General features: G+C 46.0%; 5 protein-coding genes, 1 long non-coding RNA gene and 9 other non-coding genes across 22 annotated transcripts; 9 read left to right on the top strand and 6 right to left on the bottom strand.

Annotated features, from left to right (window-relative positions):
• Window positions 1-21,068: 21,068 nt before the first annotated feature.
• On the top strand, window positions 21,069-26,083 carry RACK1 (receptor for activated C kinase 1). Its single transcript, XM_014832773.3, has 8 exons — window positions 21,069-21,505; window positions 22,596-22,767; window positions 23,311-23,458; window positions 23,707-23,802; window positions 24,226-24,336; window positions 24,765-24,905; window positions 25,475-25,585; window positions 25,967-26,083. The coding sequence occupies exons 1-8, from the start codon at window positions 21,397-21,399 to the stop codon at window positions 26,030-26,032; spliced, it is 954 nt and encodes a 317-aa protein (XP_014688259.1). The 5' UTR covers window positions 21,069-21,396; the 3' UTR covers window positions 26,033-26,083.
• Window positions 21,751-21,818, top strand: LOC123289097 (small nucleolar RNA SNORD95). Its single transcript, XR_006532864.1, has one exon. It is a non-coding gene; the product is annotated as a small nucleolar RNA SNORD95 (small nucleolar RNA).
• LOC123289094 (small nucleolar RNA SNORD96 family) lies at window positions 23,071-23,149 on the top strand. The gene has a single exon (XR_006532861.1). It is a non-coding gene; the product is annotated as a small nucleolar RNA SNORD96 family (small nucleolar RNA).
• A 1,198-nt stretch (window positions 26,084-27,281) lies between the features above and the next one.
• TRIM41 (tripartite motif containing 41) lies at window positions 27,282-37,538 on the bottom strand. Of its 8 annotated transcripts, none has more exons than XM_014832772.3 (6): window positions 36,005-37,532; window positions 32,277-32,372; window positions 30,229-30,459; window positions 29,654-29,676; window positions 29,326-29,453; window positions 27,282-28,897 (listed from the first exon to the last, which is right to left on the bottom strand). In XM_014832772.3, exons 1-6 carry the CDS (start codon window positions 36,815-36,817, stop codon window positions 28,293-28,295), a joined length of 1,896 nt encoding a protein of 631 aa, XP_014688258.2. In that variant the 5' UTR covers window positions 36,818-37,532; the 3' UTR covers window positions 27,282-28,292. The 8 variants fall into 8 exon arrangements, 7 of the variants coding, with proteins under 7 accessions (XP_014688258.2, XP_044633433.1, XP_070372996.1 ...); XM_044777498.2 differs by having other exon boundaries at window positions 30,229-30,492; window positions 36,005-36,951; XR_011505689.1 differs by lacking the exon at window positions 29,654-29,676 and having other exon boundaries at window positions 36,005-37,524.
• A 1,334-nt stretch (window positions 37,539-38,872) lies between these two features.
• TRNAV-CAC (transfer RNA valine (anticodon CAC)) lies at window positions 38,873-38,945 on the top strand. The gene has a single exon. It is a non-coding gene; the product is annotated as a tRNA-Val (tRNA).
• Window positions 38,946-42,373: 3,428 nt separating this feature from the next.
• On the top strand, window positions 42,374-42,446 carry TRNAV-AAC (transfer RNA valine (anticodon AAC)). The gene has a single exon. It is a non-coding gene; the product is annotated as a tRNA-Val (tRNA).
• A 5,860-nt stretch (window positions 42,447-48,306) lies between these two features.
• On the bottom strand, window positions 48,307-48,379 carry TRNAK-CUU (transfer RNA lysine (anticodon CUU)). The gene has a single exon. It is a non-coding gene; the product is annotated as a tRNA-Lys (tRNA).
• Window positions 48,380-48,844: 465 nt separating this feature from the next.
• On the bottom strand, window positions 48,845-48,916 carry TRNAA-UGC (transfer RNA alanine (anticodon UGC)). Its single transcript has one exon. It is a non-coding gene; the product is annotated as a tRNA-Ala (tRNA).
• A 2,279-nt stretch (window positions 48,917-51,195) lies between these two features.
• Window positions 51,196-60,605, top strand: TRIM7 (tripartite motif containing 7). The gene is made up of 7 exons (XM_044777502.2): window positions 51,196-51,847; window positions 52,777-52,872; window positions 55,696-55,926; window positions 56,653-56,675; window positions 56,964-57,079; window positions 57,548-57,583; window positions 59,001-60,605. Exons 1-7 carry the CDS (start codon window positions 51,341-51,343, stop codon window positions 59,510-59,512), a joined length of 1,521 nt encoding a protein of 506 aa, XP_044633437.1. The 5' UTR covers window positions 51,196-51,340; the 3' UTR covers window positions 59,513-60,605.
• LOC139046123 (uncharacterized) lies at window positions 55,835-64,309 on the bottom strand. Its single transcript, XR_011505690.1, has 4 exons — window positions 62,413-64,309; window positions 56,794-57,564; window positions 56,196-56,421; window positions 55,835-55,971 (listed from the first exon to the last, which is right to left on the bottom strand). It is a non-coding gene; the product is annotated as an uncharacterized lncRNA (long non-coding RNA).
• On the top strand, window positions 62,592-62,664 carry TRNAT-UGU (transfer RNA threonine (anticodon UGU)). The gene has a single exon. It is a non-coding gene; the product is annotated as a tRNA-Thr (tRNA).
• A 700-nt stretch (window positions 64,310-65,009) lies between the features above and the next one.
• On the top strand, window positions 65,010-65,081 carry TRNAP-UGG (transfer RNA proline (anticodon UGG)). Its single transcript has one exon. It is a non-coding gene; the product is annotated as a tRNA-Pro (tRNA).
• A 642-nt stretch (window positions 65,082-65,723) lies between these two features.
• On the bottom strand, window positions 65,724-65,805 carry TRNAL-AAG (transfer RNA leucine (anticodon AAG)). Its single transcript has one exon. It is a non-coding gene; the product is annotated as a tRNA-Leu (tRNA).
• Window positions 65,806-100,021: 34,216 nt separating this feature from the next.
• Window positions 100,022-100,969, bottom strand: LOC106825797 (olfactory receptor 2V1). Its single transcript, XM_014832769.3, has one exon. The coding sequence runs from the start codon at window positions 100,967-100,969 to the stop codon at window positions 100,022-100,024; it is 948 nt and encodes a 315-aa protein (XP_014688255.3).
• Window positions 100,970-129,290: 28,321 nt separating this feature from the next.
• On the top strand, window positions 129,291-130,238 carry LOC123288739 (olfactory receptor 2V1-like). The gene has a single exon (XM_044777109.2). It carries the CDS (start codon window positions 129,291-129,293, stop codon window positions 130,236-130,238), a length of 948 nt encoding a protein of 315 aa, XP_044633044.2.
• The last annotated feature ends 11,065 nt before the right edge of the window (window positions 130,239-141,303 follow it).

Raw genomic sequence — 141,303 nt, forward strand, 5'->3', positions numbered from 1 at the left:
TCCTAGGCGCCCAGCTAATGCTTCCCCTGTTGGCAGCGCATTAAGATAGCCGGCTGGACCACCCCCCACAACCTGGTGCAGACCCTTCAGGAGGAGGCAGTGTGCGCCATCTGCCTGGAGTACTTCACGGACCCCATGTCCATCCGCTGTGAGCACAACTTCTGCCGAGGGTGTGTGACCCAGCTGTGGGGAGGGGAGGATGAGGAGGACAGGGACAAGGAAGAAGATGAATGGGAGCAGGAGGAGTAGAATGACGAGGCGGAGGGGGCCGTTGGTGGATGGGACAACTCCACTGGAGAGGTTTTGTACCAGGGGAATGTTGACAAGGAGTTGTTCCAGAAGCAAGAGGATGATGAAGTCTGGGTCGGTGGTGGTGGCGTAAGGAATTGGGGCAACATGGATTATGTGTGGGACCAGGAGGAAGAAGAGGAGGAGGAAGATCGGAACTATTACCTGGGAGGCCTGAGACAGGACCTGAGAATTGATGTCTACCCGGAAGAAGAGGAGGAGATACTGGAAGAATACGATGAGTACGATGAAGAGCTGTATCCTGACACCCACCTGCCTCCTCCCCTGGCCCCTCCACGGCAGTTCACCTGCCTCCAGTGCCGAAAGAGTTTTCACGTCGCAGCTTTTGTCCCAACCTGCAGCTGGCCAGCATGGTCCAGGTGATTCACCAATGTGCTCCACTCCTTATCAAGGGAGCCGGGGGACCGAGCAGGGCATTTGCCCCAAACACCAGGAAGCCCTGAAGCTCTTCTGCGAGGTGGATGAAGAAGCCATCTGTGTGGTGTGCCGAGAATCCAGGAGCCACAAACAGCACAGCGTGGTGCCTCTGGAGGAGGTGGTGCAGGAGTACAAGGTGAGAGGCAGAAGGAGGGAGTACGGGGGTTAGAAGGGGGTGGAGAGGAAACAGGGAGCTGGGAGAGGTGGTACTTGCTAGTTGAATGTCTTTTTTGTAAAGGATGGGGGACACGGTGGAGAGCAATGGGCATATGTAGACAGAGGAGACATCGGCTGAGGCCAGTGTCCTTCCCCAGAGGAAGCTGAGCAAAGACATATGACAGTCACCAGAAGCTGACCACTGTTGTTATTCCCTTTCAGTCTACCTAAGTTTGACGGGTATAGGTGACAGATCCCTAGTATTTAATTACCCTCTAATGTGAGTCCTGAGTCTATACCGGACAAAGACTCCAGGACCTCAGATAATAGATATTTGGGACCTCAGAGCACAAGGAGTGTCCAACAGATCGCTGGTATCAGCAGACTGAAACTCCAAGTGAGCCCTGGGCTAATAAGAGCAACCGGGCACGCCTCCCTCCCAGAGTCTGGAGTTACTTCCTGACTTCAGTAAGGTCCATTTTGCCTGTAGAGAAAGGCAGAAGACATGCACTTTTGATGGATTAGAATAAACCTCGTGTCCTGATCACTTTCCTGTCCTGGTATTTTATCTTAGTGGAGAGTGAGGGATTTAGGATCAGATGCCCTGGCTCTGCCACTGTCTAATCTTGGGCAGGTCTCAACCTCTTAGACTTGTTCAGATTAAAAGAGATCATGTATGTGAAAGTATTTTATAAACCATAAAGCACTACACAGATGTTTGGTTTTTCATTTGACTTTCATCTAATTTGTCTTCCCTTCCTTGGGAATTGATTTGGTTAATGCCTTGCTTTCTAGTCCTAACCTGAGCATTAGAGAATTGTCTCAATGATAGTCAGCGTGAATACTGTCTTCCTCACCAAAAGCCTAGGTGGGTGTGCTGCTAGCAATACCCAAGGAAGGTTTTCTTTAGGCCCACAAAAGTCTTAACCTGGATATTCAGGGGCAGCTGCTCACATCTCAGTAGTGCTTTACAGTTTATAAAATGTTTTTCCTCATGTTCTCCTACAGAAAACTATGGTTTTCAAACTATGGATTTTGACCAATTAGTGTGTCTTAAAATACATGGGTCATCCCTAGCATTATTTTAAAATGAAACAGAAGAGAAAATATCAGAGTGCAAGGAGCGTAGAAGGGTAATTAGTGTTTTATGAAACTTTTAACTTATGTGTGCGTGTGTATATTTTGTCTCAACGTAAAATGTACTCCTTACTCTGGGTTGCAGTCAAAATACAGACAGAACACTGTCCTACAGGCATCATATATTAGATATTATCGTCACCCCTCGCCCCCCATTTTACAGTAACTATTGGTAAATGCATAAGACAAGTCTTAACTTAAATCACTGCTAATTCCATCATACTAATCTGACTTTAAGGACAAACTCTAGCAGTGTGCTTTCCTCCAAGGTGGTCATTCAGTTTGCCTACAGAAGAAACTGTCCTATGTTGCTGGTTTTTAGTACACTAAAGCTGAGGAAAGGAGGTAACTTTTCGTTCTTCTGCTAGAATTTTCTGGAAAGGACTTTGAAACCAAAATTTTCATTGAAAGGCAATTTAGACAAGAGAAAAGAGATGGTCTCTTCAATTGGGGAGGCCAGATAACACTCACTTAAAACCTGAGAGATTACTTATAAAGCCTATCAGTGTAAAGGGCAAAACCAAGTTAAACAAATTGGGGATAATCCCTTTCTGAAATACAGAATGTTTAAAAGAAATTAAAACTTGTTTTCAAGCATACCAGAACTTAGGTAGATGCTATTGCCAAGTACAGTGAAGGGAAAATGGAGGTGCTGTGGACAATTAGATTGGAGCAGTTTCCGGGTGGAAGTGACTCAGCATGTCAGCTGCAGGCAGCGCATGCACGGAACCTTGTATATAAGCATACCTTATGTAACCTATATACTGGCTCTGTGTCACTTCTGTGTGGAAGTCATATAAAAGCGGCCAAAGAAGAAGCCACGGGACTCCCTCCCCCTGTTGGCTGAAGAGAATAAAGCATGTCTACACTGCCATCAGCTCCGCGCATCTTTTCTTAGGTCCCCGAGCCCCGTGGTCCAGTCCTCGGCCGTTCCCCTCCTGAATATACTTAGTGTAGTCGGCAGGATTCTGAGGCGCGTGGACCTACAGCTCCTGAGGCTGACGGGACAGACATGTGGCCACCCACTAGTATGTGGTTCCCGGTGGCAGAAGTCCTGTTGAACTGGGCCCCTGCAGAAGGGTGGGAGTCCGTGGATGGTACCCCTGTCAGCATCAAGACGGCTCTGTGTAGCCTGGGGGAACAGGTGCCGGAGAAGGCCCAGCCCACCATGGGGCGGGCAGGTTGGCTTTTTTTGACAGCCTTGCACTGCAACATGGATTCTGCCATGTGGGATGCGGCCCGCATACAAGAACTGCAAGCCAAGGAGGATGCCCTGGAGGCGTGGGTGCGGCAGTTGGAACAGGAGTTGGAATGGTGCCTTGTACCAAGACTTTGGAGGACGCTGAGGATCAGGACCTGGAGGAAGCTCGCCCTCTCCATGGGTGGCCAGTAATCCAGCACAAGGTAGAGCATGAGCAGCCTTTGGGCCCAGGAGGTGTCGCACAAGGAGCCCCGGTGGTGACAAAGTTCACAGCATTTACACCAACAGAACTGCGGGAACTGTGTAAGCAGTGCAGGCACTGGCCAGGTGAGCCCATACTGGCCTGGCTCCTGCGGCTATGGAATGAGGGGGCAGATAGTATAATCTGTACCCCTGACGAGATGGAGAAGCTGGCCTCCATCACGTTGCATCCTTCCCTTTCGGCAGCAGCTACAGAATAGTTGCCAGCTGGGCCAAGACCAGGGGAATCACTCCATGATTGAGTGGGTGACAGCTGCCACCCGGACAGTGTGGGGTAACGTCAGGGAGCTTCCGGAGACTGTAAGCCAGTGGCAGACCTATGTGGAACTGATCCAAGTTATCCATGAATTGGGAACGCGACAAGCCATTTTTAACCTTCATACCCAGGGGCCCAATGATGAGTGCTTTACGTCCAGGATGAAGGACCTGGTTCTTAACACAGCCCCGTCTAATTCTTTTGGGCCCTTGGCCATTTTGGCACCCTATGTGGGCACCAGATACATGAGGTAACTACTGCCATGGCCACTTTGGGGGACGTAGAAGGCCGAGGAGGGAGAGAACCATGCATGTCACACGGCAGGTGGTGCCCAAGCCTAGAACAGGCTCCACGGAGAAAGGGCCCAAGCGAGTCACCCACATGCAGATGTGAATAGACGTGCTAGCTACAGGCATTGATCAGGCAAAAATAGACCAGCAACTGAACGCTGTCTTGGTGGCACTGTGGCACCAGTTGAAGCCTGAGCAACAGTTCCAAAAGACAGCAGGAGCAGGGAAGAACCCTGGTAAGAGTCGACAGCCTTACCTGGAGAAGAGCCTGAAGGTAAGCCTTCAGGACTTCGTGCAGCCCTCAGGAGGAGAGCCCGCGTACCTCTTTGACTAGGCAGAAGGCTGAGGTGCCCGGCTTGGGGGATCCCCGGAGGACCGGAGGCCACATGTGGAACTTGTGATTTACTGATCCCCAAACAATGTGCAGCGTGTGCTGGCATTGGTAGATACTGGAGCCGATTGCAGTTTGATTTACAGCAACCTGGATAAGTTTCCAGGGAAGCCGGCATATGTTGATGGATATGTGGGCCATACGGTGAAGGTGAAACCGGTGTCCCTGTCTCTTGGTGTTGGTCGCTTGCTGTCCCAGGTGTATGCAGTTTATGTGTCCCCTATCCCCGAGTATGTTCTAGGGGTGGACGTTTTGCAAGGATTGTGCTTACAGACCACCATAGGCAAATTCTGCCTATGGGTGCACGTGGTTAGACTGTCATCTGGGGGCATACACACCACCCGCCGCAGGTGTTGCAGATGCCGCGGCATGTGGTGGCCACCCGACAGTATTGCCTTCCAGGTGGACATTAGGAGATCACACAGACCATTGCAAAACTAGAAGAGGCTGGGATCATGTGACCCACCCACAGTCCCTATAACTCCCCGGTTTGGCCCGTGAGGAACCCTGACGGCATGTGACGTATGACTGTGGACTACCAGGAACTGAAAAAAGTGATTCTTCCATTGCATGCTGCTGTGCCCTCGGTACATGATATAATGGATCGACTGACAGTCCAGCTGGGACAGTACCACTATGTTGTGGACCTTGCTAATGCCTGCTTTTCATCGACATTGCCACCCAGAGCTGAGACCAGTTTGCTGTCACCTGGGATGGCAGACAATGGACTTTTTGCGTGTTGCCGCAAGGATACCTGCACAGCCCCACAATTTGTCATGGGCTTATTGCTTAGGACTTGGCCGCCTGGGCTCACAGTGATGCAGTGCTTGTATTTCACTACATCGATGATGTTATGTTAACCTCTGACTCTCTTGCAGATCAAGAGCAGGCTGCTGACTCCCTGCAGAGACATCTGGCAACATGTGGTTGGGCCGTCAACGACACCAAAGTCCAGGGACCTGGCTTATCTGTCAAATTCTTGGGGATTATTTGGTCGGGTAAGACAGGGTGACACCTGAAGCGATCATTGACAAAATACAGGCATATCCCCGCCAACGCCTGTAACCCAACTGCAAATGTTACTGGGCCGGCTGGGGTATTGTCAGGTGTTTGTCTCTCATTTAGTCCAGGTGGCGAGCCCCTTGGGACTGGACAGATGCTGCGGATCAAGCATTTAAGACCGCCAAGCGTGCTGTGCAGCAGGCACAAGCCTTACAGGTGGCTGACCCAGGACGACCACATGAATTGGACGTCCATGTTACCCAAGAGGGTTTTGGCTGGGGCCTATGGCAGCAGCATGACAGGGTACCAACCCCTGTCGGGTTCTGGTCCCAACTCTGGAAAGGGCCAGAAATACAATGTTCTCTAGTGGAGAAACAGTTGGCAGCTGCCCTAATAGTGTGTGATGCCATCACACGAACGGCTCCTGTTCAGCTTAGAACCCTATTCAGGGATGGCTTTGGTCATGGTCTACCCGTCCATGGTCTGGTACAGCCCAGACCCCTACCTTGTCAAAGTAGGGGGCCTATCTGGAACAAAGGAGCTTGGTGAGCTCCAGCCCCCTGAGTATGGAGTTGCAGCAAGTATTAGGGCCAGTTGAGTTCCTTGCTGTTGGGGAAAAGGCCCCGATGGCTCCTCTAAAGATAGAGCCCACGCCCTGTACTGAGGGGAAGGCCCCTATCCCAGAGAATGTTTGGTATACTGATGGTTCTAATAGAGGGCCAGCTGCTACATGGACAGCCATAGGTGTGCAGCCAAGCGCTGATACTGTTTAGTTTGATACTGGCACCAGCCAAAGCAGCCAGTGGGCAGAATTACAGGCTGTCTGGATGGTTATCGCCTGTGAACCAGGGCCCTTAGCTGTTTGTACAGACAGCTAGGTGGTGTACCGGGGATTGACCCTGTGGTTATCCGTGTGGTGGCCTCAGCAATGGTTGGCCAGAAACCACCCCGTGTAGGGGCAGGCCATGTGGCAGGAACTGTGGGCTTTGGGCCACAGAAAAGAGGTGACAGTGTATCACGTTCCCAGTCATACACCTCTCACTGCTCCTGGGAATGATGAGGCTGATGCTCTGGTCCGTGTGAGACGGCTAGAAAGGGCCCTGTCTGCAGATGTGGCACATTGGCTACATTGATGCCTAAATCATGCAGGGAGCAGGACCATGAGAAGGGTGAGTAAGCACTGGGGGCTACCCCTCACATGGCAACAAATAATGACAGCATGTCAAGAATGTGCAGTATGTGCCCAGGCTTTCCCTAATACAAGGAAACTGGTGTTCACACAGCAGCAAATAACTAGGGAGCATGTGCCCCTGGTCCAGTGGCAAGTGGACTATATTGGGCCTTTACCAAAGACCAAGGGTACTGTACATGCCTTTACGGCTGTTGAGACGGCCACTGGTTTGCTCTTTGTATGGCCCTGTGCAGCTGCGGATCAGAGGTGGATGGTTCAAGCCCTGCAGGTTCTCTGTGCCTTTTATGGCTGACCCTTGGTCGTAGAAAGCGACAAGGGGACACATTTTACAGGACAAGAAGTCCAACAGTAGACCAGCACCATGGGCATCCAATGGACCTTCCATACTCCCTACAACCCAGCTGCTGCAGGGATGATAGAGAGGTATGATGGACTTTTGAAGCAGGACTTATGCACAACCGTACAGCCCCCCTTGTTGCGAGGATGGGCAACCTGGTTGTGGCAGGTGCTGATGGTGTTAAAGGAAAGGCCTCGAAAGGGAGGGTCAGCCCCCACAGAGGCTTTGCTACACTGCAGTGTTGCTCCCAGACAGCTGCAAGTAGTAACCATGGATGAGTTACTAAAGCTTGGTTATGGCCAAAATGGAAACATTCTTTTGCCGGCCCCAACACACCTCAACATGGGAGAGGTACGAGAATGGGAATGGCCTGGGAAAATAAAAGCCCCCCACTGTAGATGGTTGGCACTTTTAGTGCCATGGGGACTTGGGGAGCAATGGGACTTACATGTCACCCCATAGGTGACTAGCACTTGGCCCCTTGGGTAACTTTCAGGCTGCCACGGACCGATGTTGGTTCTGTCCTAAAGGGAATGTATGTGACTTCTTTGTGGCCGATAATGAGTTCCCCTATACTGCTGCATGTGGAGCCAGCGCTTGCAGCACCCCCGCAGGCAGAAAGGGTATGGTATCAATGGCCAGGAAGGCCCCCATTGGCAGCCACCCTCCTGTCCCAAGATAAGGGACTAGCCTGCATTTTCCCTGAAGGACGTGATTTACCTCTCCTTCCTCTCACTGCTTTATCCTTTCGCCCATGGATGGAGTGTGGTGAACAGTGTTGTGGACTGGGCACACACCTGTGCTGAGCTGGCTAACTGCTGGGTGTGCACGGAGCTACCCACCAGTGCAGCAAAAGGCTTGCCGTGGTATATCCACCCTGCTTCGGAAGGGAACTGGACCTGGCTGTATTCCTGGGGACCATCTGATGCTCGGTGGAGCTGAATGAGGCACCAGGCGGATCAACAAATGCACCAACAACATGGGCATAAACTGCCCTGGGCAACCCCGAGCCTTTGGGGGGGCTATGGATGGGTCCCTGGGGAAGCTGTTGTGCTCTGCACACCTGTCCCCCTGTGCATACAGCAACAGAAGGGGGGTATAACAGCAGGGTGGGTACCCAAGGGGCTATGTCAGAAGATTACACAAATGAGCTGGTCCAAATATGGGTGGAACGGCCGCCCCTATATGGGGATGGCCTCCATGAACATAGGACTCGCAGGCAGCCTCTGGGTCTGTTGACAGGAGACCCCATGCAGGAATGGTGGTCTAACCTGTCATCCCCATGGCAGTGGGTTCTCACCACATTCGGGGGTGTAGCCTGTCTCTTGGTGGCTGTTTGCTATTCTCTGTATTGTTGTTGTGGTATGTGGGTCCAAGGCTTGCACCATGTGCATGTGCTTCCTGCAAGCCGCCTGCTACTGCAGTCTAATGGGGGTGGAGTGAAGGGAAAATAGAGGCACTATGGACAATTGGACTGGAGCAGTTTCCGGGCAGATGTGACTCAGCATGTCTGCTACAGGCAGCACATGCACCGAACCTTGTATGTAAACATATCTTAGGTAACATGCACTGGCTGTGTGCCACTTTTATGTGGAAGTCATATGAAAGCGGCCAAAGGAGAAGCTACTGGGGCTCCCTACCCCTGTTAGCCAAAGAGAATAAAGCATGTCTACACTGCCATTGGCTCCACGCATCTTTTCTCAGCTCCCTGAGCCCCATGGTCCAGTCCTCGGCCATTCTCCTCCTGAATACATACAGGAATTACATTGATGAGGTAAAAACTTTTATGTAAGTTATGTGTAAATTGATTGTAATTGACATATATTCTCTTTTACTCTATGTAGTTCATAGTTTTGTCGCTTTCATTGGTAAATATGCACATTACAGTAGCATGATTTAGAATTTTAATGAACAAAACTCTCATAATAGTTAACATTATAAGGGACTATTTTTGTATAACGATTTAATATGTTGTACACTATCCATCACACAGTTCTAGTTATAGTGAATACTCTCATCAGCTACTAATTCAACACATTTCTTATCTACTTTAGAGATGGTCAAACTTTTTAGTTTTAGGGGCTCTGAGTAGGGAGTTGTTACTCCTAGACTCAAGGAATAGGTCAGTGATTTTCAGGAATAAAAGAGAAATGCATTCTCTCCTCCTCCCTCTACAAATTATATCAGCATTTCAGGGTATATAGGAGTTATAGTTTATAAATTCATGTTTAGTGTTGTAACATTAAAAAGAAAAAATACATAATTGTTCATAATATAAGAAATAAAGTTGGAAAGAACTCCTTGGCTGGTGGGAATATGAAGATAGAACAAGAAGCATTCGGAGTAAGGCCTATAATTAATGAGGTGTATACAGGCTGGGTAGCCACAGGAGGTGTTCATTGTGGATCTGATGCCATTTACACTGCTATTTCTGTCATATATCCAGAACAGTTATATTGTTTTGAGGTCAATCTTCTTTTAAAGTATAATTTTGTATAAGAAGAGACTTTTTAGCTCTGAAAAGCTTACTTATTTATTACGGCTTCTATTTTGTCCATCCCATGAGTTAGAGTTCGCCTTGACTCTTCAAGCTAGAATCAGGGGATTATGAAAGTAAAATCATTTAGATTTGGCCAAGGGCACCATTAAATGATGTCAGGTTTTATGTGGCAGATGGAAGTATGAAAAGAAAATGAACAAAGATTTCACTTACTGAGGCTCAGGCATAACTGGATGCCTGTATTGCCCTGCTACCCAGCTGCCACCAATAAAATCATTCATCCCTCTGCAAGAGGGACCAGATGCTTCCATCATCAGTACTCCTTGTTTTTCTGTTTTCTCTGAGGTAGCTAAAGATGGCAGCCAAAATATTTTTGAGGCTTTTATGAAGTATATATTCACGTTATGATGCAGAAGATAGGGTTAACTTCTTCAGTTGTTATCTGTAAGTGTTGGGCATGCCATACACTGTTAAATTTATGCCATTAAAAACAGTGGAGTATTCTGCAAAGCACAAGTGGAATATTCTCTGCAGCTTTAAGATTGTACAGTGTTGGAATATTAACCATAATCTTTGAAGGCCATGAAAGCTTAATATTAAATAGCCATTTTAATTGCAAAGGAGAAAAAACTGGAGAAACTTGTGAAACCTTGCATTCCAAGTGCTGCCAAAACTTTGAGAGGAAACTGAGGAATTCCAGAATTTCTTCATTATCTTCTGCAGTCTTAACTCTGAATTGATGATTGAACATATCAAACTTCAGGTTTTAAAAAATATCAACTTAGGGAGTGACATCAGTGTAATGGCAGAGTCAGCTTACCCAGGACTCTCTCCCCTCCCACATACAACAAAAAGGAGCAACCATATTCCAACAAAAACTATCCTAATAGCACAGGAATCCTCGGAGACCCACAGCAGCCAAACGACAGAGGGCGGAGAGGCTGGAGATCCTCTCGGAGGAGCTGTAACAGGGTAAGAGAGAACTTCGCTCCCTCCCCTGGAGACTGGGATCACTGCCACAGGAGGCTCCGGGAGGGAGGGAGAGGGGGAGGGGCCACGCATCAGCAGGATCACCTAGGACTCCCATGGCCCTGCAGCCCAGACGGCAGCCCTCTAATGCGGGAAAGCTTTCGTGGGGTGACTTCATCAAGCCAAGACCCCAGGAGAGCAGATAGTGAGAACTGATCAGGAAACCCAGGTCTGCAGGCAAGAGAAAGTGCCCTCCCTGCCCCAACCCGCGCTCTGCCGGCCATCTGGGCTGAAGGTGGAGGGCTCAGAATACCCAGCTCTTGACCCCCATCTAGTGGCGACAGGCTATAACTGCAACCAAATAATATCACAATGGGAAAGACCCGTCCATCTTCCAGCATCCATCCATCTTCCAGCATCTGTCAATTCATCAAATCTCCAGACCAGAGGGGAAGCAAACACCCAGAATTATGTCCTGAGGACTCAGAAATAAGTAAACTAAATGAAAATGAATTCAGAATAGCTATCATCAAAAAACTCAATGGGGTAAAGGAAAATATAGAGAAACAAGTCAACGAGTTCTGAAGTTACTTCACAAAAGAGATTGAAACTATAAAGAAGACTCAATCAGAAATACTAGGGATGAAAACTACAATGGATCAGATAAAACAGAATACAGATTCCCTGAATGCCCATGTGGACGCCATAGAGGAGCAAATCAGCACAATTGGAGATAGACAGGTTGAATGGCTCCAGACAGAGGAAGAGAGAGAACTAAGACTAAAAAGGAATGAAGAAAATCTCTGAGAAATAGCCGACTCAATGAGGAAATGCAACATAAGAATAATTGGTATCCCCGAGGGTGAAGAAAAGGAGAATGGAGCAGAAAGCGTGCTCAAAGAAACAATAGCAGAGAACTTCCCAAATCTAGGGAATGAGAGAGAAATATGTGTAGAGGAAGCTTTCAGGTCTCCTAGATTTGTCAATGTAAAAAGACCTACTGCAAGGCATATAGTAGTAAAACTGGCAAAAGTGAATGACAAAGAAAGAATACTCAGGGCAGCAAGGCAGAAGAAAATAACCTACAAAGGAACGCCTATCAGACTTTCAGCAGATTTGTCTTCAGAAACCTTACCAGCTAGGAGGGATTGGAATGACATATTCAAAACTTTAAAAGATGACAATCTTCAGCCAAGAATACTCTATCCAGCAAAAATATCCTTCAGATATGAGGGAGAAATTAAATCTTTTCCAGACAAACAAAAGCTAAGGAACATCGTAGCCACAAGACCTCCCCCACAAGAAATCCTCAAGAAGGCCCTTATACCTGAAGAAAGAAAAAAAGGGAGTTTGGCCGGCCCCGTGGCCAAGTGGTTAGGTTCGCATGCTCCACTTCAGCGGCCCAGTGTTTCGTTGGTTTGAATCCTGGGCGCAGACACCCCACCGCTCATCAAGCCATGCTGAGGCAGCATCCCACATGCCACAACTAGAAGGACCCACAATGAAGAATATACAACTATGTACCGGGGGGCTTTGGGGAGAAAAAGGAAAAAAAAAAAAACACATCAACTTATTCTTCTTTGCTATTAGTTGAATCTAGTGATGAAGAAAATTGTGCTTTGCTTATGTTCAAAATAAGGCTTTAAAAACTGAATGTCCTATTTTCATGAACCTAGTACTTGACCACTAAGACTATGTTTTTGAAGCTGTATCAAATGAACTAAATTGGGGGAAAAATTACAGGAGTATATGTTGGTGGTGCTACAGCAATGGCATGTTTTAGATTTGGGTTTTTGGCAAAAACTCAAGAAAACTGGCACTCAAGATGTACTGCAGCAGTCACCACCAAGCATTGGCTTCCGCCTATCTGCTAGAAATCTACTGGAAATCTTCAGCCCTGCTGTCAGCATAGACCACTGTGAAAAACAGTACATTTGATTCCAGTTTGCCTTGGCTTTTGAAGATCTGAATGCCATTCAGAGAGTTTTTTGTTACATACTGAGGTTCCTTAGTTGTCAAAGAACTGTACGCAGCTGAATTTATGGACAGAACAACTCTGATTTTGGAACACCAATGAAAAAGAAATTACTTTAAAATTTCAAATATTAAAACTTTTAGCAGACTTTAATACATTGAAGCTTAAAATACATGGACTCTGAAATGTGAAAGGGCAAACACTAACATCACTGCTCATTATGAAATACTTTAAGCAAAACTTGCCCAAAATCCAGCTACAGATAGCAAACTCATGCCAAAAATGTCTAATTTTCTTGGCTAGTCTTTCAAGGACCAGATTCATGGATGTTATTTCAAGAAAAAAAAGTGACATATCCAGAACCATTTGGGGGTGATATGTTCTTGACTTTGTTCTTAAAACGAGCTGTGGTAGCTTTGGGGAAGAGTGTGTTTCACGCTGATGTTCCGTCCTCACTGGAAGAACTTCGAGAGGAGTTTATGGAACTCAAAGTCTGATTGTTTTGATTAGAAACTTCCAGATAAATACTCTACAGAAATTTGGATATAAAACGTCTATACAGATGAGAAGGCTTTTCATTTGTTATTCCCTTTTCTTCTTACATCTTAACTAATTTATTTTTCATTGTTTGTATATTTAGCTGTGGGGAGAAAACAGTGGGAGAGTGTTGTTAAAGCTGCCTGTGTTCTGTTGCTTCTTCTATACTACCCAGGAAATAAAAGTTAAAGCTTAATAATGACATGGTTATCACATCACCTGAATAAATTTTTGCCTTCCAAAATTACCATTGCTTTGATTAATTTTGGTCATGATACTTAATTTTGAAATTTTAAATAACACTAAAAGAGAGAGAACATAAGATTTTTAGCTATATGAAAAGAAGAGGTGTGGGTTACAAAAACGTTGAAAAAAACTGGTATATCCATACCCTCCAGATGCTCATGTTTATTGAATGTCTTTCCTACTAGGTTCAGCTATTGACTGCTGTATCACAAGTCAGACTGTTTAAACTTGCTCCTCTCTCCTCCTATGGCTATACCCTGGACCTCATCTTCACACAGACTTGCTACACATCTGACATCCTCAACTGCAACTGCACTAGGACCTAAGCACTTAGCCTTCTAGTGCAGTTAAACACACTCCAGTTATATCTGTCCTTCAGCTTTGTGGAGACCACTGTTCCATTGACTCCTAATTTTTTTTGCTTCCCAATTCATCAGACACTTGCTAGCCTTACTTACTATCCTACTGAGCCTGGACCTCAAGATTAGTCTTGGCATGAAGAACTGATCCATACTGTGGTCTAGACCAGGTTTTCTCCACCTCAGCACTATTGACATTTTGAGTGGGATAATTCTTTGTTGGGGGCGGGTGTCCTGTGCATCGTAGGATGCCTAGCAGCATCCAGGGACTGTACCCACTAGATGTAAGTAGCACCCCTCCACCAGTTGTGACAACTACAAACGTCTCCACTCTTTGCCAAATGTCAGGAGAGGGAGGGGTGCAAAATCATCCCAGGTTGAGAACCGCTAAGCTAGACTCAGGAAAAATGGTCATATACACAAACATGCCATTACCAGCCTCACTTAAGCTGTAGCCAGTGGCATACATGTTGAGTGGAAGAATAGCCTCACTTAGCTGGAACTTTATTAAATGTAGCCTTAGCATCAGTAGATTAATTGACACGACCCCCCCACCCCCCACCCCCCCCCAGTGTGCAGGTGGCAGGGTCAGCAAGCCTTTTTTAAACAGTAGAGCTGCCTACATCACTGCCATTTGGCCAAACAAGGACTATGACAGACAAAGCAGTATATGAAATCAAGATGCAGAAACGATGAGTAATAAAAGGCATTCATTTCAGCTACTCCTCAGTTTCAGCAGGGCCGTAGGGCAGTTGTTTTTTGTTTTGTTTTTTAAGTATTATGCAGAACTTATACGTAAGACCAGAGCCTGTCTGCTCCTGTCAGAATGCAGGTGGCCCTGGGCTGATACATGTAACATCAGCTCCTAAAGCACTTCCTTAAAACCTAAGGCGCCTCTGCCATGCTTCCTGAAACCTTCATAGGACCTATAGATTCTATGCTATTTCCCACTTTCAGCCCCTGACCCCCTCTGAGTTATCTTATAACTGAAGTTATTACAAATATTTATTGACTGTTAAAATGGAATTACAAAAAGGGGGAGACAGGGACACTAATCCTCTAGACCAGGCCTGAAAGGACTTTGTGAAACAACGGAAGTGTTCTAAGTCTGTGCTGTCCAATACGGTAGGTGCCACTAGCTACATCTGACTTTTGAGCTCTTGAGATGTGGCTAGCGCAACTCAGAAACCAAATTTTTAATTGTATTTAATTTTCATTCATTTTAAATAGTCTCATATGGCTAGTGGTTAGCAAATCATACTGAACCATACAGTTCTATACAAAGAAGGCAGGTTGCATTCTGGTCTTCCCTAGGAGCCTCAGTCCAAAGCTAGTCCAAAGGGAAGATGACAAAGGAGAAGTTAGATAAGTTTCTTTTCCCAATCAGGAGAGGTAGGCCGTGAGGTGATGTTTTTAGGCATAAAAGGAGAAAATATTTAAAAGGCTTTCTTGTATTTTTAAAAATCTGACTAAAATGGCCTTGAGCCAGTTTCACTTGTGATCCGCGAGGATCACAGGTGGGAGATGTGACAAGGGAGAACTCTAATGGGAAGTACCTAAAAGCAAATTGTATTATACCCTTTCCAAAAAGAACTAGGGCTGGGGCCTCAAAATACGAGAGAGATAAGTATAAATAAGGTTTTATTTGGCACTTGACTTTTTTTTTTTTTAGGAAGATTAGCCCTGAGCTAACATCTACTGCCAATCCTCATCCTTTTGCTGAGGAAGACTGGCCCTGAGCTGACATCTGTGCCCATCTTCCTCTTGGGACGCCTGCCACAGCATGGCTTGATGAGAAGTGCCATGTCTGCACCCAGGATCCAAACCGGTGAACCCTGGGCTGCCGAAGGGAAACATGCACACTTAACCGCTGCGCCACTGGGCCAGCCCCAGCACTTGACTTTGAAAATGGGATGTGGGGCAAAAGCTACTATTAAAGCAGGTAAGTGGGTTCTTCCCTTTCTCCTTTCACACTAAATCCTGACAGGGAGGTAAAGAGGCCTTGGAGTCCTAGAAGGGAAAGCAGTTTGTGCTGTCAGTGTTAATAAGAGAAGAGGAAGAGAGAAGTTCTAGAAATAACAGGGCCGAAGAGGAGATTGTGAGAGCTAAAGGTGATAAATTTAACTTTTAATTATAGTCTCTGTCCACAAACCAGAATCGTCAGGGGTACAGCATGAGAATCCTGGGCTTGGAGAAATAGCTCATCTCTGCGTGTGAGAAGTGTAGGGGGAGAGGCAGCAAGACTCCTGTTATCAGGAGACTGCAAAGAACGAAGGAAATGGTCCTCCGACTTACTGCTTTTCTGTCCCCCTCTCCCTGTCCCAAAGAAAGGCAGAAATGGATACCTCAGGGCTTTGAATTAGAACTAGCCTTAAAGAACAGGAAGGCTCGCTCCTCCATAGCTAGCCCACCTACTGAGGTTCACGCTTAAGCCTTTCTAGCCTTTTCCCCCATCCTAAAGGACTCGGATCCAGAGTTGGTCAGAGCCTGGTTGACAAAATTCCACTTGACACCAAGCAGGGCCCCACCAAAGAAAAAAGGGGATCCAGGTGGCCTGGAAGAGGATCCCTGGAAGTCACACTCCCTTTTTTGTCTGCCATTTCCTACGCACATAGAATCCCCTCTTTCCCCCTACAGCAAAGGATAGAATTTCTCAGCAGACTCTGGCTATTTAACGCCAAGTGTGAGCGGGAAGGACTGCCCTCTCTTCAGCCCTTGTATCTTGTGGTGAGTTAGCCAACCTCACGTTTCCATTTCAACATATTCTCCCAACCCTAGTTCGTATGAAATTCTCTTCCCAGTATAAAGCTGGGAAAAGGCACCCTGAGTCACCTTTTGTTTTTCCCTACCACCTAATGCTGCTTTAAATCTTTTAACAAGAGTGCCGGAAGCTCGCCTTCTCCCGGCACTTCTTACAGGCCTTCCTGGACCTTGCGCATTTCCACAGCCTCTGCACATCTGCCGAAGCACCCAGGGCCTGGGGAATCCCACAGTCAGCCAAGGAAGACCTGACAGAATACCTCAGCAGCTTTCTGGGGAACTGTTAGACTTCAGATTTCTGCCTAAGATGGACACTGAATCTTTATCAAGAGACTAAAACAAAAAGGCATGTGATTTCTTTGTAGGATCTGTTCCCAGCATTGATTGAATGCCACACACCCACCTGTCACTAGGAAGAATGGAACAGAACCTACAAGTATACTCCCACATTTCCAACTTTTTTTAGCATAATTCTTTAGGCCTCAATCATTAGAGAGCTTCTATACACAGAGCTCAATTCTAGACCCTGGAGTGAAGAAGGTGGGAGTAGCGGTCAGCGAGATGGGTTGGAATGTGTTCAACCCCTCACTCAAGGACATTGGTAAGTCCTCAGTCCCTCTCTTCACAGCACTTTCATGACTCTCCTAGAGAACCTCCTGTCCGGCTTCTGCTTTTCCTGTTTCTAGTCTTACTCCTCCAACCTAGCTTCCACTCTGACAATAAATGCCTTTTGGCAAAATCAAGTGTAGGCAGGAGAGGGATGAGATAATCCTAAAGAGACCGCCCTAGGCTTCAGGACAAAATCCAGATTCCTTAGCAGTCAACTCCTTCTGACTAGGCCTCGCTGCCCACCTTGGGTTTCATTCTTACCTTCCTTCTTGAAACCATCCCTCCCAAACCTGTGCATGCACACCATTTGTACGCCTCCTCCCATGCTGACCCCTGCCTGGAATGCCCTCTCTTACTACTTGCCCTTAACTACCTAGACTGTGAGGCTGGCCACCAAGATTAGAATCTTCAACATGCCAAACCCTCTACCAGGTGCTGGGAATGCAACCTGTGAGCAGAAACAGACTAGTTCTTGTCCTTAGGGCACTCAGAGGAGAGCCCTGAGGGGACCAGTTGTGCTAGGAGAGCTTGAGAGCTTGAAATGAAGGAGCGTGGCCTACCCCTGAGGGTCACAGAGGGCTTCCCCATCTTGGCAACCTGAGCTGAGACCTGAAGGAAGCTTAGATTTAACTAAGAAAAGGAAGACAGGATGTGGTGGGCCTTCCAGGCAGAACAACAATGTGTGTGTTCTGTATGGGAGAGAACTGATGAATTGGAGGAGCAGGGGAGGGCCTGTGTAGCCGCAAAACACAGTATGGAGCACGCCAGAGCCAACCACACTGAATCTGCATCAGGACAGTAAAACGAAGGGAACTCACCCACCCCTGAGCTGGCAGTCAGCAGGCCCTCTGGTCCAGGCCACACACCTTTCCCTCAGCCCCTCCACTACCACCTACAATAGCCCTCACCCCTCCAGTCAAGGGAAGACCTGTCTCACCTCCTAAATGCTGGCAATAGGGGATGGAGCTTCTGCTCCGGAGAAGAAGAGGTCATGAGGCTCTGGCAGGGAAACCCGAGGGGATCTTTCCAGCTGGGTGGGTCCTTGTGGGCTCCCTCCAGAAAGGGAATGGTGAGACAAACTTCCTTAGAAGAGCCTCTCCAATTTCTTCCTTGGGATTCTTACCTTGTGTGGAATGAGGGGGTGAGGGGAAAGGGGGCAGCTCAGGGGCTCAGAGGAAAAGTGGGTCAGACCCAGTTGAACTCTGGGTCAGGAGCGGAGGTCCCAGACCAGGGCGGGTTCTGCCTACAGGGTGCGAGGGGGCGGGAAGTTCGCTGGAAGAGGCTCTGCGGGGGCTGGCCCCATGGCCGAGTGGTTAAGTTCGTGCACTGGCTGCAGGCGGCCCAGCGTTTCGTTTGTTCCAATCCTGGGTGCTGACATGGCACTGTTCATCAAACCACGCTGAGACAGCGTCCCACATGCCACAAGTAGAAGGACCCACAACGAAGAATATACAACTATGTACGGGGGGGGGGGGGGGGACGCCCCTTTGGGAAGAAAAAGGGAAAAACAAAGTCTTTAAAGATTTTATTTTCCTTTTTTTCTCCCCAAAGCCCCCTGGTACATAGTTGTACATTCTTCGTTGTGGGTCCTTCTAGTTGTGGCATGTGGGATGCCGCCTCAGCGTGGTCTGACGAGCAGTGCCATGTCCGCGCCCAGGATTCGAACCAACGAAACACTGGGCCGCCTACAGCGGAGCGCCCGAACCCAACCACTCGGCCACGGGGCCAGCCCAGAAAAACAAAGTCTTTAAAAAAAAAAAAAAGAAGAAGAGGCTCTGCGGAGAGTCTCACCCTAAGGCTGGGTGGGGGCCGCGAGCAGGCTTCCACCTCTGTGAGGTCGGACGAGACGCCCTGGGTGAGAAGGAAGAGGCCAGAAGGCCCGACCCAGCCAGCACAGGTAGATTTCGTTGTGGGAGGCGCGCGGCTGACTCTCAGACGCATTCCACAGCTTAGGGATGTCACCCCGCTAGAAGGGGTCGGGCTCCCTTTGCTGACGGAGAGTCCTCCCCAGGAGGAGTGAGGAGTCCAGCTGGGACCCTGACCCGGGCCAGGTGGAGACCTGTATGCCTAGACGGAGGCGCCGGGGGCCCTGAGGGAAGCAGGTGTGCATGGGGCTCAACGACAGCTGGGGCTGAGCGGGAAAGGCGGCCCCTTTCGGGGATGCATGCCCGTCCCCGCCCCTCTCTACACCCGAGGTGGTCCTCAGTGTCGGGGCGGCACCTCCCTCCGCTCAAGATTGTCCTTCAGTGGCATTGTGGCCCATCGGCATCACCTCCAGGACAGGGGAGACCGGGGGTGGTTGGAGGAAAACTGAGAAGTGGAAAGCCTGAATCCGGCAGGGTCTGGTGGCCGGGGCAGTCCACTGCATTCCATGTCTCCCTCCCCTCCGCTGGCATCGCCGTCGCGGTCCTGGTGGGCTCCAGAGCAAAATTCGAATTCTCACCCCAAAGGAGGGGGCACTGCTAGAACCGTCTTACAGAGTAAGAGACGGTCGCGGGGAAGGGCACCTTCCGCGGCCTCGGCCTCGGGAGGCGGGGCGGCCAGGGGCGTGGCTACCCGGGAACGCCAGCCTCTGGAACGGGCCGGCGGTCCAGAAGGTCCCATCCGGAGGGAGCCGGAGGCCCTACCTCACGGATGCTGATTCCACAGGGGCTCCCTGGGCAATGTTCAAGAAACAGAGCCGGGCGAGGTTTCCCGAGGGGGGGAAATGTAATAATGTGACTGAAAGTCGATGTCTTTGGGGAGAGGACGTAGGGGGTGGAGGAAGGAGAGCTCTTAAGGGTAGAGAAGTGCTCTGCGCACCCAGGGCCAGCCAGGAAAGCCCTGGCGCGGCCGCTCCAGTCCACACCCTGACGCGCGGAGTCGCTCAGCTTTCCATTTGTGCCAAGAGCCCAGGGGGCGCAGGCACGACCAGAGTCGTGGGCAGCGAGCTTGATGCTGGGGTGGGTGAAGGTAGGGGGTCCCCAAGACCACAGGAGAAGCAAGACACGTGGGTCGAGTCGACTTCAGTGTTGGAAAAGCTAAAGGACAGCCAGTTGGGGTTGCCAAAGAGGCAAGCGACGTCCACTGCTGGGACCCCTGAAGGAGGCGTCAGGCTGGGGAGGAGAGCCAGGACAGCGCCCTGAGGAGCCGAGGTCCTTCCCCGAGCCTACGAGGCCATCTGCCAACCGCCTCCACTTCCTTCTCACTGTCCGTCCTCAGCGCCTCCAACGCTCTAGCTCGGGACCTCTGCACTGCCTCCTCTCTGAGTGAAATCCCCCATCCCTGCCCTCTGACTAGAACATTCTCCATACCCACGGGGCGCTCTCCCGCATCTCTTTCGAGTCCTTGTTCCCCCCGCCAGCGAATGTACACTCCAAAAACGCAGGTGCCGACTGTCTTGTTCGCAGCAGGTGCTCCCGCAGCCGCGCGCGTTTACTGCCCGGCATTGCTCCGGGGCGCGCCCGAACTTCCCCGTAACTCGCTCAGTCTCCGCAGCGCCACGCGCGAAGGCGTCGTTCCACAGACGAGAGCCTAGGGCCAACACGGCCTGCAAGCAGAGGACTGAGGGGTACGAGGGCTCGCCCTTTATTCCGCGCGGCCGCCGGCGGTGCCTGTCACCCTGATCTGGCCGCTCCCTCTCAGACACCCGCGGGCGCTGCCGGCCCAGCCTCTCGGGCGGGGAGCTCGCGCGCTCCCGGCCTCCCGGCCCGCGGCCGCCCGGGTGCTCAGGCCCGGGGCCCCGCACGCGGAGGCACGTCCTCCCGGGCCGCTCCGTCCCTGAGGGCGCTCCGCGCAGCCCACAGGCCGCCTTCTCTCCCGTCCCCCGCCGGCCTTCCGCTCCGGCACTCAGGCGCCTCCGTCCGGCCCGGCGAAGCCCCTCCGGGCACGGCGTGCCTCGGCCGGTGTCAGGCAGAAGCCTCGGGAGGGACGGCAGCGCTGCGCGGCGTCGGTCCTGGCTGAGGACTTCACCCGGGCGCTGTGTACTGGAAAAGCCGCAGGCCGTCTTTCCCGCCGCGGACCCCGCCACTCGCGGCTGCGGCTCGGGGCCAAGCTCGCCCTCAGTGGCCGGAGCTCCGGCGGAAGGCGGGCGCGCGCTGCGCCGCGTAGGGCCGCGGCAGCCGGCCGAGCCTATGGGAGCGCGCCGGCACGGCCCCGCCTCCGCTTCGTGGACGTCGCGCTGCAATCAACGTTTGAGGTGCCGTTTCGAGCCCTCGGGCGTGTTGATTTCGGAATGTATTTGTACAGCGCTGCCCAGTTCTGTTGCGTGGCGGAGGGGACCCTGTGGTCGTGTTATTTCGCCTCGTCCTAGGCAAGACACGGCAGCGCCATCTTGAGCGGGAGTGACCCATAGGGGTCGCCATTTTGCTCGAGCGGGCGGGTATATCCGGTTCCGGTTGGAGGCGGTCTCTCTTTTCCTCGGCGGGGCCGCGGCGGCAGCGGCCGTGGTGCTGGTGTCTGACTATCCGGTTCCATCCTCGTCGCTGCGGCGACACCCGCACCCGCCGCCGCCATGACCGAACAGATGACCCTTCGTGGCACCCTCAAGGGCCACAACGGCTGGGTAACCCAGATCGCTACCACCCCGCAGTTCCCAGACATGATACTGTCGGCCTCGCGAGGTAGGGCTGAGGTGTGGGGCGGAGGATCGGGGAAGAAGGGAGTTGCGCGCGCCGCTGGCTGGGCTAGTGGCGCGCGAGTTGGCGACCCGGAAAACTCCGTCCGGGGCTGAGTGGGGCACGCACCCTTGCCTATCCCACAGCCCAGGCGAGCCCGTGGCTGCCGGGAGGGTGGCGGCGTGGGCCCCCTTGCTCTCTGCCCGTCTGCGTGCAGGTGGGGCTCGGCGTGGGCCAGAAGCCGGGCGGGCGCGGCGGTGATGCACCCAACATGCCATCTGAGCGCCCGTGCTGAGACCCAGAGGCTGTTTCTGAGCCGCCGCCCGCCGTCGCGGCGGGGCCGTGGGGGCGCCGGTCTGCCTCAGCCCTCCTGCCCCGCTCTTCCTTCTCGGGCTGGTGCACCGACTGCGTCTGCGCCACAGCGTTCGGTGGCCAGAGGCTGGGATCGCCTGAGACTTAAGAGCTTGCTGAGTGGTGCCCGTGTCAGTGACGGCGTCCGAGTGCGGCGTGTGGAGCGACTTTCTAAACTGAGTGCTCTGGCGGCCCTCGGCCCTGGTCGCCACAGCTGCTGCTTGTGCAGCAGACCTCAGATGAGTCTCGAAATAGATGTCGAATTGGTCAGGATGTCAGAAAGGGGAATCCAAGAGCTTGGGTGAAGTTCTGTTCACCTTAACTTCTCATGGTACCGCTTAGGTCTACTCCCCTGTTTATTCTTTTTTTTGTTTTTGTTTTGAGGAATATTAGCCCTGAGCTAACATCCATGCCCATCTCACTCTACTTTGTATGTGGGATGCTGCCACAGCATGGCTTGAGCGGTGGGTAGGTCTACACCCAGGATCTGAACCTGCGAAGCAGTGTGTGCACCTTAACAGCTGGACCATCTGGTCAGCCCTGCCTCTTATTCCTGAGCAGTGAGTCACGTGGCCTTGGCTAGTAACTGCTCACAAAGCCTGCATTTCCCCTTCCCACCTAAGTGTCCTTAACTTGTCTTGTAAATCCACTGGTGACTTGGAGGCATCCTGGATTAGCCCGTAGGTGAGCAAGTGGGCTGCAAAGTTCCTCACTGGCTTTCCTTTTCTGTTTTACTTTTCCTTAGACAAGACCATCATCATGTGGAAGCTGACCAGGGATGAGACCAACTACGGCATCCCACAGCGTGCTCTTCGAGGTCACTCCCACTTTGTTAGTGACGTGGTCATCTCTTCAGATGGCCAGTTTGCCCTCTCAGGCTCCTGGGATGGAACCCTTCGCCTCTGGGATCTCACAACGCAAGTAGCTGCTCACTTAGTTCTAGGGCCTTGGGGAAAACCGGGGCAGAAATGAGGTAGCTGTTGGGAAGTGGTTTTCTAGTGGTGACCAGGTCCGCTGAGGGCACTGTAAGGTGCAGAATACCTGGAGAAGTGGTTGGCGTGGTTTGGCCTCCCTCCTTGTTGCTCTTGAGGAGTGATGTAGCATTCTTGAGCAGTGGTCTGGTGAGCAGTTTTGTCAGATAACTGCACTTGGGAACAGGTGACAGTTTGAACCTGTTTTATCTTGGGAGTTCAGTCTTCGGATGATCGGGTATAATGGAGGATCCTGGTGATGACAGACGACATTGTCAGCCAATCCCCACGTGGGAATGAGGACATGTCCTGCAATTCTGAAGGGATTCTCTGCCATTGTTCTCAGCCAAACCCCTGCTGTGATCAGAGCCATGACTAGGGTTTTGTGAGTAATGCAGCTCTGCTGGGACAGGAAAAAGGCCAGGGAAACAGTCTGACTGGAAGAATGTTTGCAAATTGTCTGGAGAGTGACCAAGTTCTCCTCCTCAGGGGCACCACCACACGCCGATTTGTGGGCCATACCAAGGATGTGCTGAGTGTGGCATTCTCCTCTGACAACCGGCAGATTGTCTCTGGCTCCCGAGATAAAACCATCAAGCTATGGAATACTCTGGGTGTATGCAAATACACTGTCCAGGTAAAGTGAAGGCACATGCAGAGAGCACGTTGAAGGTTCTCTTCCACTTTCCTTAACCTTGGCCTTATGTGGTGATTTCAAGCCTCATCTGGAATCTAAAGGGGTTGTGTTGATCTTCAAGGTTTGGGTTCTAGGGATATGAATGCAAGGCTGTCAACATGTATCCCATGTAACATAGGGGAGGGGTGGGGGTCTAGACTTTTATGAGACAAGACAGTTTTGCCTTGTGTCCTTTCCGTTCTCTGTAGGATGAGAGCCACTCGGAGTGGGTGTCTTGTGTCCGCTTCTCACCCAACAGTAGCAATCCCATCATTGTCTCCTGTGGCTGGGACAAGCTAGTCAAGGTGAGTTTGGAGCAGGGGTGTGGGCCTTTACCAGCTGGAATATGTTCCTGCTGCCTCCCAGGTGGTCAGAGGCCAGAGGCTCCAACTTTGAAAGCTTTGTCCCTCAGTTGACATTTTTCCTCTTGCTGTTTTCTCAATACAGGCCATTAGTGTTTGACATTTTGTTTGAAGTAGCTAATTGATGAACCCAGAGTCCCTTGTAAGGCAAAACACATAGCATTTGTTACCTGTTTTATTTCTAACGGCTTTCAAGTGGCCAAGACAAATTCTTTAACCTTTTTGTTACTGATAGAATAAAAAAATGGCTACCCTATCCAGGAATGCTTTTAAAAAGTGTGTCATGCCTTTTCCATTAAGCTTGAGCTCTGCTGACCCTGGCTGCTCCATTAGCCGGGTTCTTTACCTATGACCCCCTAAATTTAGGTGTGGAATTTGGCAAACTGCAAGCTGAAGACCAATCACATCGGCCACACAGGCTACCTGAACACTGTCACTGTCTCTCCGGATGGATCCCTCTGTGCTTCTGGAGGCAAGGTATTCAGAGGCCAGGAGCCTCCTGCTCAATGGGGGACAGTGTCTTAGAAAGGATACTTAACACAATAGCATTCCAAGAATAAGTGTTTCTAAAGATCACTTTCTGAAGATGACATAGATGAGGCAGTGTTTCAGGGACAGGAGTTTCTTCTGTAAAGCTTGTTTCTTGAAGCTAGCGAGCTTATGGTCCTGTTTTTTCAGAACTCAGTGGTATATTTAGAAGTTGTCAGAGACCTTTGGTGGGGTTGGCGAGGTCATGCATTGAAGGAAAGGTTAATAGAGATAAGTATTGGTACTTGAGTTGTCAGCTTTTGGCAAGTTCAGCATACGAGAGGGAAGTTAAACAGCTAAGACAGAATCTTGACACAGGTGGGGTTCACATCTGGAAGAGATCACGTCACCCTGACTCACCTTCCCTGTTTGCTCAGGATGGCCAGGCCATGCTTTGGGATTTAAATGAAGGCAAGCACCTTTACACACTAGATGGTGGGGACATCATCAACGCCTTGTGCTTCAGTCCCAATCGCTACTGGCTCTGTGCTGCCACAGGCCCCAGCATCAAGATCTGGGTGAGTGTGGGCTACAGTTGGGACCAAGTACCTAGCTGCACTCTGCCAGACGTGGCATTGTGATTTCCCAAGTGTGTCATCTGACTCACTGCTAGGATTTGAGCTTCCTGAACAACTGCTAGCTGTCACACTGTCCTTGGAGACTCAGGAGAAGCGGGTTAAAAGTTGCTGAGATTGGGATTTGCAATGATGGGAAAGCTTTGCCTTCTTGAAAGGGATGACCGATTGTAACAACTTAACCCACACTCAGCAAAATTGACATTTTGGTCTGGATAATTCTTTGTGGGGGGGTGAGGGGTGGGTAGGTGTATTTTAGAATGTATAGCAGCATCCCTGGCCTCTGCTCCCCACTAGATTCCTGTAGCAAACTCCCTTTCCCTTAGTGACAACCAAAAATGCCTCTAGGCATTGCTAGATGTCCTTCAGGGGATGAAAAATCGTTCTCTGTTGGGAATCACCGAGTGCAAAGCGGCTTTTGAAAGGGGACATGCTTGTCTTGAGGTTTAAGTGTCAGTGGCATTAAAGTGTAAAGTGTTGCGTGTCCTTACTCACGTTTTGCCTTTCCCCAGGACTTGGAGGGCAAGATCATTGTAGATGAACTGAAGCAAGAAGTTATCAGTACCAGCAGCAAGGCAGAGCCACCCCAGTGCACTTCTCTTGCCTGGTCTGCTGATGGCCAGGTAAGAGTGTCTGTCTTTGGGTGCCTCAGCTTCTACCTTCTCTATCTCCTTTCTGTTCTTAGTGTGTCTTGTGTGCCAATGACAAGATGAGCCAAGTTGATTTGGGAGGACCTAGTTAGCTGTGCCAGTGAACATAACAATATGTCTTCCTGCATCGGAAGGAAGATTGATCTGGAGGGCAGTGGTTATCTGTCTTCGATTAACACCCTGCCTGATTTGACCAGTTTATAAATGTATGAATCCTTACTACCAACTGTTGCTAGCATAATCATCGCCCACAATTGGGTAGAGCGAGGATCTTAAAAGTATCTTTGTTACATCAGTGGGACTGTAGAGTTCCATGGCTCTGACCTGACTTACGCTGTCGTTTGTCCCTTGCAGACTCTGTTTGCTGGCTACACGGACAACCTGGTGAGAGTGTGGCAGGTGACCATCGGCACCCGCTAGAAATACATGGCAAGCTTTAGAAATAAAAAACTGGGTTTTAACTTTGAGAAAGTGTCTTTCTGTGATGAGCCAAAAAAGCCACTTCCTATGCTGTGCTGCTTATAGGTTAAAAAGTCTCTTCAGTTAAGATACTGACAAACTGGAAGCAAGGTGGTGAAAAAAATGGGCAGGTAAACAAGACTTAGGGGAGAAGAGATGTCATAGACTCCCTGTAGGGTTTGGGTGGCATCAGATGTGACATGGAACTTATACAGGGTAGGTTCCCCAACTTGCTTCATCACAATGTCCTATATTTCAGATACAGATTTTTAGGGCTTCCCTTAAATTGTTCTTGAGTGAATTCTTCTAGTTCTTGAGTGATTATTCCAAAGTGGTTGCAGTTGGTTTAGGTTCTTGGGTCCAACTCTCAACACAGAAGAAAGAACTGAAAAAACATGCATTTTGTAATGCCTTGAAAGGTAAGATTATAATTCAGACAACATTCTGAAACTCGCCAGGTTAGCATTGTCTACATCAAATTGGGGCTTTGGTTAAAAATGGAGAATTTTTTTTAAAACCCTTTAGGGCAAGGGAACTCTCACCAGAAGAATTGCTGCTTAATAACAGCAACTTTTGACTCCTTCCATAATGGGAAATTAAAAACTGTAGAATAGTCTGCAGGCATTCATAAATAGGATCACAGCTGGCTTTTTCTCACGGAGTGGCTAAATGACAAGCGCAGTGTATTGGAGTGGCCTATATGTACCCTCCTTTTTCTCCTCCAACTCAACAGTGGTATTCAGGCCTCTCCCTGGCTTCAGCTTCAACTTTGTGGGACTTGAACTAGATAGAATCACACATAAAAAAGACTTTGGAAATGTAGTGTTCCTAGGTCCTGGACTTGAGAGCCATGAGTGTAGTGATTGTTGGGAAAACTGTCCTAAATCCTCACAGCAGTGATAGAAAGGAAGTGGAAAATGATTTTAAGTAGATTCTTAAGGGCATGGCAATAAAGAAAGTTGGTAGGATAGTCAAATAAGGGGAGAAGGGTAGGATTTGTACCTCAATCTGTTGAAACAGGATCATGCCTGCTAAGTGCTCACCAAGTGTGTGACAGGTACCAAGGACACATATTCGGGAAAGGTGCAATTAACCAGTTTTCTGGCATCTCATTTACTGAAGGGACTGGCTTAGTGCAGAAGAAATCAGATGCCTTCTAAGTTACATCCTCAAGCAGGTTCTGCTCATCTAAAGGAATGGACTCCACAAAAGCAGCAAATAAACCTTTTATTTCCACAACACAGTCCATCTTCCTTGTCCCTCTCCCTCAGGAACGTAAAACGACCTCAGCCATCAAAGCAGAGGACAAAAGCTGATAAGTGACAGAAGGCAAGGAGTTACTAGAAAAATAGATTATACCCAAGGCTGTCCTGGGGCATCCAAACCCCTGTGCCCAGGCCCCCAGTCAAGGCTTGCCACATGGAGGGAACTAAAAGACATGGAGAGAAACTGACAAACTCCACTGAGCATAAGGGCAAGGAGCTGGACAGTGAAAACACCTGGAGAGAGAGGATGGGTGAGCTTTGCTTCCGGATTGAGCATTGGAAAAAGGAGGGGGAGAAAATAATTTATTGGGTGATGTAATGGTATGTAGTTTCAATGATGTCCACTGTTCTAGACCTCTCAACTGAGGCTAAATTCTGGCCAGTCTATGGAGGTAGAAATTGGGGATGGAAGGAAAGTTTAGAATCCCTTCTACTTCCCCCCGAGAGTAAGACATTTCCCAGCTGTACCCTTTGCCCAGCCTGCCTCCCCAAAAAAGCTTCCAAATCCCTTGGCTAAAATTTGCACCAGAAAATGGAACTGCAGTGGGGGCTGTCATGAGTATTGCTCAAATCCTCCAGTCTCAGAACTGATGTGAAGGTTGAGGAGCAGGGGTGGGGAAAGGGAAGTTAGTAATGAAACTACAGTCTCCCCTCAGCCCCTACTCAAACTCAGACCCCTAGGCCCACAGGAAGGGATGACCAGGCAGCTGTTCTCTTCAGGGACCCATGCAGACCTGTTTGACACATAGTACGTAAGAGAAGGCCAAGCTGGCGGCCAGGAAGGTTCTTTAGGCTCCTAGAGATGCAGGGTCCTGGGGTCAAAAGAGGGGGCAGGAAGCAATGCAGTAACAGTGGGAGGAGCCTTTGAGCCCGCAAGCTTATGGGCCACCTTGAACCACCACCTGCCCCCACCCCCCCAGTGCTGACTAGAGAGGCTCCTGCGGGTGGCAGGCTGATCAAGGGCAGAGCTTGATGCGGGTGCCCTTGGAGAGCACGCGGAAGAAAGGGAAGACACGCTCGCCCAGGAAAGCAGCAGAGAATGTGTGCACGTGGGCCAGAGTCTCGGCGTTGTAGAAGCCCAGGCGCCCAGCCTCATAGTCCAGGTACACGCCAAAGCGTCTTGGTTTCTCACTTGGGCTCAGCAGTGTCTGCTCCGTTGAGCTCTGTGCCTGGTAGCGTTTACCGTTGGTGCCCACACACCACACTTCCCGCTGGAGCAGGGGCTGCTGGGGCAGGTGGAGCCGGCGGCGGCGATGATGATGGCGTGAGGAGGAGCTAGCATCCCCGCTGCCCACAGAGGACCCCCCAGAGCCCACCTTCTCCTTATGATGGGTCGATTCACGGGCAGCGCCCACCGCCCAGCCCCGCCGCCCGCCCACCTCTACCTCCCAGTAGTGCCGGCCAGAGCGGAAGCCCTGGGCCCCCAGTACACAGCAGTCGCCCGAGAAGCGCTTGGAATGGTCAGCAACCTCCTGCCGCCGCTCTGCCAGGCGGACCCCTCGGCAGTCAGGGGACAGCATCAGGGCCGGGTGAGCCGTGTCAGGGTCCAGTGTCAGGTCCACTTGGGAGAGGAGAGAACAGATATGCCAGGGCTGGAACGACTTAATCGATCAGCAGCGAATTCCAAGGTTCAGCCATTCCTGCTACCCTCCCTTTCACCTCCTTCCGCCCATCCAACCGTTCTCAGCTCCCTACCCCCTCCTAAAGGCCAGGCTCAAGTTCTTAACGGGCTCCACCTCTTTCTCCACTCTTGTTTCCAGGACACCAGACAGGTCTTCCCTCGGCCCTGGCTATTCTGGTCACCTCCCCACCCCCAGCACCTACCTGGGCTAGGACAAAAGCTACTCTTGCCTTGAAGCCCCAGGTGGCCTGCCTTTATCCTGCTCCATCTCAGCACCCACTTTTCCCCCAGGGGCAAATTCCCTCAGAACCCAATCTCAGGTCTGTGAAGGGAAAGGCAAAGGAAGGTCTTACAGGTGACCTCCCTACCTCGGGCAGCCTGACAGAACATCCGGCTCATTTTCCTTACGATGGCGTCTGTCAGGAAGTCATGGCTATGAGGTTGACACGGGTCAGGGGACCAGATCTCGGGGGGCTGCAGCTGTACCTCTTCACACCTGGAGGAAGGGGACCGGGCAGGGGGTGGGACCATGATATTCCCAGAGGGCAGAGCAGAAACTGAGGGGAAGGAGAGGAGGATCCAGGAGGCAGAAACTTGGGTCCTGGGGAAGGAAGGAGAGGAGCGGGGTATCCAAGAGAGGCAGGGATGGGGAACCAAATGCCACTGGGTCACAACAGATAAAGGGTAGGAACACACCTATTGAAAGTCTCCTTGATGTCCTGGGAATAACAGAAACAAAAAAAGGGAGAGGGAAAAAGAGACAAAGAGAGAGTCAGCTGCACTGGGATGGCTCCTTTCTCCCAATCTGATTCCAGCCAGAGAAAGGAAGGACTGAACTTGAACAGGGAGGGAGAAAAAGCACCCTCAAGGGCTTCAACAAACGCGCATCCGTCTCAATCATTCCTATGCCTCAGCACGCCTAACTCTTCTCATCCTGTGAGCCCAGTAACAGAATTTTCAACCTCAGTGAAAGAATTTTCACAAGGGACTTGGTCATCTTTCGGGATGTCATTGTCAAAAATTCTTTCCTCAATTCTCATTTAAAACTTTCCTTCTCCAGCTCAATCTTGTTTCTTTTCACTAGGTATAATCATTGCACACACACCACATTCTGTCTCCAGCCTCAAAAAACCTTTTGGTCTTCAGGTTAAGTCATTGTGGGTTCCTCCCAAGGAGAAGAGAGGCAGCTCTGGACAGGTGTCTGGTAAGCAGTGCCTGACAGAGCAAGCACAGGGTGCTGGGGGGCAAACAGACAAGGAGGTACTGCTCACCTGGAGCAGCCGCAGGCCCCCTTGCTGGCTCCGTTCCTGGGCCTCGGCCAGCAGGCGGCTCAGCTGGGTAGCCTGCTCCGCGAGTCGGTTGGCTGCTGCTCCTGCTCGCCCCAGCTGGGCTTCGTGCATCTCTCGGAGGCGCCGCTCCAGCCCTGCTTGTTCTTCAGCCAGAAACCGTGTCAGCCGCCCAAACTCTGAGGCCACAGCTGCCAGCTCTGACTTCATCTGGCTCTGGGATGATGCAAAGGGGATGGTGGATACCACCTCAACACACAGAAACATAAACCTCTAGTTTTGCAACTGCTGCCCCTCAATCCAAGGCAAAGAAGCCCTATATCCCAAATGGAAAGAGGCTCCTGTTCCCTTCTCCACCTCTCAGCTTTACCAGGTACCACTCCCACACTCCTGGCACGATGGTCCTAAACTCTGCCTGTAACACTCATCTCCACCTGGGCTACTTAAGTTGACTACCTGACTCATTCTTCAGGTCCAACCTTAAATATTTCCTGAGAGAAGCCTGGCCTCCCTCTCCAGATCTAAATCAGGACTACTTGATCCTGATTTCATTGTACAAATAACACTGCATCTCCTCAAGGCAGCTATCTCAATCTGAAATGGTATGTTTATATTGGAGTACCTTTTAACCTTTCCCCCACTGCACCCTAAGCTGTTTGCCAGAGGATCCTCCGACCCTGGCACAGCACCACCCAGAGTAGGTGATTGGTAAGAATTTTTTGAAACCAATGAATAAAAAATTCAGGAATCAAGATAGGAAGTTAGGGTCCTGACTACACCACTAGTAACCTTGGGAAAGTCAGTGAATCCTTTTAGATCAGGAGTTGGCAAACTTTTTCTATAAGGGCCAGATAATATTTTACACTTTAAGGGCCAAGAGGCAAAATCAAGGATATTATGTTGGTACTTCTGTATATAATGAGAGAGAACTTCTGCCCACTCCCACCCCATTTGCCTGGGCTGAGCAATCCTGGATGGTAGGCACAATTTTCACCCAGATATCAGCTAGAGACATTCTTGGGACAAAGTAACAGGCCAGAGTGGGGAGGGAAGTCCAGCTGGCCAAGAAGGTGAAGAAAACAGTCAGTTTTAGTCTCTGTCCCAGTAACACTCAGATCCTGACAACCTCTCTGCACACCAGAAGTGCAAAAGTCTCAACTTGGGCAGCTGGCTGGCAGCAAGATAACTCCCCAACTCCCAGACTCAGATTCTACCACTCAGTCCTGGCAGGTGCCAGCAGCAGAGTCCCTAAGGGGTAGGTGGCAATGAATGAGTACGGGTCCTAGGAAGTGGCAAGCCCCAGCCACTGCCCAGGGCAGGAGGCATGGGAGGGACAGCAGAAGAAGTCGGACAGGAGGGATGTCCTGGTCTCTGAAGCTCAGTGCCAGGCCATTCCAGTGCCTGCTGGCCTTACATAAACAGGCAGAGGGTGACGGATGGGAATTAGGGAAAAAATATCTAAAAATACTCCTTGGAGAGGGTTAAGCAATAATGAAAAAAGGCTGAGAAACACTAGAAGATATATGAACTAGAAGATATTAGGCCTCTGCTATGCTAATATTTACTAATTGCTCCCCTCCACTAAACACCCTGGCTCCCTCTCTTGCCTAGGACTGCTCTGCCCACCACCAGCCATCTATTCTGGAACCTGGGGCTTCTCTGAGGGTTGCCACGTGGATCCTTCTTTGCCCATTTCTTCCCTCTGTGCTGTCTCGTGTGGTGGGCACAGCAGTGTGGGGCACCAGCTCTGGGGTTAGGTGTCCAGGGTGGTAAGCCTGCCTCTACAGCCTCGGGCCAAGCACCCAACCTCTCCAAGTCAGGCCTGTTTTCACTCCATTGTGAACAAAATAAACATACATATCCCCTGACCCACTAAGGTCCCTTTCTCTTCAAAACCCTAGGAAAGTAATGTCTCTCCCAGGCCTTGGCTGCCCCTCTCCCTTGCATTTAGTCACCATTTGCACAAGTGGGCAGCCCATCTTCCCTGCCCTGACCACAGAGCCAGTCAGCCCCTGCCAAGGACATTCACCCACCTTCAGCTCTGTCACCCGCCTCTCCTCCTTGGCCTTCATCTTCTGCACAGCCTCCAGGTGCTTCCTCAGTGGTTCTACATGTCCCTGCAGTTTGGCCTAAGGGAATGAAAAAAGGAAGGTTGGAGGCCTGGGCTGAGAGAGGGCCTTGCCCTCAGAGCTCCCTCCCCCATCCTCCCTGCAGTGGGTCAGGGCTCAAAGCCTGAGCCCCATCACAGGTATTAAATGAACATCACACTCCCTTCTTCCCCTTTCTTCTCTTCAGATGATGAGAAAGGCCTCCAACCCTCCGCCTGCACTCAGGTACAGAAGCTCTGGGTGTGTTCTCTAAAGGTAGGAGCCTGATGACTACGGAGCCCCACACTTAGAGTTGGGGTGGACCTTGCTTGAGCCACTTACTACACAAAGTCCTTCCATATGGATATTCCTGCCTATGGTCCCTTCCCCCTCATAAGCATTCTTCCTCATAACTTTCATCTCTAAATACTCTTTTGATGATTTTGTGCCTCTGCTAAAAATTCTTCAGTAGTTCTCCACCACCTACAAAATAGGAGGTTCTCACTGACCCTATATTTCTAGCCTCCTCTCCTACACCTACCCCTTCTACATAGACTTAGTTTTAGCCCCATAAAATTACTTGTCTTTTCCTGAGTATAATTCCATACCTTTATCCACACTGTTCCTTCTGCCTGAAATAGCCCTTTTCCTGGCACAAGGCATTTTTCCTTCAAAACCCAGCTACCTGACCATAGCCCTGATCCTTCCCATCCCCAACTTATTCTGTAATCCCAAGAAACATGAATACAACCTTTACAATACTTCTTCCCAGGCACTGTAATAATTTTCAAGTGTGCCTCCTCCAAGACACAGGGGCTCCTGGGGGCAGGGGCCTCACTTTACTTTTTTTAATTTCTATGCCTCTCTCTGCCCATCTGCTTTCTCTCTCACTCAATTACTTGCTAAATGGAAAACAAAAACTGTCTCCTCCTAAGGTTTTAACCTTCACAGCAAATAAGCACTTGGCTGTGTGTTCCAATCATCTGTAGCAGAATATTTTTCTCTGAAGGGCAGAGAGACCAGTAAGGGTGAGGTAAGCCCGACCTATCTGCTCTTTCTCTTTTTATCTCCTCTACCACTTCTGCCCTCTCCTTCCTTTTCCTTGAGTGGTAACACAGGGCAGAAGAGCTGAAACCTGCACTCCGACCTGAACCTAAACAGAGACCTGAAGCAAGCCATGCTTCCAGTTTCCTCATCTTAAAATGCGAATTGGGAATAAGAGAATCTACCTCATGGACAGTATGCATAGCACAGTGTCCAGCATGTAGCAAAAGATCAGCAAATGTAACCTAGTATTTCCTACCTAGGCCTAGGCTGTCAATGACAGCCTGATAATAACCCTTGACCTAAATAGGTTATTGACCCAGAGTACAAAAGGCAGTTGTTGCACAGGTAAGTGGCTGTAGAAAAAACTTACAGTAATAATAAGATTACAATCAACCCGTAAGATGAAAATAGCAAAAACTAATTTTGCCTTTTGATATTACTTCCTACTTTTCTCCAGTAGTGTCAATAATTTCAACTCTATTAATTCAGAATTTATGATGTTTAAATTTCCCACTTAGTATTTTTCCTAAATTGTTGACACAAAGTTCATTAAGCACATATCCAAATAGAGTACTATTTAAAAGAAATTTTCAAAGACCTTCAACTTTTTAGGAGCTTCATTTATAGATCATTCGTGGGTTATTACCTATTCAATAAACAAATATTTCTACAAAACAACACTGTGCCAAGCTAGTGCTAGTTAGTGTACATACTTGAAAGGAATAAACTACCTGCCTGTAAAGTAGCCTATAAGTTGGAAAGGGAATCACTTACATTAGTTCTACATAATAAAATTTATGTATTTACATTTGCTGATCAGTTAATGTCAGATGATTTGTGTCCATATGGCCTCCCCAAATTGCAGGGCTCTACTGGGGTGGCATGCAATAGATGTGGCTAACATAAATTAAAATCCAACTTCAGAAGCCATTCGGAAGAGTCCTGCAGGGGAGGGTGGAGGAGTAGTAGAATGCCCACAAATAGTCCACCCAAGGATCCAGCTAACAAACTGACTGCACACTGATGTTAACTAGGAACTAAATTAATTAGGAACTGGCGGAGATAAAAGGGGAGGACTAAAGGAGCTCACCACCTCTCCTAATAATGTAGGGCCTAAAAGACAGGCGATGTTACCAATGCAGTGATTCCCATGCGAGGCCAGGCTTTCTAAAGATATTCTCCCTGCCTCTGATTCAGAATCTCTAGTGTACTTTTGAAAACCTCCCCTAATTATTGGGATAATCAGCCAGTTTTGGCAGTCACTGTGTAGAAGAAATAGTTACTTGTTATGAGGGGATGTAGGTTTGTCTTAGCTGTAGCACTCATAGATCCAGACGTGGTACTCTAAAATTTGGGTACTGATAATACCTAAATGAGGTTACCGTAGTAATCAAGAGAAGGTGCGGAAATACAAGTCATAAAACAAAAAAAGCTCTGTGCAGACCACATAGAAGAAGCTATCCTCTCCTCTTCCTGATCCCACTGCTTCAAACCCATCTGGGCCATCACTGAATTTTGTGCTGGCTGGTTATTTATGCTGGCTGTCTCACAGACAAATCTCCTTTACTTATGTCCAAAAAGAGTCAGGATCAGACGTAGGGCACAAGATATTAACCAAACTAGAATCAGACTCCAGGAAGAAAAGTCACGTCAGAAAAGTCAAACTAACAACAGATATTCAAATGGTGGGGACACTGTTAACAATATGGGCCAGGGGAGAAGGGGTCATAACCAAGTCCATCACTTACTAGTAGCCGTGTGGCCCTAAGTATATTACTTAAATCTTTCTGACTCTGTTTCCCAATCAGTAAAACGGACACAGATACCATATCAAACTCACAGGGTTGTTTTCAGTTTTAAATGAGATAGTCCATAAAAAGTGCTTAGTAAAGTGCCTGGTGTACATAGTAAGTGTTTAGTAAATATTAACTTTTAATCCTGTAGAAATTAAAGTTCAAAGACTCTCAGAGACTTGCCTGAGTGAATTCAGAGCCAGGTGTTCTGACTTAAAAGCCTCTCCCTTTTTTCTGAATTCCCAGGAAGAGTAAAAGTTCTGGTCATTATATCAGACAGATGCAGATCCAACAAAAATCCTTGGGGAGAACCAAGCCATATCTTGGGGTGGGTGGGAAACCCATTAGAAGGCAAGTGCAGAGCATTTGGGTCTGACGCTAGTAGTCATTTCTATGCTCTGGATACTCTAAGCCCTTTCTTGTTCTTTGAGGTCCCAAGTTCTCCCCATCTCCAGGGGTCTCAGTCAAGGAGAGACTTAAGACTAACCCACTGGAAAAAGAGACTGGTAGTAAAGCCCCAGGGGCATGTCACCTGCACGCCTCCACTTAGGGACAGTGGAAGTGTGAAACAGCAGTGGCTTTTCCCCAAAGATATGGCATCACCAGCTTTGCCCAATTTCCTTTGGGGAAGCCAGTCTTCCCTGGTCTTCTTCACTGTGTGTTTTGTCTGTGTACAGGATCCTTCTCACTCTAACCCACCTTAGTGCCAACAAGTCCTTAGATAAGAAAAATCAGCTCATCAGTACACGAGGTTCTTTGGGAGGAAGACGTTTCCTTTCCCAGCTCCTCTTACTTCCTCTCCACCCCGACTCAACTCCCTTCTACTTCTCTCACCTTGTACTCCTGCACCACCTCCTCCAGAGGCACCACGCTGTGCTGTTTGTGGCTCCTGGATTCTCGGCACACCACACAGATGGCTTCTTCATCCACCTCGCAGAAGAGCTTCAGGGCTTCCTGGTGTTTGGGGCAAATGCCCTGCTCGGTCCCCCGGCTCCCTCGACCAGGAGTTGGGTGCATCTGGCGAATCACCTGGACCATGTTGGCCAGCTGCAGGTTGGGGCGGAAGCTCCGCCTCGGAAAGCTCTTCCGGCACTGGGGGCAGGTGAAGCACCTCCGAGGGGCCGGAGGCGGGGGCAGTGGGGTGACGGGGTCTAGGTCGTCTTCCTCCTCCTCCTCCAGCACGTCCTCCTCGTCCTCCTCATCCTCCCCCCTCAGGTCCTCCTCCATGTCCCCCAAGTAGTAGTCCAGGTCTTCCTCCTCGTCCTCCTCCTCCCACACGTAGTCCATGTTGTCCCAGTTGGACCCGCCCATGCCACTGGTCCAGAACACACCCTCCTCTTCCTCCTCGCCGTCCTCCTCCATGTCACCCTCATAGTCTTCATCCCGCATAGGGGTGTCCCACCCCCCACCAGCCCCCACAGCTTCCACTTCCTCCTCCTCGCCGTCCTCCTCCTCCTCCTCCTCCCGGTCTAACTCATCCCTGTCCTCCTCATCCTCCCCTCCCCACAGCTGGGTCACACACACTCGGCAGAAGTTGTGCCCGCAGCCGATGGACACGGGGTCCGTGAAGTAATCCAGGCAGATGGCGCACACCGCCTCCTCCTGAAGGGTCTGCACGGGGTTGGGTGCCATGGCAACGGCAGCCATCTTAGTGTCCAGTCAGCCAGTGTAGATGGGCGGCGGGGGCGGGGGCGGGGGTCTCCCCCTCAGACGCCCTGACGACCCCGCCCCACCCCCAGCCCTGACTCTCCGCGCCTTGCCTCAAGCGCAGCCAGAGAGAGGTCCTCTCGACAACCCACCCCTCCACACACAGTTCCCTACTCCCAGACTATAACCGTGCCTCTGCGAGGGGAGGGGAAAAGCAGAGTGCTACTGCCAAGTCCCTCAGGTGGCCCTGAGTGCAAATCCGCCTCAACGCTCCCTTGGCCTCCTCATAAACCCCCGCCCCTCCCCACTTCCTGGCTCCGCCCCCTCACTTCCGGCCTCCCTCCCAACACTTCCGGCGCTTGCAAGCCACCAAGGCTCGCGGGTTTCCTCCGCGGTCGCGCTACGCCCCCTTTTCCCCCTCTGCCCCCACCGGGACCGTGGGCGACAGGAAGCGGCGAGGAGACGCTCTAGCAGGCACTCGGGAACAGGGCCGGAGGGCTAGAACGATGGAGGCCCACGTCTCTGTGATGCGGGGGAGCGGGGAACGCAGGCGAAACAGAAGGACCGGCCTCCCCCATCCCCTGCCACTGGGGACAAACTTCGGGAGACGGTGGAAGCGCTTGGTGGCCGTCCGCTCTCAGTGCTATGACCGCATCGGCCCCGCGCCATCCTACCGACCGGACACGGAGACCTGCAACAGCGACTCCCCGCAGCCCATGCCGGAAGCGGAGGGGCGGGTCCCCGTGAGCTCCCTGAAGTACTTCCGGCCCTTCCAGGGGAGGACTTTGTTGTTCGAGGACTCAGAGCGTCCCCCGGAGACGGGTCAGGGGGCGGGGCCGAGAACCTTCCCTCCTTCCCGCTCTAGTGGGCGTTTCCACGCTCGTTTTAGAAACTGCGGTCCGGTGGTTGTTGCATCGTTTAGATGAACTTTCCCAAGTGCCCATCAGTAGAGGAAGGGTGGCAGATCGTTACATGCACATTCACACATGGAGCACTCGAGCTGTACAGAGGGACTCCTCTTCAAGATGTGTTCTTAAGCGAAAAAGCAAGGTGCTGAACAGTGTGTAGAGGATACAACCATCTGTGGAAAGAGGGGAGGATGTTAAATGTATTTGATATGTCAACAATCCTGTTTTTACTCATGTAGAGTAAGGGTAATAGTTCCTGTCCAGAGGGTTTTGTGAAATTAGAGTTAATATCATGCAAAGCTATATAAGGTTTAGCGACTTTATTAATATTATCGTCATCTGTCTGGAAGAATACTAGTAGCCGAGTTTCTCTGGGAAGGCTGAGGGTGCGGGGTAGGAAGGACGCTTTTTCGTATATGTTGTTTTGTACCTTTTGAATTTTGAACCAAGTCAATGTATTATCTTAAAAAAAAAAAACAAACAAACTCTTTCCAAGTGTCATCGATTCATTCGACACTTTCTGAGGTGCGCACCACGCGTGCTCTGCGCGCATAACCTGGAGTTCTGTCTTCGTGGACTCCCAGTCTAACAGCAGGGGCTCAAGTTGGATTTGTGGGGTTGATTTTCCTTGAGAGACTCTTACTCGGGATGTAGAACCCTCTTAGGAAAGGTGCCGCTGTGGTATCCAGAGCATCTCTGCGACATAGATTATTTGTGCGATAGAAGTAATACTCGATGCTTTAAAAACGTGACTCGTTTAATTAAAAAAAAAAAAAAAATGCGGGGGAAGTTACAGGACCGTGATTCATGTGCAGAACCCCCAGCGAGTGCCGGATGCTGCGCGATGGCGGGACTGGCTCGGGAACTCGGCCTGCTGCGGGGGGAAATTCCGAGTGGGCGCGTGCTCCTGAGGGGCTGGTCTGAACGCGCCAAGTCACGAGTGCTCGTCGGTGGACAGCTGCACTAGGCCGTGCCAGGAGCTGTGGGCCGTGCTGTGTCGGAGAAGTGCGGCCCTAGGTCCTGACCACAGCTCAGCCGCCGCCCAGGGGGCGCCCCCGGGCCCCGGGAACCGCGGCTCTACTCAACCCCGCCATTCCTGGCCGGGTGTGACTTCAGGTGGGAATCAGTAAGGCCTACTGCCGCGGTGGTTTCCGTAGTGTAGTGGTTATCACGTTCGCCTCACACGCGAAAGGTCCCCGGTTCGAAACCGGGCGGGAACAGCTTTTTTTTTTTTTTTTTTTCCCATTTTTTTTGGTCTGGCTTCAGTTTCTGTAGTCACCTGTTCACCTCGCGTCGCCGGGAGAGGGGCTATCACCTGAAGAGAAGGACAGGTGTATGTCTGTCTGTATCTCTATTTCCGGGGGGCCGGCAGTGGAGCGGGACCGCGGAAGAGCGGCACCCAACAGCATGCCCGCTGCAAGTGCTTGACTGTAAATTCAGGTCCCGCACGTGAGATGATGTCCTGCTCTCCTCGGAAGGCCACACGGTCACCTCTCCCACGTCGGAGGGCAGTCTTCGGATGCCAGGCTCTCGTCTCTAGGACAGAGCCAGGAGTACGGTAGGCGCTCCATAATACTTGTACAGTTGCTTCCCTGCACGTGGCTCCTGGTCTCCTGCGACACAACACAGAAGATCGAGGAGGTGGTCAGGCTAGTTTAGCCTGTAGAGCTTGAGACCCTTAATCTCAAATTTGTGAGCTCGACCCCCACGTTGCGTGGGACCCTTTTTGGAAATGAAGATGGCTAAGACCACAAGGTGCTCTACAGACCGAGACCCAGTGGACCTCCGCATGCGCAGCTGGGGGCGCCAGGAGCTGAGCCGGAGACCTCGAATCGGAATGCGTCCGGCCCTGCGCCTTCCCCGGCCCGAGGGCGTGAGCGAGGGGCAGGCGCCGGCGGGGAGATTCCTGCGGGCCTGCTCCTCAGGCCACCCTTCCGCTTGCTGACGTCTGCCTACCCACGTTCAACGCATGTTAGGCCGTTCTGTTTGCCAAACGACAGGGTGTCCGGGCGACACCGGGGCAGCCCGATTTCGCGACGACCTTACTCGGTGATTTAGAGTTTAGGATTCCCCGCTCTCCCCGCCGCCGCCCGGTTTCGACTTCTGGTCGAGGAGGAGGCGCTCTGGTAATCTGCGACCCTCGTCTTCAATATATTCTCTTTATTTCTCCATTTTAAGAGTCGATCTTTAGTAAAATGGTGCCCCACACAATCCAGCATCCACATTCCCCCCACACATAAAGGAATGTAAAAATGTCCTTTATTGTGAGACATCCTAACGTGAACATCCTCAGTTTACCCGTCTCCTCACGAAATTCTTCCTTAACTTCAATTGAAGTTCATTCCTTTTTGTTGACTGTTTCCTTAGTCCTGCAAATTCAGCGTGTTTTCTGTTTCCCGTCTGTGGAAGTCTCCCCCACATACACACCAGACCACAGGAGAAGGCTGTTGATCGTTTAGCTGGCTTATTAAACTCGCTAAGCAAAGGATAGCAAAGCCTCAGTCACGGAAGTGTATTGAGGGGCGGTATGAGGGAGAGTTTGGGTGACACCCTGTGAGGGCAGTGTGGCAGGAATCGGTCAGTTTGTCAAGCAGGCAGCGTCGCTAGTAGTCCAGTCCTGGCCGCTCAGGCCTCCCTGGGGAGTTACTGCTACTATTGTCTTATCTTGGAAATTATGGAGTCTAAATAAGCGGGCGTTCCAAGAGTTTCGACTTTGACATTTCGTCTTGCACAAATGCTTGCGGATTCGTTTGCAGATTATGGCTTCAAGGTTGTTTTTTTACACCTTCACTGGGCCTGGAAAACATTCCTAAAGGATTCTGGCTGTCCACTAAGGGGAAGCGAAATGGCCCGGCTTCTCTTTCCCGTCTGCCAACAAGCCGAGGAACGCCGCCCGAGCCTTCTGCTACCGTTCTTGCTTTTCTCTCCTTCCCACCCCCTCCACCGTCCCTCCGGCCAGGCCGGGTTTGGAATCCCCCTCCGGGTGAGTGACCCACGCTACTCGTGGCACAAAGGAGTCAAGCGTTCATCAGTTCAGCAAACACATGGGACCCTGGTAGGATCTTTGGTCTTCTTCCTTCTTGGTGGTGGAGAGGCGGATGGTAGAGGCAGAAAGACTCGCTCAGGTTTACATTTTAGAGGGACTCCTTCTGGAATAATGAGCAGGAGGTGTGAGGAGAGTGAGACCGCGTCAGGGAGAGGGGCTGGAAGGACACAGCCATGGTCCAGACGCCAGGTGGCTGGCGGGGCAGCAGCCAGACGGAGAAGCGGATGAAGGAGCTAGACACGTGGTATCTCCCCAGGCAGGAGAGGGGGTTTGCGAGTTTCTGCTTTAAATGGTTTAATAACCAAGAGCAGAGACTGAGGATTGAGGGTGAGGGGTTGAGAGAGGAGCGAGAAGTAATGAGTTCTGTCTTGAACAGGTTGGGAGACGTGCAAAAGGACGTGACCAAGACGTGTGAATCTGAAGCTCGGGGGGGAGCGGTCCTTGCTGGAGCCACAGGTGCGGGGGGAGAGGGTGGGCCACGCTGACCTTGGGAAGATGGACTCCGTAGATGGAGAAGTCGGAATAGAAGGAAAGCCAGCAGCGAAGCTGCCACCGAGGCCAAAAGAGCCGAGATGTGCAAAAAGAGGGGAAAATCGGTAAAGTCAAATTATGGTCTAGCAAGGGAAAGTGGTAAAGCGTCCATGGATTCGGCCACCTGCAGGCCCCTGGTGACCTTGAACTAGACTGGACAAGAGGGCTTCCCTCCCTGCGCTCTGGCAGAGAGGCCTTTCGGGCCACAGACACGTCCAGGATCCCTACGCAATAGGACAGCCTCTGTCCCAATTCCTGGCTCCCCAGGGCTTCGGAAATCAGAGTCAGCGACGGGAAAACATTTTGCAATATTAAACCATCGAGCCTACTCTTAAATTTACGTATATGTACATCTACATATAACATTCGTTAAGCCTCATCCCAATTCTGGACATTAAATGCTAGCATTGATAAGTTTTATTTTTATAAAATGCTTAAAAGATTTCATTACCTTTTCAAAATTTAATAATATTTTCAGTTTTATTTAAATAACATTAACTTAAATTTTGATATTAATTAATTTCTATTTCCCTTTTATTTTTAATAGATAATTTCCCATAATTTAGAACAAGTGTATAATTATTTTGAAAGCGTATGTAAAATTAATTTCATTTTTGCCTTATATATATTTACGTTAATTTACATTTTGACGAAAATATACTTAAATCTCGTATACTTTGGGTAAACTTTGCATTTCTTTAATCTTTTAGATCTTTACTGTCAATAGAGCACAAATCATGTGAAAATTTAAACCCTCCAGCTGTCTCCCTAGAAGAACGACAAATAATGGAGAAGGATATCCAGTCGCAACCCTCCGAAGCCACATTTAGCTTCGCTCCTGCGAGGCCTATTGCTTTCATTCACCCCTTTTTTTTTCTTTAATTGCTGGAGGTGAACCATTTCATGACTCACTAACGGGTCGCGCTCCGTAGTTGGACAAACACCCAGGGACCAGTGTTCCAGGAGGAAATAGTTCCAAGCGCTCTGACCCGGCAGGCGGGGTGGGGAGACCTGGGCAGGGACCATGATCATAAGTCTTATAAAGCCTATGGAGGACGGTTTTCCCCGTGGGTTTCCGTAGTGTAGTGGTTATCACGTTCGCCTAACACGCGAAAGGTCCCCGGTTCGAAACCGGGCGGAAACAAGCGCCTCCTCGTTTTCCTTAAATGAAAGAGTTTCTTCTGATTAGTGAATTTGTCTCATTCTGTCATTTGTCCTTGGAAAGTAGGAGCCTATACCCGTACTTTTATAGTTTTATCCCTACTCCTGCCTTTTCCAATCCATTACCAGTTCATTGCAACCAGTTTGTTTCAGATCTAGTCTAGGTCTATGGTACAAGGAAGGTGGTCTATGTCATTAGAGCCTGCCTTCAAAGAACTTGCAATCCTGGCCGATTAAAAGGCAACAAAAGGCGGAAATGCCACGCAACGACATATGAAATATTTAAAAATGCAAGAGGGAATGAGTTGAAATTCAGCCAGGAAAGCGGCGCTGGTTCTGCCCGCGCGCTGTTGGTGACCACTGGGCGGAAAGCCAGCCGCTCCCTCACGGCGCCGATGACAACCTCCTCGCTGCGAGCACCACCGCCAGCGAGTCTGAGCTTTTCCAGCCTGACAGGTTCCACTCCCAGCCCGCACCTCCCCCATCTGCCTGTCCTCAGTGGGGTCACCTCGGCTCCCCGCGTGCCCCTCAGTGCAGACCCACCCGGCGTCTACCCTGTCGCCCTCCCACCGCCCAGTATATCCTCAGCGGCGGTGCAGAGCAGTAAAAAGGACCATCAGTCTCGCCAAAGGTGTCTAGGCCAGCCACCCTCTTCACCTATCCTCATTTGCGGCCCATTGGCCTCGGGCCAGAGAGACGCGACAGGTGTGTTGGGAGACAGGCTCCAGAGGTCAAGGGGAAAAGGCAGCGAAAGCTCCATAGAAGCTGGCCAGCAGCGCTCCAGGCCCCTGATCCTGAGCTTTTGGGGGAGAGAGGCCAGTAGGACTGCACACGGCGCGGCCCCCTGCAGCACAGTCTGCTCCCACGCCTGGAAAAGGGGCTTCACGCTTTCGCACAACTGACGGGGCCGACTTGCACACGTGACAAACAACTTCTTTCCTGGCACTTCTGCCAAACTTGAAAGTCAAATAAAACATCAAAGTGGTAAATGAAATTCTCTTTATGGTTTCATAAATCTTAAATGCAGGCAAAGCATAACCAAAAATAGCCCAGTGATGGCAAAACTCATTAGACCGCCTGCATCTGCATAATATACACAAAGTATATCAATATCGTGCCCATTTCTTTGTCCTCGCTCTTTCTTACCTTTCCAGAATTTACAGATGTGCTCACCCACGAGGAGGGCCAGGGCCCAGCATGGAACTCAGAGCCCCACTGCAGTGAAGCACTTGGGAGAATTCTCCCAGACTTCCCCTGCTGACCCGATTTCTTCTTTTTTGCCTCATGTTTTACTGCCTGATTTAAGGTGATTCCATAATGTGCCCTTCATCCCAGGCTCTGGACTGCCAGAGTGTTTCTGCACCTCCTCCAAGCTGACCTCCTCGGTGGCCCCAGGACTTTGGGAGACCAGGAGTATCATTCAGTCCTGTCACTCTTCTCTGGGTTGATTTTGGTCTGTGCCTTAGCTGACCTGAGAGTTCTCACCCATCCTCTTTGTGGAGACAGAACACAAATCTAAAGCAACACAAGTAACAGCAAGGAACTGGCGGGGCTGGGCAACAAGCTCCACAGGAAGACGTCTCCTGTGAGTCATACTTCTTTTGGGTTACATTTAATGCTAACTTGTCATTATGGCTACACAGCTTTCCTACACTCAGCTTGTTTCAATTAACACTAACTATTATTCTCTTCTTGATGCTTAAATTGTAGCTGCTTGTCAGTGGGAGCCCCTTTACACTGGCCCTTTGTCCTTTCAGCTTTGCCCTGACAATTTGAAAGCATCCTTGTTTCCTGGCAGCAATTCACACTTCAGACCTATCTGTAATTTTTCCCACCCTATAGGGGGGATGCAGGGGAATGTTCAGGGAGCTAGAAACTTTTCCAGTGAAGAGTAAAAGAAAAGAGCCAAATCTGGGTGCCAGGGCAGTGCATGGGACTGAGGATCCCTGGCTCCCCTACTTCCAAGTTACCTTAGGGAAATTGTTTAAAGGACATGAGTTCACACTGAGGGTTCTATTTAATTGTAGCTTTGCTACATCTTGACATTTTTTTCAACTAAATCTCAACATTATTACTCTACACAATTATCTACCTAAATGTCTAACCTCTCACTCAAAGTAATTATATTCCCTTTTGCTTTATTTTTTAAACTTTTTATTTGGAAATTTAAGGTAGAGAGAATGGTATTATGAAACCCCAGTACCCATCAGCCTGCTTCCCCAATTCTCTCTCTCCCATCATTCCTGTTTAATCTCTACCTTCACCTCTTCCCATTCCACTTGCTCTTTTCTTCACAATCCTCATAGATCTCATATATCTTCCTTCTATAATCACTTTATTGGCCATCTCCCCTTGACTCTGGTTGGTCTCTGTAAAACTTCAGGGTTTAGGAAACAATATTAATAGCTACAAATCCCATGAATTACTGTGGACTAGGCACTGTTCTAGGTGCTGGGCATACACTAGCTAATTGCATCCTTGCAACAAACCTATGGTGTACCACTATTAAAAGGAAACTTCATTTATTCATTCATTTTTCATTGCAGTGCAAAAGACAGGCCAGGTCCCTGCCCTCCTGCAGGTTAGCTTCTGATAGGCAATTAAAATAGCAAACAAGTAAACAGAGAAATAATCTCAGAGACTGATAAGGACAGTGAAAAAAATTAATACAGGCGGTCTAATAGAGTGGCAGGCGGAGGACAGCATTAGAGAGAGGGACCAGGAAATATGCATTAGAAGAGGTGACAATGGGCTGAGTCAGGAAGGCAAGAAAGAGCCAGCCTTCCAAAGATCTTGGGGAAGAGACCTTCTCGAGAGGGAGCAGAGGGTTCAAAGACCCTGAAGTAGGAGCTTGCTTGGTGGGTTCAAGGACGAAAGGAAGACCAGGGGCCGGAGAGTAAGAAGCCACTGCTGGACCTCCCTGGCTCTGCATTCTGATGATTCTATCCACACCGTTTGCTGTTTTTGTTTGCCAGTGGATAGAAAAATGAGTGGAAGACACTGGATCTGCAGTCCTAGAAGACCCCTAGGCTAATGAGGGACACAGTAGGACCTGAATGCAGAGTTTTTAAGGACAGACAAATGAACACATGGGTTCATTCAGAAGATTGCAATTAAACAATACATCAGGGGTTTCTGAGTGCTGTGGATTGGTGGTGAAAGCAGGGCATCTCCAGCAGCACCAAGGTTCAGATACTAGCTCTGCGCTCCAGGTGTGCGCCCTACGCAGTGATTGCCTCCCTCCTCCTCATTGAAGGTTCGTTCGGATAGGTGTCTGTAAACATCATTTGAAATGTCTAAGAGAATATCACCAATGGCTTACATGTTCAGTATGACAGCTTTTAGTAACTGTAATTGCTGAAGTGAAAGGGATTGTTCTTGTTGTTTCAAAAATGTCTAGCTTCATAAGAAAAACAACTATATTTGTAAGTTGAATTTAAAAGCTTGAAAAGAACTAGATTTTACCATTTACAACTATGATAAATTGAATATTAATCACAAAACAAGTATGTAATCTTTTCCATATTCAAAAACCTTCTCCTTGCCCTTAGAGACTAAACATCTCAAGTGACAGCAGAGAGGGTTTCCCAAAATATCCAGTGATTTTAATCCAGTTGGTCCTGACACAGAATAGAGGAGCAGGTCATGCCCGGTCATCCTTTTGGCCGCTCTTCCTCTTGCAGGCAGTCTTCCAGAATTAGCTTGCTCTGGTTGACATTTGGTCATCCTACTTACCCAAAATTTACATTCCTCAAGACACAAGCATGTGACTGAGACTTTTATTTGGGAGACTCGCACACTTAAACCAATGTCATACGATTATAAAAGGGGTGAACCATCTCCCCTGATGCTACACAGACCTGGGAGAATGACTTTGTCAAGTCTAGTAAAGGGAAACCTGTGACTGTTAAAGAAATAAATGATACTGTAGTATTTTTAGATTAATTGGAAAATATCCATAAATATGTTAAACCTGGAGATAATTTTCTGTTTCAAATAAGGTGTTTAAATGAAAATATTCAAGTGGATGGTTGATTAATAATTTATGTATAAATTATATATAATCATTATTGTAGACTACAAACTATCCGTATGGTTTATATATGCCCCATATGACACCAAGACCAAATAAAAAAAATCATACAAATTTAATTTCTTATATCTGGTTGGATTCTTCCTGTCTGAGGGAGAAAATTGGCAGAGTAACTGAGTAGGCCTTTCCAATGAGGCCATGGCTTTGTAAGTAATGAAAACATGGTAGTTCTACAGAAACAGGTCTGAAAAGAGAAAAAATAATGTCCTGTGGAATTGAAATGGAAACCATAAATGAGAGTGACATTGTCATCTTCAGATTCCTTTCTCTGAGTATGCTCCTGAGAGGGGGCCCTGTAGGCCCTGCAGTGGGTATTATCTTGTAGGACAGCTTAAGGGGGAAGAGAGGTCAGGTGTTTAGATGTATTGCTAAAGCAGCCCATTGCCACCAAAGTGGTGGAGAAGCATGAAATCTCATTTATGGCTGGTGGGAGGAAATAGCCTTTAAGATCCACAACCAATGATTTGCCTTGACCCAGCCATCTCACATCTAGGATTTTGCCCTGCAGATATGAGTGCAAAAGTCCAAAATGACAATGCTACATGCTTATTAACTGCAGCATTGGTTGTAATAACAAGAGATTGGAAACAATATAAATATCCCTCAGTAGGTGAATAAATAAACTATGTTAAATAAACTATGATTCATCTACAGTGGAATATTGTGCAGCTGCAAAAGAAGATCGAGGAAATTTTCTGTCTTGGGGTAGAAAGATCTTCAAAATATAACAGAGCTGTAATTATCTTTTTGTGTAAAATAGAAGAAATAAAAATACATTTGCATCAAAAAACTCTGGAATAATATGTACGCAGACACAAACAATGTTACCTAAGGAAGGAGGATGAACGCTAGATGCTTTTCACTGAATATTTTTCTAGATTATTCAATTTTTGAACCGTACAGTATATTATTTACTCAAAATATTTTAAAAATTCATTTTGTGTTGCAACCTCTGTGGAAAATGGCATGGCGATTCTTCAAAAAATTAAACATAGAAATATGACACACTCAGCAATTCCACTTCTGGATATATACCCAAAAGAAGTGAAAGCAGGAACTCAAATAGACATTTGTACACCCATGTTCGTAGCAGCATTATTCACAATAGCCAAAAGGTGGAAGGAACTCAAGTGTCTATTGACAGATGACTAGATTAACAGAATGTGGTATATACATACAATGCAATATTATTCACTCTTAAAAGCAAGGGAACGTTGACACATGCCACAACATGCATGAACCTTGAAGACGATATTGTAAGTGAAATACACCAGTCACAAAATGACAGATACTGTATGATTCGTCTTATATGAAGTACCTAGAGTAGCCAAATTCAGAGACAGAAAGTAAGGGCTATTACCAGGGCCTGGGACGAGGAGAGACAGGGGAGTTAACGTTTATAGGTACAGAGTTTCAGTTGGGGAAGATAAAAGAGTTCTGGAGATGGATTACGGTTATGACTGCACAACCATGTGAATGTGTTTAAAACCTCAGAACTGTACACTTAAAAATGGTTAAAATGGTAAATTTTATTGCGCATATTTTACACAATTAAGAAAAACTCATTGTTAGCCGATAAAGGATAGATCAATCAATGAAAGAGGGCATAGTCACGAAAAGCCCAAACTAACAACTATCGCACATAGGAAGTTTCCAGCATAGAGTTTCTTCATTTTTCCAAGAGCGGGCGAAGCCGTGTCTTGCTTGATGCGGTTAATTTTCGTTCTTTTAGGAGCAAAAATATGTCGGCCGCCCAACGTGGGGCTCGAACCCACGACCCTGAGATTAAGAGTCTCATGCTCTACCGACTGAGCTAGCCGGGCACCTGCCCCAGCCGTTTGAACAATTCTAACTTCAAGGGGAGGTTCTGGCTGCATCACGGCTCCACGCGCGACGTTGCATTCAGTTGGAGTAGGACGGGCCACGGTGGAGCTTTTGGCCGCCCGGAAAATTCAAACCCTGGCGCTCGTGCCTCACGGTCCCTCCTAACTGCCGTCCGCCTTCTGTTTGCTCTGTTCTGCCAGCAGACCCGGGCTTTTTCCAACCCCGGGAACCTGGCGCTGAGGGAAAACACGAGCATCTTGATGCCACTGTCGCGCTCATCCTTGATTTTTAAACCGGAGCTTAAAGGCAGCGCCAGGGGCTCGGAGTGCATGGGGGCCGCCGCCGACTCCTTTAACCCGCGCAAACTTCAAGATCTGGGGGTTCCCCAGGGCTCTGCAAATACGCAGCGTTCGAAACTTGGAAGAAGAGAAAAATGAAGAAAAAACGGGCACCCGCGCTTTCGCTGGAGATGCCGGGGATCGAACCCGGGGCCTCATACATGCAAAGCATGCGCTCTACCACTGAGCTACATCCCCCGCGGCCTCACCACCTCTCATATACTTCCTTATCCAATTTCTGGGACCGGGCATTGGTAGGCGGCTGGCATCTATCGGGCGCGACGACCCAGAGGCTGTAAAGCCTGATGGGCAGCGTCCCGAGCTATTCCAGGGTCCTCTACTGATTCCATGAGAGGGGACCTCGACCAAGGGAGAAACAGGAGAAACACTTGCAGGCAGCAGTGGAAAAAGAAGGGGAAGTCATTGGGCACGATCCCCAAAATGAATTGTATGCAAGATGCTAGGTTTGTTAAAAAGAGGGAAGATTGTAGTAAAATACATAATATTTGTATAAAATAATTCAGAATTGCAAAGTTGATTGCTTGGGATTAGGAAGGGACTGGGGAGTAGGCGATAGGTAGACTTTTCACTGTGAACTACTCTATATCTGAATTTTGAACCAGGTTTAAATGAACTTAATCCAAGAAAAGTTGACCGATCGCCTAGTATGTACCAAGAACTGCTCTAGAAAGCTGGGAGTCTGGCAGTGAACAAAACTGACAGTCCATCCCTGCTAAAAGCTTGCATCCCAGAGGAGTTAGAGTGCTAGAAAGGAAATGGAGCCATCGTTGAGGGACAAAGTGTGGTAAGGTGTGATTTTAAACAGTGTAGTCGGGGCAGGCTTCACTGAAAAAGGCCACATTTGAAATAAGACGTCAAGGAGGTGGGAGGTATCTGGGAAAACAGAGGTCGAATAAAGGAAACAGCCAGTTCAAAGGCCTGGAGGTAGGATCTCTCAGCCATGTTGCAGGAATAGCAAGAAGGTCCACGTGGCGGGAGAGGAGTCAACAGGGGAGAGTGATAGGAGATGTGGGTAGAGAGCCAGGGTGCAGGGAATGGGGAGCAAGAATGGGGTAGGTAAGGCCTTTAGACCCTTGTAAAGACTTTTTTACTCCGAGAGGGGTGGGAGCTACTGGAGGGTCTTGAGCAGAGGAGGGCCATGATCTGACAACATTTTAAAAGGATTGTTCTTGGTGGAGAACATAGGGCAGGGAAACAGGGCAGAAGGGGAGAGGACTGTTGGGAACATTGGAGATGCCACAGTGAAGGAGGCTAGAGAGTAAGGAGATGCTGAGGACAGGTGGTGTGGAGTGTGAGCAAGTTTTTCCTTTTGGAGTCACAGAGGACTCCCTGGTTTTGGCCTGAGTACCCCAGGGATGGAGTTACTGTTAAATGAGGAGGCCGTGGGGAAGGCTGTGGGAGTAGCTGATGGAGAGGCAGATCAGAAGTACACTTGTGGACACAGTAAGCGGGTGACGCCCTTAAAAAACGCAGGTGGAGATGCTGCGCAGGATTCGGATGTGGGAGCAAAGCATCCTAGGGGTTCTAGGCTGGGGATATGTATTGTGGCGTCAGCAGGGAGAAGGTCTTTTCAACCAAGAAAGTGGAAGAGACCACAAGAGAGTGAGTATAGGCAGAGGTCCAAAGGCTGAGCAGGGGTAGGGAGAGGAGGAGGAAACTACAACGGAGCCCACGGAGGTGGGAGGCGAGCCGGGAAAGCCCTGAGAAGGGGTGTTAGGAAGGAAGAAGCACCAGAGGAGAGGGCAGGGGAAGTAAGGCCTCAGAAGGGGCCTTTGCGTTTGGGTTAGGATAGCTGTCACTGGTGACCTTCACAAGAGCGGTTCCTGAGGAGGGTGGGGGCAAGAGCCTGACCGAAGTGGCCTCCAGAAGGAATGAAGAGAGAGAGGGTGGAAGCAAACAACACTGGCAGCTCTGGAGTGGGGCTGTGGCGAGGAAATGGAGGGACAATAGAAGGTTGGATTTTGGGGGGGCCGAGGGGAGTAACACCGGGTAAAGCGGGAAATTTTAGTGTAAAAAACAGAAGTTAAATAAAGAATAAACGGGGGAGGACAATCGCGGGAAAGGTAGCTACAGAAGTGGATACAAGGCCACTCTTGGGGGGGTGGGGGCGGGGGCCGGCAAGAGCCGTGTTCCAGACGCTAAATTTAGCGCAGCACGGCGCCAGGACAAACCTGCACGCCGGGAACCTGACACTGCGGCCCGGGCGCCGGGCTCTTGCCGCAGGCGTGCTGGTCCGCCTCGGCGGCGACAGGGAGTGGCGGGTCGGGCTGGGGTGGCCTAGAGAGGATCGCGGCGGGGCCGGGCGAGGGGGACGACGGAGAGAGGGCCCGCGGGACCGAGAAGGCCAAGGCAGGGGACTGAGGGGCCCAGAGCGGGGGCGCAGGGCGCTGGTCCGCACTGCGATCCCCTCGCGCTGGGCCGCCCGGCCCGCCATCGCGCGCGCCCGGGCCTCGCCTCCTCCGGCCGCCGCGCGCTTAGCTCCGGTCCCCGCCGCGCGGCGTCGGCCCCGCCCTTCCTCTCTCTGCCGGCGCCCCGAGCCGCCCACTGTCGGGTCCCGGAGCCTCCCCGGCGCCGCCCGACTTGGGTGCGCTGAGGGCGCGCATGGCGGCGGTGGGGCCGCGGACCGGGCCGGGCGCCGGGGCCGAAGCGCTGGCGCTGGCGGCAGAGCTGCAGGGCGAGGCGACGTGCTCCATCTGCCTGGAGCTCTTCCGCGAGCCCGTGTCTGTCGAGTGCGGTCACAGCTTCTGCCGCGCCTGCATCGCGCGCTGCTGGGAGCGCCCCGGCGCTGGGGCCGCCGCCGCACCCCGCGCGTTGCCCGGCCCGCTGCCTTGCCCGCAGTGCCGCGAGCCTGCACGCCCCGGGCAGCTGCGGCCCAACCGGCAGCTGGCCGCCGTCGCCGCGCTGCTGCGGCGCTTCAGCCTGCCCGCGGCGGCGGCCGGGGAGCGCAGGCCCCCGGAGGCGGCGGCTGCTGGGTGCGCGCAGCACGGCGAGCCGCTCAAGCTCTACTGCCAGGACGACGGACGCGCCATCTGCGTGGTCTGCGACCGCGCCCGCGAGCACCGCGCGCACGCCGTGTTGCCGCTCGACGAGGCGGTGCAGGAGGCCAAGGTGAGCGCCGGCCCCACCCTGCTGGTCCCCGGAAGCCCCCGTCCGTCCCGCCTTTCCGCACACGCAGTGCAGACGACAGGCAGGCGGGCAGGCAGGAGGCCCAGGTGAGCCCCTGCCTCTTTTCTCCTATCCCAGGCTGCCCAGCACTGACGCCAAGGCTGAGCGGGGCTCTCCCTCTGTCACCCCTACACCAAAAGCACTATCCTCTCCCACCCACTTCCGGTTTCCCTCTGGGCCCCCGCTGGTCCAGCTGTGCGATGCCCCACAGACTAGGCGATTTTCGGTCTGTCAGTCACTGGCCTCTAGCCGCGTCTCGGTCACGCCCACACGTCCACTGCCCCCACTCTCAGCCCTTTCCCTGGGCGTGGCTTTCTTGACGTTCCCACCTTGGGGGGTTGAGTGGGACGACCTTCGCAAAAGGTCGGGGTAAGGGGGTGGCTCCGGGTCGAGTGGAGAGCCCACAGCCATCTGGGTTGTGTCAAAGCTGTCGGTTCTGGGCGCCCCCTTTCCTGCCTCCTGGGGTGAGCGCGGAGGCCTCGGGGACACAGTCCCTAGTCTTTCTTTCCTCCTTACTCGGCTCCACCCCTCCACCCAGAGGGCTTTCTGATGACCAGGAGGAGAGCAGAGGAGAGGAGAAGGCAGGTTGGGCTGCTGGGGGCTTGCGTTTCATCTTGGATTGTGCACAGACGGTCTGGGGGAAGTGAGACCCTGGGGACTTTGGAGTCACACTGCAGTTTCCCTGTACCCCTCTGTGCAGTCTGCGCCGGCTGTATCCATCCCGACGTCCAGAGATGGCTTGAACTCAGCCTCTTCCTCATCCTGCTCCGATGAGCAGGGCCTTCCCTTTGTTCTGGACGGCTCCAGGAAGGCACATGTGAGGGTTTCCAGAGCCCTCTCCTGGCAATGCCTCGCTTCTTATCCTCCTGCAGGAGCTGCTGGAGTCCAGGCTGAAGGTCTTGAAGAAGGATCTGGAGGACTATGAGGCCTTTAGTTCCAATGAAGAGAAGGAGAGCAAGGAGCTCCTGGTGAGCTGAGCAACCCCCAGGTGGACCCTCTGGGTGACCACAGAGGGCCACCCACCCCTGGCTCTGTGAGTGTGCTGTTGGAGTGTATGCCTGTGGGACAGCAGAGGTGGATTTGAGAAAGATAATAGGATGCACATTGTATTTTATTATATAACCAGAGCTTTGAGAGTGAAAAGGAGTGCTAAAATAACCATTCTGGAACAGCTGGCTTAAACGGGAAATGTCCTAATGAATCTAGATGTATAGTCACCCTAATGTTACATAACACCCCAATTAGAGCCTATGGAACATCTCTTAATTGAATGTATTAATGTTTCTTCAGAGAAACATTTGAATATTCCTACTGAGTGGCAACATAAATACAGTGAATAGCCTCGTGTCAGTACAGGGCATGTTTATCCACCAAAGGGTTATGAAAAAACTTTTTTTTCATTTTTAGACTTTTTTAGATTTTGAAATGGGGGCTAAGGGAGAAGGGGCTCAAGAGGTGTCAGAGCTGCTGCCCACCTGCTAGAAGGCAAGGAGGTACTGAGAACTTGGTTTCCAGCAGCCCATGCTGCACAGCGGAGTGTGCCTGGAGCCTGCTGGCAGGTTGGAATGGTACTGTGTCTTTCTCACAGTGACAGGAAAGTGAAATGGGGCTCCTTTTGGTTAAGGTGGGCAAACAAGACCCTTAACTGCATCTGGCACACCTGCATCCGATGGGCATGTCAGGCCTTCCCATCGGATCGTCCACTTCCCTCCACAAGGGGGAGCTCACCCCTGGCCCCTCCCGACTCCATCCTTCTCAGCTAGAGAGGGGAGTCAGCCTGCGGCTCTTCAGCTGCTGTACATCCATGCCCCAGAGGGCCTTCTGCAGCAGGAGCAGCTTCCTGGTCTCAGACTGCATGTTCCATGACACTGCTTAGCACCTTCCACTCTGTCCTCACCCATCACCACCCCCGACCTGGCCCACATACTCTTTGTAATTACAAAACACCTGCTTGATAAAACAGCAGAGGCAGATGACAGCTATTGCTACATGTCAACAGGGAGATGAATCCTTTTATCTAGAAATGCTCTTACCAGTTAGAAGAGTGCTTCTCACCTGGGGGCCATTTTGGCCCCCAGGAGACTTTGGCAATATCTGGAGATATTTTTGGTTGTTAACACGGGGGCAGGTAGATTGCTGCTGGCGCATCCTACAAGCACAGGACAGCCCACAACAAAGAATCACCTCGCCCCAAATGTCAATAGTGCCGAGGCTGGGAAACCCTTACTTAGAATATTTTGGCACATGTTCCACTTGTATTATTTCCTTGGGAGGTCATATGATATAGCTGCAAGAAGTTCAGACTCTGGGGTCAGACTCCTTGGGTTAGAACCTGTCCTCCCACTTACTGGGGACATGCCTCTCTGTCTCCTCATTTGTAAAATGGAATGAGAGTGTACCCATGTCATTGGGTTGTCAGCGTTGATGGAGTTAACACCTGTGAAGTGCCCCAGGCTGCTGCAGTTGCTTGCCTGACATCCGGTGCTGAAGGTCCCAGGGAGCTGTGGCCTGAACCCAGGTCTCCTTACTTCCAGACCCACTCACAGTCTCCTCCTCCAGCCATCCCTTTCTCCCCTAGAGTTTTCAGGGAAGAGGAACTTTGACAGTCGAGCTTGTCCTGGAGGGACACAATCCTTCTCACTTGTCACTGGCCTTGAAAGGCTTCGCTCCTTATATCACATGGAGGCCCTCCCGTGTGTTCACGTAATGTGAAGAGGATCAGGAACGCCAGTCTGTGTCTGAAAACAGGGGTGAAGCTCTGTGGATAGTGGTGATGGAAAGAATAGAATATGAAGCTTGCACACAGAATATTCTCACCCAGGTTGTGCTGTTACCTCTGGTCACTGGCATTGATTTTCTTTTCTTCTTTCTACTTTTCTACATTTCCTAGATTTTGTATTATGAGCATGTGTTACCTTTATAACTGCTAAACGGAAAAGGTGCTCTTTAAAAAGAAGTAAAGTGAAGAGTGAAAGTTGGAGGGGTGAGGAATGTTAAAAAACAAAATTCAACTGAGTAAATTTTAAAGACCTTACTGGTTTTTTCCAACAATTAATGAACCAGGCAGCATCCCAGCTAGCAGAGAGAAAGGAGCCCGGAAGAGCTGTACAAGACCAGAGAGTTCCTAGGCAGAAGGGAGCAGGAACAAGGAAGTTATACTGGGCAAAAAAGCGGATTGGCTGTTGCAAGGTTCCTTTCCCTGTAGGCGATGGCAGGGTTTATCTGGCAGATTACCTCACTAATGCTGAGCAGGCGATTCCTAACTGGCTGGTTTAAGATTCTATTTCTGCGGGAGTCGAAACTGTAATTCTCAAGGGTTGATGATGTAGGGGTTAGCATGAGTGACTCCATTTTGGGCCTGTTGTCTTGTTTTTACTGCGAAATAAATGTGTTTGAGGAAGAAAAGTGAGCTCAGTTTAATCCTTACAGTGGCCACAGGAGGCGCTGACTTACCCCTCCCACTTTTCCAGTGGAGGAACTGCAGCCCCAGCTGGTTCTGGGGTGCGTTGGAAGTTGCTTTAGGTTCGAGGGAGAGCCCAGGTCCACAGAGACAGACGGGCTCATCTGTGACAGGGGAGGCGAGAGCACATGTTGAGGCTGTTTTGTGCTCAGAATCGGGATATTTAAATCAGAGCATATGCATGGCAGGCACATGTGGGTGACCCTCTGACCCCTGAGCAGTGAAGGGAATGGGACCCTGCCCCATGGGACAGCTCAGAGCCTCCTGTCCAAATGCTACATCTCAATGCCCACATCCCTTCACCTCTTCAACTTCTCCTTTCCTGGGACAGAAGCAGATGGCAGCTGAGCGAGAGAAGGTGGGAGCAGAGTTTCAGGCGCTGAGGGCCTTCTTGGTGGAGCAGGAGGGCCATCTCCTGGGCCGCCTGGAGGAGCTGTCTCGGGAGGTGACACAGAAGCAGAATGAGAACCTGGCCCTCCTCGGGGGTGAGATCGCCCAGCTCTCCAAGCTCAGCAGCCAGATCCAGGAGACAGCGCGCAGGCCTGACCTTGACTTTCTCCAAGTGAGTCTGGCTCAGCCAGGTGTTTGAGTCATTTATCCTATGGCACTGTGAATGGCAGTGCGAACACAGTCAGATCCTGTGAATTTAGTAGAATCACACCATCTGGGGCCAAAGGGGACTGAACAGAGGTGCCCTGATTCTCCTGGGGTTAGAGGTCGAAAGGGGATGTGATTTTTGAAACTTTCTTGACATGAGCCACTATAATCTACCTTACATTGTGTGCCACTGTATGCTCACTTGAGACAAAAGTCTCAGAAAATAACACTCACCTTTACTACATGTGATGCACTTTGACGTTTTCCATTCCATTTTATTTCCTTTTAAAATAGTCACAGTCTGGTAAATAAACTTCACAAGTCACAAATGGATCAAGAACAGCTACTGAAAAGACACTCGTCTGAGTGACCAGTTGTTGCATAACGGCTGTGACTTGTCTTGAGTGGTGTCAAGAGCAGAGGCATTGGTGGGTCCCAGCGTATGGCTCCAGTGACAATTCTGTAATGAAGAGAGCATTTGCAGGGTTGAGAGGTCCAACACGTTGATGAGACACCCAGTGGCCAGCCACAGCGGGAAGCCACTGCCCCCTGGGACCCATGTGGGAGGTGGGGGTGGTCCCCCTGCTATTGCTTATTCCTCTGGAAGCAGGGCAAGGGCCAGATTTTTTTTCTCAAAGGTGAATGGAGGTTTCCTGATGCTGATTCGGTTTCCTTTCATCTTTCTTTCCAGGAATTCAAAAACACACTAAGCAGGTGAGTAGACCTAACAATTCCCTGGGCCTCTGTAAGCTGGCTCTTCTCCTTTTCCACCAAGCTCTCTCTCTCCATTCCCCACCCCGACTCTCACCTCCCAAGCCCCCCGCTGCCTCACCTGGGTACCTTCTGAGGCAGACATCCGCCTGCCTTGTCATGGGTATTCCAGCACGAGGTCACCCTCTCCTTTTTCCACTTCTCTCCATCAAAAGGACCTCACCATCCTATTTGTGACAGCCTGGTGGGAGTGGGACAGTGTGGGCTTTCCTCAGGGCCCTTGTTCTGCAGGTGTAGCAATGTGCCTGGCCCCAAGCCAACCACAGTCTCGTCTGAGATGAAGAATAAAGTCTGGAATGTTTCCCTGAAGACCTTTGTCTTAAAGGGCCTGCTCAAGAAGTTCAAAGGTGTGTGGGGGCTGGGCCAGGCGGTGCCGGTGGCGGGGGTATGTTTCTGGTATTTGAGGGTCTGGAAAGGATGTGCCTTTCTAGAAACTGTGTGAGAAGACAGGAGCTGGTATGCATCAAGGCCAGACCGGTGTGGAGAGGGGGCAAATCTCTCCAGGCCCCCTCAGGGCATGGAACTTCCCCCAGGAGCAGGAGGGGTAGAGGGATGTTGGGGACAGAAAGAGGGATGAGGAGGGAGAGCTCAGCTCAGGCCAGCTCCAGGCAAAGAGGGGGAACTGGGAGAGGTAGAGCTGGAATACTGCCCCTTCTCCGCCCCAACGCTTGACCCAGGTCTGCACATCATCTCAGTGTCTGGGGAGTGAGGAGCCAGTGGGGCTATAGATGTCAGAGGAGGTGGTGTCACTGTCATTGCCAGATAGATGATCTCCTGTGTCATTCATGAACATCCTGCTTTGTTTTCCTCCTCAGAGGATCTTCGGGGAGAGCTGGAGAAAGAGGAGAGAGGTACGATGGTTGTTGTGATCATGAGTACCCATTATCTGGCCACTTGGAGAATCTACTCCCTGCCAGTGACTGTCTGGCTTCGTGCATGGTTGCTTCCTTCTGCCTGCCTGCCTCAGCAACTCTCTGTCTGCTCTCATTTCCTTGTCATCCTTATCTCCCAGTTCTGGCTCCTGCAGGCCTCAGGGGGGCTGGAGGCCTATAAACTGTGGGTCAGTCACCTGGATGAGCCTCTTTCCCCTGTCCCTCCTCCCAAACAGACTGAGCCCTGTCCTGGGCATGGGATGTGTGCAGGGTCAGGGGAAGCAAGAGGAGAGAGACTGAAGATGGGGAGGGAGGTGGCTCTTATTCCTGCAGAGCTCTGGGGTGAGTGGGCTCCAACCCCAAGAAGTGGAGGGGGGGCACATATTCTTGATGCTGATGCCAACCCAACTAAGTCAGAGTTTACCTGAGTCAGACCATGCCTCTCCTCTGCTCAGACAAGACAGCCCCTCTCACTCAGTAAAGTCCTCACTGTGGCCTGCCAGGCCCCATGGGATCTGGCCTCACTGCACACTCTCTCCCTGGCTCACTCTGTGAAGCCACACACCCTCCTTGCTGCTCCTGGAATGCACCAAGCACACACCTACCTCAGGGCCTTGGCATTGCACAGTCTGTGCCTTGGCCTGGAATCCAGCTTCCCCAGACAGCCGCATATCTTGCTTCTCACCTCCTTTATGTCTGCTCAAATGCAACTTTTCAGTGAGTTATTCCCTCGATACTCTAGTTGGAACTACAGCCTGTTTCCCTGGCCTCTCTTATCTTCCATCTTTATCATTTATTGTCTCTCCTCCCCCTCCCCCCAGAAAGGAGGCTACAGAAGGGCAGGGACACTGGACTGTGTGACTCCCAGGGCCTAGAGCAGGCCTAGAGCACAAGCCGTACTTAGAAGACACATGCATATTCTAACGTTTTATTACAGAAAATTTAAAAATACACTAGAGAGAAGAGTATAACAAATACGATGTTCTCATCATATACCATCAGCAGTTATTGACTTGTGACTCAGATTTTTCATAAACAACCCTACCCACTTCTTCCCACTGGATTATTTTGAAGCAAATCACAAATAAGTATTGTTTCCATAAATATCTCAGTATGTTATCTCTACAGAGGTAGACTTCTTAAAAAAGATAACCACAAAAGCATCACCATAACTAGAAAATTTAACAATTCTTTCCAACCTCTAGTGTTAGAAATTCCCCAATTGCCTTTTAAATTGAATTTGTCAATCTGTTTGAATTGGGATCCAAATCAGGTCCACACATTGAATTTGTTTGATTTCCATACCTACTTGTTGAGCGGGCGGCGGGGCATAAGTACAGGGCGCAAGCTGTGCAAGGCGCTTGCCTGGGACATCTCCGCTTGTCTCGGCCCGCAGTGGAGCTGACCCTGGACCCCGATACGGCCAACCCCCGCCTCATCCTCTCTCTGGATCTTAAGAGCGTGCGCCTGGGACAGCGGACCCAAGACCTGCCCAGCCACCCGCGCCGCTTCGACACCAACACGCGAGTCCTGGCGTCCTGCGGCTTCTCCTCGGGCCGGCACCACTGGGAGGTGGAGGTGGGCTCCAAGGACGGCTGGGCCTTCGGCGTGGCCCGCGAGAGCGTGCGCCGCAAGGGCCTCACCCCCTTCACCCCCGAGGAGGGCGTCTGGGCCCTGCAGCTCAACGGTGGGCAGTACTGGGCGGTGACCAGCCCCGACCGCACGCCCCTCAGCTGTGGGCACCTGTCCCGCGTGCGGGTGGCCCTGGACCTGGAGGTGGGGGCCGTGTCCTTCTACGCTGCGGAGGACATGCGCCACCTCTACACCTTCCGCGTCAACTTCCACGAGCGCGTGTTCCCCCTTTTCTCTGTCTGCTCCACTGGCACGTATTTGCGAATCTGGCCTTGAGGGGCCTCGCCTGGCCTCCCAGAGGCCATGAGTAAGTCAAGGGTGAACTCCACCATGTCCTGGCTGCTCATGGGAAGGGATGTTGCTCTCCACGGGAGCCTCTTGGTCACTTTGGGTCTGCCTTCCACTCTCCTGCCCCAGGAGGGGCTTATGCAGACCACAATATCCGAAACTTGAAATTGGGCAACTAGGGAAGAGGGCTCAGGGATCAGCTGAGCAGAAGAGATGCCTTGGACCCTTGGGGCCTGTCCTCTGCCTGTTGTCCAGCGATATGTGCATTTGGCTAGAGCTGTGAGGAGCTGGAGGCACATGAGGACAGGAGCCCAGCTCCTGACAGGTGCTTCCTATCCCTGGGGCTTGCTGCCCAGACTCAGCAGGGCCTCCTCTGCACAACACTACCCCAGGTCCTGTGCTGTCCTCATTTGCAAGGGGGCAGGTTCAGGAACGGCCAGCCAGGTTCACTTCTGCTTTGCCTTCTTGTCAGCTGCCAGCTCTGCCTTCAGAGACCTGACTCCAGCTGGCCTGACGAAGTCATCTACTCAGGGAGGAGCACTGCACTCCCATCTCAGAGGACAGTCTGGGACAGAACTGGAAGGAGACCCTTGAGGGAACAGTCCAGGACAACAGCATGTAGGCGTTGTTGCCCTCCAACACTCCTTAACCTGACAATGCAGAGGGCGGTGTGCATCCTCAGCCACAGTGACAGCCAACAGGCATTCTCACAGATGCCTGAACCCCTCTCAGGTGCCAAAGTACAGTCTCCCTTGGGTAAGGAGACCAGAAGCTCTGGAATTTTGAAACACGAGAGCACTTATAATTTTATAGATGCAACTACCACCAGAATGGAAATGCACAGAGCACAAACATGCCCCTCACAGACTCTTTCTGGAACTCGCCAAATGTATGCCAAGAGCAGAGGACTCTGGTGCCAAGGCCTGCTCAGCCTGTGCCCTGGAGGGTGTGATCCCTTTGGCTAATTGTTCCCCACCTTCAGTGTGGCTGGGCTTCTGGGGGGTGAGGACGGGCTGTCCCTTGCTTAGTGCTCCCCAGGGAGGAGGGGGTGGGGAGATGGAAATACAGACTGTTAAGTTCATTTCTAGGGTGGTTTGGCTCATTCTCCACTCCCCCAGTCTGAATGCAAGAGCACAGGTATGGGCAAGGGTTTCTTGGAGAGGGTGTTTATGAGCACATGCATAGGGTTTAGGTGTGGCAAACAGACTGGTTTCCTCCCCTCCTACCTGGCTAGATGAAAGCCAGTCTCAGACATAATTCTGCCCTACACAGGTGATTTAGATAGATGTGTTGGCTTGCAGGAACAGTGACAGTCCAATAGTCTGCAAGTGTCATGGAGCTTCCGTGCTGTCCCTGGAGAAGCATCTTTGCATACACTTTTCATACAAGGTCCTTGTAGGACAGACAGGACACTGTTCTAGAGGCAGACCCAATGCGCATAGCACTAGGCAATCAGAATCCAGTGTCCTACAGGCTGGGGACAGACCATTTAAGAGTCCAGCCTACAACAGAATCCAGGGGTCAGTCCTGTCTGTTCATATGGAGAGTAGCTCTAGAACATCATAGCCAATCCATGTATTTGAATGCCACTGATTCCCACAAGGAAAACCGATTTGCTAAGTAAATTGCCTAGTGTTATCATTAAACCCTGATGTTATCTGGGCTCATGCGGTTTCGGATTGAGTATCACAGCTACCCCTCAGATCATTTAGCAACTGTGAAGTACTGCAACACATATTACAGGTCACAGAAGGTGGGGTGTCTGGTGGAGGTGCCTGGAGGGCCAGCACTGGGGACTGCAGGGGTGGCGGTGTGCATATTTTCAACTGTTGTGTTTGTGAATGTGGCTGTGTGTCCATCAGAGAATGTGTGTTTGCAGAGTAACTACATAGCTATCTGTATATCCGAAGAGATATAATAACAGCTACAGTAACAGCCCTGCGTGGAGGGTAAAAGATGTTCTCTTGGCCATCAGGGCAGTGTGGTGACTCTGGATGTCACAATGTTGGTGTGAGAGTATGCATGTGTGTGCGTTTTCCTCTCCCATCCTTTGGGCATCATAAGGCTCTGAGAGCAATGACTGGCCTAACTTGGGCCCTTCTGACCCCACCCATTAGTCCCAGATCCTTGTGAACTGCGGATCCTTCCACTAGACCTGCACACGGCTCCTCAGCATCCAGGCTGGATGGCATCCATGGCCTGCTTCTGGCCTGCCACCCAGCGACCTAAGTCCCCTGGCCTCGCAGGAATCACAGGGCAAGTTGGGCCACCAGGCCAAAGTCATCATCTACAGCCACCACTTTCTGATCATCACCGGGCTAGGGCGCCTGTCCCTCACCTGGGCACTCACCCTCCGTGTCTGCCGTCTACTCGGTAGGCCCTTTTGGGGGCCCTGACTGAAGGAGGTCCCTAAAAGTGCAAGTCGGATCCTAATGGTTGCCTTTTCGTAATTTGCCTAAAGGAGCGGTAGGGGCTGGGGGTCCCCAGCCCTGACACAATCCTTCTCCGCCCGGCACCTCCTCACACGCCGACCGCCTGATTTCCCCACCGCTCTCTCTCTGTCAGCCTCTCCCTCCTGACCCCCCACTGCTTCCTCGCTGTCCTGCCCACTTCACCAGCCCAGACCCAGATTCCCCTCCCGACAGGTCTCGTGACACCCTTCCCTAACTCCTCCCTCCAACCCTAGGCTCAACCCCCATCCATTCATCAATGTGCCGCAGATCGGCCTCCCCACCAGGTCCTCGCCCGCCCCCGCCCCCGCCCCCCCCCCCCCCAGGACCCCGGCCCTCCTCGCACCCAGCCCACCCGAGGCCCCGCCCCTCCCGCGGCGCGCCAGCCCTCGCCCCCTCCCTCCCGACGCCTGCCAGCGCGCTCTCCGCTGCACTCACTCCCGCAATTCCAGGCTCGGCCCATGGCACCGACGCTTATTGGTGCCGTCCGGGGGTCCTCGCGGGCCGAGAGACGCCGGCTCACCTCTTGTCATTTAGCTTCTCCGCGCGGTTGTCTGCGGCTGCGCGGTCACAATGTCGGAATCAACTAGTCAAGCGCAGGAGGAAAGCACACGACTGGCTCCATAGCTCAGGGGTTAGAGCACTGGTCTTGTAAACCAGGGGTCGCGAGTTCAAATCTCGCTGGGGCCTGTGTCACTTTTTCCAGTTTTCTGAAAGGTGGAAAAGCGGAAGATGCGCAGGCCAACACGAATTTCCACGATTCTGGGAGGCCAGACCCTGGCAGAGCTTCCTGTTCCTTGCCCGTCAGGTGCCCGCCGCCCAACGGCCCCTCCCCCCCGTTGCCTTATTTCTCAAAGAGCCAGACCCTCCGCGTCCTCGGCCTTGCGGTCACAGGCTCCGGCTGCCCCTCTGCGCCTTCTCTCCCGTGATCCCTTGCTCACTTCTGCGCGCGCTCTAGGCAAGTTAGTGGAGGTTCTGTCCGTTCGCCTCCTGTCTCCCGACTTGGGCCAGGGGTTCGCCCTCCTCTCGTTCTTTCTTCTTCGTTGCGTGGGGACTACTTGTGCACCCCGTCCACCCAAGCACCCTGCGAATCTACCGTTTTAGGCGGGACGGGGCTATGTTTAAGTCCCCGCGTACTCGCCGTTGATGCCGCAATCTGGCCTTGCGGGAGGGCCGGCACAGAGGTGCACGAGCTCCTGGCCGACGGGGATGAGCGCGCTCCGGTCGGTCTTGATACGAAGTCCTGGCTCTTTGGACGGGAGCAGGCCTGTGCGAGGGAGGGCAGCGGTTCCCCTCCGCTGCGCTCCCCACCCACGCCGTTCTCCCCTTCGCCGGCGTCTCCGCAGGTGCCCCGCGCGCTTGTCTCCCCTCGCTCTATTTTCGAGCCCCGAGCGGGGCTGGAGCACTGCCAGCAGTCAGCTCGTCCCCACTTCGCGCGGCGATGGGCTCGGGCTTCTCCGAGGAGAGGCTGGAGAGAGGGCTCCTGCGGTCTGGCAGGGTCCGGGGGACACCGGCAGCCTCTGCCGAGGCCGCGGCCACGCGGGCCTGTCGTGCCTGCCAAGGCTGCGGCCGGAGGGCGCCCCGAGACCCTCGCGGGGCAGCGCCTCCATTGTTCGTCGGGCAGCGCCTCCATTGTTCGTGAGCATTTAGGCTCCTTTGGTCCACTTGCCTTCCGTTAGCAGCAAAATAAATCAAAGTCAGAAGGTCGGCATAATTTTTTTTTTAAACAAAAACTAAATGGTTGTTAAAAAAAAAGACTGGAAGAGAATGTGACAAAGTTACAGTCTTTAGCCCAGGGTCACAGACGTGGACGTCTGTCTGTATTTTTCTCTATATAATTCCATAGAGAAGCGATAGCGACGGGGGCCGAGGACACACGGGCGCCGAGCGCAGAGGAGAGCCCACCTAAAGCTCAGCGCGCGCGCAGCGAGCCCGGACAACGCTGGCGGGCGCCGGGCGCGCCGGCACCGTGGTCTCCGATGAAGAGCCGAGAGGAGGAGCCGCCAGTGGAGCGGTCGGCGCAGAGAGCTGAGCAAGCGAACGGAGGCCGGCAGTGGGAAATCAGCACTTTTCCCTCGGACTAGGTTAACCACCACCCGTCTCCCACGCTGTTTTGTAACGGCCATCCGGGTAGGGAATTTCTCTGCTGGTGGCACAAAAACAAACCTTCAGGCCAGCTCTGAGTGGATCTTCCTGCATTTTACAGCAAGGAATCAGAATCACTGTTTTACTTTTAAATGACCCAGTGCAACTAAAGCCCTTCGGGAGACGGCAGGTCCGAGACGAGGCGGGAGGAGAGCGCTCGCACAGCCCGGGCCTCCGGGGCGCCGGCTGCGGGGCCGCTCGGGGCAGGCCCGGGAGCGCGCGGCGCGGGCGGAGAGCCGGGTACGGGCTGGGCGCGCGCACTGCTGCCAACCTGGGGGCTGCGTACCCGCCGCCGCGGCCGTCACTCTCGAGGGAGCGGGGTTCCTGGTCATCTCATTTCCGCCTTTCATTTCCCTACATTTTCTGAACATTTCCAAATAAGTATATGTTGTTTTCAGTATTTTCATAAAACAATAAAGAAAAGTCCCCACCCCTCACCAGAGGCCCCACATGAAGGGATTCCCCGGGGTTCGTCTCGCCTGTCGCGGTTCACGACCCAGTCCGTCCCACGTCCCCTCCAAGCCCGGCGTCCGGCGTCTCCAGGAGCCCTCCGGTTCTCCGGGACTCTGCCCCCTGCCCCTGGATCTCCAGGCTTGCATCTTATTTGGGCTTCTTTGGGAGGGGGTTCCTGGTCCCCAAAGAGGAAGGATGCCCCTGCCTGCTGCCCCAGTAGCCCCAGCAATGAGGCCCTCATTCGCATGCCAGATCGCAGAGGGGCCAAGGGATGCGGAGCGTTTACGCTGAGAGTTCACCGCAGACGCGGAGATGGGTAGGGCGAGCTGGGAGGCTTGTGGTCCCAGCATACCAGAAAACAGGATGACTTTCTCGATGATGAAGCGACGCCATATAGAATCAGATCACGGAGTAAACGAGGCTGGGGTTTACCAGCTGGCTCGTTGGTCTAGGGGTATGATTCTCGCTTTGGGTGCGAGAGGTCCCGGGTTCAAATCCCGGACGAGCCCGTCTTCTTCCTTTACCGTGGAACAAAGTTTTGTTTCATGGACAGTTTTGGTCCTGGGCAGGCAGTGGACATCACCAAGAGTCCCAGGAGGGCAGGGGATCGAGAAGAAAAGCAGGTAGGAAAGTGAGTGAGCCGCCCGGAACCAAGGGTCGTAGGTGAGATGTCGGGCGCAGAGCCTCCGCGGGTTCTGCTCCGGTAGGGCAGTCCTCGTCCGCTGTGACACTGCGCGTCCGTGCGGGCGGCGGCTTCCCCGACGGTCAGCAGCGCCTGTCGCGCGCGCGATCGGTGGGCAGCTGGGCGCGCGTTCGCCTCGCGAGCGGAAGGGTCCCTGGCGGAGACCGGCGCGGCTTCCTTTGTTTCTTACAGTTTGAAATTTATTACGTTGGGGTAAATCTGGAACTCCATGAGACAAACTCGGTCCCAGTCCAGGTTACAGAGATGCGCGGACTCCGGGGAGGAGAGAACGGCGTCTACACCTCTGGTTTCTCCGCCTCAGCCACGGGCACCGGTGAAGACCTGAGACCAGCCCCCTGCCCTCAAGGACACAGGCGAAAGGAGGCCACACACCTCGGTGCCGCCGCCAAACTGCGTCCCATTCCCCCTGGTTTACGGGGTGAAAAAAACGCAGAGCACGCTAACAAGTTGGCAGCGGTGGGATTCGAACCCACGCCCCCGAAGAGACTGGAGCCTTAATCCAGCGCCTTAGACCGCTCGGCCACGCTACCCACGCAGTGCACAATTTCAGATGTCGCCTTTCAGGTTAGATAGTGTCCCCAAGGTTCTCAGGAAAACCAAGTATTGGGGCGAGTCTATAGGTCGTGCAGAACCGCACCCCGGCCCCCAAGGTCAGCTGAGCCAGAGCCGCGCGCGTGGAAGCTGGGCTCCGCCAGCGCCCTGGCAGGAGGATTTGCGAAGCCCAGACCCCATGCCCTGGTTTTCAGAAGGAGACTCAAGAAGTCACTTCGCCGTTCGCCTTTGGGGAGTGCGCGTGGACGCAGGGGAAGCCTTCTACACTCTCACTTTTTTTTTTTTTTTTTAAACTGTGAGCGTGTATTGTTTTCACAAATTAAAAAAGGAGGGGGAAACCCTGCACTCTTTCCCAATTCTTTTCTTTTAAACCCATAATATTTTCTTGGCAATAATACCGACACATTCAGAAGTGGTTCTTTACTGAGCCGGTTGGCCGCGGTCTCAGAGGCCTGCGTCCGTGCAGCTTCGCTGCCTGAGCTTCCATCCTTTAAACAAGTGTTCCAACCAGGTGTATGGGGTCTTGACAAAACATGCTTGATTGCACCCTATACAGAGAAGCCCCCCCCCATTATAAAAATCCATTAAAAAAAATAGGAAAATCCAGGAAAAAACATTATATCGAAAAAAAATTCATCCTGGAGACCCAAACTCCGAGATAACCATCAACGTTTGGTGAACTAATCTCCAGTTTGTTTTTCTTCTGATTTTCCCTTGCACCAGTATGTCTATATTTTTAGTTGGGATCTTGCTGTGGATACAGATTTGAATCATGCTTTTTAAACTTAGATTTTATGTCATTAAATCTTCCCAAACCTCATTTGAATGTCTGGCTCAAATTCTAGGAGAGAAAGTAGCCTGATTTTTGTCCCTGAGGCCCTGACTCTGAACGGGAGATTCCAAGAGGGGAGGGTAACCAGGCTGGACTAGAACACACTGGGATCACAGCTGTCTCCTGGGAGATTCAGGCAGGTGCTTGGTTTCTTCTGTAAAGACTGCTGCGTGGTTCTTATAACTGTATGTAGCCGTCTGTTTTTAAGACAATGTGTGTGTCTTTCAGGCCTCATGGGCCTGCAGAGATGGCCTCAGCTGAGTGCTTGTTTTAATAATGTCACCTTCCACTCAATCGTTTTAATAACAGGAACTTCCACTCAGTTATCTTTGCCCCACAGTGAGGTCCTTAGTGTGGATTGGCAAATGTGTGTGTAAAACCACAAGGAAGCATGAATTGACCGCAGCTCCTGCAGTTGGCAGAGCTCTTACAGTCTACACATCTCGCCAACTTGGAACATTAACTTCTCACAAGAGAATGCTGATTTAGAATCTGAATCTTAAAAAAAAACAAAACAATATTTTGAAATAAGTATAGATTCACAGAGTTTCAAAGAAATGTACAGAAAGGTCTCATGCACCCTTCACCCACCCTCCCCAATGAAGGCATCTTGCATGACTATATGTAGTACAGTGACAAAACTGGAAACCGACACTGGTACAACCCACAGAGTTTATTCAGATTTCTCCACTTCTCCAGAAAGCTATTTTATCACCTGCCCAGCTTCCCGTAACTGTCACCACAATTAAGATACAGAACTGTGCCATTACCACATGCCTCCCTTGGGCTACTCTTTTATAGCCACACCATCCCTCTAATTTCCCCTGTCCCCATCCCCAACCCCTGGCAACCACGAATCTGTTGTCTGTCCCGAGTCTTGTTACTTCAAGAACGCTATATAAATGGAATAATACAGTACGCAGCCTCTAGAGATTGGCTTTTTTATTCAGCATAATTCCTTTAGGATCCATTCCACCTGTATCAAAAGTTATTTCTTTTTATTGCTGAGTAATATTGCATGGTACAAATGAACCAAGGTTTGTTTAACCATTCATGTGTTTCCTTTTATTCCTACTTTGTAGAGTGTTTTTATCATGAAAAGGTATTAAATTTTGACAAATCCTTTTTCTGCAGCAATTGAGATGATTATGTGGTCCCCCCCCCCGCACTTTATGCTGTTAGTATTGAGGATTTTTTAAATGTTGAATTTCTGTAGTTCTTTATATGCTCCAGCTACAAGTCTTTTGTTGAATATGTGGTTTGCAAATATTTTCTCCCCAATAAATTTTTGACAAGGGTGCAATAGCAATTCATTTCCTCTGAATTGAAAGGATAGCCTTTTCAACAGTTGTTGCTGGAGCATCCATAGACAAAAGAATGAACCTCAACCAAAATCTCCCAGTTTATACAAAAGTTAATTCAAAAGAGATCACAGACTTAAATGTAAAATTAAAACTATAAAACTTGTAGAAAAAATAGGAGAACTTTTTAGTTCCTAGAGCTGGGTGAAGAGTTCTTAGACTTGATGCCAAAAAGGAAAAATGGATAAATTGGACCTCAGCACAATTGAAAACTTCTCTTCTGTGAAAGACTCTGTTAAGAGAATGAAAAGATTTTAAGGTAAAAACAAAAGACCTAGATAATCATGGACAGTCTTGCAAAAACAACAATCTTCGACCTGGCCTTCCTGATGCCTGAAAGAACCACCCATTTATCTGTGTGTCAGAGCTTAGAATCTACTGAAGAATGCATCTCAAACTGCCTCTCTCCCTGTCATTTCCACCCTCCACACTCATGTTTATACAAGGGTTTATATAAGAGTTTATGTTAGGAGTGCCAAATCTTAGACTTACTGAAAGTACATCCCACCCTGGGACAGAGCGATTTCATCCATGCAAGTGCAGCCATGACAAGACTTACGTGCAGAAATGTTTCTAGCAGCTTTACTTGTAACTCAGATCTGGAAAAAGTCCAGATTTCCACCATCTTTATACTGGATAAATAAAACTTTTTTTTAAGATTGGCGCCTGAGCTAACATCTGTTGCCAATCTTCTTTTTTTATGTTTCTTCTTCTCCTCAAAGTCCACAGCACATAGTTGTGTATTCTAGCTGTGGGTCCTTCTGGCTCTGCTGTGTGGGACACCGCCTCAGCATGGCTTGACGAGCGGGGCTAAGTCTGCCCAACATCCAAACTGGCGAAGCCCAGGGCCACTGAAGTGGAGTGGGGGAACTTAACCCCTCACCATGGGGCGGAACTTAACCCCTCACCATGGGGCCAGCCCTATACTGGATAAATAAAATCTTATATAGTCATATATGGAATAGTTACAATAATGATAATTGTATGGTCTGAATTTTTGTGTCCCCTCCAAAATCCCCATTTTGGAATCCTAACACCCAATGTGATGGTCATGAATGGGATTAGTGCCCTTTGAAAGAGGCCCAAGAAAGCTCCCTTGCCCCTTCCACCACATGAGGACATAGAGAGAAGTTGGCAGTCCTCAACCTGAAAGAGGGCCCTCACGAGAACCTGGCTACATGGGCACCCTGATCTCAGACTTCCAGCCTCCAGGACTGTGAGAAATAAATTTCTGTTGTTTATAAACCAACCAGTCTGTAGTAGTTTGTTACAGCAGCCAGAACAGACTAAGATAAGCTTACTGCTACAAGCAACAAATGGACGGATTTCACTGACACTTACATGAAAAGAAGCCAGACATAAAAGAGTCTGTATTCTGCTGATTTCATACATATGATATTCAAGCATGAGCAAAACTAATCTGTTACCTGGGGAAGGAAGTGCAGACACTGACTGCAAAGGGACGTGAGAAAACTCTTCTGGGTGCTGGAAATATTCCATCTTGATCTGGGTGACGGGCACATACACGTGTGTGTGTGTACTCAGTTGTGCGCTTAAGATCTTTGCACATATAAACATCACTACACAATAAAGATATCTTTGCAAAATAAAATTTGAAAAATGAGTTCATTAGTTGGAAAGGCTGTGTATTCGTTTTTATTGCTGCATAACAGATTAGCATAAATTTAGTGGTTTAAAACAACACACATTTATTATTGTACAGTTTTTGTGGTTCAGGAGTCTGGGGACAGGTTAGCAAGGTCCTCCCCCCATGTCTCACCAGGTGAAATCGCAGTGTTGGTCATTGCTGCTGTGTCATCTGAGGCTCAGGATTCTCTCCTAACCTCATCAGCTGTGGGCAGAATCCTGTTCCCTGTGGTTGTAGGGCTGAAATACCCATTTCCTGGCTGGCTATTGGCTGGAGGCTGCTCTCAGAGCCCCTTGCTGGCTCATCAGCCCTCTCTCAACAGGCCAGTTCACTTCTCCTGTGAGGCCAGCAGTATAGCCTCTCTCTGGCACTTCACCTTCTTCTAGAGGGACCACCTGATTAAGTCAGGCCCACCCAGGATGATTTCCCTTTTGATTAACTCAAAGTCAACTGACCAGTGACCTTAACTATATCTGCAAAATTGCCTTTTCCATAAAATGTAACATGTCCATGGGAATGCTATCCCACCATATTCACTCAAGGGGAGGTGATTATAGAGGGTGTGTACACCAGATGGGGTGCATCTTTGAATTCTGCCTACCACAATTATAGACACGCGAAACAGAAACGGGAGTGTCTCCCAGCAGAACAGCCTTTCCAAGTTCCTTAAACCTTTTTGTTTTTGTAGCTTGTTAAAAACAAGATCCTGAATGAGGTAAGAGGGAGTCCCGGCTTTCCTGCCCTCCTGTGTGGCAACCCTAGCTTTCTGTCTTCACTTGGTAACACCAGACTAAGCGGGCACCAGGATGGGTGGGAAATAGTGGCAACCTCTGCCAAAGCACACCTTGGTTTTCTCCCTGCTGTGCACGTGTGTGCTGTGCACACGTGCGTGTGTGTTTGTGTGCTGTGCGTGTGTGCGTGTGTGTGTACGTAGTCTGCTTTCTCCAGCCTGCTCTTTCAGTTCCTTAGGACTTCCACTTTGTATTTTTAGACGCTTAAAAATTATTCCATTAATATATGCTCACTACAGGAAAATTAGACAGGCATAAGAAGAAAAATTAGCACAAATAAGCATACAGAAAATGAAAATTGCCCTTGGCCATGCTACACCTATTGTTTGTGTTTTGTTCTAGAGCTTTTCAGATTCTTCTCATGCATACTTGCACATAGGCATGGTTTTAACAAAAATGCTTTGCATTGTGTTTGTTTTGTAAAAATATCAACAATACAATTATTATAATTTCATGCCAATAAGTTCCTTCTTCATAATTTTTCCCTTCTTTTTTGGAATTTTAAACAAAAAGCAATAGGCCATGGGGGTGGGCAGGAGAAACCTTTAAATAACTGAACCAAAGAAGCTTGTTTAAACACGTTTTTTGGGAGCTGTCCACAGCTCCTAAGAAACTTCGGACAGCTTTACAAGAGCCTTTTACCCGTGGACGGCCAGTCTAAGGAATTGCTGCAGCCATTTAAAGTGAGGGGCTGCGTCAAGAGTCAGGGAAGGGCTCCCAGACTGACTTGTGGAGATTATTGAGATTCACACGTACGTGAGCATGACAGACTGGCTGATTTTCCTGAGTAAAAGCAAATGCAGGATTTATAAATGGAAAAGAAGAGGAAGGAGAGAAATTTCACAGCCAGTCTTGAAACAATGAGTCTTTTTTCTCACGGGTAAGCTGTTGGCTGGAGGCTGTCACAAGGGTAAGGCTGGCATCTGCCCTGGGTGGGCTAGCTGAGCTCATCAGGAAATGATCCGTTATTTCTGGTTTCTACCAAAAGATGTTGAACACCCAGCTGAGGCATATCATGACTCTGTAATGCCTGCAAAATGCAGGTTGTGACCGCACAGTTTTCCTCATAATAATTCTTCAGAAATTACATGTAACTTTTTGTTTTTCATTCAAGTCTACAGCCAAAGCAACAGAACAGAATTCAAGTTTCTTTTATTTCTTAAAAACAAAGCTATTTCCAATTGTTCATGGTTAGTATATAGAAATACAATTTATTTTAGCATATTGATCTTGTATCTTACAACCTTGCTAAACTCACTTATCAGTTCTAGTAGGGTTTTTTTTTTTTTTTGGTACATTCCATTGCATTTTCCTCACAGAAATCATGTCATTGTAAATAATGAAAGTTTTACTTCTTCCTTTCCAGTACAGATGGGTTTAATTATTTTCCTCACCTTGCTGCGCTGGCTAGAAACTCTAATACAATGTTGAATAGAAGTAGTGAGAATGGACGTCCTTGTTCCTCATCTTTTGGGGAAAGCTTTCAGTTTCTCAACATTGAGTGTGATGTTACCCTTTCTAGGGTGTAGAGATTCACACTGAGAGTTTTATTAAGAATTAGACAAAAGAAAAAGAGTAAAAAAAGTTTTTGTAACTATATGTGATGACGGATGTTAACTAGATTTACTGAGGTGATCATTTTGCAACACATATGAATATATATGTCAATTATACTTCAATAAAAATTTACAAATCCCGGAAATGTTTTGTATAATCTTTATATCTTGCTGTTTAACTATAAACATTATGTAAATTTCTATTGGGGAATAAATAAAATTTATTTTATTTTATTATTATACTGTTATTAGCTGTCCCTAAAAAAAAGAATGGATATTAGATTTTGTCAAATGATTCTTCTGCATCTACTGGAACGATTGATGCTTTTTCTTTTTTAGTTTGTTATTACACAAATTACGTTGATTGACTTTTCAAATGCTGACCTGGCCTTGATCAGTAGCTGAAATCGTCTGGGTCACTTATTTGTTTCCTTTTTTATTGTGTGGCTCTCCCCTGGGTGTAAGCTCCTGTGTCCCCAGACCCTGCAGAGGACGCTGCTCTGTCACCCAGGTTTTCCCCCGGCTTTACTGAGGAACGGTTTACAAATAAAAATGGTACATGCTCAAGGTTTATCACACGATGTTTTGATATACATATATACTGTGAAATAATCACCACAATCAAGCTAATCAACACCTTCATCACCTCACACAATTACCTTTTCGTTGTTGCTGTGGTAAGATCTACTCTCAGCAAATTTCAAGTATACAATATGTTATTATTAACTATAATCACCAGGCTGTACATAGGTCTCAGGAACTTATTTGTCTTATAACTGAAAGTTTGTATTCTTTGATCCACAGATTCTGTTTCCCCACCCCCCAGCCCCTGGTAACCACCATTCTGCTTTGTCTCTATGAGTTTAACGTTTTTAGATTCCACACGTAAGTAAGATCATGCATTACTTGTCTTTCTGTGTCTGGCTTATTTCATTTAGCACAATTTCCTCCAGGTTCATCCATGTTTTCACAAATGGCAGAATTTCCTTATTTATTTTTTAAGGCTGAATAATATTCCATTATAAATATGTCAATCACATTTTTTTTACCCATTCATCCATCAATAGACACTTAGGTTATTTCCATGTCTTGGCTATTGTGCCTAATGCTGCAATGAACTTAGGGGTGCAGATATCTCTCAAGATACTTATTATATTTCCTTTGGATATATACCGAGACATGGGAGTGCTGAATCGTACAGTAACCTAGCTTCAGGCAATGTGGAAGCAGCAGCATCCTGTTGGATGGTGAGTAATCACCCAACACAGCTCTCACTGTGGTTACCAGCAACCTCCTGCTGTGGCTAAAGCCTTGAGAACTTTTCAGCCCCATCTTTCTCAGTTCTCTGAAGCATCAACACACTGGATTTGAAATATGATGCCACATCCAGTCTCTTCCCACCTCCTGAGCCTCAGGGTCTGACTCTCCTTCTCTTCCTCCACCTGCTGTAAATGTTTCTGAAGGACCTGAACCAGAGGCCCTTCTCATGCCCACTCTCTTCAACCACTGCCGTGGTTGCCAATATGATCAACACCTCTTGGTTTTGTCTCTAGCCCACATCTCTCACCTAGTTTTCTCTTTCATTTTCTTTTTTTTTTTCTTTTTAGGAAGATCAGCCCTGAGCTAACATCTGCTGCCAATCCTCCTCTTTTTGCTGAGGAGGACTGGCCCTTAGCATCCGTGCCCATCTTCTGCTACTTTATATGTGGGACACGTGCCACAGCATGGCTTGCCAAGCGGTGCCAAGTCCGCACCAGGACCCGAACCGGTGATCCTAACTGGCAAACCCCGGGCCTACGAAGCGGAATGTGCGCACTTAACTACTGCGCCACTGGGCCGGCCCCACCTCTTTCATTCCAAGTCTTTCTAGGCACACAAGCTCCAGCTCCACCCCCAAATGAACCGATTCCCTCCCTATTCCCCAACCAGCTCCTCCTGTGTGTCCCCCTCTCTCAGGAAATGGTGCCTGCATGCTCCTGGCACATGCCCACATGCCCACTGGGCAGTTCCAGACAACTCCACTGCTGCCATCACCTCTCTCCAGGATTGCTCACCCTCTAGTCACACCTCCTTCTGCCAGTACATCAGAAAGGTGTCCATTTCTTATGTGCTTACTTCATTAACCAAGCTCAAAGGGATGCATGAACAAAGCCCAGATTTGCAGTGAGATATAAGCCAGAATAGACATTTGTGCTAGGCAACAAGGGGAAACCAGAAGGAAATAGGTGAGCAGGGAGCAGGCACTTTGCACCCTCTTACCTGGACAGAGCCTGGGGCAGGTGGGTGGACAGACTAAACCTTCCAAACCCTCTGGATAATTTCCTATCTCAATGCACATCTTTTGTAAAATACAACCATTCATTTAGATAAAAGCATTCTTAGTTGTATTTGTGACCTTAAACAAATAGACAGCCAGTATTTCTCCAGCAAAAACGGGCTTATTGGGGATTAGTGAAGAATTGCTATTTGGGACCTGCAACCCTGGTGAGCCACGTGTGAGTCCCCAAGCACCAAGGGAAGTGAAACTCTTATAGAAGGGAAGAGGAAGTTGGGAGGGCTCTTGTAAACAAAGAGTCCCCTGGAGGAGACTGGGAGCCCCAGGTGTGGTGGCTTTTCGTTGGCTGAGCTGTGACAGTCTCTCAGTGGTTGGGCTTCCTGGCAGTCAAGAAGAGGAAGCATTTCTCCTCCTGTTGGGCTCTGCTGTTGACGTAGGGCTTGAAAGTTACTCCTTTTGGCCTTCCAACTCCAATGTAATGAGATTTCTGTTTATTAATTTCCACATTTTCCCTTTTGATCAAGATCTTTATCTGAAGGCATTGCTGATCAAGAGCCAGGTTTTTCCAGTTTCATCAGCCTTTTGCCCCTCAACGTGAGGAAGGACCTTTCCTGGGTGTCGTGTCCCAGGTCAGAGTGAAAGTGCACAGATTGGAAACCTACTGAGGTCACATTTGAGTAACAAGGAGAGGTAGGAGGGAGAACTCTCAGGCATTTCTCTTTTCTAAAGTCCACATGTTGTCAAGATCGTAAGCATCAGAGGTCATCTGAAGCATTATGTCATCATCAAAAATTTGCAGACAAACCTCCAACAGGCCTGGTCTGGACATCTTGGGGAAGCTGTCTCATCAGAAGTCCTCTGCTTCAATTCTGGGAAATCTTTGGTTTTAAGTCACCAGACGGTGTGCAGGTCCACTCAGGGCTTGGTGCTTTCTGTAGGTGTGTCACGTGAATTAAGAGTCTGGTCCTTGGAGTTTTGTTGCACATGAATTAGTTAATAGTACCTGATAGAGGTCTTTCCAGTGAGGTTGAAGAAGGTCCCTCCTAATTAAATTTCCACCCTTGTTTTTCCTTTTCTCAGGCTAGTTGTTGGGCTTCTCTAGCCAGTTTTTCTAAGTCATCATTTGGGGAAATATCCCTTTGGACATGCAGAGGTTTGGCTGTTGTTGGTTCTCTTAAGGGCTGCATTCCTTGCGGAAATGTCAGCAAGGTGATTTCCTTTAGTTTCCAGAGAGTCAAGTTTAGAATGTCCCTAGATCTTAATAATAGCTAAAGCAGCAGGTAAGTGTGTACCATCCAATAATTCGTGAATATAGGGATCATTTTTAATTTTATTTTGCTGGAAGTAAGGAAGCCATGTTTTTTCCACAACCTTCAGAAATCATGAGCTACTCTGAAAGTGTATCTCCATCAGTATAAATGTTGGTGGTTCTGCCCTTGGCTGAAGTACAAGCACCTGTAAGAGCATATAATTCATCCCATTAGGCTGAAGTAGCCATAGGTAAAGGTGCTGCCTCAATGATATCAAAAGTAGTGGCAATAGCACACCCAGCAAACACTTGCCATTGTCACCCTTACATAAGAGCCATCAGTGAGCCATGAGAAGTCAGCGTTACCCAAGGAGCTTCCTGCAGATCATCAGGAGGAGTCAGGTGATCAGTAAGCATTAAGCAGTCGTGAGGGGCTTTGTTGGAAATGCAGGGGAGAAGAGTAGCAGGATTAAGGTTATTACAACATTACAAAGTTATGTGAGGAGCAGTTAACACAAGGATTTCATAGGAGGTGAGGGGACTGACTGACTGGCTGAAAAATGTTGAGTGTGATGAAAATTCAGGAGGGTTTCTACTGCTTGAGGTACAAAAATGGTTAAGAGTATCCCATAATGATTTTCTTGGTGGCCTTAACCAAAGGGTAGTGGCAGTAATGGCTCTGATGTCAGCCCCGATATCAGTTCCCCTACATTAAACCCAGCATATGTGGGGTTAAAACCAGAGCACTCTTTCCCTGCTTACTCCCTGGCTCCAGAATCCGCTGTCCTCCATGGAGACAGACACAGCCAAGGACAGCCACCTGGATTCCTTATCCGCTTGTTTTCCTCCCAAGGCCGACTGCAGGCTGGTGGGAAAGCTCCAACCACCAAGGCCACTGACTCCCCCATCTGTCTACAAACAGCCACGTTCCTCAAAAACCTTTAAAACCCCTCGCCTCCCCTCTTTTGGGGAGACGAGATGAAACGAGACAAATTTGAGGGCTCACTCTCATCTCCTGGCTGACGTCATCCTAAATAAAAGCCCTTTCCTTGCCATTAGCCTGGTGTGCCAGTTTTTATTTGGCCCTTCTTGTGTGCTGGGTAAAGAACCTATGTTTGTAGACACTAACAGGTCGAAGGCAAGGGGGGACATTCCTGTGCCACAGGGGCCACTTGCTGGCTGTAATACTCTATAGGTCCATGGTGGTTCCCATGTTTTTGGGTGAGTATTCCAAGGGCGTTCCCTTCCTTTTCATATACAATAAGAAAAACGGGAATCTGGTAACTGGGATGTCCAAGGGCAGGTGGGTTCATCAAACTCTCCTTTAAGGCCTTAAAGGTATGTTGTCCTGTTCCACCCAGAAAACCGTGTTGAGGTTGTAGTTCTTTCTAAATAAACATAAGAGAGTTTGGCCATAAGAGAGAAATTTGGAATCCAATTTTGGCAATAACCGAGTAGCCCAAGAAAAATCTCCCATTGGCACTTAGTTTGGGGTTTGGGGAAACTTAGGACCCCACGAAGCCTATCTGGATCTTGTGTAGCCCTTGTTCTATCAGATGCACTAAATATCGAACCTGGGTTTGGGCTAACTGAAATTTCTCCTTGGTGACCATTTGTCCCTTTAAGGCTAAAAGCTTTAGCAGGTGGAGGCTGTCTTCCTGGGTGGAGGCTTGGGAATAGGAGCAAAGAAGCGAGTGGTCCACATATTGCAACGAAGGAGAACCTCTAGGCAGCTTTATATCATCCAGATCAGCCTTCAGGGCTTGTGAGAAATGAGAAGGGCTCTCAGTAAAACCCAGAGGCATTGCTGTCCTTTCCTTTCCAAGTAAAGGCAAAAGGGTACTGACTAGCTGCATCAACTGGAATACTAACGGATGCACGGCATAAATCAGTTGCCATAAAGGATTTGCTTCCAGTGGGAATGGATGTTGGCAGCCTATGAGGGTTAGGAACAACAAGGTGTCGAGGGATAGCAATGTTGTTTATTGCTCGGAGGTCCTGGACAAACCTCCACACTCAGCGCTTGGTTTTTCTCATGGGTAAAAAGGGAGTGTTCCAAGGGCTAGGACAAGAGACAATGAGCCCATGAGCCTCGTAATCTTCTATTATGGCCTTTATACCTTAAAGAGCTTCTTTACTTATAGGATATTGATTAATTCTGGGGAGAGGTTTTGAGGGATCTATTTGAATCTTCATGGGAGGTGTGCTGTGAATTTTACCCATATCAATTGGAGATGTTGCCCATTAGGAGGATGGTAGCTGATTCAGTAGCAACAAAGGATCAGAGTTTCCAGAATAAGCTCTAGTACCACCAGAGATGGAGCAAATAAAGGATGTCAAAGGGCCATTTAATTCATCTGGTTGGCTGTTTTGATGACTACTGTCACAGTCTAGAATTATTTCCCCCTTTTGGGAGAAGGAAAATCCAGTGTGATACTTTTCCAAGAAGTCTTAGCATAATAAATGAATAGGGGTGGAGGAACTAAGGAGAAAAAGTGGACAGGGAACGAGGCAAAGACAGGGTAACTGAGGATCTGGTTAAACAACTAACATCATCTGTCAAGTGTTTTTCAGACAAAAAGAAACTATGTGTTCTGTTTTGCAGAGGTTGCTGTCCCTGTTTTGCAGATGTTGCTGTTTTGCAGAGAAATCACACATTTGCAGAAAGATCCCTGCAAATTGTTCCAGCATCTGATGTCCTAAAGTTACCTTAACTCATTAGCATCTTAAATTCTCCTCCTTTGGGAGTGTCTGAACAGCCATTTTTAGATCATTTGATGTATGTAATAACATGTATATGTGCTATGCATGCGCCTAAAAGAGCAGTTGTTACACTGTGAATACAGTATTACATCGTGAAAATAGTGAACAGGTTCATCACTTGTTAAAATAAACCCCAAACTTCTGCTCTCTCTGTATGTCTGCACAAAGCACTGAGCTCAGGAAGGCACTGCTTTGGGAGTTCTCCCTGGTGTTCTCCATTGCTTGTGCAAGCCATATGCCTTTCTTCACCTTTATCTGCTGTGGTTGTGCTTTTCAGCTCTGCATTCAACAAGAGGCAAACCCATTGAGTTCAGTTACGAAAACGGTGTGTGTCTCTCAATGGGCCTAAACAAAAGGGAGTAGGTTCAGAGACAGAAATCTGTTGAGGTTTATTAGACATCTCCACTCTCTGAACTGGTTTAGTCCTCTGAGGCGGGGCTGCTTTATCGTAGTGGGGTTAAGCGCCAAGAGTGTTGCTCCGATGTCAATTAGGACGGCAAGAGCTTCAGCTCCAATTTGGAGACATGTTTCTCCAAGCAGATTAAGAGGGAAGATTGTGAAGAGCCCCTGAAGTTCCTCAGAGACTTGTCATTGGTAATTTGGAGGACACTGCAAAGGCTGGTTAAAGGGCTGAGGGTGTCTGACGCCCTTAAATTTGTAGCAGTCTCTTTTTCAATGTCCTGGCTGTTTGCAATAATAATTTAAACTAGGAGAATTTTGGTTTCATTTAGGGACCTTCATTTGCTGGACTTGAAGACTCAGAATTTTAGTGGTCTTTCTTTTCGGTGACTCATCAAGGGTGTGAGAGAGCTGGTTTGCTAGATTAGATTAGATTAGGCTAAATCTGGAATGGATATAGTTTTCCATTTTATCCTGGTCCTTTTTACTAAAAGGAAAATGTCCCAGTTCAGCCCGTTAGTAAACATAGAGTTAAAAGCTACCCAGTAGACTCAACGTCAAGGAAGACTAAAATTTTCTTTAAAAACAATTCAAGTCAGTCGTAATAGCCATGAACAGGTTCATCAGGTTTTTGTGGGCAGACTTGCACTTTGTTCTAAGCAACAGGCTTTAATTGCCTGATGACATCATCTAGCGATTGCCGGAGCCTGGACAGCAGGTCAGTGGGTTGGTCTCCTGGTTGTAATTCTAGAGATCTTTCAGGATTTTCCCAATTAGCAGTTTTCATCCAAAGCTGAGCCTGGTCTTCACTGACGTGCATATGAATTAGCTGATATAAGTGAGAGAAAACAAGCTGCTAAGTTTGAATGACTATATTAAGTTCCTCAGCAAATCTGTGAGGCTCTTCGGTTACTGTGGGAAAATCTTTAAGTGAGTGGAAGGTCAGGTCCAGCCAATTCTGGCTCACAGTTCAGCTTTAGTCCAGGGAATATAAGAAATTAAGGGTTTACTTTTGGTTCCTCAGAAGGATATGAAGGGACAGGTTCTGATGGGTTCAGAGGAAGAGGGAGTGGGGAGAGGGTCAGGGAAAGGGGGAAGTTCAGCTAGAGAGGTGGTGTGAGTGACTACCCCCATTCAGTACAGGAGGGAAGGAGGAGGATGGTGCTGGAGGCGGCGATACCAAGAAGCCAGGGAGGAGCACCATGAAGCTTCAGAAGCCATTTTATCTCTCTTTAGTCGTCTGTTTGCCTCAGTTAATCTTAAAATTTATTTTACAAAGAGGCAATTTTAGGCTCCTGATAATGTTTGGAAGCCTCCAAATACCAAGTGAAGTAGTTGTTCCACTCAGTTTCGGAAATTTCAGAGTTATGGCTGTCCAATGTGGTTTTGAGAAAAGTATGTTTGGGGAGTTCAAAAGTTCCCCATAATGGCCATTGATATTCTAAATTACTTTTGGTTAATTTGGTTTATTTAGTTAGAAATAAAGGATTTTTTCCATGAGGAAGGATTGAGGTTTTTAAACATAAAATCGGCCAGGTCCCTGTGGTGGGGGTTCTCAAAATATTTAGATAACTGGGATCCCATTTATTAGAGGTTTTTCTCTAGAACAAAGGAATTATTCTCAAACAGCTCAAACAGCCTGCAGGCTTAATACCAACAAGTCCCAATAGAAAGTCTGATTTTATTAAGGTGGACTTGAAACCGGCTCCACACAAGACTGATATAAGGGAAGCCATATTGTAGAAAAGAGACCGTGTCTTAATTTTGAATGACCTCTGACTAACTAGCCGGGTTGGATTTGCACCCTCCAGGAGATCGACCTGCTCTGTAGACAAGACGTTTGCGATAAGACAATGATTTCATTTTTTGAGTTCTTTAGGAATGTGATGACCCCCAAACAGAGAGTCTGTGCTGACAACCATCATCAATGACAACTGAAAGAGCTGGTGTGGTGACTCCCGGGTCAACATTCCTAACCCCTCCCCTGTAACCCACTGGCCTATGTAAGTGCTTCCAGATTCTGTGCCCCCTTAAGATGGCTCTTTTGGACATTAGTTGGCCATCTTCCCTCTTGCTAGCAAGCTGTAATAAAATGCCCTTTCTCTGCCACCATCTTGCCTCTTGACGACAGGCTTTCGTCTCCCAGCGAGCGGTCGAATCAACGCAGTTCCAAAGAACAGTTTGGTTGCAAATGAAATCAGACTGAGGTTGATCAATACAGTCCCAAGGAAGAGTCTGCTCCCAAGGGATCAGATCGAAGCTGGACCAGCACAGGTCCAATGAACGGTCTGAATGTTAGACTGAAGCCTAGCACAGTTTCAGGAGAAATGGTCTAGCTCCGAAAGGAATCAGACGAAAGGCTAGAGCAGTTCGAAGCAACTACCTGATTCAGAATCAGGCTGAAGTGCCACCTGAGTACTCACAGACAAATTAGACCTTAACCAGAAAAGGAGGAAGCCTTAAAATAGACCTTGAATGAAGCCCGGAGGGCCTGAAATGCAAAGAGGGTGGAAGCTCAGGTCCTGGAGACAGATTCACCCTCCAACTCCAGGGTCGTGAGAAAAGCAGCGTGCTCAGTGGGCTCCATTGTGGGGCCACACCTGTTTGCTCACCAGCCTCAGAGGCATCAGGGGTCTTCTCTGGATCCCTAAATGGACCACCAAAATGTAGACCTTAAACAAATGGAAAGCCAGTTGTTTTCCACCAAAAATAGGTTTAATTGGGATCAGGAAAGAATTGCAATTCAGAGTCTGCAACCATGGCATACCACATGCAAATCCTGGAGCAGCAAAAGGAGGAGAACCTCTTTCATAGAGGAGAAGAGGAAGTTGGGAGGGCTATTGCGAACAAAGAGTTTGTTGAACAAGGTGTAGTGGCTTTTCATTGGCTGAGTTTCTTGCCAGTCAAGAAGAGGAAGTCTTTCTGCTTCCTGTTGGGTTCTGCTTTGCTATGATGTGGAGCACCAGAGTTCCCCTTTCTGGCCTCCTGACTCTGTTTAATGAGGTTTCTGTTTATTAATTGTCACAGGTGTATCCAGGTGTCCATCCAGATATGGCCTGATTTAAGGGGGCAGTTTGCCTTTCTGAGGCCCTCCAGGTCCAGGGAGACACCTTAGGCCCTGATAAAGGCCACCCTTTACCGAGGACTCAATAGGCCCACCTGATTTCCTCACATTTTTTTTTTAAGATCTGCCCTGAGCTAACATCTATTGCCAGTCTTCCTCTTCTTTTCTTTTTCTTTTTTTTCCTTCCCCCCAAAGACCCCGTACATAGTTGTATATCCCAGTTGTAAGTTGTTCTAGCTCTGCTACGTGTGATGCCACCTCTGTGTGGCCTGATGAGCGGTGTGCAGGTCCTCGCCCAGGATCTGAACCTGCGAACCCTTGGCCACTGAAGTGGAGCATGTGAACTTAACCACTCGGCCACGGGGCCAGCCCCCTCCTCACACTTCTTTACCATCTCCATTTACTTGGGTCATCCCACTTACCCCTCACCAGTCTTAGAAAGTAAATCCTATTATTAGCTCCAGTTTACAGATGAGGAAACTGGGACAGGAAAAGGCTAAAGTCAAGTAGGAAGTGGTGAGAGGATCTGACCCATGTGCACTCTGGATGGTGCAGTCAACTGTTTCACACAGCAATCAGGACTGCTGGTCAACAGGCATCAACTGCTGGGATCGTCAGTCATTGCTGGCGAGCTTCTGTTCTGTTTCACTGTGAAGATACAGAGGCTTACAACAGTCGAGAGACTCTGCTCAGGCCGCAGGTGTGTTGGGGCCAACCTGGGACTCAGGCCTGGCTCTACCTCTGCCACAGCGGCTACTAGAGATGGCCTCAGGCAGACGTGGCACTCCGTGCCACCCCTGGCATGTGCCTGATGGAAATCTACACTTGACTTTTCGGTTGGGCTCCCAGCAAATAGACCATGATGTAGAGATTTGTGGCAGGAAGTTGACTGAGGACTGCACCTGGGATCAACACTCACAAGGGAGGCAGGCAGGATTGGGCAGAGGGAGAAACTGAGCTGTGAGGCAGTTACTCCTGAGGCCTCAGCAGTTCCATGGAGAGCTGTGGAGCTGAGAGGTAGCTGCAGAAATGTCCAAGTTGAGGTGAGGCTGGAGTGGAGGGGTTGGGTCTTTCTGCCCCAGCGTCTGGCGTGGGATTCCGGAGAACCATGCGTGAGGCGGCTCCTTTCCCCCAGGGCAGTCCCTGCAGAAGTCCTCAGCGGCAGGCTGTCTACAGAGAAGAATATTGTCTGTTCAGTGGCTTGATCGTGTCGTCTGCTCAACCCCCTTCCCACATGCAGTCCTTTCTAGCCTTCTTTACTTCTCCTCATGAGAGGAACTTCCTTCTGCCTCATCTTTGAGACACGGATCTCACGGTCTCACTCTTCCTCTACTGCAGTAGCCACCTCCCCTTATTACGATGGTCCTTTTGAAGAAAACCTCTCCTTATCTAAAACAGAATTTATTTTTTATTTGACAGTAAATTTATACAATGCAGTATGACACAACATTGAGAAGGAAAAACTTCTGCAAACTACACGCAAGGATATAGATAGGTCTCACGGGCATAATGTTGAGGGAGAGATGTCAGACACACGAAAACGCCACATATTGCCTGAGTCCATTCACCTAGAGCTCAAAAACAGGTGAAACTCATCCGCAGTGTGAGAAGTGAGGCTTAGAGTTGCATTTGGGAGATGTAGCCTGCGGCACCTGCCCTGTTCCAGCCCCTTCCTCTCCAGTGGACCCTGGCCAGACTCCTTCCTGAGTCTGGTTCTCGGGGTCCCTACAATGGTGACCTGCCTCTGTGCCCGCCTGCGTTTCCCACTACCCTCCAAAGTGCCCTTCCACCTAGTCCTCCGAGGCCTGTCCTTGCAGTGTGCCTTTGCTGAGATTAATAACAAGAAGCTATAAAATATAACAGACTGTAACTATAGTTTAGATATAAGAACTGAGACCTTATCTTGCCACAGATCCAGCCTGTGCTTACCTTCAAGACTACTCGTTCACAGCCACAGCAGCCTTCTGGAGTAGGTACTACTATCCTTGTCTTACAGATGAGGGCATCGAGGAACAGAGGGGCCAGGATGCTTGTCAAAGGCAGCAGATAGGAAGGAGGGAAGAGTCTGGACTCCTTTCTCCTCTCTGTCCCAGCAAACATTAGTCCTGCCTTCCAGGCCCAGCTCAAATGGCTGTGAAACCTTCCCTGGCTAGTTCAGACCCGTGTGATACCACTTGTAGCATTTTAATAATAACAGTTTAAAAAAAACCCACAACTCTATTACTTATGTCTAATCTTTCCTTCACCTTTTAAAGGAAAAGGCCCATGCCTTGCATTTCTTCAGGAAAAAAACAAAAACAAACACACAGCGTCCATCCTTTATGGGGGACATCCCTGTGTGGTCAGGCTCTTGACACTCTCTGCTGCCCTCCTGTGGCTGTTTGTTTTCCTGGGCAGGGGAGGGTGATCTCTGATGTCACCTCATGAACAATGGCAGATGCTGGCTTTAGGAGGGTCAGACTGCAGGACACTGAATACAACAGATACGGTCCCACTGTTTAACAAACTACACAAACACATACACAGTTTTTGCAGCTGCAAGTGTAAAGCCATTTTTCGTATTCATTAAAAAAGATTGACCTACTGGATTACAATGGAAATTTGCCACATGCACAAAAATCCTGAATGAACTTAACTGGAAATTTGGCAGGAAAGGATTTAGTAACGTATTCAGCCAAACCCAGTGACTTGTGAGCATTTTTAGTTGTTTATTATAGAAAATTTCAAGCATACACAAAAGTTAAACAAGTATTGCCAACTCCCATTGTTACCGAACCTGAAGTGAGTTCGCTTACCCGTTGCACAGCAAGCCAATCTCTGACACCGGGTGTGGTGGAAGAAAGCAGGAATTTTATTTTTGCACAGCGCTGAGCAAGTAGAGAGGGCAGCTAACGCTGAAATCCCAAACTCCCCTAAAAGCTAAAAGGAAGGGTTTTTATTTGGGGTTTTAGGTAGGGGAGGGGGAACATATGGCCTTGCTGGTCGGAGCTTTCCCACCAGCCTGTCTTTGGCCTTCAGACACTTGCAGAGAGGAGGGAGCTTATGACCTTGCTGGTCAGCAGCTTTCCCACCAGCCCATATCTCTTTGCGGGAGGAGATAGTCCAGGTGCTTGTCCTTGACGGTGTCTGTCTCCATGGAGGATAGTGGATTCTGGAGCCAGGAAGCCAGAGAGTAAGCAGGCAATGAGTGTTTTGGTTTTAACCCCATATATCCTGGGTTTAATGTGGGGAAACTGATATCAGGGTCGGTATCACCATGTCTGTCCTCCTTGGCCAGACTCCTGTTTCTTCTATTCCCCTCCTCTCTCATGCACATTCTCTCTCTCTCTCGTTTCCTTATTTTAGTAGATTTCTAAGTTTGGAGCTGTGCACAGTGAGACTAGGTATGAGATGATTACAACTCTTGTTTCACAAAGAGGATCGTGTGCCTGGACATGAGGGCAACACTGTGGGGATCTTTTGTGACCCAGCACCCACCACATTTCTGGGTACTAGTAGGTGTTCAGTAGATATTTGTCAATTGAAAACCTGGTCCTTGTCCAAGGAAATGCATTAAGGACACAAAGTCTACACCAAAAAAATGCAAATGAAATGAAATAGGAATTCCCCAGTCACTAGGCTGATGAAGGCAAAGACTGGTAAAACGTGTTTGGGTGATTGTAGCACAACTCCTGCCTCCCTGGATTTGGCTGGATTAAGTTTCCTCTGAATTTTCTTCCAGTCCAGCAATTTAGTGGTTATAGATAAAGAGTTCTGGTTGAAGCACTCAAGATATTTATGGGTTGAGGGGAGTAAAATCCTGGAGAGATCTGAGTGGGCAAGGATTTAATCACAGAATGCTTCCTGGAAGAGGAGAATTTGGACCAAACTGAAATTTGGACAAGGCAAAAAGAGGGGGTAAGAATGAGAATAGAGGCCAGCCAGTGGTGTAGTGGTTAAGTTCCCATACTCTGCCCCAGTGACCCGGGGTCCACGGTTCAAGTCCTGAGCGTGGACTTTTACACGGCTCATCAAGTCATGTGGCGGCATCCCACATGGAAGAAGTAGAAATCCTTACAACTAGGATATACAACTACGTATTGGGGCTTTGGGGAGACAAAAAAAGGAGGAAGATTGACAACGGATGTTAGCTTAGGGCCAATCTTCCTCACCAAAAAAAAAGCATACCCTTAAAAAATATAGTTTGAAATTATTAAAAAAAATGAAAATAACCAGAAAGAGATTTAATATTTTGGAGCTTAAAATTAATTTGGTAGATTGGGCAACATGTAAAGTGACTATTGGGGGGATCAGTGAAATAGACTGTGGTCTATCCACACAATGGAGAATACTGCAGCCTTTGAAAAGGATGAGGGAAATTCGTAATAGGGGTTGCTTTGAACTCGAACTAGGTGGCAAGAAGAGGAGGTGACAAGGAGACATACTTTTCACTATGTATCTCTTTCTATGTTTTGCGTTTATTACCTTTTAAAATTTTGCATTAATAGTTAATTTGGAGAAAAGTCGGCAAAGAATGGTAGGTTTCATAGACAAACCAAAGACTCTTCTGTCTCTGAAACTGTCCTCTAGGTGGTTGTCAAAGACGAGATGTCCAGACAGTTAAGGAGATGGTTTCATTCAGGCTTTTGTAGCAGGAAGAACATTGGGTAATGAGGAAAGTCTCAAAGAAGAGGAGGAAAGTAGGGGGTTATAAAGTAAGGGAATCATTGAGCAAGGGCAGAGGCAGGTCTCAGACTGTGTGAGAGCAGGGTGGTCTTTCTTGGTTCTCCCGTTGGCCCTTTCTGGGAACACAAAAGGGTGGGGAGATTTCTTAACCATTTCTGTTTCCAGGTAACTCGAGGCTCATAAGCAGTCTCATCCAGTCTCAGGGCTTTAAATTTCATCTGGACACTGAGTTAAGAAAAGTTGTCCAAAATTTGGAAATAAAGCTGAAGGATGAATGCATATCCTTTCCATGTCATTGTTTCGCAGGCTCATCCAAAGATCATAAATGCTCCAGGATAACACACCTGTGTTTGACTCTGCTGTTTACTGTTTGATCAGAGCTCAGACCCTGAGGTTACACCATTAACTTGTAAATTTCTGTCCGATGGAAAAAATAATCCCACATATTTAATGTATTATCCTGTAGGTCATTAACCAGCTTTGTACCAAACCTAGACTTTTATCCTGTCATTCCTTATTAGATTCCCTCTGAACCCTCGTTCTTCAAGTGCTCTTTGAACCGGTTTAACCATCCTACTGGTTGCTTCATTAATTACTATAAATTGAATAAGATCTTTGACACGTTTATTTTATATTTATATGAATATCAGTTTTTTACCTTTCAGAAAATTATATTTTGATGGCTTTGGATGTCCTTCCCAGTTGCTTGGGTGGACTCGCCTGAGGGAGCAAGTCGACCTTGCTGAAGAAGCGTACATCATGGCTGCTCAAAACCAAGCTCGTGTTCTCCTGGCCCCCAGAATGATTCTCAAAGGGCCAAGAACTTCATTTCATTGAGTCTTCATTTTGTTTTTTGGTGTTCTGAGCTTGTGCCTTTGTTTGTGTTCCCAGTTCTTGGCCAAGTATGGTTCTGGCTCTGTGCTGCGCGCAGCAGAGAATTAATCCCCGTTGGTGGCAGCAGCGATTGAGAACCATGGTCTGACTGTTTAATGATGCTTGTCAGCTGGATAGTGGGGAAAAGTTATCCTTTATGTTTGAGTTTGCAATTTACTGTTTGGTTTGAGCCCAGGCACTGTGAAGTTCCATGTCCACCTGCGGATTTCTGTCCAGTAGAACACATGACTTTTGTATCATAGAAATCTTATTCTAACATTGTTTAATTTCTAAAATAAATTTTCTGGAGCCGGCCCTGATGCCCTAGTGGTTAACTTTTGGTGTTCTCACCACTTTGGTGGCCTGGGTTAGTTTCCCAGTGGCGGAACCACACCACCTGTCTGTCAGTAGCCATGCTGTGGTGGCAGCTCACATAGAAGAACTAGGACTTCAGCTAAGATATACATCCATGCAGTGGAGCTTTGGGGAGGAAAAAAAATAGGAAGATTGGCAACAGATGTTAGCTCTGGGTGAATCTTCCCTGGAAAACAAAAAAGATAAAAATTAATTTTCTGATGGCCTATATAAAAACTATCACTCTAAGAACTAGCTTTACTGTCTGATTTCTTCATCAATGAATGAGCCATATTGAATGAGAGCTTTTTTTTATGAGAAGAAGATTCGCCCCGAGCTGACATCTGCTGCCAATCCTCCTCTTTTTGCTGAGCAAGACTGGCCCTGAGCTAACATCCATGCCCGTCTTCCTCTACTTTATATGTAGGATGCCTACCACAGCGTGGCTTGCCAAGTGGTGCCATGTCTGCACCCGGGATCTGAAGCAGGGAACCCCGGGCCACCTAAGTGGAACGTGCACACTTTACTGCTACACAACGGGGCGGACACCGTCCTCTCTTTTTTGTGTGTGGGATGCCTCCACAGCATGGCTGAGGAGTGGAATAGGTCTGCACCGGAATCCGAACCTGCAAACCTGGGCAGCCAAAGCAACACTTGTGGAACTTTAAGCACTTGGCCATGGGGCTGCCCTGAGAGTTGTGTTTTCAACTGTTTCAAAAATGAAACTTTGACAAGCTTATACAGAAAAGTGATGTATGATCACTTCGTCCTGTTATTTACCAGTTTTTCATGATAATGAATTATGAATAAACATTTTTAAATGTCTGATGACAGAGATGGTAAATGATCATATTCAGAAAGGAAGAATGTTAACAGAAACATCCTAATCAATGACACCAGGAAGGGCTGGAAAGTCAGAGGGCGCATCCCAAACTGGAGCCACGTGTCCTTGGTGAACAGACTCCACCTTCTGGGGAGGGCTGCTCTGATCAGGCAGTGGGGTCAGCAGTGGGGTCTCTCTCAGTGCAGGGAAGCCAGTGCACCTTCATCTCCTTGAAGGAAATGGGCCTGAAACGGGAGCAGGAAAGACCTTGGAAAGGTAGGGAAGAGAAAGAAAGGCTTGTGTGGTCAGAACTATTCTAGAATCTCCTCCTATCCTGTGAAAACAGGAGTTGAATGAGGTGCTTGGAGCATCCCCATCCACAGGCAGGGGGTGCCCAGTGCTTTCCACAAGGGCTGTGGGAAAGTTTTCAAGAACTGCATGAGGATATGTTAAAACGGAAAGAAAATGTGATCTGAAGGAAAAAGCAAAGAAAGACCTGGAAGAGAAAGCTTTATGTTAAAACCCTGGCAAAATCTTAGAGGTTTAGGAAAAGCCTTCCAGAAATGGTAATTATGGCATAGAGAGACCATACATCTCTGCTCCAAAAGGAAGGCCAGGTGGGGGTGGGGCTGGGCTAGCCCAGGAGGGGAGAGGCTTCTTGCTGGGAGCCAGCACAGGGCCTTTCTCCCATGGAAGAGACCCCTTGCTAGGCCAGGGCTAGTGCTCTTGGCTGACAGGTTTTATTCTCTGCCACTCCTCACCGCCAACCCCTGCTCTCCCCTCTGCTAGGGAAGCAACTAGGAAAAATTGCTTCTGTTTTCACAAATCCTTGGAGAGCCCTCCTCTGCCACACCTCTGTCCCCAGTCTCTGGTAATTAGACCTCCCAGGAAAGAAAGCCTCCTGCAAAGTTCTCTGCTCATCTCAGCTGCACCAACAAACAAACTCTCTCCTAGGGGGAATGAAGAGGGAAACTAAGGAAGGTTTCTTTGGGCCAATCTGAGAAGAATGGCTCTCCCTCCAATCCAAAACAGAAGGGGAAATGTTGGCTTTTGTGTTATGTTGTGGTCTGCCTTGGAAATGGGCACTAAATAATGTATGTAGGAAAAGCTAACAGGGCACCTTCCAGAGTCTTCCAGACCATCACCCCCCTCTGCATTCTTCTGCCACCTCCCACTACCCGAGCTAAATGCAGAGGCTCTTATCCGAGATCACACGGACTTTTATGACCTCAGAACTCAATTCAAACTGGAAATCAATGCAGTCCCCAAGAGGTCAAGGATTCAACAAACACTCCACGCTGTGACCGTCAGGTCATCTGTCCTTGACACTGACCACCTCTTGCCCACTCTCCTATCAGTTCCCACCTAGTTAAGTTACTCTCTAAGAAATTTACAAAAATAAATGTAGCATAGCACAGACACTCGACCTTGAAGTCAGACACAGCTGGGTGGGAATCTTGTTTAGACTTGACCTTGGGCAGGGACCAAGCTGAACCCCAGGGTCCTCATCGGTAAAATGGAATAATGATGTTCACTAAAAAATATTTGTTGTGAGAATTAAATTGAATAGACAACCTAAAGTCATCTCCATGTTATAAGTTCTGAGAATGTAGTTACTAGTGTCACTGCCCTCCATTCTCTCTAAGAAGAAAAGCAAAAACAAAAATACAGATTTTACAAAAATAGTTTATAAAACTCACTAAACAAATAACTAAAGCCTATGGCAAGCAACAAAAACAAATGCCAACGAGGAGGAAGAATCTCATTTACAGAGTTACCACGTTATAATATTCAAAATGTCCAATTTTCAATGAAAAATTACAATGCACAAAAATATAAGAAAGTATGATCCATTTACAGGAGAAACGAATGGAAACCATCTTTGAGAAAGTACAGACATTAGACTTACGAGACAAAGACTATAAGTCAACTGACTTAAATATTCTCAAAGAGCAGAAAGAAAACACAGACAAAGAGCTAAAGAAAACTAGAAGAACGATGTATGAATAAATAGAGAATATCAGTAAATAGATAAAATTATAAAAAGGAACCAAACAGAAATTCCGGAGCTGAAAAGTATGATAACGGAAATGATAAACTCTGTAGAGGGTTTCAAGAGCAGATGTAAGAAGGCAGAGGAAAAATCTGCAAACTTGATGACAGATCAATTCACATGATCAGTTCTAAGGAGCAGAAAGAACAAAGAGTGAAAAATAATAAACAGAGCCTAGGAGACCTGTGGGATATCATCAAGCACAGCAACACAGGCATTTGGAAATCCAAGAAAGAGAGGAGAAAAAGGTACAGTAATATTATTTAAAGAAGTAATTGTTGAAAGCTGTTAAATTTGATAAAAGACAGAAATCAACACATTGAAGAACTTCAGTGAACTCCCAGGAGCAAAGAGAGTCATAGAGACACACATTATAACCAAGCTGTTGGAAGCCAAGAACAAAGAGAGAATCTTGAAAGCAGCAAGAAAGAAACAAGCCATCACATACATGGGCTCAAAAAAATGAACGGCTTATTTTTCATTAGAAATCATGGAGATCAGAAGGGAGTGGGCTGACAATTTAAACCACTGAAAGAAAAAAAACCCATCAACTAAGAATTCTCTATCTGGCAAAACTATCCTTCAAAGTGAAGGTGAAAGTAAGACATTCCTAGCCACACAAAAGCTGGGGGAGTTCATTGCTAGCAGACATTCGCTACAAGAAAAGCTAAAGGGAGTCATTCAGGCTGAAATGAAAGAACGCTAGGCAGTAACTTGAAGCCATATGGAGAAAGAAAGAAGTCTGGTAAAAGTAATATAAGTAAGTATAAAAGCCAGTATTATATATTTTTTATTTGTATCTTTTTATTTCCTACATGATTTAAAGATAAATGCATTAAACAACATTTATAAAGCTATATTAATTGGTACACAATGTATAAAGATGTAATATTTGTGACAGCACCAAATAAAGAAGGATAGAGCTATGTAGGAGCAGAGTTTTTGTATGCTATAGAATCTGTCTGTATTAATTCAAACTAGGTTGTTATGCATTTAGAATATGAATTGTAATCCCTATGACAGACACCAAGAAAGTATCATTAAAATATACACAAAGGAAATGAGAAGGAAATCAAAACAGTATGCTACCAAAAATAAAACCAGTTATACACAAAAGAAGGCAGTAATGGAAGAAATGAGAAACTAAAAAGGTGTAAGACACATAGAAAATAAATATAAAAATGGCAGAAGTCTGTCCTTATCAGTAATTACTTAAGTGTCAATGGATTAAACTCTCCAATTAAAAGGCAAAGATTGGAAGAATACATTTTTAAAAATATGATTCAACTATATGTGTCCACAGAGATTTACTTTGATCCAAAGACACACAAAGGCTGAAAATATAAAGATGGGAAAAGGATGCTCCATGCAAATATAGCCAAAAAAGAGCTGAAGTAGCGATACTAATATCAGAAAAAATATAGTTTAAGAAAAAACTGTTACAAGAAACAAAGTTCAGGATATATTGATAAAAGGGTCAATTCATTAAGATGATGCAACAATTATACGTGCCTGAAATGAGCCCGAACATATACATGTGAAGCAAACTTTGACAGAATTGACGATAAAACAGAGAGTTCTCTAGTAGTCGTGGGAGACTTAATACACCACTGTCATTAATGGACAGAATGTCTAGACAGAAGATGAATAAGGAAATAGAGGCTATGAACATCATTATAATCCATTTAGACCTACCAGACATATACATAATATTCTACCCGTCAAAAGCAGAATACGCATTCTTTTCAAGTGCACATAGAACATTCTCCAGGATAGACCATACATTAGGCCACAGAACAAGTCTCAATAAATTTAAAATGTTGAAAGAAATACAGTGTCTTCTTTGACACAATGGAATAAAACTAGAAATCAATTATAGGAGGAAAGCTGGAAAATTCAAAAATATGTGGAAATTAAACAACACACTCTCAAACAATCAATGGGTCAAAGAAGAAATTACAAGGGAAATTAGAAAATATCTCAAGACAAATAAAAATGAAAGCACAATGTAACAAAATATGGGATGCAGGAAAAGCAATGCTCAAAGGTAAATTTATAGCTATAAATTTATAGCCTCCATGAGAAAAGAAGAAAGAACTCAAAACAATAACCTAACTTTACACCTTAAGGAACTAGAAAAAGAGCAAACTAACTCAAAGCTATCAGAAGGAAGGAAGGAAAGATTAGAGCGGAGATAAATTCTATGGAGACTAGAAAAACACTAGAGAAAACTGACTAAACCAAAAGTTGTTTCTCTGAAGATCAACAAAATTGACAGAACTTTAGCTAGACTGACAAACAAAAACAGAGAGAAGATACAAATAACTAAAATCAGAAATGAAAGTAGACACATTACTATTGACCATACAGAAATAAAAAGGATTATAAGAGCACGAACCGTTTTACACCAAAAGAGGAAATAACTGAGATGAAACAAACAAGTTTCTAGAAACACACAAACTACCAAAACTGACTCAAGAAGAAATAAAAAATATGAACTGACATATGAAGAGAAGGAGAGTTGGTCAAAGGGCACAAAGTTTCAGTTAGGCAAGATGAATAAGTTCTGGAGATCTAATGTACAGCAATGGTGACTATAGTTAATAACAGTGTTGTAGATCTTATGTGATCTCACATAAGACATATCCAAAACATTAATTATGTGAGGTGATGGACATATTAATTGGTTTGATTGTGATGATCACTTCACAATGTATACATACATCAAAACATTAAGTTGTGCAGCTTAATTGTATACAGTTGTTGTCAATTATACCTCAATAAAGCTTAAAAGAAAAGAGAGAGAAATGAAATCAATAATGTTTTTTAAATCTCCCAACAAAGAAAAGTCCAGGCCCAGATGGCTTGACTGGTAAATTCCACCCAATATTTAAAGACTAATTAACATCAAGTCATCTGAAACTTTTTAGACGAGGAGAGAATACTTCCTAACTAATTCCGTGATGCCAGTATTATGCTGATAGCAAAACCAGACAAACACGCCACAAGAAAAGAGAGCTACAGACCAATATCCCTGATGAATGTAGACACAAAGGTCCTCAATAAAATATTAGCAAGCCAAATCTAACAGCACATTAGAAAGGTTATACACTTTGACCAACCGGAATTTATTTCAGAAATGCAAGTGTGGTTCATCATATTAACATGCCACATTAATAGAACAAAGGGTAAAAAACCACATGATCATCTCAATAATGCAGGAAAAGTATTTGACAAAATCCAACACAATTTCATAATAAAAACCCTCAGCAAACTAGGAATAGAAGGGAATTTCCTCAAAGTAATAAAGATCATCTAGAAAACACTCGCAGCTGATGTCATAATCAATGGTGAAAGACTGAAGGCTTTCTCTCTAAGATCAGAAACAAGACAAGGAAGGATGCCCACTTTCAACACTGTACTGAAAGTTCTAGCCAAAGAAATTAAGCAAGAACAATAAATAAAAATTGGAAGGGAAGAAGTAAAACTATTTGTATTTACAGATTTCATGATGGTATATAAAGAAAATCCCAAAGGATCCATGAAAAATTTCTCGAGCTAATGAACAAATTCATCAGAATTGCAGGGTATAAGTTCAACACACAAAAATTAGTTGTCTTCTGTTCATCAGCAGTGAACAATCAGAGAAAGATATTAAGAAAATTCCATTTACAAAATACATCCAAAAGAATAAAATACCTAAGAATAGATTTTAAAATGAGGTAGAAGACTTGCACACTGAAAGTTACACAACATTGCTGAAAGATTAAGGACCCCAAAAAATAGAAAGATATCCCATGTTCACGGATTGGGAGATTTAATATTGTTAAGATGTTTGCCATCTTAACGCTACACAGAGTGATGCACAGATTCAATGTAATTGCTATCAAAATTCCAGTTCCAGGTACACAGGTGAAAAAGCCAAACCTCAAATTCATGTAAATTTGGACCTGAATAGCCAAAATAATATTGAAAAAGAAAAACAAAATTGGAAGACTCACATTTCCTAATTTCAAAACTTAACACAAAGGTACAGTAATCAAAACAGTGTGGTACTAGCATAACAAGAGAGATACAGACCTATGGGATAGAATTTAGAGTCCATAAATAAACCTACGTCAGTGGCCAGTTGATTTATGACAAGTGTACTAAAATCATTCAATGGAGGAAGGACAATCTTTTCAACAAATGATGCTAAGACAACAGGATATCTATATGCAAAAGAATGAAGTTGAACTCCAACCTCACACCATATATAACAATTAATTCAACATGGGTCAACGACCTGAATATAAGAGTTAAAACCACAAAACTCTTAGAAGAAAACATAGGGGTCAATCTTTATGGCCTTGGGTTTGACAGTGGATTCTTATTTATGACACCAAAAGCACAAGCAACAACAGAAAAAAACTGATAAATTGTGAAACTCAAAATCTTTTGTGCATCAAAGAACACTATCCAAAAAGGTAAAATATAACTCACAGAACGAGAAAGTGTTTGCATATCACATATTTGATAAGGGCATAGTATCCAGAATATATAAAGAACTCTTAGAACTCATGAAGAAGGCAAAAATCCAACTTACAAAACTCGGTATAGAACTTGAATAGACATTTCTCCAAAAAAGATGCACATATGACCAACAAGCGCATGAAAAGATGCTCAACATCATTAGTCACTAGGGAAATTCAAATCAAAGCCACAATGAGATATCACTCCACACCCATTAGGATGGCTATAACCAAAAATGGAAACCAATAAGTGTTGGCAAAGATGTGGACAAGTTGGAACCCTCATACATTGCTGATGGGAATGCAAAATGGTGCTGCCACCATGGAAAAAGCTTGGCGGTTTTTCAAAAGTTAAACATAGAATTATCATATGATCCAGCAATTCCACGTTCAAAAGAATTGAAAACAGGCAATGAAACAAATTTTTGTACATGAATGTTCATAGCAGCATTACTTAAAACCGCCAAAAGGTGAAAACAATCCAAATATCTATCAACAGATAAATGGAGAAACAAATTGTGCTATGTACATACAATGGGATATTATTCAGCCATCAAAGGAATGAAGTACTGATACATGCTACTTTGTGGGTGAATCTTGAAAATGTTATGGTAAGAGAAAGAAGCCAGGCACTAAAGGTCACATATCGTATGATTCCATTTATATAAAATACGTAAAATAGGTAAATTCATAGGGACAGGAAGCAGGTTGTAGTTGCCATATGCTGAAGGGATTAGGGAATGGGAAGTCACTGCTTAATAGTTATGAGGTTTTCTCTTGGGGTCATAGAGATGTTTTGTGAGACCATAGAGGTGGTAGTTGCACATCACTGTGAATGCACCAAATGCCCTTGAATTCTTCACTTTAATATACTTAATTTTACATTTATGAATTTCACCTCAGTGAGAAAGTAAGCGGCAAGAGACCAGGGTGGAATTTATGTGATGGATACAGGAAAGATTGAAACTTTTGAGAAGACCCTGTAATGAGCTGATCTAGATCATTGTCCTTGCAAGCAGATGCCTATTCTTCTCCAGATCCACCCAAACCACTCCTTTGTTGCCTCTGGACTCTTAACTAGTATCGGGTCTCAACGTGCTCCTAGGGAACAAGTCCAAAGTCTGACCCAGGAGAAACAGTTTATACTTCAAAAGAATCATAAGATTTTGATAATTTATCCTTCAAAAAAAGGGAAATACCAGAAGTTCTCAACAGACATTTATTTTCAAAGAAGACATACAGATGGTCAAGTGGTACATGAAAAAGATGTTCAACATCACTAATCATCAGGAAAAGGCAAATCAAAGCCACGATGAGATATCATCTCACACCTCTTAGAATAGCTGTTATCAAAAAGACAAGCAATTACAAGCAAGGATGTGGAGTAAAGGGAACCCCTGCACACTGTTGGTGGGAATGTAAATTGGTGCAGCCAATTTAGAAAGCTGTATGAAAGTTCCCCCCAAAATTAAAAATAGAACTACCATATGATCTAGCAATTTCATATCAGGGTATTTATCCAAAGAAAATGAAAACACTAACTTGAAATAATATCTGCACCCCGTGTTCATTGCAGCATTATATACAATAGCCAAGACACGGAAGCAACCTAAGTGTCCACCAGTGGATGAATGGATAAAGAAAATGTGGTATAGATGTACAATGGAATATTTTTCAGCCATGCAAAAAGGAAATCTTGCCATTTGCAACAACATGGATGGACCCTGAGAGCATAATGCTAAGTGCAATAAGACAGAGAAAGACAAATACCATACAATCTCACTTACATATAGAATCTGAAAAAAAAAAAAAAACGAACTCATGGATACAGAGAGTAGATTGGTGGTTGCCAGAGGCAGGGGGTTGCAGTGCAAGATGGGCAAAATCGATATAACCCCTGACACCTGGTATGGAGCTTATTAACCTGAAAAATTCTTTTTTCTCTGTAACAAGTCAAAAGAAGTACTAAAAGCAGATTGCTTACCTTCCAGGGCCAGCGGTAGGCCTTAACAATCTTGTCTCAGGACCACATCAATTCCCTTGCTCCATAACATAGTCTACAAAGACCTCGATCACTTAAACGTTCCGTAGAACATCACGTTATGTGCATAACCACTCTTGTGCTTGTTCACTGGGCTAGGTACAAAGTGGCTATGGTGGTAGGGATGGGGTTATGTGTAGGCTTACCAACATGGATTTAGTCTCTCCAAGCTGACCTGGTTACTACTACCACTGAGTGCCTAAACTTCCATCCGCAGAAATGAATTCTGAGCCCCAAGATGGCATTTTCCTTTGGGGAATCTGGCAGCCACCTAGTAGCAGGTCGATTATATTGGATCATCACGGACAGGGTAGCAAATTGACTTCACTGAATGGAAATCAATTCTAGGAAAGATTTTTCTTTCCTTGCCCGTAATGCTGTGACAGCACAACCACCTGTGTACTTACAGAATATCTCAGATTTTACTAAGGTATTCTTGTCACCCATGGCTTCTGATCAAGGAACTTGGTTCACAGCAAAAGAGGAGCGACAACGGACTTGTGTCCATGGAACCAACTGGTCTTACATATAATCCATCACCCAGAAGCAGTGGGCCTCAGTTATAATACCAACTCCTTTACAGTGTCAGTTCACAGGAAAGACCCTGAAAAGATGGGGATCTATCTGACAGAATGCAATATAGACTTAGATTCAGTGATCAGTATTTGGTGCTGTTTCTCCCATAGTCGGACAATGATGTTCTTGTCCAATTATAAGTTGACACTTCATCTGGTAATTTTGGACGACTCATGCCAGTGAACCGATAGGCCAACAAGACAGCAGCTCTACTAGCATGGGGTGGGATGATTGATGTTGATTACAGAGTCACTACTGCATGTCCAACAGTAAAAGATAATGGAAAAGTACAGAAACCAGAGGCAGTACCATTGAGGACTCAGACCCTTTGGCAGTGAAGATGTAGAATACACCACCAATTAAACTGTTCCAAACAGATGGGGTTCTAGCTGAGGACAAAGGAAATAGAGAATGAGAAATGAAAGACGAAAGTTATAAATACCAATTACGCCTTCATGACCAATTAGTGTGTTGGTATGTGTGTGTGTGCATGTATATATGCTCATTTGTTCTTCTCTCTCTCTCACCTCATTCTTCTTCTTATTTCTAAGCCAGTTGGTGGTGGTGGCTGATGTTCAGATGTGATTGTGACCGAATATGAACTATAAATAACCTTGCTCCCAGATGGATACCGTGACTGCTGAAGGATACCATATGTATAAAAAATAGTTAAACACTGTTTAGGTAAAAAGCAAAATGCTGTTGTTGCCGTTTAATGGAAATTCAAATACGGGAAAAATGGTCTGCATGCTGAGTAGCCTAAGGGATGGTCTGCCAGTTGTCAAGCTATTGCCTCGACTCCAAACCCACACCGTACACTTTGATTTGTGACGCTGGGGCTGCTTTGCCATCAAGGTTCACATCAGGATCCGCCAGTAGGGGCGCTAGAAGGAGACTATAAACCAGGCAGAGGGGAGAAGAAACGCAGTCCTTCAGGATTTCCTGTCAAGATTATCCCAGCAATGTCGCTTCCTCCTGGCAGTTGGCTCCACTTTGCTGATTTTATTTTCGCATGCAGAACCAGTCACATCTTGCCCGTCAGAGGAACAAGCACCAGCTGACCAGCACTGTTCCTCAGCAGCCTGGGGCCAGAGACGACCCTGTGAACTCCTGGGATACCAGGGCCCACCACACAGCACCCACTTGTCGGAAGTCTGGGTCCCAGCTCAACAAGCCCCTCTTCTTGCTCTGGGCTCTGAGGAACTACCATAAGTCAGGGCAGAGCAGCCTTCCCAGAGGTCTGCGACACCTCCACAGGGCCCCGTCTGAGGTATAAACACCACATGGTCCGTGCCCGCTCCTCAGATGCTTGGGTTCCAAGACTGAAGGCTTTAATAACCCTAACTCTCCCTTTGCATCCCCAGGCTTAGGAACAGCAGCTTCTTTCTGTCAGTTTTTCCCCTGGCAATACCTAGCATTCTTGTTTTGCCATTTCAGTTCTCAAGTATCTGGTTAGCAACTCTTTCCATTTTCTCTGTTAAAATAACTAACGGGGATTTATTGCTGATTGGACCCTGACTGATATATAAGTTTTAAAATAATGGCTCAGAATCTGTCTGTCTTTCTTTCTTTCTTTTTTTTTAAAGATTGGCACCTGAGCTGAAAACTGTTGTCAATCTTCTTCTTTTTTTTTCTTTTTTCTTCACCCCAAAGCCCCCCAGTACATCGCTGTATATTCTAGTTGTGAATGCTTCTGGTGGTGCTATGTGGGAGCCCACCTCAGCATGGCCTGATGAGTGGTGCCATGTCTGTGCCGGGGATCTGACCCGGCGAAACCCCAGGCCACCAAAGCAGAGCACGCAAACTTAACCACTCGGCCACGGGGTGGCCCTCCAGGTGCTCTTAATACACAAATAAAGAGGACATCACCCCTGCAAAGATAACTCCAAACAGCAAGGATACATTTTTCCTTCTTAAAGGACGCTTTATAAAGCCTCTAAAGGAACATGGAGAAGACTAGGATCTACCCAGAAAGAATTGTAGAGGCTCTGCTTGTGCCATTAGAAAGTTTTCATGGAACATATCCATATTTATTAAGCTGAGTCATCAATTAAGTAACTTACAAAATATGTGAAGGCAACAGGACAATGCCCAACATTTAGTAAGCACTCGATAAAACACAGCTATAACCAAGAAGAATTAAGAAATAAAGTGAATTTACTTCCAGGACTTTATAAATGATCAATAATGACAATAATAGCAGTGCAGCGCTTCTTTACACATAGCAATCCCTGTGAGCTAAGGCAGGTGTCATGATTCTCATTTGTTGATGAGGAAACAGACACTCACAAAGAGTGAGTGACTTACCAACATTATGAAACCAGGAGGTGGCAGAGCCAAACACCAGATGCCCTGGCGTTTCAGGGCTGGCTGCCAATCCTACAATTTTCCAGCCTCTTCCTCAGGGCCTCCATCACATCCCGATTCCTCAAGCTATAAATAAGGGGGTTAAGCATAGGAGTAAGGACTGTGTAGAAGATAGAGACCATCTTGTCATGGCCAGGGGCCCGGTAGCGCCTAGGCCTCAGGTAGATGAACATGGCTGCCCCGTAGAAAAGGGAAACAGCCATCAGGTGGGAGGAACAGGTGGCCAGAGCCTTTTTACGAGCCTGAGCAGAGCGCATCTGGAACACCACCCCCAAGAGACGAGCATAGGAGACCACAACGATAGAGAAGGGAAGGAGCAGCATGAAGACACAGCAAGCAAAGAGCAGAGTGTCGAAAAGGGATGTGTCTGCACAGGCCAGTTTCAATAAAGCCGACACCTCACAGAAGAAATGATCCACATTCCTGGAGCCACAGTAGGGTAAGCTCATGGCTGCCACCATCTGGATCATTCCATCTAGAATCCCAAAGGCCCAGGAACTTCCAGCAATCTGCAGACAGACCCTCTGACTCATGAGGATGGGATAGTGAAGTGGGTGGCTAATGGCCACATAACGATCATAAGCCATGAGTCCCAGCAAAAGCCCCTCTGACCCTACCAGGGAGACAAAAAAGCCAATTTGTATGCCACAACCCACAAAGGAAATGTACTTCCTGCCAGACAGGAAATTGACTGCCATCTTGGGCACAATGGTACACACCAGCATAAGATCCATGAGGGAGAGCTGCTTGAGGAAGAAGTACATGGGTGTACGAAGTTGAGGGTCTGTGCAGATGAGGAAGATGAGGAGAACATTCCCACAGAGAGCCACTGTGAAGACCACCATAACCACAGAGAAGAGGACAAGATCAGTCTGGCTAAAGGAAAAGATGCCCAAGAGGATGAAGCCATCTATAGATGATCGGTTCAACAATATGCCCATGGCTCAGTTGTTCACAGTCACCTGAGAATATAAACAGAGAAATTCTGAGATTCAGTGATGTGTCTTTACTCATCTCCGAATTCTTCTTCATCAGAGCTTAACAACATATGCTTAGGGACGTGCAAGAGGATGCTCGTTCATATTCCCACGACAAGGATGATCAGATCTCTGCTAGCTCATAGAAGAGGACCACATATCTACGTTTGTATGTATGCATGCCAAGAAAAATAGAAACTGAATTATTTTTATGTGCCGCAGGACTATTGGACAATTCCAATTCAGCAGACAGAATATTGACTTTCCCATACAACACTGACTCTTTTTAGTTTGGATTACACAGACTCGGTAAACTATCTCTGATGGGACCATTTCGTACTCAAGAGATAATTTATATGTGTGACAGTAAGGGAGAGCAATGGAGACTTGAAATGTTCTTTATTTTGCTCAGGCCAAATATCTTGGAATCATTTTTAATTCCTCTTTTTCTTGCATTCCCTAGATCCAAACTATCAGGAAAAGCTCTTGGCTCTGCATTCAGAATGTCTCAGAATCCAGTTAATTCTCATCAGCCCCACTGCAACGGCCCTGCTCCAAGCCACCATCCTCCCTCATACGGATTATTATAGGTATCTACCCAGTTGCCTGGCTTCTATCCTTGAACCCCTTGAGTCTATTCCCATTGTAGTCCAAATGATTCTGCTAAAATGTGTCATGTGATGTAACTCTCTTACTGAAAGTGTTTCAATGACTTCACTAATTGCTCCAGATAAAGCCCAAATCCTTGCAGTGGCACCACTTGATACACACACACACACACACACACACACACAGATCCATACACGCACAGACCTCGGTACCTCTGACCTCATCTCCTATCATGACCTCTTTGCTCACTGTGCTTCCTTGAATTTCCTCAGACAAACTAGACACACGCCCACCTTTGAGGCTTTGCATTTTCTTCTCTTTGGAATGCTTTTTCTTCAGAAATCTGAAGATCTTTGCTCAAATGCCAGCCTCTTTAGAGATGCCTTCTGTGGAAGTCATGGTAAAACTATAAATGTCTTGCACTCTCAAGGTCTTCCCTGCTCTTGTTTTCCCCACAGCACTTACAGCATTTAACAAACACACGCTTACATTTTTTCACTTTTGTTGTCCGTCTGTCCCAGTGGAACAGGAGGACGATTTATTGTTCACCATGACATTGGGCAGACCCTAGAATGGTTGCCTGGCTCATAGTACAACCTCAATACTCATGTGTTGACTAAATAAAATAGTCATAAATAAGTAAGATAAGGCTGCAACTTCCATTTTCTGAGAGCAGAAAGTCCCCCCCGCTGTAATTGCAGGAGCCCTTTTTCTTGACCTGAATGTTCTAGTTCACTGCTGGATTCCTTTGTCTGGGGAACAGTGAGTGATATAGTAGGAAATATCTTCAGGTATTTTCAAAAGATAAAGATTTCTGTGCAATTAGATGATAGTGGCATCTAGGAAACGTTTGTGTGGGGAGTTTCATTTCTATCTTACCTCCCTGCAAAGAGGAAATGAAGCGACCCCACAGGACGTGCTGTCTTTGTGAAGACACAGGGTACTTTCCTAAAGTAGGATGAGCCTGCCCAGATCCAAGCCAGGGAGGTAGGTTGCATCAGCTGTTTCCCTAGAGGTAGGGGCATGTCTGAATCATGCACAAGACAACATGCCCAGGTGTCCTTGCCACCAATAACACCAAGGTGTGAGGTTGGAGAGATTTTCCACAGGAGCAAATCGCTGTTCCCACAGACTTCAAACCATCCAGGCCATATCGAGAGGCAACCAGCAAACTGAACAAGGCAGGTTCCTCCAGAACTCTCAGCAGAAATTCCTTCCCCTGTGCTGAGGATGCTCAGCCCCACCTACTGTGTGCAGAGGCATTCGGCTGTACACATCTTCAAGGAGATGCACTCCATACCCCATCTCTCCCCGGCATCTTATTCTGCAAAACTATGTGATCTTTTAATGACATTTCTGTACCTATTCTGGACGGTTCCCTTGAATGCTGATTCTTATCCCTTCTGTGTCCTCCACATCACCAACTGGATGCCCAATGGGCTTCTCCCGCCTAAGTGGCTGGACAGAGCCCTTGGTCTCTCCTGGAGAAACACCTGTTCTCCTCTCTTCTCAGCTCAGTCAATGGCGGTCTGTCCAGCTGTCCAAGACACCACACTGATATCCTTGACTCCTCTCCTCTCACACATCCCAACATCAGAAACCCCTGCCGACTCTTCCTCCAAAATAAATCCACCGCTGACCACTTCTACTCCCACCTGGCCACACCGTCATGACTGTCCCTGGATGATAACAAGGGCCCCTCACTGGACCTACCTCCCCACTCTACCCTTGCCCCCAACACAGTCTGTTTGCACATAGCACTGAAGTGAACCCATCTCAGTAAGAATAAGAGACAAAAAGATTCAAGAATAAAGCCAGACTGCCATCTGAACAGCCCTCCATCACCACCCAGACCTCCTTTCCTTCTGCTCTCCCAGGAATTCCCTCAACTCGAGTCTCATAGGCCCCCAGCATTTCCTCCACACAGCAGGCAGACACAGCCCCCGGGGCCTTGGTGCTCGTCCTAATCTCCTCACAGAAGGCTCTTCCAGATACGCTCCCCCTTGTCCCCTCACCTGATCCTCACCTTCTCAGCCAGGCCTTCTCTCAACACCTATCTGGAGCTGCAGTCCTTCTTCCCTTCCCATTCCTTCCCTCCTGATGTTTCTCATAGCCCTCACCACCATCAGGCATGCTACGTTTAATCCGTATGGATTTTTTGTTTCTGCTTTCCCAACTGAACCTATGTTCCCCCCGATGCCGCTTTTGCTCATGGGGGGATCCCCAACTCCTGGAATGGTGTTGGCATATACTATGTTCTTAGTAACTACTGCCAGATGATTAATTGTAATATGCAAACAACTCAAGAACCCATTCTAGCATCTCACATGCTCATTTCCTGCTCTCTAAACTCATTCCTTTCTGCTGGATGTTCAGTGGCTTTGTTTCTCTTCCTAGAAACCACAGCATAAGAGAAGCTACCTTGTCACTACAATATGCTTTCTGAGGCAAAGTGACTCCATGTGCCCTGTCAGCCCCCTCCTTCCTGCCACTTCACCTTCCCCTCTCCCCACTCATCCTTTATCTTCCTGCTGGAGACCACTCTTCAACCCAGGAACCCATAGCTGAGCCCCCCAATCCAGACAGAGGAGAAAAGGAAAGGAAAAGGTTAAAGAGACATTAAGGAAAGAAAAAGAGAGGAGTGGATCAAAGGAAGAGACTAGAAGAAAGAGAGAGGAGACACATAACACGAGAAGGTATGTGCTCCAACCCCCACTGCCAAAAAACAAAGAAAAGAAAAAACAAATCTTGATAGAGGCAGACAATAGGAAGAAGAGGAAGTGCTGGTGAACAAATAGAAATGAAGTCATGAACCAGCAGTCAGCAACAGGAACGGCAAGGAAGGGGGAACAGGGTGACAGGAAAAAGATCCTCACTTGCCTTTGGGTGGGTTCCCTGGAGGAGAACAAATTCAGCGGATACCCTGTGGAGGAGTTTCTAGCGTCAAAATCCTTTCATCCTCAAGGTGGGGTGGGGGGTGGGCACAAAGGGTGAAGTGGTGCACCTACAACACTAATGACAAACATTAATGTACAACTGAAATTTCACAAGATTGTAATCTATCATTAACTCAATAAAAAAAAAATCCTTTCATCCTCCTTCTCCTGAGTTTGCCCTTGATGTGTCAGAGGGCACAAGGAGGAGCTCCCCCAGCTCTGCCTCCTTTCCTCAGCCCCCACCACCTCTCAGGGATTCTGCGGATGCTCACATCACCCGCAGTCTCCTGGTGACTCTCCCCCTCAGACAGCGGGGTTCAGACAGAAAGCAGCCTCCTCTCAGCGAAAGGAGAGAGGGAGAAAAGGGACTCAGTCAAGGAGATGGTGGTGGCAAGATGGGGGCAGAGCCGGGACCTGTGCATCCAAGCCCACTTGCTGATGCCCGTCCAACTTCCACGGGCTGCCTCTCAGCCTGGTTGCAGCTGTCTCCCACGGCCCATGCAGGTCCTTAACACAGACTTGAAGGAGGAAGGTGAAGCTGTCGACTCCCAGGGGAGCCCACAAACTCCAGCCCTGGAACAGGAGCTCCCAAGATTACAATTAAAGAGATCCAAACAGGGAATCTGGAGACAGGACTGGGAGCAGGGCCAGTGGAGACAGTGTGAGGAAACCTGGTCAGGGGAGGGGCACAGGGCAGCCAGGGTACAGAAATGAGGGACAAGTTTCTTGGTGTTCTACCCAACCCCCCACTACGGACACATTCCATCACTTCCCTATGACCTGAGGGCCTTCATGAGGTCTCTACCCACGGCTACCCCAGTTGGCTCTCCTTGCACCCCGCAATCCTCACCTGTTTGTTTGCCTGCCGTGTGCAGTCAGCCTGCATGGACTGAGGGCCCATGACATGCAGAGCACTGGGTGAGATGTTGAGCTTGAATCAAAGGTGGAGACCGAACACAATTCTGACCCCAAGGAGTCTCCTACCTAGAGGGAGGGAAAGAAGAGCACCAACATTCATGGGAGTCAGATGGCGGCAGGGAGCTGGGTGTCATCCTAATCTTTGCCATCATTTCTGTAGATCAGTACACTTCACAGTGGTATGTGGACACTCCTGTGGTCTAGTCATTTTGCCTACCTTGTCGGTGTAATAGGTAGAACTCCCTTTCACTCTCAAGAGTGTCTCAGGTTGGATGATAAACTTTATGGTCATTCTATTTTTGGCTTTATGTTTCATAGAATTAAGTCAATTTTCTCACTGGGCAATATGGATGCGATACAGTTGTCAAATGGTCTAATCACCAAGCTTATTTGGTTCTTCTAAATCTTTTGTTTTTTTTTAGATATCTTTGTGACAGCATCTTTTGGTGTGTACCGCTTTCTGGGCTCCTGCTTCCAGCTACCGCAGCTAGAGGCAAGGAACACACCTATGGGAATTCTGAGAGGGAGGGGCAGGAAGACCAGGGAGCAGAGAGAGGAAGTGAATGGCCACCTGGCATACTGATTTTAGGCATATAAGCTGTTGAGGACTTGACCACTTTTCTCCGTTTTCAGTCTTCTCCTCTTCTCTTCTCTATATACCTGATATTTCCCCACGTCCACACTTTCGCTCAAGTCATTTTTCCCCATTGAAAATTATTCCGCTTCCTCTGTTCTTCTTCAGTCATTACTAATTCTCCAAGATCCAGCTCTAGCCCATCTCCTTTCAACGTGATACCGACCCTGATATCAGTTACATTAAACCCAGCATATATGGGGTTAAAACCAAAGCACTCATTCCCTGCTTACTCCCTGGCTTCCTTGCTCCAGAATCCACTACACTCCATGGAGACAGACACCGCCAAGGACAAGCACCTGGATTCATTATCTCCTCCTCACAAAGAGATACAGGCTGGTGGGAAAGCTGCTGACCAGCAAGGTCACGGGCTCCCTCCTCTCTGCAAGTCGTCTCAAGGCCAAAGACAGGCTTGTGGGAAAGGCCCAAGCAGTAAGGAACATAATGCTCGCCCTCCCCTACCTAAAACCCCAAATAAAAACTCTTCTTTTTAGCTTTTCGGGGAGTTTGGGATTTCAGCGTTAGCTGCCCTCTCTCCTTGCTCAACGCTGTGCAATAATAAAGTTCCTACTTTCTTCCACTACCCCCGGTATCAGAGACTGGCTTGCTGCACAACGGGTGAGCGAACTCACTTCACGTTCGGTGTCAAAAGTTCCCCAAAACTCAATCTACAGTGACTTCAGCCTCCTGTGCAGGTTTTCTTTTTTCTTATACTGTGTTACCCCATGATATCTCCTATATTACCATTCATTGTACTGGACAGGCTGAAGTTGGTCATGTACAAACAAGGAGACACCTCTATTTTTGTATAACCACTGCTTTTAAATATGACATCTCAATTTTTTATTCCCCATCTTTTCATGACATCTCATGTAGATTCAAGAGTTGAGTGATAAGACTAAGGCCCATTTAGGTATTCCAAAGTCCAGTCCATTGAAAATAAAATCTTGAATCTCCCATTCAATTCAATGTTTCTCTCCTTGACCCAGCCTAAATCAAGACTAGCTTGGGTCTTGGAGACCCCCAGTAGGGAAGGGAGAAGAATGTGTTAACAGCAATTATTGCTTATCTTTAAGATTCTAGAGGCTGCAGAGGTATCCTTCGAAATGTGTGTTTTTCCCAAATAAATAAGACTAGGAAGTCTGAACTGATAATATCTTTTTTATTTTGAAAACTATCTTGTATAATTAGAGGCATTCTCTTTAAAGTTTAACTGTAAGTTTTTAAAAATAATTTTTTGAGTGGCTAAGGCATTCAAATTACTCCCCAAAATTTTAACACTGTAATGAAAGAAGTAACTGTCACATAAGTGTCCATGAGATGTCAATATTAATGTTTCTCTGTTATAAATTCTTTTTTGATGTTCATCTTCTTATTATTTTTTATCCCTTATAGAGAAACACATTAACGCATTTACTGGTGAAGTTATATGATCCCTGAAATTTGTATCTAAATAATCCAGGGATGAAGGGTTCAGGGAGAAATGGACGGAAAAGTAGATGAAACAATATTGGCCATGAGTTGCTAATTGTCAGAGCTAGGTGATGGGTGCACGGAGGTTTACTATACTGTTCTCTCTGATTTGTTATACGTCTCAAATTTTTCATAATACCCAAAATCTAAAAGTTCACTCTAGACCATTTGAGAAAACTGTAATATATCCACGTAATGAAGTACTATACAACTGTAAGAAGTGCTTCTACCTGTTATACTGGCGTGATCTTCAACAGATTACGTTAAGGATATAAAGTTGAATGCAAAATAGTGTACGTAGAATGCTGTCTCTTGTGTAAGAAAGGAAGATAAATATATACATAGTTGCTTATATTTTCAAAATCAAACCATGAATGGATAAACAAAAACTAATAAATATGTTACATATAGGAAGAGGAAAGAAACGTGGAGAGGGGACAGAGATAGAAACTAGGTGTTTTTTAATGTATTTTCTTTTATAGTTTGAACTTTGGCCAATGTTTCACACAATTAAAAATCAAAATTAAATAAAAAACAAAAACTTTATAGCCATCGTGGACTAGTTTGTATCTGAACAACTTTCACAATGAGAACAATTGTAGAAGTTGGATAAAATACAAGAAAACAAAATTTTTTGAAGCCATCATAACATTACCAAAACAGCCATGACTCAATGGGCTGAGATTCCAGAGAGAAAGGAAGTGTGTTGAGATGAGGTGGACGTTCTGTGGTGCTTTTCCTTTCAAGAAATCTGCTGATTTATAAATGGCACAGGGCCTAATAGCTAAAAATCTGAGCAGAGCTTTGGTAATTTCATAGATCTGGGAGACAAAAATTGTAGTTCAGAGCCCTCAAAAACACCCCAGATTTCCAGCTAAGACCTCAGAAAGACTACACCCTAGGAATAATGCTTAATTGGAAATAGACAAATTCTTACAAAGACTGAAACCAGCTTCACACAGTTCAGTCACAGGCTGGGTTAATGTAATCTGCTGCCAATTTAGCTGCACGACATAAGGAAAAGTAAATCATTTCTGGAGGAAAAGAGTACCACCCAGAACTTCAGATTATCTCTATAATTTGTAATTCACAGTGTCTTCCATTCAAGAAAAAAAATCAACAGACATTCCAGGGACAAAATAAAATGACCAAAAATCAAGAGAGAAGAAAAAGAAGCAAACTCAAAGGAGATTCAGATGCTGGCATTACCATTCACGGACTTAAAATAACTGTTATCACTGTGTTCAAGAGAAGAGAAAACAGGATGGGTAATTTCACCAAGCAGCTGTAATCTATGAAAGAAACCAAATGAAACTCCAGAATTGAAAAAAATCAACTACTAAATTAAGAACTTAATAGATGAGTTTAGCAGTAGCTTAGACAAAGGTGAAGAGAAGATTAGCAAACTGAGTAATAGATCACTAGAAAAAAAGGCTGAAATACAGAGAAAAAACAATGTAAAATACGGGAAAGAGAATAAGAAACATATGGACACAGTGAGATCTAACCTAAATGTAAATAGAGTCCAAAAAGCAGATGAGAGAAAGAGAATAGGGCAGAAACATTTGAAAAACATAGTGGTGGAGAAATTTTCAAAAGTGGTGAAAGATGTCGTCACAGAAGTTCTATTAACTATAAGCAAGATGAATAAAAAGAAATTCACAGTGTAGTAAAGCTGCTAACAATGAAAACAACAAAAAATTTTAACAGCATCCAGAAAAAGACAGATTACCTAAGAAGTGTGATAAGAAGACTAAGAGTTGCCTTTTCAAAAAAAAAGGATGGGAGCTAAAGGACAGTAAAATGACATCTTTGAAGTCTTGGAATAAAACTTCTGCCCACTTAGAATTATATTTCCAACAGAAATACCCTTTAAAAATGAAGGCAAAATAAAGATGATTTCATGCAAACAAAAACTGAGAGAATTTTCTGTCAGAAGACCTGTACCCAAACCAAAACCAAAACAAATCTTAAAAGGCATTCTACAAGTAGAAGGAGGAAAATGATCCCAGATGGAAGCAAGGGAATGCAAAGAGGACTACAGAGCAATAGAAAGGGAACATGTGTCAATAAATCTAACTGAATATGGACTGTATGAAATAGTGTTAATTAAATTGCGTGGGGTTTAAAATATATGTATAATTTAACTATATGAAAACAATGAAAAAGAAGGCAAAAGTGTGGGGTTAATGGAAATAAAGTGTTCTAAGGTCCTCATATTAGGCAGGAAGTAGCAAAAATACCTAATTTATATTAGGCACTAGTAAGTCAAGTATGCAGGTTGTAAGTTCTATGTTACCATTTGAAGAAGAATAAAAATAAAGTATAACTAACGAAGTATTAGAGAAAAGGAAAAGAATGATGTGTTACCTAATTAGTAAAAAAAGGCAGAGAGAGAGAAGCACAAGTGGGACAAGTAAAAACCAAATCATAAGACTATGTGTTTAATCCTAAATATATCAAACATTGTTATAGGCTGAATGGTATCCCTCAATATTCAGACATTGAAGCCCTAACCCCCAGGACCTCCGAATATGACAGCAATTAGAGATAGCACATAATAGAGGTGATTAAGCTAAAATGAAGCTGTTAGGGTGGGCCCTAATCCAATTTGACTGGTGTCCTTACAGGACGAGGAAATTTGGACACACCAAAGAGACATAGGGGCATAAGTGCACAGAGGAAAGAACGTAGTGAGAAGACCGGCATCTGCGGGCCAAGGAGAGAGGCCTCAGGAGAAACCAGACCTGCTGATATCTTGATCTTGGACTTCTACTTTCCAGAACTGTGAGAAAATAAATTTCTGTTGTTTAAGCTCCCAGACTGCGGTCCTCTGTTACAGCAGCCCCAGCAAACTCACGCAGACATTAAATGCAAGTGGGCTAAATATATCAAATAAAAGATGAAGATGGTCAGGCTCAATTTTTTAAACAGCATAGGCTACATATGAAAAAATGTTCTTAAAATTAAGGATACTAGTGGGTGTAAAAAAAGTGTGTACAAGTACATGCCATGGCAACAATAATAAAAAACGATGATGAAGCTATGGTGCTATCAGACACTAAGGTAACAGGCAAAACTAGAGACAAAGAGGGATATTTCATAAAAGGGTCAATCCACCAAGAAGATATCATAATTTAAAACTTATATGTACTTAATAATGTGGCCTCAAATACATAAAAGAAAACTTGATAGAACTAAAAGTAGAAATAGGCAAATTCACAACACAATGTAAGATTTTGGCACACATCTTCTAGTAACTTTAGAAGAAGGTGACAAAAATATCAGTAAGGATAGAGGATTTGAACAACTAGAGGGGCAACTTGTAGTGGGGGGGCACGTGTAGAAAATTCACCCAACTGCTTCAAACACACATTCTCTTCAAGTGCACAAACAACAGTTGTCAAAATCAGTCACATGCTGGCTCGCAAAGCAGCTCTCCATGTATTTCAGAGCACTGAAATCAGGCAGAGCATCTGGCCATGTTATAATTCAGCTAGAATTAGTTTTAAAAAAAACTAGAAAAAAACATGTACATACACACTTATATGGAAATTAAAGTGTGAACTTATAGATAACCCATGAGTTAAATAAGAAATCACAATGGAAGTTTTAAAATATTTTGAAAAGAGATATAAGATCTAACGTCAAAACTCATGGAATACAGCTAAAGCCATGCTTTGAGGGAAATTTATAGACTATATTCAGTTTTGAACATATATTCCAAAATGAAAAAGGCAGAAAATCAATTGTTTAATTTCCATCTCAGGGAATTAACAAAAGACCAGTACATATATAAACCTCTTGTATGCATTGGTATATCTTTCAAAATTAAATACTAAAAAGTATGTGTAGGACAATGTTTGCAGTGTATTAACTTTGATGTAAACATGGAAGAGGAATTCGTGTACATATTGGTTTTTAAATGAACAAAATATCCCTAGAAAGACACATCAGATACTTGTAATAATAACTGCCTCTGAGCAGGAAAACTGGGTGTCTGGGCATTAGATATAAGGGAGAGAATTTCACTGTATACCCCTTTTTAACCTAGGAATTTTGAAACACACGACTGCGTTATTCATTCAAAACAAATTAAAAATAAATACGGATGCAGCTTGGCATTAAATGGCACTCTTTCTGCCTCAGAATTTTACCTGAAGCAAAAAAGTTGAGGACAAAGAACGATATGTTTCTGACAACCAAACGTGAAGTATTGGGCTCTAGGTGCAGGACTTGCCCAGGGTGTGATTTCAAACTGGTCCCATCACATCTAACAAATTAGGAATAGCTCCTTCAGCCTGTATCTCACAGGGGCTAACTGATCAGGTGGAAAGATTGGATCATGGAGAGTTCCTGAATTGACGCATCAGGGAGAGCTGCAACCCCACAACCTCAGGTCTGTGTAGGGGCTTCAGGAATTAGGAGGGTCACAGGAACTGTTCCCTGACTCTTGCCCAGTGGAGTCTGAGTATGAGAGAGTGACCAGAGCTGCTTGTGATGGAGGAGCGAAGAAAGAACCTGTGAAGGGAAGTGGGTAATGCTTCCTGAGAGTTAACCGGTACGCCAGATGTGGGCTGGACTTGAGTCTTCTTCAAAGGGAGCCTGGCCCTAACATTTATTATAGCTGCAGAATTTATAATCCAGAAAATAATTTAGCGCGTGGTGAAACTGGCTTTTAAATTTTACAATTAATCATAGAATTTCTTGGTATATGATACAGGTATAATTGGTCAACTCTTTGGGAGTGGAGGCCCAAAAGTCCATGCTGGCCAGCCAGCAGTAGCCATCATAAAACTGGAAGGCCTTCACCTCCTGGGGATGGTGGATGGGAAGGGGCCAATGGTGGGGTGCTCAGGAGAGCTCACACACAGCCCTTGGAAGAGAGAGCCAGCATTTGGTTGAGCAACTCAGAAGATACTAGGGGTGCCAGTTCCATAACACTTGGTCATTTCTCTCTACTCATTCTCCTCCCCCGCTGTGCCAGACCTGAAGGGCCCTGAAACAGCAGCAGGGAGTAGGCAGGAGTCCATGGATGACCAATCCCCTCTTTCCCTAGACACATCTAAACCGTCACGTCTTCTCTTGCCATTGATCTCTCTCTCTGGGATGACTCCAGGTGCAGCTGTCCTCAGACCCACTGGGTGTTGATACCAACGCTTCACTCTTGGGGGTATTCTTATTTTACAGTTCTCCAGAGGTACCTATTACATTAACTACCTTGTCTTATCTTGTTCATTGCACTTGCCAGTATCTGAAGCTTTCTATTCTCTTTCAACTATGTTAATCACTAGCTCTCGAAAGTCAGACCATCTGGATTTGAGTCATGGCTCCACCACTTACTTTCTGTGTGACTCTACGCAAGTTCCTTTAACTTACTTCTTTGTGCCTTCGTCCCACATCTGTAAAATGAGAATAGTAATAGCACCACCAAGATTGTCCTGAGGAGTAAATGGCATGGTGCTCAAAAAACTGTTGTCTAGAGTCATTATTATTTGTAACTTATTTGTGTTCACTCTAGATTTGCGTCTGGACTCTCTCCTCTATTCTATCAGTCTATTTCCTATCTTTGTGCCAGTATCAACTGTCTTAATTACTATATATTTAAAAATAAATCTTAATCTCTGGTCACTTTTATTTTCTTCAAGATTGTCTTGACCATACCTGGCTATTTACATTTTCACATAATTTTTAGAATCAGCTTTCAATTTCCACACAATTTTGTGGAGATTTTGATGGAGATTGCATTGACTCTATGGACCACTTTAGTGAGAACTGACATCCTTACAATAGGGGGCCTTCGAATCTATGAATATGGTATATCCCTCCATTTAGCTTTTAAAATTTTTCTTAGCATGTTTTGTAGCATGGACTCTTTGCACATCTTATATTAGGCTTATTCCTAGACATAGGATATATTTTAAACATTTTTAAGGGGAATTGCAAACATACATAAAAGTAAAAACAATAGTAAATAGAAATTTCTTAGTATCTCTAGCTTGCTATGAGTGATCAGGAATGGGTATTGAATTTCATTAAATGACATTTCTGCATGTCTTGAGATGATGCTATTTCTCCCTTAATACTGTTTCTATTTTTATTTACCATATTAACCATGCCCCTTACTTTTTATATTTCTGATGGACAAGATGCCCTAGAGCCCACTGAAATTATTCAAACTAGCCAATCCTAAACCTGCTTACTCTGCCTTGCCCATTCCTTCCTGCAAAAGCCACAATTAAAGCTCTTGTCCACTCTTCTCTCTCTGCCTCCTGACTGACTACAATGCGTCCCTTTCTAAATTTACAAATACCTGTGTACTGTTTCTTGGAGTACCCTTATTGTATTTTTAATGTTCTTAGTATCCATAGTGATATCCCATTTTTCATTCTAAATATTTATGAATTGTATCCTTTTCTTTGTTTCTTGATTGGTCTTGGCATGTATTTATGAATTTCATTAATATTACCAAAGAACAAAGTGTTGGTTTGTTGATTTTTCTCTCTCTTTTATGTTTGTTTTGTGTTCCACAAATTAGTGCTTGCCCCCAGATTTATTGAAATATAATTGACAAGTAACATTATGTAAGTTCAAGGTGTACAGCATGATGATCGACATATGTGTATATTGCTAAATGATTACCACAATAGGGTTAGTTAATGCCTCCATGATCTCACAAAATTACCATTTTTTCATGGTAAGAACACTTAAGGTCTACTCTTAAGCAACTTTCAAGTATATAATACAATATTCTTATCTATTGTCACCATGCTGTACATTAGATCACTGGAAATCATTTTATCTTTGAAGTGGAATTTTGTACCCTTTGACTAATATCTTCCCATTTCTCTCATCTCCCAGCCCCTTGGTAGCTACCATTCTACTCTCTGTTTCTATGAGTTTGTCTCTTTTAGATTCCACATGTAAGTACTATCATACAGTACTTGTCTTCTTCTGCCTGGCTTGTTTCACTTAGCATAATGACCTCAAATTCCATCTATGTTGTTGCAAAAGGCAGGATTTCCTTTTTTCTCATGGCTGAATAATCTTTCATTACATCTGTCTATCTATCTATCTATCTATCTATCTATCTATCTATCTATCTATCTATATCTATCTAATTGATAGATAGATATCAATAGATATAACTTATAGATAGATATAATTTATATATATATAAATACACCTATCTATATCTAATCTATATCTATCACATTTTCTTTATCCTCTAGTCCGTTGAAGGATATTTACGTTATTTCCATATCTCAGCTATTGTGAATAATGCTGCATGAACATGAGAATGCAGATATCTCTTAGATATCCTGTTTTCATTTCCTTTGGATATATACCCAGAACTGTGAATGCTGAATCATCTGGTAGCTCTATTTTTAACTTTTTGAGGAACCTCTATACTGTTTTCCATAGTGTCTGCACCAATTTATATTTCCATCAACAGTGTACAAAGTTTCCCTTTTCTTCACGTGCTCACCAACACTCTTATCCCCCTTTTTTTAGGCATTCTAACAGGTGTGAGGTGATATCTCATTGTGGTTTTGATTTGCATTTTCCTGATGATTAATGATCTTGAGCATCTTTTCATGTATCTGTTGGTCATTTGGATGTCTTCTTCTGGAAAAATGTCTATTTAGTTCATCCGCCCATATTTTAAATGAATTGTTTGTTTGTGTTGTATGATTCCTCATATATTTTAGATATTAACCTCTTAGAAGATATATGGTTGCAAATATTTTCTCCCATTCTATAAGCTGCTTTTTCATTTTGTTGATTGTTTCTTTTACTGTGCAGAAGTTTTTTAGTTGATGTGATTTCAGTTGTTTATTTATGCTTTTGTTGCATGTGCTTTGGTGTCATATCAAAAAAATCATTGCCAAGAATAGTGTCAAGAAGTTTGCCACCTATATTTTCCTCTAGGAGTTTTACAGTTTCAGGACTTATGTTTAAGTCCTTAATCAATTTCAAGTTAATTTTGTGAGTAGTGTAAGATAGGAGTCCAATTTCATTCTTCTGCCTGAGATTATCCAGTTTTCCTAACACTATTTATTGAAGAGAACATTCTTTCCTTGTTGAGTATTCTTGGCTCCCATGTCAAACATTAGTTGACTGTACCTGAGAGGGTTTATTTATGGGGTCTTAATTCTGTTCCATTTGTCCATGTATCTGTTTTCATGCCAGTACTATACTATTTTGATTACTATAGCTTTGTAATATAGTTTGAAATTAGGAAGTGTGATGCCTTCAGCTTTGTTCTTCTTTCTCAAGATTGCTTTGGCTATTTGGCTTTGTGGTTTAGTACAAATTTTGGGATTGACTTTTTTTCACATCTGTGAGAAATGCCATTGGAATTTTGATAGGGATTGTGATGAATCTACAGATGACTTTAGGTAGTATGGATATTTTAACAGTATTAATTCTTCTGACCCATGAACACAGGATATCTGCCCATTTGTTTGCATCTTCTTCAATTTCTTTCATCAAAATACTGTAGTTTTTATTGTACAGAATTTTCACCTCCTTGACTAAATTTATTCCTAAGTATTTTTGGTTTTGATGCTATTATAAATGAAATTTTCTTTATTTCTTTTTCATATGTTTTTGTTAGTGTATATAAATGCTACTGATTTCTGTATGTTGATTTCGTATCTTGCACCTTAGTGAGTTCATTTGTTAATCTTAACAGGTTTTTTTGGTGGGATCTTTAGCATTTTCTTTATATATAAGATCATATTATCTGCAGAGACAATTTTACTTCTTCCTTTCTGATTTGGATGCCTTTTGCTTCTTGCATAATTTCTCTACCTAAGACTTCCAGTACTATTTTAAACAGGAGTGTTGAGAGTGGACACCCTTGTCTTGTTTCTGATCTTAGAGGAAAAGCTTTCAATGTTTCACCATTGGGTATGATGTTAGCTGTGGGCTTGTCAAATATGGCCTTTATTATGTTGAGGTACCTTCCTTCTATACCCAATTTGTTGAGAGTTTTTGTCATGAAAGGATGTAATATTTTGTCAAATACTTTTTCGACATCTGTTGAGATGACCACATTATTTCTATATTTTATCCTATTAATGTGTACCACACTTATGATTTTCATATATTGAATCACCCTTGAATTCCAGGGATAAGTCCTACTTGATCATAGTGTATGATCTTTTCAATGTGCTGTTGAATTCTGTTTGGCAATATTTTGTTGAGGATTTTTGTACCTATGTTATCAGGGATATTGGCCTGTAGTTTTCTATTCTTGTAGTGTTCTTATCTGGCTTTGGTGTGAGGATAAACCTGACCTCATAAAATGAGTTTTGGAGTGTTCCTTCCTCTTCAGTTTATTGGAACAGTTTGAGAAGGACTGGTATTAATTCCTCTTTAAATGTTTGGTAGAATTCACCAGTGAAACCACCTGGTCCTGGGTTTCTCTTTGTTGGAAGGTTTTGATTACTGATTCAATCTCCCTACTCATTATTGTTCTTTTCAGATTTTCTATTTCTTCCCGATTCAGTCATGGTAGGTTGTATATTTTAGAAATTTATCCATTTCTTTTAGGATATTCAATTTTTTGGCATATAATTGTTCATAGTATTCTCTTATGATCATTTGCATTTCTGTGATATTGGTTTGTAATTTCTCCTCTTTCATTTCTGATTCTATTCATTTGAGTGCTCTCTCTTGTTCTTGGTTAATTTAGCTAAATGTTTGTCAGTTTTGTTTATCTTTTCAAAAAACCAATTGCTAGTTTCATTGGTCTTTTCTGTTGGTTTTCTACTTTCTATTTCATATATTTCTACTCTAATATTTATTGTTTTATTCCTTCTGCTAACTTTGGGCTTAACTTTTTCTTCCTTTTCTAGTTCCTTGTGGTATAGAGTTATATTGTTTATTTGAGATTTTAAAAATTAATGTAGGCATTTATTGCTATAAACTTTCCTCTTAGAACTGACTTGCTTCATCCCATAAATTTTGTTGTGGTGTGTTTTCATTTTTATTTATCTCAAGATATTTTTTGATTTCCCCTTTGACCTATGGTTGTGTTGAATAGTGTTTAATTTCCATATATTCGTGAATTTTCCAATATTCTTTTTGTTATTGATTTCTAGTTTCTTACGATTTTGGTTGGAAAAGATACTTGATGTTAATTCAGCCTTCTTGAATTTGTTAAGATTTGTTTTTAGCAAAACATATGATCTATCCCAGAGTATGTTCTGCATGTGCTTGAGAAGAGCGCGCACCCTGCTGCTGTTGGATGGATGTGACATATGTGTGTAGTGTTATGTGTGTGTGTGTGTGTAAAGGATGCTGTTTCCTTACTGATTTTCTGTCTGGTTGATCTATCCATTGTTGAGAGTGAGGTATTAAAGTTCCCAGCTATTATCGCATTTCTGTTTATTTCTCTTTTCATTCTTGTTAATATTTGCTTTATGTATTTAGATACTCTAATGTTGAAGGCATAAACATTTACAATTGTTTTATCTTCTCAGTGAATTGACCATTGTATTATTATATAATGACCTTTGTCTCTTTTGACAGTTTTTGACTGAAAGTCTATTTTGTCTGATCTGAGAATAACCATCCCGCTCACTTTTGGTTACCATTTGCATGGAATAGGAGTTGGGCCTGGGAAGCTTCGTTTCTTGATATTCTCTGTACCTTAGTTTCTCTGTGAAAGAACTTCAAGGTCCTGTGATTAGCCACAACTTTAGTGGGAGCCCAGCATGAGGTCATATGGACTTTAACAGCTTGTAACTTCTATTTGGTTGTAAATCTCAGGGAGTCAGAAGTTAAAAAAACAACCATTTACATGTGAGTGTAACTAAAGACCCAGGGAACTGGGAATGTGTGAAAAGTTACAGCGAGCCTTTTGTAAGCAGCATATAGTTGGGTCCTGTTGTTGTTTTTGTTTTTTATTCCTTCAGCCACTCTCTTTTGATAAAATTTAATCTATTTATGTAAGAGTTTACTACTGCCATTTGTTAATTATTTTCTGACTATTTTGTAGTTCCTTTGCGTCTTTCTTCTTTTCTTGCTGTCTTTTAAAATAATTTGATGACTTTCGTGGTGACATGCTTTGATTCCTTTCTCTTTCTCTTTTATTTATTACAGGTTTTATCTTTGTGATTACTATATTGTTACTGGCTCTTAGTTAATATCAGCCCTGATATTCGGTGCCCTACAGTGAACCCAACATACATGAGGTTAAAACCAAAATCACGCATTCCCAGTTCCCTGGGTCTTTAGTTACACTCACATGTAAATGGTTGTTTTTTTAACTTCTGACTTTTTTGTACATGTATTGTTTTTCTAATTTTGTTTAATTATCTGTGCTTTCTTGTATTTCACTGAACTTCTTTAGGAGGATTATTCTGAATTCTTTGTTAGTCAGTAAATAGAGTTCTTTAGGGTTGGTTATTGGAGTTTTATCAGTTTCCTTTAGTGTTGTCATGTTTCCTTAGTTCTTTGCAATCTTTGTATCCTTGCATGGTTGTCTACACATTTGAAGAAGTGGTCACCTCTTTTAGACTTTACAGGTACACTTCAGCAGGGAAAGTCTTTCATAAGTCAGCCCATCCTGGGGTTCTGGATGAGCCACCTGGTGGTGTCCATGCATGGACAGGGCTTGTTGCTGAGTTTTCTCTTTGGACATGGCCAATGCCTTTGCTTTGAGGTTGAGTGCAGTTACTGGATGGGTTCTGTATCTGGGTGTGGTCGTTGGGTGAGATCCTTGGCTTGGCAGTGTTCTGTCTGGATCTTACAGTCAGATAGGCAGCAGCACTGGCTACATGATCAGGTGGGGATGTTGGCTTGACTCTGGGGTTGGGTGGGGTTTCAGGCTGTACCTCACAGTGACCTCTGGTTGGTTGGGATCCCAGGCTGTATTCTCTGACCAGGTGGAGTTGCTGGCAGAGATCCATGTTCAGGTAGGGCCACAAGTTGGTCTCTGTGATCAGACAGGCCCACAGGCCGTGCTCTGCAGTTGGGCAGAGTAGCAGGGTGGGGTCTGTGATTGGGTGGGGCTGCAGGCTGTGCTCTTCAGTTGGGTGAGGTCATTGGTAGAGTTCCCCACCTGGGTGGGGCCACTGGCTGTGCTCTGTGGTAGGGCGGGGTCACTGACTATGCTCTGTGATCAGGCAGAGTTGCAGGCTGAGCTCTGTGGCTAGACCAGATCACTGACTGGAATCTCACCATGCAGAACTGCTGACTATGCTCTTTGGCCAAATAGAGCCAATGATTTGGCCTCACAGGTGGGTGGAGCTGATGGCCAAGCTGTTTGGATGAGGTCCTAGCAGGGATGTGGTGAGAATGCCACGATCCATGTGCTGGTCTCTGTGAGTCCCACTCCCTTATTTGTTCCTAGCTGACTCCAGGCAGGCTAGCCTTGAAAGAAAATTTCCCCAGTGTTCCCTGTGTGGTGAGACAGAATTAGGTCTCCCTGGGAGTGCCTCAGAATGCAGAAGAACCTGGATGTCTGCCTTGGGCTCTTTTCCTCACTGGAGAAACCTGGGGATCTCTCTTGATGTGGCACCGTACTGACCTGAGGGAGGGGCAACATGGTCATAGTGAAAGTGCTTCTCTTACCCTTCTAATGTGGCTGTTCTAGTGTTTTATGCTCCAATAAGGTGCTTCAGCCTAACCTCCAGGTTCTGGAATTTTCACAAAGGCATTTTTGTCTACAGATAGTTGCTAATCTGCATTTTTCTTTTGAGAAAGATTGGCCCTGAGCTAACATCCATGCCCATCTTCCTCTACTTTATATGTGGGACATGTACCACAGCATGGCTTGATAAGCGGTGCGTAGGTCTGCACCCAGGATCCAGGCTGGCGAAGCAGAGTGTGTGAACTTAACCACTGAGCCACTGGGCAGGCCCTGCTAATCTGCATTTTTGAGAGGAATATTAGAGCCAAGGACCTCCTAGTCTGCCATTTTGCTGATGTCAGTCACTACTGGCAGTTATTTTCTTTCAGTATTTTAAATATGTCCTTTCATTATCTTCTAGTTTCCACCATTTATAATGAGAAGTCTGCCATCATTCTTCCATTCTTGTAGTTTTTCTCCCTGAAAGGAACAGGTCTTTTACCTTTAGCTGATTTTAAGATTTTTTTTCTTTTTTACTTTCGTCCTCCACAATTTTGCTATGGTGCACCTAGGTGTAGATTTCTTTCTACTTGCTTGGTGTTCTTAGATTCTTGAATCTGTGAGTGATGTATGTACTTCATTAGTTTTGGAAAATTCCTGGTTGTTTCTTCTTCGAAGATTGTTTCTGTCCTATTTGTTGTCTCCTTTCCTCATAAAGTTCAAAATACATATTAAATATACATATATATACAATTTTATGGAGTCACATATTTTTATACTCTTTTCTGTACTACCCATGCTTTTTACATTTATTCTCCAGTCTGAATATTTTCTACTCGTACTACTCCCGTCTTCAGTAGAGCCAATTCTGCAGGTAAATTCATGTATTGAGTTTGCAAGTTTAGTTAATGAATTTTTCAGTTGTAAAATTTCTATTTTACATTTCTTATTTGTTCCAAGTCTCTAGAAAAATTCTCCATTGTGTCATTTTTTCCTTAAACCTAAAAATAACAGTTATTTCCAAGTCCATTTATGACAACTCAAAAGCCTAGTTTTTTGTTATTTGGTCCTGTCTCTTGGGATGCTTGGTAATTTGAAAAACTAGAAATAACTTGAAAGATGTTACATTCCTCAAAAGAGGATTTGCTTTTGCTTTTGCTTTTGTATATAGGGAAGTGAGCCAATCACCTTAATCTAGACTAAGATTGAACTGGTTAGAAGCTACCTTTCAGTCTTTCTAGGAGTTGGTCCAATTCCAGCTCACCATTTCTTCTAGGGTGTGTCCTTTTTAGCACTCTACTGAAAGTCTGGGGGGTTTGGAGAGGAGGAGAACTTCTCATTGCTGAGTTCTTACACCAGTTTGTGGGTCCTCAGCACAGCAGACTACCAAAAACTGCACAACCCCCATGCATTTTATTCTCTGCTTTATGCTCAGTTTCTCACACTCCGAGCCCCATGCTACTTATTAATCCACAGACACCTCAAGGGGAAAAGCTCACACAAAGTTAAATTCACCTTAGCATACTTGCCTTTTCTCCATGATTACGGCCCCTCAGTCCTGGTTGTCTTGATATCTTTCTGATGTCTTCAAAATTTTATCCAGATTTTCTAGGTTTTTTTCAAAACTAGAAAATTTCATGACAGAAAAATTTTCTTTTTGATTCAATTTTACTTAATTATGTAAAATATTTATTTAACACCAAAGACAAAAGTGTCATTGGTGTTCTTTATGGAATGAATGCTTATATTACCCCAAAATTCATGTGTTGAAACCCCAATTCCCAGTGTGACTGTGTCTGGAGTAAGTGAGAAATAAAGGTTAAACAAACTCATAAGGGTAGGACCCTTACCTGATAGGATTGTTGTCTTTACAAGAAAAGCTTGCTCTTTCTCTCTCTCCACATGCTCAGAGGAAAGACCATGTGTGGACAAAGTGGCCATCTGCAAGCCAGGAAGAGAACCCGCATTGGAAATCAAACTCTGCCAAAAACTTGATCTTGAATTTCCCAGCCTCCAAAACTTTGAGAAAATAAATTTCTATTGTTTAAGCCATTCAGTCTATTGTATTTTGTTATGGCAGCCCAAGTAGACTAATACAATGTCCATCACTCAAAGACCACCAGGAACACATCTGTTGTCAAACAGAGTTGGAGGTTGTGTTTCTGATTAAGGATTGATGTGTTCACTAGGATTCAGTGTGCCTCAAGTTAACACAAAACCCTGCAGTAACAAGATAGAAGTTACCTTGTACCACAAGTTCATTAACAATTCTATGACAAGTTCCTCTTATACCCTCCTACTCAACACCCTTTGTTCTCCATGCAGCAGCAAGCGCTAATAAATCCAACTCTGTTTGACTACAGTGGCATTTCCCTTCTCTACTCCAAGAATGAAAGGGGATTCAAAAGTTCCCTTTCCTTTTTTTTTTTCTAGGTTCTTTTAAATCTTTTTTTGCTGAGGAAGATTTGCCCTGAGTGAACATCCATGCTAACTTTCCTCGATTTTGTATGTCAGTCGCTGCCATAACATGGCCACCGACGAGTGGTGTAGGTCCACGCCTGGGAACTGAACCCGGGTGGCCAAAGTGGAGCATGCTGAACTTACCCATTAGGCTGGCCCCGTAAAAGTTCTCCTTCTTGAGTACACCTCTAGAAGGGGGACTGGCATCTCAAGTCTTAGATGGAGGATCACTGACTATAGACACTCATTATCCTGATTCCATGGAGTTGAACCAGGGACAGGGTGGCATGTGTTTTCCAGGGAGACTACAGGTGTAGGCAAATGTAGAACTGGTGCTTGGAGAATTCTGACATTGAGAGATTAACTGGAGCAGCTCATATTGGCAAGGGAAGATCAAAGTGCAGCAATAGTCCAGGGCCAAGATGACTTGATTGCATGGTTGTCAAGTAGATGCTTTGTAAAGTCACCTTCTCGAGCCTTCTCAGAAAACCCTCTCTTGAGAGTGGTCTGTGTGAAGGGCTGAAAGTAAAATTCTAGGGACAGGAAACAAAGTGGATAACAAGAGGTCAACTAGAGAGTGTCCATCCATGTCAGGGAAATGTCACTGCAGAGTTCTCAGAGGGTGGGGAGGGCATTCAACATCTATCAACATGAAGAGATGATAGATAGATAGATATATAAATAAATAGATGATAGATCACACGCTGGACTTTGGACATCTCAGTAATAAGGACACTGACATGTAATTCTCAACAGATTGCCCCAATGCCCCAAATTCATGATCCTTCCTCCAACCTCAGCAAACCAAAGAAGAGATCTATAAGTATCAGAATAAGAGCAGGAGAAAGGCTGACAGGAGAGACTCTCCCCCTCTTCCTTATGCTGCATCCCCAAGGCCTCAATCATGTCTGAGCTAGGTGGAGACAGTAGGCAAGGTTTTGAATTGGATGGGAGATTTAAGTCATTACTTGGATGAGGCTGGATCATAGAGTACCTGAAAGCCAATTTATTAGTTAAGTGGGAATAGACTTATACCCGAAGCTGACCAGACAGCTCTGGAATCAGCCTGATCTCCATCAAGAGGTAGGAAAGCAGATTCTAAGTGTGAAAGTGATCCTTGCTAAAAGTAAAGCTATTTCTTTGTTGTGTGCAGCCAAGTTTTACCCAATCAGTATGTAGGCTAGCTAAATAGTAATACAACAAATTTCACATGGCAGAACATAATGAATTGCAAATTGTATGGACAATAGTTTGAAGGAGCTCACGGAGGCTGAAGGGTAGTGGATTGAATCTTTGGAAAGTGAGAATAGTAACAATGACCTTTAGATTTGTCTTTATAAATAAATTGTTTCAGTAGTAAAAGAGAAAGCAGGCAGTGTAAGTTCCAATGGGAGATTAACTTGAACAAGAACATGTAAGAAAGAAAACTTCAGGTACCTATGAGAGATGAGAGCAGATCAGAGGGTTGTGGAGGGTGAGCAGAGAACGAGGCTGGAACAGAGACTGTGAGAAGCCTCCAGCAAATTTCTTCAAAAGCCAATTTGGTGTGCATAGAATCAGTTTGACAGATGGCCTGTTTTCCTATGTCCCTCTAAATCTACCTCACTGCGTCTTCCCACCTCTCCATTTGACCCCCCATCTCTCAGCCCTCTGATCTACTCTCTCCTCTCTGTGCTTCAGTCCTCAACTGAAGCCCCCAAGAGCTTTGTATGGCAAGTAAAATACTTCATTGCTGTCTTGAAAATAAAATGAAAAGGAGTCAGATAAAACTAAAGAGTTAAAAGGAAAAGATAAATTGGGGATTTGGCCAACTGATTTCCAATGAATTGGCCGTGTGTAAATTGACCTGCTTCCATGGTAATAAGGCCAGAAATGGAGTGATGATAAAATTATCAACCAACTGGGAACACTCTTGAGAGTGAAAGGGAGTGCTATCCATGATTATACTGGGATGATGGGAATAATAACTGTAGACCACAGATGGTCTTCAGCAAACTGTGAAGGGCACTAAGCTTATGGAAATTTCTGAGAGTGTTTGGGATGACACCCAGCTCCCTGCCGCCATCTGACTCCCAGGAATGTTGGTGCTCTTCTTTCCCTCCCTCTAGGTAGGAAACTCCTTGGGGTCGGAATTGTGTTCAGTTTCCACCTTTGATTTAAGCTCAGCATCTCACCCAGTGCTCTGCATGTCATGGGCCCTCAGTCCATGCAGGCTGACTGCACACGGCAGGCAAACAAACAGGTGAGGATTGCGGGGTGCAAGGAGAGCCAACTGGGGTAGCCGTGGGTAGAGACCTCATGAAGGCCCTCAGGTCATAGGGAAGTGATGGAATGTGTCCGTAGTGGGGGTTTGGGTAGAACACCAAGAAACTTGTCCCTCATTTCTGTACCCTGGCTGCCCTGTGCCCCTCCCCTGACCAGGTTTCCTCACACTGTCTCCACTGGCCCTGCTCCCAGTCCTGTCCCCAGATTCCCTGTTTGGATCTCTTTAATTGTAATCTTGGGAGCTCCTGTTCCAGGCCTGGAGTTTGTGGGCTCCCCTGGGAGTCGACAGCTTCACCTTCCTCCTTCAAGTCTGTGTTAAGGATCTGCATGGGCCGTGGGAGACAGCTGCAACCAGGCTGAGAGGCAGCCCGTGAAAGGTGGACGGGCATCAGCGAGTGGGCTTGGATGCACAGGTCCCGGCTCTGCCCCCATCTTCTCACCACCATCTCCTTGACTGAGTCCCTTTTCTCCCTCTCTCCTTTCGCTGAGAGGAGGCTGCTTTCTGTCTGAACCCCGCTGTCTGAGGGGGAGAGTCACCAGGAGGCTGTGGGTGATGTGAGCATCCGCAGAATCCCTGAGAGGTGGTGGGGGCTGAGGAAAGGAGGCAGAGCTGGGGGAGCTCCTCCTTGTGCCCTCTGACACATCAAGGGCAAACTCAGGAGAAGGAGGATGAAAGGATTTTTTTTTTATTGAGTTAATGATAGGTTACAATCTTGTGAAATTTCAGCTGTACATTAATGTTTGTCATTAGTGTTGTAGGTGCACCACTTCACCCTTGTGCCCACCCCCCACCCCACCTTGAGGATGAAAGGATTTTGACGCTGGAAACTCCTCCACAGGGTATCCGCTGAATTTGTTCTCCTCCAGAGAACCCACCCAAAGGCAAGTGAGGATCTTTTTCCTGTCGTCCTCTTCCCCCTTCCTTGCCTTTCCTGTTGCTGACTGCTGGTTCATGACTTCATTTCTGTTTGTTCACCAGCACTTCCTCTTCTTCCTATTGTCTGCCTCTATCAAGATTTGTTTTTTCTTTTCTTTGTTTTTTGGCAGTGGGGGTTGGAGCACACACCTTCTCTGTTATGTGTCTCCTCTCTCTTTCTTCTAGCCTCTTCCTTTGATCCACTCCTCTCTTTTTCTTTCCTTAATGTCTCTTTAACCTTTTCCTTTCCTTTTCTCCTCTGTCTGGATTGGGGGGCTCAGCTATGGGTTCCTGGGTTGAAGAGTGGTCTCCAGCAGGAAGATAAAGGATGAGTGGGGAGAGGGGAAGGTGAAGTGGCAGGAAGGAGGGGGCTGACAGGGCACATGGAGTCACTTTGCCTCAGAAAGCATATTGTAGTGACAAGGCGGCTTCTCTTATGCTGTGGTTTCTAGGAAGAGAAACAAAGCCACTGAACATCCAGCAGAAAGGAATGAGTTTAGAGAGCAGGAAATGAGCATGTGAGATGCTAGAATGGGTTCTTGAGTTGTTTGCATATTACAATTAATCATCTGGCAGTAGTTACTAAGAACATAGAATATGCCAACACCATTCTAGGAGTTGGGGATCCCCCTATGAGCAAAAGCCGCATGGGGGGGAACATAGGTTCAGTTGGGAAAGCAGAAACAAAAAGTCCATACGGATTAAACGTAGCATGCCTGATGGTGGTGAGCGCTATGAGAAACATCAGGAGGGAAGGAATGGGGAGGGAAGAAGGATTGCAGCTCCAGATAGGTGTTGAGAGAAGGCCTGGCTGAGAAGGTGAGGATCAGGTGAGGGGACAAGGGGGAGCGTATCTGGAAGAGCCTTCTGTGAGGAGATTAGGATGAGCACCAAGGCCCGGGGGCTGTGTCTGCCTGCTGCGTGGAGGAAATGCTGGGGGCCTATGAGACTCGAGTTGAGGGAATTCCTGGGAGAGCAGAAGGAAAGGAGGTCTGGGTGGTGATGGAGGGCTGTTCAGATGGCAGTCTGGCTTTATTCTTGAAGCATTTTGTCTCTTATTCTTACTGAGATGGGTTCACTTCAGTGCTATGTGCAAACAGACTGTGTTGGGGGCAAGGGTAGAGTGGGGAGGTAAGTCCAGTGAGGGGCCCTTGTTATCATCCAGGGACAGTCATGACGGTGTGGCCAGGTGGGAGTAGAAGTGGTCAGCGGTGGATTTATTTTGGAGGAAGAGTCGGCAGGGGTTTCTGATGTTGGGATGTGTGAGAGGAGAGGAGTCAAGGATATCAGTGTGGTGTCTTGGACAGCTGGACAGACCTGCCATTGACTGAGCTGAGAAGAGAGGAGAACAGGCGTTTCTCCAGGAGAGACCAAGGGCTCTGTCCAGCCACTTAGGCAGGAGAAGCCCATTGGGCATCCAGTTGGTGATGTGGAGGACACAGAAGGGATAAGAATCAGCATTCAAGGGAACCGTCCAGAATAGGTACAGAAATGTCATTAAAAGATCACATAGTTTTGCAGAATAAGATGCAGGGGAGAGATGGGGTATGGAGTGCATCTCCTTGAAGATGTGTACAGCCGAATGCCTCTGCACGCAGTAGAGAGGGCTGAGCATCCTCAGCACAGGGGAAGGAATTTCTGCTGTGAGTTCTGAGGGAACCTGCCTTGTTCAGTTGGCTGGTTGCCTCTTGATATGGCCTGGATGGTTTGAAGTCTGTGGGAACAGCGATTTGCTCCTGTGGAAAATCTCTCCAACCTCACACCTTGGTGTTATTGGTGACAAGGACACCTGGGCATGTTGTCTTGTGCATGATTCAGACATGCCCCTACCTCTAGGGAAACAGCTGATGCAACCTACCTCCCAGGCTTGGATCTGGGCAGGTTCATCCTACTTTAGGAAAGTACCCTGTGTCTTCACAAAGACAGCATGTCCTGTGGGGTCGCTTCATTTCCTCTTTGCGGGGAGGTAAGATAGAAATGAAACTCCCCACACAAACGTTTCCTAGATGCCACTATCATCTAATTGCACAGAAATCTTTATCTTTTGAAAATACCTGAAGATATTTCCTACTATATCACTCACTGCTCCCCAAAGGAATCCAGCAGTGAACTAGAACATTCAGGTCAAGAAAAAGGGCTCCTGCAATTACAGCGGGGCGGACTTTCTGCTCTCAGAAAATGGAAGTTGCAGCCTTATCTTACTTATTCATGACTATTTTATTTAGTCAACACATGAGTATTGAGGTTGTACTATGAGCCAGGCAACCATTCTAGGGTCTGCCCAATGTCATGGTGAACAATAAATCATCCTCCTGTTCCACTGGGACAGACGGACAACAAAAGTGAAAAAATGTAAGCGTGTGTTTGTTAAATGCTGTAAGTGCTGTGGGGAAAACAAGAGCAGGGAAGACCTTGAGAGTGCAAGACATTTATAGTTTTACCATGACTTCCACAGAAGGCATCTCTAAAGAGGCTGGCATTTGAGCAAAGATCTTCAGATTTCTGAAGAAAAAGCATTCCAAAGAGAAGAAAATGCAAAGCCTCAAAGGTGGGAGTGTGTCCAGTTTGTCTGAGGAAATTCAAGGAAGCACAGTGAGCAAAGAGGTCATGATAGGAGATGAGGTCAGAGGTACCGAGGTCTGTGCGTGTATGGATCTGTGTGTGTGTGTGTGTGTGTGTGTGTGTGTATCAAGTGGTGCCACTGCAAGGATTTGGGCTTTATCTGGAGCAATTAGTGAAGTCATTGAAACACTTTCAGTAAGAGAGTTACATCACATGACACATTTTAGCAGAATCATTTGGACTACAATGGGAATAGACTCAAGGGGTTCAAGGACAGAAGCCAGGAAACTGGGTAGATACGTATAATAATCTGTATGAGGGAGGAGGGTGGCTTGGAGCAGGGCCGTTGCAGTGGGGATGATGAGAATTAACTGGATTCTGAGACATTCTGAATGCAGAGCCAAGAGCTTTTCCTGATAGTTTGGATCTAGGGAATGCAAGAAAAAGAGGAATTAAAAATGATTCCAAGATATTTGGCCTGAGCAAAATAAAGAACATTTCAAGTCTCCATTGCTCTCCCTTACTGTCACACATATAAATTATCTCTTGAGTACGAAATGGTCCCATCAGAGATAGTTTACCGAGTCTGTGTAATCCAAACTAAAAAGAGTCAGTGTTGTATGGGAAAGTCAATATTCTGTCTGCTGAATTGGAATTGTCCAATAGTCCTGCGGCACATAAAAATAATTCAGTTTCAATTTTCCTTGGCATGCATACATACAAACATAGATATGTGGTCCTCTTCTATGAGCTAGCAAAGATCTGATCATCCTTGTCGTGGGAATATGAATGAGCATCCTCTTGCATGTCCCTAAGCATATGTTGTTAAGCTCTGATGGAGAAGAATTCAGAGATGAGTAAAGACGCATCACTGAATCTCAGAATTTCTCTGTTTATGTTCTCAGGTGACTGTGAACAACTGAGCCATGGGCATATTGTCGAACCGATCATCTATAGATGGCTTCATCCTCTTGGGCATCTTTTCCTGTAGCCAGACTGATCTTGTCCTCTTCTCTGTGGTTATGGTGGTCTTCACAGCGGCTCTCTGTGGGAATGTTCTCCTCATCTTCCTCATCTGCACAGACCCTCAACTTCGTACACCCATGTACTTCTTCCTCAAGCAGCTCTCCCTCATGGATCTTATGCTGGTGTGTACCATTGTGCCCAAGATGGCAGTCAATTTCCTGTCTGGCAGGAAGTACATTTCCTTTGTGGGTTGTGGCATACAAATTGGCTTTTTTGTCTCCCTGGTAGGGTCAGAGGGGCTTTTGCTGGGACTCATGGCTTATGATCGTTATGTGGCCATTAGCCACCCACTTCACTATCCCATCCTCATGAGTCAGAGGGTCTGTCTGCAGATTGCTGGAAGTTCCTGGGCCTTTGGGATTCTAGATGGAATGATCCAGATGGTGGCAGCCATGAGCTTACCCTACTGTGGCTCCAGGAATGTGGATCATTTCTTCTGTGAGGTGCCGGCTTTACTGAAACTGGCCTGTGCAGACACATCCCTTTTCGACACTCTGCTCTTTGCTTGCTGTGTCTTCATGCTGCTCCTTCCCTTCTCTATCGTTGTGGTCTCCTATGCTCGTCTCTTGGGGGTGGTGTTCCAGATGCGCTCTGCTCAGGCTCGTAAAAAGGCTCTGGCCACCTGTTCCTCCCACCTGATGGCTGTTTCCCTTTTCTACGGGGCAGCCATGTTCATCTACCTGAGGCCTAGGCGCTACCGGACCCCTAGCCATGACAAGATGGTCTCTATCTTCTACACGGTCCTTACTCCTATGCTTAACCCCCTCATTTATAGCTTGAGGAATCGGGATGTGATGGGGGCCCTGAGGAAGAGGCTGGAAAATTGTAGGTTTGGCAGCCAACCCTGAAACGCCAGGGGATCTGGTGTTTGGCTCTGCCGCCTCCTGGTTTCATAATGTTGGTAAGTCACTCACTCTTTGTGAGTGTCTGTTTCCTCATCAATAAATGAGAATCATGACACCTGCCTTAGCTCACAGGGATTGCTATGTGTAAAGAAGCGATGCACTGCTATTATTGTCATTATTGATCATTTATAAAGTCTTGGAAGTAAATTCACTCTATTTCTTTTTTTTTTTTTTAAGATTTTATTTTATTTCCTTTTTCTCCCCAAAGCCCCCCCGTACATGGTTGTATATTCTTCGTTGTGGGTCCTTCTAGTTGTGGCATGTGGGACGCTGCCTCAGCGTGGTTTGACGAGCAGTGCCATGTCCGCGCCCAGGATTCGAACCAACGAAACACTGGGCCGCCTGCAGCGGAGCACGCGAACTTAACCACTCGGCCACGGGGCCAGCCCCCACTCTATTTCTTAATTCTTCTTCGTTATAGCTGTGTTTTATCAAGTGCTTACTAAATGTTGGGCATTGTCCTGTTGCCTTCACATATTTTGTAAGTTACTTAATTGATGACTCAGCTTAATAAATATGGATATGTTCCATGAAAACTTTCTAATGGCACAAGCAGAGCCTCTACAATTCTTCCTGGGTAGATCCTAGTCTTCTCCATGTTCCTTTAGAGGCTTTATAAAGCGGCCTTTAAGAAGGAAAAATGTATCCTTGCTGTTTGGAGTTATCTTTGCAGGGGTGATGTCCTCTTTATTTGTGTATTAAGAGCACCTGGAGGGCCACCCCGTGGCCGAGTGGTTAAGTTTGCGTGCTCTGCTTTGGTGGCCTGGGGTTTCGCCGGGTCAGATCCCCGGCACAGACGTGGCACCACTCATCAGGCCATGCTGAGGTGGCCTCCCACATAGCACCACCAGAAGCATTCACAACTAGAATATACAGCGATGTACTGGGGGGCTTTGGGGAGAAGAAAAAAGAAAAAATAGAAGAAGATTGACAACAGTTTTCAGCTCAGGTGCCAATCTTTAAAAAAAAAGAAAGAAAGAAAGACAGACAGATTCTGAGCCATTATTTTAAAACTTATATATCAGTCAGGGTCCAGTCAGGAATAAATCCCTGTTAGTTATTTTAACAGAGAAAATGGAAAGAGTTGCTAACCAGATACTTGAGAACTGAAATGGCAAAAGAAGAATGCTAGGTATTGCCAGGGGAAAAACTGACAGAAAGAAGCTGCTGTTCCTAAGCCTGGGGATGCAAAGGGAGAGTTAGGGTTACTAAGGCCTGGAGTCTTGGAACCCAAGCATCTGAGGAGCGGGCACGGACCATGTGCTGCTTATCCCTCAGAAGGGGCCCTGTGGAGGTGTCGCAGACCTCTGGGAAGGCTGCTCTGCCCTGACTTATGGTAGTTCCTCAGAGCCCAGAGCAAGAAGAGGGGCTTGTTGAGCTGGGACCCAGACTTCCGACAAGTGGGTGCTGTGTGGTGGGCCCTGGTATCCCAGGAGTTCACAGGGTCGTCTCTGGCCCCAGGCTGCTGAGGAACAGTGCTGGTCAGCTGGTGCTTGTTCCTCTGACGGGCAAGATGTGACTGGTTCTGCATGTGAAAATAAAATCAGCAAAGTGGAGCCAACTGCCAGGAGGAAGCGACATTGCTGGGATAATCTTGACAGGAAATCCTGAAGGACTGCGTTTCTTCTCCCCTCTGCCTGGTTTATAGTCTCCTTCTAGCGCCCCTACTGGCGGATCCTGATGTGAACCTTGATGGCAAAGCAGCCCCAGCGTCACAAATCAAAGTGTACGGTGTGGGTTTGGAGTCGAGGCAATAGCTTGACAACTGGCAGACCATCCCTTAGGCTACTCAGCATGCAGACCATTTTTCCTGTCTTTGAATTTCCATTAAACGGCAACAACAGCATTTTGTTTTTTACCTAAACAGTGTTTAACTATGTTTTATACATATGGTATCCTTCAGCAGTCACGGTATCCATCCGGTAACAAGGTTATTTATAGCTCATATTCGGTCACAATCACATCTCAACATCAGCCACCACCACCAACTGGCTTATAAATAAGAAGAATGAGGTGAGAGAGAGAGAAGAACAAATGAGCATATATACATGCACACACACACATACCAACACACTAATTGGTCATGAAGGCGTAATTGGTATTTATAACTTTCGTCTTTCATTTCTCATTCTCTATTTCCTTTGTCCTCAGCTAGAACCCCATCTGTTTGGAACAGTTTAATTGGTGGTGTATTCTACATCTTCACTGCCAAAGGGTCTGAGTCCTCAATGGTACTGCCTCTGGTTTCTGTACTTTTCCATTATCTTTTACTGTTGGACATGCAGTAGTGACTCTGTAATCAACATCAATCATCCCACCCCATGCTAGTAGAGCTGCTGTCTTGTTGGCCTATCGGTTCACTGGCATGAGTCGTCCAAAATTACCAGATGAAGTGTCAACTTATAATTGGACAAGAACATCATTGTCCGACTATGGGAGAAACAGCACCAAATACTGATCACTGAATCTAAGTCTATATTGCATTCTGTCAGATAGATCCCCATCTTTTCAGGGTCTTTCCTGTGAACTGACACTGTAAAGGAGTTGGTATTATAACTGAGGCCCACTGCTTCTGGGTGATGGATTATATGTAAGACCAGTTGGTTCCATGGACACAAGTCCATTGTCGCTCCTCTTTTGCTGTGAACCAAGTTCCTTGATCAGAAGCCATGGGTGACAAGAATACCTTAGTAAAATCTGAGATATTCTGTAAGTACACAGGTGGTTGTGCTGTCACAGCATTACGGGCAAGGAAAGAAAAATCTTTCCTAGAATTGATTTCCATTCAGTGAAGTCAATTTGCTACCCTGTCCGTGATGATCCAATATAATCGACCTGCTACTAGGTGGCTGCCAGTTTCCCCAAAGGAAAAGTGCCATCTTGGGGCTCAGAATTCATTTCTGCGGATGGAAGTTTAGGCACTCAGTGGTAGTAGTAACCAGGTCAGCTTGGAGAGACTAAATCCATGTTGGTAAGCCTACACATAACCCCATCCCTACCACCATAGCCACTTTGTACCTAGCCCAGTGAACAAGCACAAGAGGGGTTATGCACATAACGTGATGTTCTACGGAACGTTTAAGTGATCGAGGTCTTTGTAGACTATGTTATGGAGCAAGGGAATTGATGTGGTCCTGAGACAAGATTGTTAAGGCCTACTGCTGGCCCTGGAAGGTAAGCAACCTGCTTTTAGTACTTCTTTTGACTTGTTACAGAGAAAAAAGAATTTTTCAGGTTAATAAGCTCCATACCAGGTGTCAGGGGTTATGTCGATTTTGCCCATCTTGCACTGCAACCCCCTGCCTCTGGCAACCACCAATCTACTCTCTGTATCCATGAGTTTGGTTGCTTTTTTTTTTTTTTTTTTTCAGATTCTATATGTAAGTGAGATTGTATGGTATTTGTCTTTCTCTGTCTTATTGCACTTAGCATTATGCTCTCAGGGTCCATCCATGTTGTTGCAAATGGCAAGATTTCCTTTTTGCATGGCTGAAAAATATTCCATTGTACATCTATACCACATTTTCTTTATCCATTCATCCACTGGTGGACACTTAGGTTGCTTCCGTGTCTTGGCTATTGTATATAATGCTGCAATGAACACGGGGTGCAGATATTATTTCAAGTTAGTGTTTTCATTTTCTTTGGATAAATACCCTGATATGAAATTGCTAGATCATATGGTAGTTCTATTTTTAATTTTGGGGGGAACTTTCATACAGCTTTCTAAATTGGCTGCACCAATTTACATTCCCACCAACAGTGTGCAGGGGTTCCCTTTACTCCACATCCTTGCTTGTAATTGCTTGTCTTTTTGATAACAGCTATTCTAAGAGGTGTGAGATGATATCTCATCGTGGCTTTGATTTGCCTTTTCCTGATGATTAGTGATGTTGAACATCTTTTTCATGTACCACTTGACCATCTGTATGTCTTCTTTGAAAATAAATGTCTGTTGAGAACTTCTGGTATTTCCCTTTTTTTGAAGGATAAATTATCAAAATCTTATGATTCTTTTGAAGTATAAACTGTTTCTCCTGGGTCAGACTTTGGACTTGTTCCCTAGGAGCACGTTGAGACCCGATACTAGTTAAGAGTCCAGAGGCAACAAAGGAGTGGTTTGGGTGGATCTGGAGAAGAATAGGCATCTGCTTGCAAGGACAATGATCTAGATCAGCTCATTACAGGGTCTTCTCAAAAGTTTCAATCTTTCCTGTATCCATCACATAAATTCCACCCTGGTCTCTTGCCGCTTACTTTCTCACTGAGGTGAAATTCATAAATGTAAAATTAAGTATATTAAAGTGAAGAATTCAAGGGCATTTGGTGCATTCACAGTGATGTGCGACTACCACCTCTATGGTCTTACAAAACATCTATATGACCCCAAAAGGAAACCCCATAACTATTAAGCAGTGACTTCCCATTCCCTAATCCCTTCAGCATATGGCAACTACAACCTGCTTCCTGTCCCTATGAATTTACCTATTTTACATATTTTGTATAAATGGAATCATATGATATGTGACCTTTAGTGCCTGGCTTCTTTCTCCTACCATAATGTTTTCAAGATTCACCCACAAAGTAGCATGTATCAGTACTTCATTCCTTTGATGGCTGAATAATATCCCATTGTATGTACATAGCACAATTTGTTTCTCCATTTATCTGTTGATAGATATTTGGATTGTTTTCACCTTTTGGTGGTTGTAAGTAATGCTGCTATGAACATTCATGTACAAAAATTTGTTTCATTGCCTGTTTTCAATTCTTTTGAACGTGGAATTGCTGGATCATATGATAATTCTACGTTTAAGTTTTGAAAAACCGCCAAGCTTTTTCCATGGTGGCAGCACCATTTTGCATTCTCATCAGCAATGTATGAGGGTTCCAACTTGTCCACATCTTTGCCAACACTTATTGGTTTCCATTTTTGGTTATAGCCATCCTAATGGGTGTGGAGTGATATCTCATTGTGGCTTTGATTTGAATTTCCCTAGTGACTAATGATGTTGAGCATCTTTTCATGCGCTTGTTGGTCATATGTGCATCTTTTTTGGAGAAATGTCTATTCAAGTTCTATACCGAGTTTTGTAAGTTGGATTTTTGCCTTCTTCATGAGTTCTAAGAGTTCTTTATATATTCTGGATACTATGCCCTTATCAAATATGTGATATGCAAACACTTTCTCGTTCTGTGAGTTATATTTTACCTTTTTGGATAGTGTTCTTTGATGCACAAAAGATTTTGAGTTTCACAATTTATCAGTTTTTTTCTGTTGTTGCTTGTGCTTTTGGTGTCATAAATAAGAATCCACTGTCAAACCCAAGGCCATAAAGATTGACCCCTATGTTTTCTTCTAAGAGTTTTGTGGTTTTAACTCTTATATTCAGGTCGTTGACCCATGTTGAATTAATTGTTATATATGGTGTGAGGTTGGAGTTCAACTTCATTCTTTTGCATATAGATATCCTGTTGTCTTAGCATCATTTGTTGAAAAGATTGTCCTTCCTCCATTGAATGATTTTAGTACACTTGTCATAAATCAACTGGCCACTGACATAGGTTTATTTATGGACTCTAAATTCTATCCCATAGGTCTGTATCTCTCTTGTTATGCTAGTACCACACTGTTTTGATTACTGTACCTTTGTGTTAGTTTTGAAATTGGGAAATGTGAGTCTTCCAATTTTGTTTTTCTTTTTCAATATTATTTTGGCTATTCAGGTCCAAATTTACATGAATTTGAGGTTTGGCTTTTTCACCTGTGTACCTGGAACTGGAATTTTGATAGCAATTACATTGAATCTGTGCATCACTTTGTGTAGCGTTAAGATGGCAAACATCTTAACAATATTAAATCTCCCAATCCGTGAACATGGGATATCTTTCTATTTTTGGGGGTCCTTAATCTTTCAGCAATGTTGTGTAACTTTCAGTGTGCAAGTCTTCTACCTCATTTTAAAATCTATTCTTAGGTATTTTATTCTTTTGGATGTATTTTGTAAATGGAATTTTCTTAATATCTTTCTCTGATTGTTCACTGCTGATGAACAGAAGACAACTAATTTTTGTGTGTTGAACTTATACCCTGCAATTCTGATGAATTTGTTCATTAGCTCGAGAAATTTTTCATGGATCCTTTGGGATTTTCTTTATATACCATCATGAAATCTGTAAATACAAATAGTTTTACTTCTTCCCTTCCAATTTTTATTTATTGTTCTTGCTTAATTTCTTTGGCTAGAACTTTCAGTACAGTGTTGAAAGTGGGCATCCTTCCTTGTCTTGTTTCTGATCTTAGAGAGAAAGCCTTCAGTCTTTCACCATTGATTATGACATCAGCTGCGAGTGTTTTCTAGATGATCTTTATTACTTTGAGGAAATTCCCTTCTATTCCTAGTTTGCTGAGGGTTTTTATTATGAAATTGTGTTGGATTTTGTCAAATACTTTTCCTGCATTATTGAGATGATCATGTGGTTTTTTACCCTTTGTTCTATTAATGTGGCATGTTAATATGATGAACCACACTTGCATTTCTGAAATAAATTCCGGTTGGTCAAAGTGTATAACCTTTCTAATGTGCTGTTAGATTTGGCTTGCTAATATTTTATTGAGGACCTTTGTGTCTACATTCATCAGGGATATTGGTCTGTAGCTCTCTTTTCTTGTGGCGTGTTTGTCTGGTTTTGCTATCAGCATAATACTGGCATCACGGAATTAGTTAGGAAGTATTCTCTCCTCGTCTAAAAAGTTTCAGATGACTTGATGTTAATTAGTCTTTAAATATTGGGTGGAATTTACCAGTCAAGCCATCTGGGCCTGGACTTTTCTTTGTTGGGAGATTTAAAAAACATTATTGATTTCATTTCTCTCTCTTTTCTTTTAAGCTTTATTGAGGTATAATTGACAACAACTGTATACAATTAAGCTGCACAACTTAATGTTTTGATGTATGTATACATTGTGAAGTGATCATCACAATCAAACCAATTAATATGTCCATCACCTCACATAATTAATGTTTTGGATATGTCTTATGTGAGATCACATAAGATCTACAACACTGTTATTAACTATAGTCACCATTGCTGTACATTAGATCTCCAGAACTTATTCATCTTGCCTAACTGAAACTTTGTGCCCTTTGACCAACTCTCCTTCTCTTCATATGTCAGTTCATATTTTTTATTTCTTCTTGAGTCAGTTTTGGTAGTTTGTGTGTTTCTAGAAACTTGTTTGTTTCATCTCAGTTATTTCCTCTTTTGGTGTAAAACGGTTCGTGCTCTTATAATCCTTTTTATTTCTGTATGGTCAATAGTAATGTGTCTACTTTCATTTCTGATTTTAGTTATTTGTATCTTCTCTCTGTTTTTGTTTGTCAGTCTAGCTAAAGTTCTGTCAATTTTGTTGATCTTCAGAGAAACAACTTTTGGTTTAGTCAGTTTTCTCTAGTGTTTTTCTAGTCTCCATAGAATTTATCTCCGCTCTAATCTTTCCTTCCTTCCTTCTGATAGCTTTGAGTTAGTTTGCTCTTTTTCTAGTTCCTTAAGGTGTAAAGTTAGGTTATTGTTTTGAGTTCTTTCTTCTTTTCTCATGGAGGCTATAAATTTATAGCTATAAATTTACCTTTGAGCATTGCTTTTCCTGCATCCCATATTTTGTTACATTGTGCTTTCATTTTTATTTGTCTTGAGATATTTTCTAATTTCCCTTGTAATTTCTTCTTTGACCCATTGATTGTTTGAGAGTGTGTTGTTTAATTTCCACATATTTTTGAATTTTCCAGCTTTCCTCCTATAATTGATTTCTAGTTTTATTCCATTGTGTCAAAGAAGACACTGTATTTCTTTCAACATTTTAAATTTATTGAGACTTGTTCTGTGGCCTAATGTATGGTCTATCCTGGAGAATGTTCTATGTGCACTTGAAAAGAATGCGTATTCTGCTTTTGACGGGTAGAATATTATGTATATGTCTGGTAGGTCTAAATGGATTATAATGATGTTCATAGCCTCTATTTCCTTATTCATCTTCTGTCTAGACATTCTGTCCATTAATGACAGTGGTGTATTAAGTCTCCCACGACTACTAGAGAACTCTCTGTTTTATCGTCAATTCTGTCAAAGTTTGCTTCACATGTATATGTTCGGGCTCATTTCAGGCACGTATAATTGTTGCATCATCTTAATGAATTGACCCTTTTATCAATATATCCTGAACTTTGTTTCTTGTAACAGTTTTTTCTTAAACTATATTTTTTCTGATATTAGTATCGCTACTTCAGCTCTTTTTTGGCTATATTTGCATGGAGCATCCTTTTCCCATCTTTATATTTTCAGCCTTTGTGTGTCTTTGGATCAAAGTAAATCTCTGTGGACACATATAGTTGAATCATATTTTTAAAAATGTATTCTTCCAATCTTTGCCTTTTAATTGGAGAGTTTAATCCATTGACACTTAAGTAATTACTGATAAGGACAGACTTCTGCCATTTTTATATTTATTTTCTATGTGTCTTACACCTTTTTAGTTTCTCATTTCTTCCATTACTGCCTTCTTTTGTGTATAACTGGTTTTATTTTTGGTAGCATACTGTTTTGATTTCCTTCTCATTTCCTTTGTGTATATTTTAATGATACTTTCTTGGTGTCTGTCATAGGGATTACAATTCATATTCTAAATGCATAACAACCTAGTTTGAATTAATACAGACAGATTCTATAGCATACAAAAACTCTGCTCCTACATAGCTCTATCCTTCTTTATTTGTTGCTGTCACAAATATTACATCTTTGTATGTTGTGTACCAATGTATATAGGTTTATAAATGTGGTTTAATGCATTTATCTTTAAATCATGTAGGAAATAAAAAGATACAAATAAAAAATACATAATACTGGCTTTTATACTTACTTATATTACTTTTACCAGACTTCTTTCTTTCTCCATATGGCTTCAAGTTACTGTCTAGCGTTCTTTCATTTCAACCTGAATGACTCCCTTTAGCGTTTCTTGTATCGAAAGTCCGCTAGCAATGAACTCCCCCAGCTTTTGTGTGGCTAGGAATGTCTTACTTTCACCTTCACTTTGAAGGATAGTTTTGCCAGATAGAGAATTCTTAGTTGATGGGTTTTTTTTCTTTCAGTGGTTTAAATTGTCAGCCCACTCCCTTCTGATCTCCATGATTTCTAATGAAAAATATGCCCTTCATTTGATTGAGCCCATGTATGTGATGACTTGTTTCTTTCTTGTTGCTTTCAAGATTCTCTCTTTGTTCTTGGCTTCCAACAGCTTGGTTATAATGTGTGTCTCTATGACTCTCTTTGCTCCTTGGAGTTCACTGAAGTTCTTAAATGTGTTGATTTCTGTCTTTTATCAAATTTAACAGCTTTCAACAATTATTTGTTTAAATAATATTACTGTACTTTTTTCTCCTCTCTTTCTTGGATTTCCAAAAGCCTATGTTGCTGTGCTTGATGATATCCCACAGGTCTCGTAGGCTCTGTTTATTATTTTTCACTCTTTTTTCTTTCTGCTCCTTAGAACTGATAATCTGAATTGATCTATCATCAAGTTTGCAGATTTTTTTCCTCTGACTTCTTATATCTGCTCTTGAAACCCTCTAGTGAGTTTATCATTTCAGTTATTGTACTTTTCAGCTCCAGAATTTCTGTTTGGTTCCTTTTTATAATTTTATCTATTTATTGATAAGCTCTATTTATTCATACATTGTTCTTCTAGTTTCCTGTAGCTCTTTGTCTGTGTTTTCTTTCTGCTCTTTGAGAATATTTAAGTCAGTTGACTTATAGTCTTTGTCTCGTAAGTCTAATGTCTGTACTTTCTCAAAGACGGTTTCCATTCGTTTCTCCTGTAAATGGATCATACTTTCTTATATTTTTGTGCATTGTAATTTTTCATTGAAAATTGGACATTTTGAATATTATAACGTGGTAACTCTGTAAATGAGATTCTTTCCCCTCATTGGCATTTGTTTTAGTTGCTCTCCATAGGCTTTAGTTATTCGTTTAGTGAGTTTTATAAACTATTTTTGTAAAGTCTGTATTTTTGCTTTTGCTTTTGGTCTTAGAGAGAATGGAGGTCAGTGACACTAGTAACTACAATTCTTAGAACTTATAACATGGAGATGACTTTAGGTTGTCTATTCTATTTAATTCTCACAACAAATATTTTTTAGTGAACATCATTATTCCATTTTACAGATGAGGACCCTAGGGTTCAGATTGGTCCCTGCCCAAGGTCAAGTCTAAACAAGATTCCCACCCAGCTCTGTCTGACTTCAAGACTGAGTGTCTGTGCTATGCCACATTTATTTTTGTAAATTTCTTAGAGAGTAACTTAACTAGGTGGGAACTGATAGGAGAGTGGGCAAGAGGTGGTCAGTGTCAAGGACAGATGACCTGATGGTCACAGCGTGGAGTGTTTGTTGAATCCTTGACCTCTTGGGGACTGCATTCACTTCCAGTTTGAATTGAGTTCTGAGGTCAGAAAAGTCCGTGTGATCTCGGATAGGAGCCTCTGCATTTAGCTCGGGTAGTGGGAGGTGGCAGAAGAATGCAGAGGGGGGTGATGGTCTGGAAGACTCTGGAAGGTGCCCTGTTAGCTTTTCCTACATACATTATTTAGTGTCCATTTCCAAGGCAGACCACAACATAACACAAAAGCCAACATTTCCCCTTCTGTTTTGGATTGGAGGGAGAGCCATTCTTCTCAGATTGGCCCAAAGAAACCTTCCTTAGTTTCCCTCTTCATTCCCCCTAGGAGAGAGTTTGTTTGTTGGTGCAGCTGAGATGAGCAGAGAACTTTGCAGGAGGCTTTCTTTCCTGGGAGGTCTAATTACCAGAGACTGGGGACAGAGGTGTGGCAGAGGAGGGCTCTCCAAGGATTTGTGAAAACAGAAGCAACTTTCCCTAGTTGCTTCCCTATCAGAGTGGAGAGCAGGGGGAGGCGGTGAGGAGTGGCAGAGAATAAAACCTGTCAGCCAAG

Source organism: Equus asinus, chromosome 9 (genome assembly GCF_041296235.1).
Source record: "Equus asinus isolate D_3611 breed Donkey chromosome 9, EquAss-T2T_v2, whole genome shotgun sequence".
Classification (NCBI taxonomy): Eukaryota; Metazoa; Chordata; class Mammalia; order Perissodactyla; family Equidae; genus Equus; species Equus asinus.

Bases quoted from the DNA above. Each gene is read 5' to 3' on its own strand.
- RACK1 (XM_014832773.3), top strand. From the start codon at position 21,397: ATGACCGAACAGATGACCCTTCGTGGCACCCTCAAGGGCCACAACGGC. The intron at 23,803-24,225 runs GTGAGTTTGGAG...CCCTAAATTTAG, and splicing joins GCTGGGACAAGCTAGTCAAG to GTGTGGAATTTGGCAAACTG. The intron at 24,906-25,474 runs GTGAGTGTGGGC...GCCTTTCCCCAG, and splicing joins GCCCCAGCATCAAGATCTGG to GACTTGGAGGGCAAGATCAT.
- TRIM41 (XM_044777498.2), bottom strand. From the start codon at position 36,817: ATGGCTGCCGTTGCCATGGCACCCAACCCCGTGCAGACCCTTCAGGAG. The intron at 29,677-30,228 runs GTGAGCAGTACC...TGTTATTCCCAG, and splicing joins GGGGCCTGCGGCTGCTCCAG to GACATCAAGGAGACTTTCAA. The intron at 29,454-29,653 runs GTGTGTTCCTAC...CCCTTCCTCCAG, and splicing joins ATCAAGGAGACTTTCAATAG to GTGTGAAGAGGTACAGCTGC.
- TRIM7 (XM_044777502.2), top strand. From the start codon at position 51,341: ATGGCGGCGGTGGGGCCGCGGACCGGGCCGGGCGCCGGGGCCGAAGCG. The intron at 55,927-56,652 runs GTGAGTCTGGCT...CTTTCTTTCCAG, and splicing joins CTGACCTTGACTTTCTCCAA to GAATTCAAAAACACACTAAG. The intron at 56,676-56,963 runs GTGAGTAGACCT...CTTGTTCTGCAG, and splicing joins TTCAAAAACACACTAAGCAG to GTGTAGCAATGTGCCTGGCC.
- LOC106825797 (XM_014832769.3), bottom strand. From the start codon at position 100,969: ATGGGCATATTGTTGAACCGATCATCTATAGATGGCTTCATCCTCTTG.
- LOC123288739 (XM_044777109.2), top strand. From the start codon at position 129,291: ATGGGCATATTGTCGAACCGATCATCTATAGATGGCTTCATCCTCTTG.